This window comes from Pelobates fuscus, chromosome 9 (assembly GCF_036172605.1).
Source record: "Pelobates fuscus isolate aPelFus1 chromosome 9, aPelFus1.pri, whole genome shotgun sequence".
In the NCBI taxonomy this organism is placed as follows: Eukaryota; Metazoa; Chordata; class Amphibia; order Anura; family Pelobatidae; genus Pelobates; species Pelobates fuscus.
Window position 1 is genome coordinate 104,971,600 of NC_086325.1, and position 144,179 is coordinate 105,115,778.

The 144,179-nt window shown below is 44.1% G+C and overlaps 2 protein-coding genes across 2 annotated transcripts; one reads left to right on the plus strand and one right to left on the minus strand.

Moving 5' to 3' along the window:
* The first annotated feature begins 29,567 nt into the window (after nt 1-29,567).
* On the plus strand, nt 29,568-93,246 carry WDR38 (WD repeat domain 38). Its single transcript, XM_063431045.1, has 9 exons — nt 29,568-29,684; nt 34,874-34,994; nt 35,980-36,096; nt 58,309-58,406; nt 75,345-75,425; nt 83,209-83,331; nt 89,834-89,983; nt 91,913-91,960; nt 93,137-93,246. The coding sequence occupies exons 1-9, from the start codon at nt 29,616-29,618 to the stop codon at nt 93,221-93,223; spliced, it is 894 nt and encodes a 297-aa protein (XP_063287115.1). The 5' UTR covers nt 29,568-29,615; the 3' UTR covers nt 93,224-93,246.
* Nucleotides 93,247-93,848: 602 nt separating this feature from the next.
* On the minus strand, nt 93,849-99,024 carry RPL35 (ribosomal protein L35). Its single transcript, XM_063431046.1, has 4 exons — nt 98,954-99,024; nt 97,536-97,672; nt 96,332-96,413; nt 93,849-94,702 (listed from the first exon to the last, which is right to left on the minus strand). Exons 1-4 carry the CDS (start codon nt 98,954-98,956, stop codon nt 94,553-94,555), a joined length of 372 nt encoding a protein of 123 aa, XP_063287116.1. The 5' UTR covers nt 98,957-99,024; the 3' UTR covers nt 93,849-94,552.
* Between the last annotated feature and the right edge of the window lie 45,155 nt (nt 99,025-144,179).

A 144,179-nucleotide genomic window follows, 5' to 3' on the forward strand; every position in this document is an offset into this window, starting at 1 on the left:
AGAATGCAGTGTGTGTGTATGAGAATGCAGTGTGTGTGTATGAGAATGCAGTGTGTGTGTATGAGTGCAGTGTGTATATGAGTGCAGTGTGTCTATATGAGTGCAGTGTGTCTATATGAATGCAGTGTGTCTATATGAATGCAGTGTGTGTATATGAATGCAGTGTGTGTGTATGAGAATGCTGTGTGTATGAGTGCAGTGTGTGTATGAGAATGCTGTGTGTGTGTATGAGAATGCTGTGTGTATGAGAATGCTGTGTGTATGAGAATGCTGTATGTATGAGTGCAGTGTGTGTATGAGAATGCTGTGTGTATGAGTGCAGTGTGTGTGTATGAGAATGCTGTGTGTATGAGTGCAGTGTGTGTATGAGTGCAGTGTGTGTGTATGAGTGCAGTGTGTGTGTCAGGAGCTGCAGGAAAGGTAAGTAACATCTCTCTGCAGCCCCCACAGCCCCCATTGTCTGTATTATGGCAATGCAAATTGCCATAATACAGACTCTGACTCGAGTATAAGCCGAGTTGGGGGTTTTCAGCACAAAAAATGTGCTGAAAAACTCGGCTTATACTCGAGTATATACGGTAATTCTCCCTAACAATGAAATTTCAAGGCCACACCATCTCTCATTGTCTTCCCTAAATTCGGACCAGACCTTATCTAAATTACATCTATGCATCTTGGAGAGATTCTTGCACAAGATTATGCCCAGATAGGATATATATGAATCCTTCCAATTGAAATCATACAATTTCTTCATGGTGTCTAAATCAAACCATGGTATAAAGAATTGAAGAGCTTTAGTTTTTGCTGTATTCAATTTATAATATGAGATATTGCCAAATTCTTGCAGAATAGACATCAGAGGAGGTAGTGAGGCCAGAGGATTTTTAAAAGAAAGTATTATGTCATCTGCAAATACATCAATTTTATGTTCTTTATCTCCTACAGAGATACCCTCAATGTCAACTGATTGACGTATCAATTCGGGCAGAGGCTCCATCACCAGCATGAATTAAAATGGTGACAATGGACAGCCCTGTCAAGTGCCATTGGATAATTCAAAAGTTTCAGACAATAATCCAGCAGCCCAAACTTTGGCCTTAGGTCTGCAATAAAGTGCAAACACAGCCCTGATGAAAGGAACGCGACACTTCCCTAAGGTAATCCCAATGAATCCTATTGAATGCCTTCTCCGCATCCAAAGATAGACTTAAAGAGGGCGTGCAATCTAGTCTAATTTAGTGTATGAAATTTTTAAATCGGCGTGTGCTATCCGGTGCCTGACGGTCCATAAAAAGCCGCACTTGATCATTATCAATTAATGACGGTAAAATTGGAGATAATCTGTTTGCTAATATTTTAAAGTATATCTTTGTGTCATTATTAATCAATGATATGGGACGAAAATTTGAGCACACAATGGCACTTTACCAGTCTTAGGTAATGTAATTATTTGAGCATTTAAATTCTCCTCCAGCATTTCACCCGATTTCCAATAGTGATTAAATAGTTGAGTTAACTATGGGATCAAAATGCCAGAGAAGGATCTATAATAACACATGGTAAATCCGTCAAGACCTGGGGCTTTGCCAATTGGTATCATATTGATGACTTTGACAATTTCATCTGAGGATATAGGAGAATTTAGTAAGTCTAATTTTCTCTAGAGATTTGCTTCCGAGAGACCCTATCCAGAAAAGAACATATTTTATCAAATGTTGGTTGCCTAATAGTAGGATCAGATGCCAATCAGATTTTCCAAACATGTTGCTAATCTTCTTAGGATGAGTAATTTAATTTTTTTTTTGTAATTCTTTATTTTGGCTGTGCGGGTAGGTACATCGTTTCCAAAGACGCCACAACAGCGTGTATCAACATATGTCAATATATAATAGGTGTGTTACAGTGGCTTGCGTGTTTGCGCATTTTGTTTCTATACAGAAGCCTGGTTACAATCATTGCCTGTAGTACGAATATAATTTGGCATTAGTAGCTTAGCTTAGCAAGTTATTATCCCGTTATATGCATTAAGTTGTTGTAGTTGTATGCAAATATATCTTCGTATGTCGAGAGTTCATTTTAGCAGGCTAGTCAGCAGTTCTGTGTGACATTCTATCTTGTGCTCTGTAGCGTGAACTCATCGACTGTCCATGGTGTGACGTTAGGGTACATGTATGCTTAGGGCCGTACAGATAAAATTGTTAGCTCTAGGTAAGGTTTAACTGCTGCTGCTATTGTTAACTACGCTGAGTGTTAAGTGAAGCTAGTGGCGTAGTAGGCGCTGGTACGGGGTAGTGTCCGCTGGAATTAAACTTGTTAAAACAATAACACATAACACATAAAAATAAAGTGGAACATTGTGTGTACGTTGCCGCTACAGCAAGGTTCAGGTGTGAGATTTTGCAAATTTCAGCAGTGACATTAAGAATTAAAACACAGTTTTAAATTATTAATGAGGAGCTTAGGCGCCGCCTCGAGGAGCAACAGTACAGGTTTCAGCATTAACGTTTCGTGCCGGGTGGGTAGCTGTGTGTGTGGTCGTCAAGGGGGTCACCATGTTTGTGTGTGTGTGGGGGTCAGTGGCGCTTTAGTCCCATGAGGGAATGTGCCCAGGGGGGTCACTCACCATTGTGTTCTATGGGATCAGGTCAATGGGCGCTGGGTGGTGACTAATTTAGGCGGGGAAGGGGTACCCTGTTGTATGAGCAGTCCATCGGAGGTGTAGCGGTCGCGTCCGTCTATCTGGTTGCCGGTCGGGGTGCCCTTGGCCTGGTGTTGCCTCTTAGTTTAGTGAGGGGGGGCCCTTGTCAGGGCGGGGGAGGGTCGCGTCTGTCTGTGATGGGGTAATAAGTCATCGACTCTCCCAAGGTGAGTCAGTCGGTTGGGTCCTCTCCTGCCCCGTGATTGTGTGTCTGCTGGGACAGGTCTGCATCTGGGGGAGGTGTCGTGTGTCGGTGAGTGTGAGTGGAGGAGGCGATAGCCCTGGTTACATCAACAAAGCACCCTGCATGGGTGTATGTTTGCGTGGTATGGTGCGGTGTTGGTGTGGGTCACAAGTTCAGTTCAGGTGGTGGCTTTGGCATATGAGTCCGTGGGCAGCCTCCTGGGTACAAACTCTGGGGCATTCGCGGAGTGTCTTCCGAGTGGGCGCGTATGGCCTGCTGGGTGCATCGCTTGATGCAGTGGTTCTGTGGGGAGGTTAAGTAACCCCCAGTGTCCCAGTGGCCTCTTGCATGTTGTGGACAACATGCTTGGTGCCTCCCTGGTCGATGTGGAGGTTGCGGCCCAGGCCCCAGCGGTATCGGATCTGGTGGAGGCGCAGGAGGGCCGTGAATGTACTCATGGATCTCCTCCACGCCAGTGTCCCTCCCAAAGGTCCGTGTAGAAGGAGAGGGTCATCCCTTCGAAGGGGTTAGCTAACTGACCTCTTGTGGCCTCCAGGACTGCCTTTTTGTCCCTGGCTCATTGAAACTGGAGTATTAAATCCCCTGGGGCGGCAGGTGGGGCCTTCGCTGGTCGTGGTATGCGAAATAGACCTTTCAGGGTAATTACTTTCACTGCCTTTGGGGTTAACATCTCAGTAAGTGTGGGAGTTCAGCCTCTGGTATGGAGTTGGCGACTCCCCGGATTTTTAGGTTGTTTCAGCGGTGCTTGTCTTCTTGGGCGGCTATTTGTTGTTCGTGCTGTCAGGCTGCTTCATTGCCTTTAGTGTAAAAAGTTTGTTTTAATCTCTTTAGCATCAGGGCTGTGTGATCCAGCTGAATTGCATTTATTTGGGATTTGAAATCAAGTATTTCCTCAGCAAGAAGAAGGGTCAAATTTATTCGCCAGATTTAAATTACATAATTCTTCTCAACAACATTGTCCCTTACTTGTTTGGAGAGTTCCTTGGTCTTCATGGCAGTGTTTGGTTAGTGGTGCCTCTTGCTTAGGTGTTGCAGCCTCTGGGGCCTTTCAAAAAAGGTGTGTAAATGTAATGACAGATCATGTGACACTTAGATTGCACACAGGGGGACATCATTTCACTAATTATGTGACTTCTGATGGTAATTGGTTGCACCAGAGATTTTTATGGGCTTCATAACAAAGGGAGTAAATACATACGCACATGCCAATTTTCTGTTTTCTTTTTCTAAAAAATAGTTTTATGTATATATTTTTCTAATTTTCACTTCACCAACTTAGACTATTCTGTTCTGATCCCTCACATAAAATTCAGATTAATAAAACATTGAACTTACGGCTGTAACAAAATAGGTAAAAAGTCAAGAGGGGTGTATACTTTTGCAAGGCACTGTATCTAAGTTTGGGTCAGAATTTTCCCTAAAATAATTAATAAGCTATGTTTCGGCAAGGGATTTACTTTCAAGTTCAGTGACTAAACAAATAAAAATCATATATGGTGAAGTATGTAGAGCTATGAAGCAAGGGTAGGTAAAAACTATAAAATGTACACTCATAGAGTAAAATAGTGATAAAATAGTGATAAAAAAGTTATAAACAATACACTCAGTGACGTATCTTACATGAGGCAAACAAGGCATTTGCAGGGAGCGGCAAAAAAAGCAGCCAAAAACGCCCAGGCGGATGCCTTGTTTGCCTCGTGTCACTTTGGAGCCCCCCCCCCCGAGGTGGACGGCAGCTTCTATTGTGGTCAGGCAGCAAGGGAGCATGCTCACCTGAGCTCTTCCTGCTCAGCTCCATCGCGCGCCGCTTAAGGAAACTGGGAGCCGGAATATGACGTCATTCCAGCTCCCGGCATCACAAAGCGGGGTGCAAGGGAGCTGAGCAGGAAGATTAAAGCTCCCTCGCCGCTTACTAAACCTGTCCGCCCCCTGCCTGCCCGCGCAGCAGCCCCACTGGACCACAGGTAAATAATCCCCTCCAGCTCTCCCAGGGAGGCTGGGTGGATTTAAAGTAAAAAAATAAAAAACTAATAATATGTGAGTGTTGGGGAAATCTGTGTCTGTGAGTCAATGTGTGTGTGTCTGTGAGTGTCTGTCAGTGAGTGTGTCTGTCAGTGAGTGTGTGTCTGTCAGTAAGTGTGTGTCTGTCAGTAAGTGTGTTTGTCTGTCAGTGAGTGTGTGTCTGTCAGTGAGTGTGTGTCTGTCAGTGAGTGTGTGTCTGTCAGTGAGTGTGTTTGTCTGTCAATGAGCGGGTGTGCGTCCATCAGTGTGTGCGTGTCTGTCAGTATGTGCGCGTCTGTCAGTGTGTGTCTGAGTAATAGTGTGCGTCTGTCAGTGTGTCAAATCAGTGAGTGTGTATGTCATTGTTTGTCAGTGTATATGAGAGTTTGTCAGTGAGTGTGTGTGTCTGTCTGTCAGTGAAAGTGTGTGTTGATTAAACAGTATGTGTGCCAATGACTATATTTTAGTGAGTGTATGTCAGTGAATGCATCAGTAAGAAGGTGTCTGTCAGTCCAAGTGCGACCTTGACAGGAAGGGGTGGGGAAAATTTAAATATGAGGGGGGGGGTGGGTTGCACGAGCACCGTCCTGCCTAGGGCAGTACAAATCCAAAATACACCACTGAATACACTTAACGCGTTTCTCCTTGGATAGGCTCTATCAAAAAGCCTATCCAAGGAGAACCCCTTAAAGGGACGCTCCAGGCACCCAGACCACTTCTGCTCATTGGAGTGGTCTGGGTGCCAACTCCCACTACTCCTAACCCTGCAAGTGTAATTATTGCAGTTTTTTATAAACTGCAATAATTACCTTGCAGGGTTAACTCCACCTCTAGTGGCTGTCTACTAGACAGCCACTAGAGGGCACTTCCTGCTTCATAGCACAGGAAACCTGTACTCAGTGGCGGCTCTAGACTTTGTGAGGCCTTAGGCGAAACTCAAACATGAGGCCCCCACTAACACCTAAAGTTAAAAATAGGGGTTGCATTGTGTGTATAAGGTGCTGTTGTATTTAAGGACGAGCTTGCAGCGCTGGATACGGAGAGCTAGTCTCTGTATTCATCGTTCAGAGGCTTGCAGTGTAGCGGCTCCCTGTGCCGCCGCATTATGATCTTTCTGACTGTAGTTATGGCATAATATGCAAACTAACTTAATTTGCAATAAATAAAATTAATTAGCAATTATGCCAATCGTTTATACATGACTGAGGGGTATGGTTACATAGCCTTGCAGTCGTGTATACATAAGTGCCGGTGTATGTATATATGACTGTATCTGACATTGTCTACCTATGTGTGACAGGGTTTGGGGTGAGTGTTGCACAGTTGGAGTACAGGATTGTAAGGGTTTATGTAATAGGGTGAGTGTGGCAGGGTGAAGGGGGTGAGTGGGACAGACTGATAGAGGATGAGTGACAGGGTCGGGGGGTGAGTGTGACAGTGCAAGAGAAGGTGAGTCTGACAGGGTTGATGGGGGGGTTAATGCAATAGGGTAGGTGTGGCAAAGCAAGGAGTATTGCATGGTTGCAGTGGGTGAGAGTGACAGGATTAGGAGGGGTTATGTAAATTTGGCTGGGTGTAGGGGGCGACAGTGTGTGGGGTCTGAAAGTGTTTGGGAATGGTGATAGTGTATGTGAAGGGGGTGTCAGTGTGTGTGGTAATGATAGGGTACGGGTGGGTAATGACAAGGTGTGCTGTGGAAGGCTGTGACAGTGCGTGTGTGTGGGAAGGCTGTGATTGGGTGGGTGTGGGGTGACAGGGTAGGGGAGCTGTGAGAGAGCGGGGGGCTGTGAGAGAGCAGGGGTGGTAGAGGGCTTCGACAGGGTAGGGGTGGTAGGGGGGCTTTGACAGGGTTGGGGGTTGTAGGGGGGCTTTTACAGGGTAGGAGGTGGTGGGGGACTGTGACAGGGTAGGAGACTTTGACAGGACAAGGGGTAGTAAGGGGGCTGGAGCAGGGGGTGGTGGGGTGGCTGGGGCAGAGGGTGGTGGGGTTGCTGGGGCAGTGATGGTGGGGTGGCTGGGGCAGTGGTGGTGGGGTGGCTGGGTCAGAGGGTGGCTGAGGCAGTGGTGGTGGGGTGGCTGGGGAAGTGGGTGGCTGGGGAAGTGGTGGTGGGGTGGCTGGGGCAGTGGTGGTGGGGTGGCTGGGGCAGTGGGTGACTGGGGCAGTGGTGGTGGGGTGGCTGGGGCGCTGGGTGGCTGGGGCAGTGGTGGTGGGGTGGCTGGGGCAGTGGGTGACTGGGGCAGTGGTGGTGGGGTGGCTGGGGCAGAGGGTGGTAGGAGGGCAGGGTGGGGAGCAAAGGCATAAATACCTTAGGATCAACTGTTTCCCTGGTGGTCCAGTGGGCGGCCAGGCTGTTTCCCTGGTGGTCCGGTGGGCTCCCTTTACGGTCTGCAGCTCCGCCGGGTGCAGAGCTGCAGACCACGTGGTAAGTTTAGTCTCGCGATCTCAGCCAGTCAGAGCGTTGCCGTGGTAACCCGCAGCAACGCTCTGATTGGGTGAGATCGAGAGACCCCCTCAGTCTGCAGCTCTGTGCTCAGCGGAGCTGCAGACAGACTGGCTCTCTCCCGGGCAGGTATAGGAGGGGCCTCGCACCCGGCAGCATTAAGGGCAAGCCGCCGGGCCCCCACCTGTGTCGGGTCTTCGGTCTCTGACCGAGGACCCGACCTGTCACACTGCCTGAAGGCGACTTAGGCGGCCGCAAGGCCCCCATCAGCGCAAGGCCTTAGGCGGCCGCCTAAATCGCCTAATTAGAGAGCCGCCTCTGCCTGTGCTAGAGCGTCGCTGGACATCCTCACGCTGTGTGAGGACCTCCAGCGTTGCTCAAATCCCCATAGGAAAACATTGAAATTTGTTTTCAATGCTTTCCTATAGGGAGCGCTAATGCGCATGCGTGGCATTGCCACGCATGCGCATTAGGTCTCCTCGGCCGGTGGGTGGGATCAGTCTCGCCCACCGGCCAACGGAAGCACAGGGTGGAGCGTCACGGAGGAGGAGACAGGGGCGAGGGACATCGCCGATGCTTCAGGTAAGTCACTGAAGGGGACTGGTGGGTGGGAGGGAGCGGGACCCTCCAGTGCCAGGAAAACGGATTGTTTTCCTGGCACTGGAGTTTCCCTTTAAGTGTATTGTTTATAACTTTTTTTTTCTTCTAGATATAACACTATAGGTGCCTAACTGCTCCAACTCCAAATGCCTACTGCCTGCACAAGAGCAGCCACACTGCCCATGTGGAGCCAAGATGGTGGAGGCACAACTCTCACACAATACGACGCCTCAGTATGCAAGGAAGATTCCGCACAACTTCGTGGAGCAGTCGCTTCAACAGCTGGATGAGCTGTTTGCCCGATTCTGGGCAACTCTGGACAGCCATGCTGCAGCCACACAGCAGCAGTCTAAGAAGGTAGTTCGGAGTGGCATAAGACCAAGAGTGGATGGTTCCCTAGCGGGCTTGGACTCTACCCAACAAGCAACCCAGCCTAAGATCAGCCTGCCTAGGCTGACGGCCTCCAGGGTATTAACCTCGAAGCATCAACCACATTGATGGAAGGTTACCGCTGCAGGCGGCGATTCAAAACCAGGGCCTTCCGTCGCCCACGCTGTGGGATGGACTTGGCCTCCTTGAGCCTCCAGGTCTATATCTCGAAGATGCTGGCACTCATGCTGGCCTGGGGCCGGAGGGGTAGCCCATTCTGTTCTTATCATGCAGCAACCTTTGCCGATCTCCCTACCCCCATTATGAACTTCCCACACATGGGCATCGGCTAAGACTAGACTAGCTGTCTAGTGCATGCAACTGACAGCCATTACTATGGTACAAAGCCTTCACAAGTCTACAGGATCCAGTGGTCTTCCCCTCATACGACCCCAACTTATTATGCATTACTTAGTTGTCTCCTCAAGGCATGCTCAGCTAGGCACTAGTATAGCATGTTTAATTTGTTAATTCTTTGCTATGCTCTAGCTCCCAACTGGAAAGCCAGTATAGTAATAACCATATCTATATCTCTAATCTCAGTAGATATCTTACTTTGCATCATAGGCATGCACAGCCTATTGTATAAGGGTGTGCACCCTAAAGCACAAACACACACGCCGCGTATATATATATATATATATATATATACATACATATACATACACACACACAAATATACTGCTGTGTGTGTGATGGCTCTGTGTGTAGGTGCTGTGTGTGTGTGTAGGTGCTGTGTGTGAAGGCGCTGTGTGTGTGTAAGGGCGCTGTGTGTGTGTGTGTGTGTAGGCGCTGTGTGTGTGTGTAGGCGCTGTGTGTGTGTGTAGGCGCTGTGTGTGTGTGTGTGTAGGCGCTGTGTGTGTGTGCAGGTGCTGTGTGTGTGTGTAGGCGCTGTGTGTGTGTGTGAAGGCACTGTGTGTGTGTGCAGGCCCTGTGTGTGAAGGCATTGTGTGTGGGTGTTGTGTGTGTAAGGGTGCTGTTAGTGTGTGCTGTGTGTGTGTATGTGTAAGGGTGCTGTGTGTAAGGGTGCTGTTAGTGTGTGTGTGAGGGTGCTGTGTGTGTAAGGGTGCTGTTAGTGTGTGCTGTGTGTGTGTATGTGTAGGGGTGCTGTTTTTAAGGGTGCTGTGTGTGAGGGTACTGTGTGCGTAAGGGTGCTGTTAGTGTAAGGGTGCTGTTAGTGTGTGTGTGGGTGTTGTGTGTGTAAGGGTGCTGTTAGTGTGTGCTGTGTGTGTGTATGTGTAAGGGTGCTGTGTGTAAGGGTGCTGTTAGTGTGTGTGTGAGGGTGCTGTGTGTGTAAGGGTGCTGTTAGTGTGTGCTGTGTGTGTGTATGTGTAGGGGTGCTGTTTTTAAGGGTGCTGTGTGTGAGGGTACTGTGTGCGTAAGGGTGCTGTTAGTGTGTGCTGTGTTTGTGTATTGTAAGGGTGCTGTGTGTGTAAGGGTGCTGTTAGTGTGTGCTGTGTTTGTGTATGCGTAAGGGTGATGTGTGTGTGCTGTTTGTGTGTAATGTAAGGGGTGGCCATTTAGTTAATATCCCCCCTCCCTTCTTACCTTATGTAGGGAGGGGGGACCGTGCTGCTGCCATCCCTGGTGGTCCAGTGGAGAGTGAACTCTAGCCCCGTGGCAACGCTCCGACCTCGGGAGAGGAACCCGGCAGAGCTGCTGGCAAGAGCTCCCCGGTTCCTCTCCTGCCTCTCCTGCCTCCCTCCCTGTCTGTGGTTAGGTGAGGGAGATCTTTGATCTTTGATCTCCCTCACCGGCCCACGGAGGGAGGCACATAGCGCGTGCCGCAGGGATTAGGGTGTGCCCAGGCACACCTATGCTTTGCATATATTTAGTATAATTAAGACATGTCTGAGCCTGCAGATTATCATATATATGTTTAACCCTTCTCATACAGGTCAGGATTAACTCTGATGTCATGCTCCTTGATAGTAACTTGACATGTATGCCTTGCTAGCTTGCTTAGAACTCTAACAGTTAAAACTTTACTCCTACCAAAACAATAAATGTGCCTGAATAGCAAATGTCACAGCTTGTATTGCATATTAAATTTCTATATACCTTGATAACTCTGTTGTGGCGTACTTAGGCTGTTTGTTACTTTTGGGCACAACAAAAATACATTTAAAAAAATAAATGAATAAAAGACCCTGAATAATAACGTCTACTGTATTTAAAAAATCAAAAACTGTAAGTAACCAAAAACTATTTATAACAAAATCTTAGACAAATATAATCAATTGCTATCTCTCTTTCTAATTTTTCTTGGAGGCTGTTGAGAACATTGGTCAGGCGTGTCCAGAACTTGTAGGCTTGAAAGTATATTTAGACCTTTTTCTGGAGACATTATAGTATATTAACGTTCATCAAGGTGACATATGATCTTGACAGGCAACCCCCATCTCTAATTGATATTTATTTTCCTAAACTCAGACGTAAATTGACCAAATTCTTTCCTTCTTTGGATTGTTGTTGGAGAAAAATCCTGAAAAATTCTAATGTCTTTAAATTTATTAGGAAGGTTGGTGGTTCTAAGTGCCCAAAGGAATTCTTCTTTGATTTTGTAAAAATTAACTCTCGCAATCACATCTTTGGGCGCTCGCCGCTTCCTTAGGGGCCTAAATTGGTTTTGGAAGCCTATGTATCCTGTCAAATTGCTATTCCGAATCCTTAAACGATGGTTTGACTGAACGCATCAGTGCCTTCATGTAATCATCTAGTTCATTCAGGAAAATAGCATTGGGAATACCTCTAATCCGTAAATTGTTTCTCCTACTGCGATCTTCCAAGTCCGCCAACTTTAGAGCCAATTTGTGGTTTTCTGCTTTGAAATATATTTCCATCTCTTTCATTTTCTCATGTTTTAAGAGAGTGGATTCTATCTGTTCCTATTTTGTTTCCAAAACAGTCAATTTATTATTAATGAATGCCTAGTCCTTCCTCAGATCTTCCCTTAAGTCTTGCCTTATCGTCTGGAGCATTTCCCAAATGAGGGCGTTTGACACCGGAGAACCATGAATTTGTTCTGTTGTCAAAAAAGATTTAAAGCCTGGTACCTCTAACGTGGCCTTGCGTTCGTTGCCTACTTTTTGTTTATTATTAAGGATATTATCCATTTGTTCCTGATCCGAATCCTCAGAAAGACTTGTTTCCCATTCATCTACATATACTGTCTTTTTCATATGTATCCATTACTTTAGAATTATTGTTAATACACTTTTTTCCTTGTATAGTGAAAGTAGATGATTCAGTGCTATATGTGACTGACTTGGATTTGTGAGATTTGGAGTTGCATTCGCCAACGAACGAACGAACCGCAATCGTGGTATGTAGAAGTATAGATCAGAGTGTTGCAGTGGATGTGATCTATTTGGATTTTGCCAAGGCATTTGATACAGTTCCACACAATAGATTAGTGTTCGAACTCAAGGAAATCGGTCTAGATGAAAATGCTTGTTCTTGGATAGAACATTGGCTTAAAAATAGAGTACAGAGAGTTGTCATTAATGGTAAATTTTCAAGCTGGACAGAGGTGGCAAGTGGTGTCCCTCAGGGTTCTGTTCTGGGACCCCTTCTATTTAACATGTTTATAAATTATCTTGAAAAAAGCATTAAAAGTCATATTTCAGTGTTTGCTGATGACACAACACTCTGTAAAGTAATACAATGTGAGCAAGATATTACTTTGCTGCAGAGGGATTTAGATAGACTGGGGGACTGGGCACTAAAATGGCAGATTAAATTTAATGTTGAAAGTTATGCACTTCGGCGTAAAGAATGCACAAGCAACGTATACCCTTAATGGAAGCGAATTAGGGATAACAAGACACGAAAAGGACTTGTGCAATGTCACAAGTATTTTCATGCATAAAAAAGGGCATTCATTCTTGGGATGAAAATATAAAGTTGCCTCTTTATAAATCGCTGGTAAGACCACACATTGAATATGCTGTGCAATTTTGGGCACCTGTTCTAAATAAGGATATTATGGCACTAGACAAAAGTGCAGAGGCGGGCTACAAAATTAATAAAAGGAATGGAACATATCAGCTATGAAGAAAGGTTAACATTTTAACCCCTTAAGGACACATGACATGTGTGACATGTCATGATTCCCTTTTATTCCAGAAGTTTGGTCCTTAAGGGGTTAAACCTAGTTAGTTTAGAAAAACGTCGCCTGAGAGGGGATATGATAACATTATACAAATATATTCGGGGCCAATACAAACCATTGTGTGGAAATCTATTCACAAACCGGACTTTACATAGGACACAAGGTCATACTTTTAGACTGGAAAAAAGAAGATTTCGTCTAAGGCAAAGGAAAGGTTTTTTTTACTGTAAGAACAAAAAGGATGGGGAATTCTCTGCCTGAAGAAGTGGTTTTATCAGAGTCCATACAGATGTTCAAACAGCTACTAGATGCATACTTGCAAAAACAGAATATTCAAGGATATAATTTTTCAATGTAGGGTAATAACTGCTTGATCCAAGGATAAATCTGACTGCCATTCTGGGGTTAAGAGGGAATTTTTTCCTAGTTTGGAAAAAAAGTTTGGAAGTGCTTCAGACTGGGTTTTTTACCTTCTTTTGGATCAACAGCAAAAAACAAATGTGAGGAAGGCTGAACTTGATGGACACAAGTCTCTTTTCAGCTATGTAACTATGTAACAATTAGCGTTCAGATGTATTTCGTGTAAATTCATGCATTCGTGAGCTACGGTGAATGCTTTATCTATATACGAGGCTCTGTCTGCTCCTGAATGACAGGAGTCTTTCAAACTGTCACCAACTGTCACTTTTGCCTTTAATGGTGATTTTGTAACAGATATTGTCAAACAGTCAAATTCTCGAGTCGTGTGAGATGATTTCTCATCTAAATTTAGGAATTTGTCTCTTCCAATAAAGTAGAAGTATTTACCAAAGTCTTGAATTTTTCCCTGTTAATTGTTGTCTTTTTTTTTAAGTGACATAGCACTTTGCTGCATCCTGATTAATCTGCCACGCTTTCTGCATCGTAGTATAATGATACTTTATATAGTGGGTGTTTCATATATTTTATCTTGAATAAAACTGAATATGAAAGGTTATTGTCACATGAAATTGCTTGGTGTCCCATGACCTCTCTTTACCTGTTTTGTTATGGACTTGTGATGTCGCATTTGTCAAGAGGAAATTCTTTGGATATGCTTTCCCTCATATACACTCTGACTGTGTTCTGATGGGTTCTTTATTTCTCCTGTTTTTTCTTTGCTGCTATGGAGTTAGTAAACAAAGTTAATGCAAAACATGAAGCCTCCTGTCATGTTGTAAAATTCCTTTTCACTGTGTTGCGCTTTAGAAAAATGTAAATTCTTTGTAATTGATACCAAGCCTGTGTGTAGTGTCCAGTCTTTAGAAACGCTCCTGGTAGATTTGCATTGGAGCTCTATTCAACTCCCTGTACAAGAAAGGGGAAATTATGACATCACCACTTTGGCAGAATGACATCACAAGATCTAACTGTGACATGCCCTAATGACAATAATATCAAAAACATTTCCCAGCTCAGGTGTCTTTATTGTCACTTAGTAGCTGTACTCATACATTGAAGAAAAAGTGTTTAATAAAGTACTCACATAAAATATATAAATCACCGCAATACAAATATTATTTGAATCAGATTCCAAATAAAAACATGTTATACAGAATTTTCACATTTCAGGTAAATATGGTTGGCTAGTAAAGTGTAATGCTTCACAGTGTTATGAAGGATTTCCAGTTGACTGAGTGTATCTAATCCATCCCCCCCACTTTAATCACTTAATATGTGATTGCTCTAGCCAACCGGTTTGAGGTATCAATTTTTTTAGAAATGGATTTTTACTTTTCAAATCTTTTTGTGATTGTTTCTTACATTTTGTATGCCAATTTCAGAGGGGTATGATGGCTTTTAGTTTGGCCATGTTTTTATGGCGAAAGAAGATTTGCAAAGCGCTGCGGAATTTGTTGGCGCTATATAAATAATAGTAATAATAAAAGAAGATGGAAGATTGACCAACATTTTTTTTCATATTATATTATTATACCATTAGTAATTTCTGTCCCCGGTATAGAGAGGGGTCACTAGCAGGTCTAACCCTCACTCTGAAAAGTATATCTAACTCTTCTAAGTAACCTATTATTATTTTTTAGATAACTCGCTTGCACTTAACGCGTATGTCTGGAGCCATGAGCAGTCACAGGATTCATCAACTTAGAAATGTATGTAGGCCAAAATGGTCCAAGTGCGTTTCAGGACTCAGACCTGTAACATGGTTAATACTAACCAATACAGAACAATTCCCTGAGCCTTTCATGATCCTCCTCTTTGTAAAGACAAAATGAAGAAAAGAAGGAAATTTACTTTTTAATTCTAAATATGATTTTATTAAATCCCAAACATGGACCAGAACCAAACCGACTATTAGTAAACTCTCTTTATGGTTAGTTAAACGATTCATGAACCAAGACCTACTTTTGAAATACTACTTTTTATTTTAAGTATTAACTTAAATGCTGCCATCCAAACAGAGCTACTTGGATGGAACTGATATGGATAATGCAAAAGAGTACAATGACGATTGAAAATTTTAAAGTTTAACAAAAGGGTATAGGTTGAGTAAACCAATAGAAAGCAGATAATTGGATTGAATATATGTCATTCAACAAGATTATATAGAATAAGCATTATGTATTAATGTATCTGAAGATGGGCTGGCTGTTGGTGCAGAGGACAACACAATGTTTTGTCAAACACTTTCCAAACGGTTTGACAAAAGTGAGGCCACTTTAATTATGTCTTGTATCTCACCTAATTCACCTACATTTACCAAAAATATGTACTGAATACTTAAAGCGGCTCTGTCATGGCTGACCCATTTTTTAATGCCACACCCATGACACATTAGTCCATAGTATCCCCCCAATGTGTTTGTTATTATAATTTTTTTCACACAATGTCACCTCTATATCTGTGAAAGTTCCCGACCCAAGATCTTTTTTTTGTGAGTCATCATTTTCTAGATACTGGCAGTGACGAACAGCCTTTGCCCTCATCGGCCCACACTGTTGGCACTTGCCTAGCAGCAGGAAGGAAGAGGGGTTTGTACTAAGCATTCGTGACTTTCTTGAAATACAGAGAGGAACACAATGGTCAGGTTGACAAAAGAAGTGGAGCTTACCTTAAGGTCCACCCTTTGTCAAGCGTAGGGAAATTATAAAAGACAAAAGTAGTCCTTATTTACATTAAGGATTTTAAAGGACCCCTATAGTGCCAGGAAAACATACTCGTTTTCCTGGCACTATAGTGCCCTGAGGGTGCCCCCACCCTCAGGGTCCCCCTCCCGCCCGGCTCTGGAAAGGGGAAAAGGGGTAAAACTTACCTTTTTCCAGCGCTGGGCGGGGAGCTCTCTGCCTCCGATCCTCCTCCGTTCCGCCCCGTTGGCTGAATGCGCACGCGCGGCAAGGGCTGCGCGCGCATTCAGCCGGTGGCATAGGAAAGCATTATCAATGCTTTCCTATGGACGCTTGCGTGCTCTCACTGTGATTTTCACAGTGAGAATCATGCAAGCGCCTCTAGCGGCTGTCAATGAGACAGCCACTAGAGGATTTGGGGGAAGGCTTAACCCATTAATAAACATAGCAGTTTCTCTGAAACTACTATGTTTATAAAAAAAAATGGGTTAACCCTAGCTGGACCTGGCACCCAGACCACTTCATTAAGCTGAAGTGGTCTGAGTGCCTAGAGTGGTCCTTTAATTTAAGAAAAGGAGATGAGATTTAAAGAGAAGGGTGAGAACAGGAGTCTATTTAAAGAAAGTAAGTATGGCGTGACAGAGCCACTTTAATTGCCCTATTACAAACAACCTCTTACTGCCTACCTTTCTCTCTGTTTTCATGAACAATGATACTAAATACAATCTCAGCTAAGCATTGGCTTAGCAGGATAGGCAACCTTCTGCGCTCCAGATGTTTGTACTACATATCCCAGGATGCTCTTACAGTCATAGTGCTGGCAAAGCATCAGGGAAGATGTAATCCACAATAACTGGAGTGCCGAATGTCCCCTACTTCTGGGCCTTAGCCACTAGATTAACTTGGAATTAGAATCCCTATTTGGAAATGGAACCAGACAGGATACATATTACTTAAGTCATGCCATAGGAACCAGATCTGTAAATTGATTAATTACAAAATGTTAATATTTGAAAGCAATTGTGCTAGCATAATGTATAGATGAAATTGTATCTTTAATTTAAGATAAATATGTAGGTACCATAACATAAGCCAAATCTTTATGCTGAAGACTTACGTCTATCTTCTGTTAGTACTCCCACCTCTGATGCTCTCATTCAAGACTTCTCTAGGGCTGCACCGTTCCTGTGGAACTCACTTCCCTCCTCCGTTAGATGCTCACCCAACTACATGTTTGTTTGTCCACCCACTGTAAAGCAATTTTTTGGCGTTATATAAATAATAACATAATATTAATAAAATGTACCATAACATAAGCATGACAGACAGTTGATATTCAGTAAATTCAGACGATTCCACTGAGGTACTAAACTGTTACTCCAACCCTCTGAGGGGGATGCTTCTATTTAAAATGCCCTAGTGGGCACAATGAATTAGGTCACCCCCTAACATATGCAGTAAACCTGCAAAAATAGTTGTTGTTTTTTACTTACCTGAATGCCAGCACCGGGAAAAGATTCACAGAAAGTGCTTTGCGTAGTCCAATCAAATGTTCCTCATAGAGAAACCTTTGGTCGGAGCATTTTGCTGGCTAAGAACGCATATGCCAGCAAGGGGAGGAACGTAGTGGAGAGGGAGATTGGGAGGGACGGAGGGAGGATGGGAAACATAATAAAACATTTTTTAAAAAAGACATGCATTATGAAGGGTGTACGGAGGGCTAAACTCAGGAAGAGAGGTAAAGGAATAAAAACGGATAAGCTCAATATGTCCGTTGCCAACATGCAGTGTGCGTTAACAACGAGAGTTTTTTTGGCATAAAATTGACATTTGGAAGACCAGATCCCCAATGTCATATGTGCCAGGGGTGCAACTAACCAGGCACAAAAGTGCAGATTACTTTGTATGTGCGGGGTTTCAAACAGAAACTCTGCACATATAGATTCCTATCATCATAACAACTTAAAATCACTGAAGTGGTCAATGTGGTTGGAAAACCCTTTATTTGTTCTAATTTTGTATTTTTTTGCAGTGCATAGGTTTAGTACAGGCAAGCTAGAGGTACCCCAACGGCATTCCTCAAGCACAGCATCACATGTGACAATTGGGGTATTTAGAAGGACTTGCACTATTTTATGCTATAGTAGAAACAAAATAAACAGCAAGCTAATCAATCCTGTCTAACTACAAGAGAAAACAAAGGAGAATTATAACAGTAGCTATGACAGTGAAATGAACCAGATATGTTCATTATAAATTGATAATCTGTGCATCTAGGTAGACATTGTAATATAACAAATGGTACGTTAAACAATCTAATAATATCGTTGTTAGTGCGCCCCTGGATGCAGTGTCAGTAGAAAGATGTGCTGCTGTGATATTGGTTAGTGTATGGACAGGTAACAGAAAAGAAAGTAAAACATTAGAAAAAACATTCTACTCAAGGCTTGGTGCGTGGCATGTAAAACACAAATATTTGCTGCTCCGGTTGTTAAGGAGGGAATACGTCCATGTATCAGTCCCATAGGCTAAATTAGCCGATCCTTCTAGGTGGCAGGGTGGCAGTGCTGCTTGGTCTGTTGGTACACCTAAGCATGGTGTCTCCTTGGCCCAAGGCCTGCAGGAGGGCCGGCATCTGGAAGCCACAGACTTGGATTCATTGAGGGACCAAATCTATCTCCATCCCAGGGGGGCGCAGGTGGTGAGGGTTCTTCTCTGCTTGTGTGCTGTTCTCCGCTCGCGTGGACGGTGCAAGGAGTTCTTGCCTCATGTGGCTCTCTGCCTGGGTGAGCGTAAGTGACACTGTCCATGATATTGCGGCGCAACAGCTCTCCATGCCGAGCCTTAATGGAAGCTGTTCCCTTCAGTCTAAGGCTCCTTGTGCGCTTGATGGTTGGATTGTGGTCCCCCATGTGCTTCCGTTCATGAGCGACCCTTAGGGTTGGTGGACGGAGGGTCCAAGATAGCTTAGAGTGGGCCCTCGATTTAGAAGATTAACCATGCAGTAAAGCAGCAGGCCGTGTCGGCATGTCAACAGGGACATTGGAGGTTTGATGTCTGCTCTCAATTCTCAGCCAGAACACCTCACATATCCGATCAAATTTGGCCCCAAAAAGAACCTGCCACGTCTGGATCCCCTGTGGCGCCTGCATGTGGGTAAATTCCAGTGCGGCAGCCATCTTGTGTCAGCACCGCGGATCACCGATTTAGTTGGATTGAGTCAGGCAGCGCAGGGTGAGTAGCTGGTGTGTGCGATATTGGTTGAGTGAGGCTGCTATATGTTGACCGGGATGACCCCTGCTGGTCCGGGGTTGGGGGAGTGGGAGGGTTTCACCGGGATCCCAGTCACTGCCTATGTGCCCGGAGAGCGGGCGTCTTTCAGTGGCTCAGTCTCATGTAGGCCACAAGCTTCGTTGTGTCGGATCGGCTGTGCAGAAGCTCGGATGAGGCACCATTCGACGCAGCAGCCTCTCTTGGTTACGGGTACCGTGATCTGCAGTCTGTGAGTGTCATAATCCGAATACAGTACCCCGTTTTTTGTCCCCAGATGTAGAAGCTCTTGCTGAGCACGTCTGGGCTGCGTGACTGCTTGGCTCCGCCCCCCATTGGAAAACACTTTAAATCTAATGAGTTGACATATTGATAGAAAATATAAAACAAATATATGCAGCAAGACCATGTAGCTAATCATTGACTATAATGTATTTAACAGAATAATAGTGTGCTCATCAGTGTTAATTTTGTCGACTAACAATTTTAGTAGACTAAAAATGTTTTGATTTAGTCGACTAAAACTAGACTAAAACTTAAACAATTCAAATGACTAAAATATGACTAAAACTAAAATGATATTTTAGTCAAAAGACTATAACTAAAACTAAATTGAAATTTAGTTTTAGTCATAGTCCGCCAAAATTAATACTGCACAGAGGGGCTGTGAAACGGGCAAAAGAGACAGACAAATGCTTGGGAGAGAGACACCTAGAGAGGCTGTGAGGACACAAAGAGACACAGGGGGGCTGGGGAAGTGGCAAAAGAGAAAAATAGAGGCTTTATTTAACTCCTTAAGGACACATGACATGTGTGACATGTTATGATTCCCTTTTATTCCAGAAGTTTGGTCCTTAAGGGGGTAAACCCATTAAAGTTTAGTCGTGTTGACTAAAATCTTCAGTAGATTTAGTTGACTAAACCTAGACTAAAACAAAAACAATTCAGATGACTAAAATATGACTAAAACTAAAATGGCTTTTAGCTTGGTGTGATGATACTGACCCCTACTGGTAAAAATGCAGGCACATCACCATATCTCAGATTTATTCACAAAAGACAATGGAAATTACAGAATTCCGACTGCAATGGCGATTCTCGTATTTAAGAAAGCCAAATACAATAGGAATTCGGTTGGGCCAAGAAAATCTGCAGCAATCAAATGCATTTGGTATCCGGATTAAATTGGATTTGGAATATTTGCAAAAGACTGATTTTAGTAAAATTCAGAATCAAATGCATCAGGCCAGATACAGATTCACAAATGACCCTTCTCTTGTTTTCTGACAAGTGAATCATAATTTAAAGTACTAATTGTGTCAGGAATTCGGGATTTTAATTTAGCCTTTATTGGGGCTGAAGAAAAGAGTTAAAAGAAAGAACTCAGTTATCTATGCCAAGCAGCTCAAGGAATGCCGTTGGGGTACCTAGAGCCAGTTGTAATCACTATATGCACTGCAAAAAATAAATAAATAAATAAATAAATAAATAAAAAAAATGTTATATAGGGGAAATGGAAGTTTATATGGGGAGGTGGAGATGTACTATCTTTCAAAAAAGATATCTTATCAAAAATGGCATAACTCAAAATCTAAATTAAATCCAAACGGAACTAGAGTATTAAAATTATAAATGGGGGGGCGGGGCCGGGCCGCCGGGCCGACTGGCAGCCACGAGCATTAGCTCCTGACCCGAGCACATGAAAAAGGCACTAAAAGCGGGTGCCGAACACCCCAAAGTCGACAACTCCGCAATAACGGCGAGGTGCATAACCCTAGCACCAGAAAGACACCAGAAAACCACCAACAGCAAACTGGAAGGTGGGTGCTGTTATTCCCGGCCTACTCACGACTGGGAGCCTCAGGAAGCAATTGAGCAGGGCCGGCAGCGTGAGAAAACCCCATACGCCAGCGATGAGAGACTGACACCACGAGGCCGGTGCCTGCCGGCGGCGCGGCCCCGATCCCCCCCCATGGTCGGCGGGGGTAATCCAGACCTCATGGCGGCGGCCCTCACGGCGACGGGAATCCCCGGGCTGGTGTGGTGCCGATCGCCTGTGCTGGCGAAGGCTGCCTGCAGAACAGCCTGTCGGAAGAATGGACTATACTGTTATGGGGACAGTCATAACGGAAGATACCTCACCATCGGGTGCTTAGAACCCATTTAATTGTACTCACCTATCGTGGGGATCCGGCCTGGACAGAGCATGTGGCCATCGGTGCTGCCAGCCTCCGCAAGAGGAGTAGGTGCCCTGCCCACCGGGTCTGAGGGGTCCCCGGAGGAACTTGTCCCTGATGCCGTGAGCCCTGTGGTCCAGGTGGTGACGGGCTGTCCGGCGGACCGGTGGCCGTGAATGGCGTGCACCATCCCCAAGAGTGTGGCCAGCGCCAGGAGAGACATGGGGGCACACGCTCCACAGAGGCTTGAGAGGTTCTGGGGAGGTGCAGGGGGCAGGAGGTTCATAGACTCTAGGTGTGGGGGTCTTGTGGATGGTTCCTGCCTCTGAGTGCCCACAGAGACAAGGAGAGTCCTGCAGGCGGGCTGTGGCATGCATGGGGGAGACGGATGGAGCCTTGGCGGGCTGGGGGACATATTGCTGCTGTACCATAGACGGCCCTCGCCCGACTATTATGAAGCCCTGTACTGCTATAATCCCTATTTGATTATTCTCTCATAAATGCATTATTCAGTAGATCTGAAATCTAGCCTGAACGTCTACTATAATTAAACTGTGCCAACATGTTTAAGCAGCTATCATAAATATACATGCATAACCTGTAACACCTATAGACTAGCATAAACATTGATCAAGCCTTATTACAGTATATGCCTATTTTTATCAGCCCAACTTAAGTGGCAGAAAACGTCAAATATAAAAAAAATGTGCCTGTCATATACATTTCTCACTTTCTCGATGATACCAAATGTAAAGTTTTAACTGTTAAAGACCCAGCATGTTTCTATCATTAATGACACGTAATTACATTATTTAGAATGTTCATAGCCTAGTTCTCATACCAACTTCAATGCATTATACTTTAAAACTGTGTTTAAATCCAAACGTCTAAGCCTGAGTAAAATAAAAATTGTGCATGTTATTCCTATGCCCCGCATGTTACGCGAGGGAAAGACCAGAGGATTGCCTTTGGGGTACCTCTCGTCAGTTTGTACTTTATATCTGCACTACAAAAATAAAGAATTATAAAAAAAAAAAGAACTCAGCTGGCAAGATTTTTATTTTTTATTTTTTTTTATTATGTATTAGTTTTATTGCCCATTCTCACTTTTATTAAGGTGAGGGCGGTTAGGTAGTTTTATTATTTCAAAGTGGTGTAATGAATTAGGGGATTAAGTAATTAGCTAGATTTATATTGTAGATATGCACCCACTTGCCACATGGTTGAAATCCAGACCAGTTCAGGCCTAGACATTGTTAAATAGCGTGAACAATGTCCACATTTTGCAACAAGATGGTTTTGCCCTATTTGTTATGGGGCCATTCAGACTTTAGTGAATTGTTACAATACAAATGCATGGTTAGTACAAACTGGTATGTACTAACGTGTTTATTAGCAGACAAGAGGTCAACCACTGAGACTGGAAGAAAGGCGTTTTTGCTTACAGGAGAGGAAAGGGTTTTATACAGTAATAACAATAGAGATGTGGAATTCGCTACCTAAAGAGTTTGTCTTATCAGACTCTATAGATACAGTTGCAAGAAAAAGTATGTGAACCCTTTGGAATGATATGGATTTCTGCACAAATTGGTCATAAGATGTGATCTGATCATCATCTAAGTCACAACAATAGACAATCACAGTCTGCTTAAACTAATAACACACAAAGAATGAAATGTTGCCATGTTTTTATTGAACACACCATGTAAACATTCACAGTGCAGGTGGGAAAAGTATGTGAACCCCTAGACTAATGACATCTCCAAGAGCTAATTGGAGTGAGATGTCAGCCAACTGGAGTCCAATCAATGAGATGAGATTGGAGGTGTTGGTTACAGCTGCCCTGCCCTATAAAAAACACACACCAGTTCTGGGTTTGCTTTTCACAAGAAGCATTGCCTGATGTGAATGATGCCTCACACAAAAGAGCTCTCAAAAGACCTACAATTAAGAATTGTTGACTTGCATAAAGCTTAAAGGGTTATAAAAGTATCTCCAAAAGCCTTGCTGTTCATCAGTCCACGGTAAGACAAGATGACTGCAAGAGCACAGCGCAGACTGCTCAATGAGGTGAAGAAGAATCCTAGAGTGTCAGCTAAAGACTTACAAAAAGTCACTGGCACATGCTAACATCCCTGTTAGCGAATCTACAATATGTAAAACACTAAACAAGAATGGATATCATGGGAGGATACCACAGAGGAAGCCACTGCTGTCCAAACAAAACATTGCTGCACGTTTACAGTTTGCACAAGAGCACCTGGATGTTCCACAGCAGTACTGGCAAAATATTTTGTGGACATATGAAACCAAAGTTGAGTTGTTTGGAAGAAACACACAACACTATGTGTGGCGAAAAAGAGGCACAGCACACCAACATCAAAACCTCATCCCAACTGTGAAGTATGGTGGTGGGGGCATCATGGTTTGGGGCTGCTTTTCTGCGTCAGGGCCTGAATAGATTGCTATCATCGAAGGAAAAATGAATTTCCAAGTTTATCAAGACATTTTGCAGGAGAACTTAAGGCCATCTGTCTACCAGCTGAAGCTCAACAGAAGATGGGTGTTGCAACAGGACAATGAAGAAAATACGCCTTCTGAAGTGGCCCAGTCAGAGTCCTGACCTCAACCCGATTGAGATGCTGTGGCATGACCTCAAGAAAGCGATTCACACCAGACATCCCAAGAATATTGCTGAACTGAAACAGTTCTGTAAAGAGGAATGGTCAAGAATTACTCATGACCGTTGTGCACGTCTGATCTGCAACTACAGGAAACGTTTGGTTGAAGTTATTGCTGCCAAAGGAAGTTCAACCAGTTATTAAATCCAAGGGTTCACATACTTTTTCCACCTGCACTGTGAATGTTTACATGGTGTGTTCAATAAAAACATGGCAACATTTCATTCTTTGTGTGTTATTAGTTTAAGCAGACTTAGATAATGATCAGATCACATTATATGATCAATTTGTGCAGAAATCCGTATCATTCCAAAGGGTTCACATACTTTTTCTTGCAACTGTAAATTTTAAAAAGGCTTGGATGTTTTGTTGCACAAACAAAATATGTATGTAAACAGGTTGTTGATCCAAAGAGAAATCTGATTGCCATTAAAGGGTTGTACGGCTTAATATGAGATTAACTTAACATTAATCATTAACATTCCATCACTGAAAATGTTAATGTAAGACTGACTAAAATTCCATCACTGACAGGGTTAATTTCTGCTCTGATGAATCTTAAAACTAACAGCCTTGTACATTGCAGAGACGTCACATTCGAGTTTTGCACCTGACCATGCCAGAACGTCGCATACATAGGCTTAGTACATGACCATCTTTGTGCTTTTTAATTCTAAGAAGACACTACCCTATTCTAAGACGACCCCACCTAGAAATGCCCCCTAGATACGTTTTATATCAATGATTCGTTATATATTTCATTATCTGAAATTAATTTTAATGCAACAATCAAAATAAAAACGTTATATTTCATGTGAAATTCTGATTCCTGCCTCACAATGAGAGAATTAGTTGATTTTATATTTATAGTCAGCCTTCTATTACCAGTTCTCACACTGCCTGAATTCCAACTGGGGGTATAAAGGGTATAATTACAAGGAAGTGTGTAATTTCTGCCTTAGTTACACCTCCAAAAGGTGCTGGAGTGTGGGTGGACAGAGACCCTTATTTAGTGTTAAACTGCTCTAAAATGGTTTAACACCGAATGAAGGGCCAATGCCAGGGGACTCCAGACACTATAACCAATGCAAAGAGATGGAGTTGTTATAGTCACTTCAGTGTCCCTTTAAGTCAGCTAAATCTCCTGGCTCATATGGCTACAATGTTGATTACTATAAAATGTTATGTGGAAGGGAACTAAAGCCTGTTTAAGCTGAACAAAACTAGATACATATTTAAATGATTTTGAAAAATGTTCAAATTTTCTTCTTTAAATATTTATATATTTTTCATATTTCAAAAAAACAATAATGTTAATGCTTACAAAAATATTAAATCGTTTGAAAAGCGTATCCAAAAATATTATGTCAAGGCCTTGAGTTTTTTTTGTTTAAAACAGATTGGCTATATATATTAAAGAATTCATGGGCAAAACAATTCTCCAGACATGGACATTTTTTTTTTTAATTCTTTATTTTTGCGGTCAGCGTTGACCTCTGAGCACATCACAACTGTGGGGCAAAAACAACAATGCTTACATAAATGGTGTAACAATCCCATCAGTATAATAACAACCTTTTTTTTATATTTGTAGTTGCTGCAAGATCCTGCATGCCGAGTGTGTATGCTATAACAGTGAGTTAGGGGAGCTTGTACAATGCTTTGTGTGCCTGCGTCTTGGCATAGTGAGGTGCTGACTGCATGTTGTGCATAAGGCACTGGTTTGTTGTCAATTATCTTAACAAAAGCGTCACTAAACTTGTAACTACGGCCGACTCCGGCCAGGAGGGTATATAAAAAGGCTCTGGGTTTAGGCTGAACGTGATAATAAACTTGAACGTCAATAAGGGGGCTACTTGACTAGTTCATTCTAGCTTGTGGGGGGGGGGGGGGGGTTAACTAGTAGGTTAGTATGCAAGGCAAATGCTTACGGAGCCAGGGTGCATGAGAGACTTAAAGGTAACGTATAACTATAAAGAAATAAACAATATTGCGTTTGGCAGTAGTATCTTCCCCCCTTATGCCTCAGGTAGGCGAGTCAGTAGTCCCCGGTGAAGCCCTTCTGGGCACAAAGGGAATAATTCTCTCCACTGTCCAGGATGGCTGTGCGTTCTTCTGGACGGTCTCCGTTGGTAGACCCAGGGCTTGGAGGAACGGTGTTGCCTCTGAAATATGCAGCAGGAGGTGTGTCTTGTCGTTCCTTTCCGCTATCAATCGTTGCAGGCCCTACTTGTATGGAATGGAGTGTTCTCGCAGGAGTTGTGTAACCGGTCTGAACATCCTCCGCCATGTGAGGGTACTTCTGGAAAAGTCTCTATAAAAGACCAGGTGTGCTCCCTACCGTGGGAGAACCTTTAACAGCGCCCATGAGGACCCCTCTGTCTGAGTCTTTTGCAAACTTGAGCAATACATCCGTAGTAGACTCTTGGGGTGCCTTGGCCGCCTTAGGCAGACGGAAGCATGTATCCACCAATAGCTGTTTGGCCTGTTTTGGCGGTAGGAGTGTGGAGATGAGCCTCCTGCAGTAATGGGGCAGTTCAGCATTTGAAATGGTGTCAGGAACACCACGTATTCTTACCTTTCGTGCTTTAACCCTGTCCTCCATGTTTGCCATTTGTGCTGTTAGATCGTCACATTTTCTTTGTAATGAGCTTAAAGTGGCATCTGTGGCAGATTGTGCCAATTTGGTGCTTCCCATGTGTCGCTCCACTGATACCACTCTGTTAGTAATTGAGGTGACTTCTTCCTGGATGAGGGCCATGTCTGCCTGAAACATATCTTTAATATCCTGCCTCAATGCTTGTATATCTGCCTTGGTGGAGGGAGCAGAATCATTCTCCGCCTGGGATGCTCGGGGCACAGAGCGTACCTGGGGTGAGGCAGGAAGCTGATCCTGGTGGCTATCGTGATCCTGGTCGCTATCGCCTGAGCCCGGATCTGCCCGGTACTTCTTATTCGTTTTCCCCATCTGTACAGGAGTCCAGGGATCCCCACTGGACCCTCGCAGGTGAGTTATTAGCCGCAAAAAGCCGCGGTGTTCGGGACCGGCTCTCAGAGCTGCACGGAGACACGTCTGGCTCGATCAGGCGCTGGCTCCGCCCCCAGACATGGACATTTTATATCCCTACTTTTGAGTTGTTCTTTCAACCATGAATTATCTTTGCTGTTTACCATTTACACTGTGTACCATTTTATGAAATGCTCTGCCTCATATTACTCACCCAATAGTGAAGGATACACTGTGGGGTCATAGAGGTGAGCATAGTTTGTGTCCTTGTTATCGAACCTCAATAAACAAAACAAAGTACTGTTACGTGAAATGCATTCTTTGTCATTCTTTACAATTACGAAATGTTATCCTTATGGATTGCTTCATGTCCAATGTATATGAAGTATTTGTAATTCACTCAGTTATTTTCTATCGTAAACAACCTTATAAGTGACCAGGTAAGGAGGGGATTATTCAGAGAAGCAACAACAAGTCCAATGGTAATGGTAAGTGCCCCCCCTCCCGCATTCTGTCACATAGGGAGGGGCACACTTAGGACAAGGGCATGCAGCACTGGAGGGGGCAGGAGAGAAGAGAGGAGGACCTGGTACTGCTGCACAGAGGGCAAAATCGGCAAGCCCAACTATTACCCTGCTTAAGCCTGCCTTAAGACTATAAGCCTGCCCTCTAACCCAGCACAGCCACAAAGTGGTCTTAATGGGTACCTATATGTATCATGCTCACTTTACTTTTTCTTAGAGCGTAATTGTGTCTGTGTGTGCATTTCTGAGGATGTATATGTGTGTATATGTGTGTGTGTGTTTGAGGGTGTATTTAGGGTGGGTGTGTTTTTGAGGGTGTAATTGTGTTTGTGTGTGTATTTCTGAGGATGTATATGTGTGTGCGTGTTTGAGGGTGTATTTAGGGTGGGTGTGTTTTTGAGGGTGTAATTGTGTTTGTGTGTTGTGTTTTCAGAGTGTTATTGTGTGTTTCGGAGTATAATGTTGTGTCGGTTTCTCTTTCTGGTGTCAAACACTTTTTGTATGGCTTGGCACCCATGCATTCACTTATACACACTAACACTAAACAAAAATACAAGTTATGTGTATATATTTTGATCTGCACTGCAAATACATAATCTTACAGTGCCCCTCCCGAGACCGGGCTGTGGATCCACTCCTCCTGGTGCTTCAATTGTAATCTCTGACTTTTTTTAGTCTGATTACATAGATTGGGGAAATTCATCAATATTCACAAGCCTCATGCATTTTCACTCCTAATAACTTGAGTGTGAGAACCTTGCAATACAAGTTTTGGATTCCACAACTTGACTGGAAAAAGAAAAGAATGGAGTTTGACTCCTACTGCCCTCTGCTGTTTATGCTAGGACATAGTTTGTTTACTGGTCTATTCTTAAACAATGATTACTACTGCCCCCTGCTGTTTATTCAAAGAAATTGCATGCTTGTCTATTTCCTAAATAGTTTGCTGTGGTAGGTTACCATTTGACATGTCAAATTTAGAAAATGCATTATTTCAGAATGCACCATTAAGGCAACAAAAGTGACATATGTAAGAACAATTGTTTGCATAAAAACACAAAATAATTACTATTCACACTTTTTTTTTTTTTTTGCTAGATAAAAGAAATGCAAATGCATAAATTGAAAATACCCATTACTTATGTAGTCCAAAGTGCAAAAAATAAAGTAATCTAATATTTTGGACCCAGTCTTCAAATGTATGGCCGCTCCCACTAATATTGACTTATGTTCCTCCTGAAACCAGCGTTATGTCCAATCTAAACCCCAACATCCTGATCAATCACATGGTGACACAAATCTTTGATTGAATTCATTTTTTTTTAATCTACCTATATTTTATAAACTCAGGCTCTACTGTATTAACACCTACACATGCTGTATTAACCCTTTACCACACTGCATTTAAATCCTGTACCCAGTGCAATATCCCTACATTGGTGCATTAATGTGAATTAAAATATATATATATATATATATATATATATATATATATTGTGCAATCTGTATTTGAGGTTTTAATTGGATATTTTCACAAATGATATGATAAGTGGATGTGGTATTAGCTTTCTGCATTACATGGGAGTCTGTTAAAAATTAAATGGTGACAAAATTATACCCAGGCCTTTTCTGGACCACACTCGGGGCTTCAGAAGCTTTTACCCCTTAGCAATGCCCCTTTGAGCATTTAAATTTTTTTGCTATGTCTTTATTCAGAGTTAAATTGCCTCTTTTTTATTTACGCAACCACATATTATACATTGCTTTTTAAATGTATAAAGATAGCCATAAATGTATGGCTTTACAATATACATGTATATTTTTTTTATTAATTACCCAAATTAGGAGAACTTGAGCCCCAGATGCTCATTTAGAAACTATACACAATTTACAAATATTCCGAGACATGTTGTAAATTCTTATTCGTGAATGATCTTGTACATGCACATGAAAAGATGTATGCTGTGTGTGGGAGTGGGCAAGGGGCAAACACTTGTCCGGGTACAATTTTAGAATACATTTTAGAATAAAATTCAGTAAATACAGAGATTAGTTTTTTTTATGATCATTTCATTAGCACCATCTTCTTAGTTTTTTTTTATATACCAGTGTATTTTATACATAAGTATATTGTAAGAACTCAAAAAAGAGTCTGCAAAAACACACAGCTCACGTAAAGTAAAACAGGTTTCTGTTGTCATATCCATGAAGTGTAATTATGCAGGTTGTAACTGTGTGGTGGAATGTAAATAAAGACAGCCCAGCCTACCATTCAGGCCAGTAGTAACCACGGCAACTGGCAAGCCTTATACACACAGTTAGGCCTCGCTAAATGGCACAGCCCAGTAAACTTAATGCACTTTAACAATGTGGAAAAATCCGTCTGAATATTTCACCACAACTACCAAGACGTTTTTTCAGAGGCATAAAGGGGAGGTTAGTGTGTTTCAAATTCATATCTGGATTCTGCAAGTTTGTTGCTAGTAATGTATTAACTTTTGTTTATTATTATTATTATATGAATTATCAGCAGTAATGCTTTCAACCTTTGTATCGGTGTGTATGCATGTGTTTTTATAGCACCAAAAATGTACACATTTTTAATGCTACATTATTCAGATCACTCCTGTCTAGGTTTATTAGATGAGACATTTTTTTTCTTTACCGCGCAGATATTGCGTCTTTGTGCTGTCCAAATGTATAGTGAATAATCAAACCTGCAGCTTCTCAGACTAACTAACTTAAAGGGACACTCTAGGTACCCAGACCACTTCATCTCGTTTGAGTGGTCTGGGTGCCTTGGCCCTCTACCCTTCACCAAGTTTGTCAAAACACTGTGGTTTTTGCTAAACCGCAGTGTTTTGATTAAATTGAAAATCCCACCTCCAGCTGCCTTCTCTTACCTAGCCGCTAGATGGTGCTTCCGCATCCATAGGAGAGGAGAGGTGAGTTACGACGTGCGACGCCCCCACGCACTGTATGAGGACGTCGCACATCACGTGGGTCTAATGCAGCTTCACAAGGGGATTCAATGAATCTCTGCGTGAAGCGTGCGAGGGGCGGGGCGCTGCGTTAGATGCGCATGCGCTCTTGCTTCCCAATGATTCCCAATGAGTATGAGCTCATTGGCAGAGGGAAGGAGAGTGGGTCAGCTGATCGGATGACGCGGAAGGGGGTGTAGACGACGGAGGATGGATGTGTGACGCGGCGCTGGAAATAAGGTAAGAATCATAATAATATTTATTGAAGTTTATATGTCTTGCAAGGGGGGTTACAGAGGTCCAGGGGATGGGTAGAATTTAGTTTGGGAGGAAAATAAGCTGTATTTTCGGTGAGTACAGTTTCCCTTTAAAGGGATACCTTAGGCATCAAAACAACTGTAGCTTAATGAAGTAGTTATATTGTATTGATAATGTCCCTGCAGTCGCACTGCTAAATTCTCTGCCATCTAAGAGATAAATCACCTTTCTCTCTGTTTATGCAGCACTAGCCATACCTTCCCAGGCTGTGACTGAAACAGCTTGCATTAAAAAAAAAATGTTTTATTTTCAATCACACATTAACTCTTTAGAAATTTTTTATCTCTGGCTCTGCAACTTTAACTTTAATCATACACTGGAGGCTGTGGCAGAGGGAGTGGGGAGAAGAGCGGAGGGCTTTTTAAAAAAGATTGTGTCCAATGTAAGGAGGCAGGAGGGAGAGGGGAGCAATCTTCAATGTTTAATAGAGTGTTTGTGCATATTCATTCAGCAAATTAATTGCTGGCTGGTTTTCCTTATCTTGCATTTAGTGCATTGTATCATATATACCACATTGCTAGATGTGAAGGAGTATGATCATTTAACCCCTTAAGGACGCAGGGCGTTCTATGCTATCTTGCAGAATCCAGGTTTTAAAGGGACTCTCCACTGCCAGGGGGGAAAAAACTGTTTTCCCGGCACTGTAGGACCCTGCAGTGCCCCCTCCCTCCCACCCCCATCCCATGTTGCTGAAGAGGTTAAAACCTGAATTCAGCTCCGATGACCCTCGGTGCTGGGTCAGGCTCCACCCACGCTCCTCCCCCGCCGACGTCAGCGTCGCAAACGCGTATTAGTCCTCCACAAAGAAAAGGATTATTCAATGCTGTCCTATGGGGATTCCGGCGATGCTGGAGGTCCTCATGCATAGCGCGAGGACGTCCAGCGTCGTTTAAAACACTTTTCGTGTTTTAAGAACACGGAAGTCCCTCTAGTGGCTGTCTAAAGGAGGACTTAACCCTGCAAGGTAATTATTGCAGTTTATAAAAACTGCAATAATTACACTTGCAGGATTAAGGGTGATGGAAGTTGGCAATAGCAAATAAACCGTGCTATGTAGGCGCTCAAATATAATATAGTGAAGAACCTGATTACATTAAGCAGCTCAATACACGTGAAGGTACCTCTAAACCTTAACACAAAAACATGCAAAAAAGTGGGGTGATGAGAGTGGGGCAGAAAGGTCACAACAAACAAGACCCAGTGGAGCGCTAATTAAAATAACTTGACTCACCCTTATAATAGGGGATATGAAATATGAGAAAATCTAAATGGAGAGAAATAAAATGGAGACAATGGTGTAGTATGTATGGACTTGGTGTTCTTAGAGAGAAGGATAGTAGATATAACAAACTCACATGGTTTAGAGCCTGAGGAGGATAGGCTCAAATCATAAACGCAGAGGTATTATAAAGCAAATTCCAGGCTTCTTCAATGGCTGTATGGCAATATTATAATATACAATATTGCCATACAGTCCTTCTCTCTAAGAACACCAAGTCCATACATACTACACCATTGTCTCCATTTTATTTCTCTCCATTTAGATTTTCTCATATTTCATATCCCCTATTATAAGGGTGAGTCAAGTTATTTCGATTAGCGCTCCACTGGGTCTTGTTTGTTGTGACTTTTCTGCCCCACTCTCATCACCCCACTTTTTTGATGGGAGTTGGCACCCAGAACACTCCAATAGGCAGTGGTCTGGGTGCCTGCCTGGAGTGTCCCTTTAACGCTGCAGGGCAGCGTAGAATGACAGACGTTTAGGTGGCCCCTGCGGCATATATTCTTACCTGCCCCCACAATCCACCTTGCAGCACATCTTCCCCCTCATGCTCCCGCGGGTCATGTGATCTGCAAAATCTGGTGGTGGGTGTATAATGGTTTGCTGCAGACTCTGGATCTAGGTGATTTGCAGTGATTGGTGGATAATGTGTTTAGGATTCAGAAAATTATAACTGAAGAATATCAGAGTGTCTATCCTTCAACAGAAGTTTAACAGGATATGGGTCATGCTGTATGACAATGATCCTAAATGTGCAAGTCTGTCTACATGTTAAGGGCCAAAGCAGCAGACAATTTACATTTTGGAATGACTTAGTCTAAGTTTTAACCTTTAGCGTATTGAATGGTGTGGCCTGACCTATGGGGTTCAACTGGTAAAAACAGCTGAGGGGGGGGGCGTGGCTACCAGCGACACCAAGCGGACGTCTCTGAGCAGAGCTCCGCTCAGGCCAGGGAAATATACCCAACATAAAGCGACAAAAAGGCAGAGAATCAGCCCAAGCAAAGGATATCCCCCCCATAGAGACAATGGGGCGCAAGAATAAGAAAGCTCAAGGACCGGCCGGTCCCCGCCAGCCAGATATTAGAAGCTCCTTCGAGCAGCCGACAAACACACAGGCCACGAAAATGGCGCCTGACTCGCGCTGCACACACACGGCATCTGAGGCCTCGCAAGACGAAGAGGACTCTGTACCGTCCCCCGGTCGGAAACACCATCTTACCTAACTGAATCGGAGAAAGATGAGACACCCTCCACAAAAGGGGACATTAAAAGACTCCTCACAGAAATGAGACAAACATGGGGAGCAGACCTCAAGCAAATCCAGACAGAAGTGGGGGAGGTGAGCCGAAAAGTCGAAGCACTGGAAAACCGTGAGTCAGCCAGGGAAAATGTCCTAGAGGCCAGAGACACACACCTAAAACTACTCACCTCTCAAGTGCAACAACTGAAACGCTCGGTGGCCACAATAGAGGCAAGGCACCGGGAAAAAAACCTCCGCTTCAGGGGGATCGCTGAATCAGTGACTGATGAGCAGCTCCTTCCCTATGCCCACAAGCTGATAGCAAGTATGGGAGTGAGGGGTGATGCAGACAGGCAGCGGTTCTCCTCTGCATTCCGGGTGCGGAAATCAGCGGCAGCCCCAAGCGGAGCACCCAGGGACGTCATCATGGTGACACTGGATATAACCACAAGGTCAGATATAATGGCACGTTCCAGAGAAATGGGGGTAATTACAAATGAAGGACACAGGGTGGCAATATTCCCTGACATACCATTCACCGTTCTTGCAGAGAAGAGAAAGCTAGCACCTATAGCCAGGAAAATGAGAGACTCAGGAATAAGATACCGCTGGGGGGTGGAGGGTTCCCTCCTAACCGAAATAGAGGGAGACAGTATGATCCTGACATCAGAGGATGACCCAGAGCCCTTTCTGCAAAAGTTGAGGATGGCCCCAACACAGGGAGTTCCCTCACCCGCCAAGAGACCCGAAACAACAGAGGGTCTGACTGAGAACGACCGTACACAGAGCAAGCCAACCAGCTTCAAAGTGAAGAGACTAATCTCAACACACAAACCCACAGAACCAGAACCACAACCATCATCAGTGAAGAAAAAACAAACAAAAACGGTCACCAACAGAGACTCCCTATGGTGAACAAACCTGACCTGCTGACCCACCAAAGATCGGCCGCTGATCCCGAGGAAAACCACAGAGATATGATGTCTATCGGGTGCCCTGCTAAGTACCGGACAGACACCCATAAGGGACAATCAAAACAGAGACCTGCATAACCCACAGAGACTTCCTATATACAACCCAAATGAACCTACCTAAATACACTGCATTACTAACAAATTACATCACTAACTATACTGCATAAGTGTATAAATAGCATTACTACACATATAGCATCGCTAGACATGCTGCACTCTCAAACATAGCGCATTACTTGCCACAAATGTATTATAGAGTTGCCAAACATATCTACATGGACAGCAGTACTTCACAAGTCACAGTGTTAGACATACTACAGTGCTAGGTAGATGGTGCTACAAAGATGATGCATAAACACACTACTGCACTACTACTATATTGTACTACTGAATATATTGCATTACTATGTTAACTACATAACCGCATATACTGCATAACTGTACAAGTTGATATCTTCAAAATAAAAAAAATACAAATTTAAATAAAAAAAAATAAAAAACAGCTGAGAAATATTAATGATGACACACAGTTGGAAAATATGGGCCAACGTTTAGGTGTGGACTGTACAACGGGTATAGGAAAATTTAGGTGGAGGTCACTGCTGGTAAAGGAGTAGCCACTAATTAGTAATCTCAATGTTCAACTCCCTTTTCCATAAAAAAACACGAAATGCTGGATTAATGTGTTTGCTTTATTTGTTTTATCAGTTTATATTTACTTTATTTTGAATATTCAGACAGATATTCTGATATTGTTTACTTGACTATTTATAGAAAAAAAGGTTGTGCTTCAGTTTTAGCCATACTTGCTATTGATTATAATTTAGGTGAATTCCTGTGCCATTTCTCCGGACTACAACCTAATCCTGACTTGTTCTGATGACAGTCGCATCTACATATGGGAATCAAAAACCGGCGTGCTTCAACATAAAGTGACAGGACACAAAGGTGAGATCTTCTGTTACCCCATCTTAACTTGTCATTATAGAAGTATAGGTAAAGGAGAGATCTATATGTCAGTCATAGACATGCACATTGTGTGCCATGATGCTTGGCTCAGTTGTCCACACTGCTCCTATTTTAGTCTCTACATGCACGCAATGTTGCGTTTGTTTTGTGGTCATGTATGGTGATTATATTTTATGTTCATAGATTATGTTTATTGATAGATCAAATATGTTTTGGTTTATTTTTGAACTTCATATTATAAGTATATACTAAATGTTCGTTTTGTAATTTATAACAATAGTTTAGCTAAGTTTTGAATAGTTTGATGCATGGAAATGAGCCTTATCATAATTCTTTAATTAAAAAGAGAAATCCCAAATGCGAACCCTGATTAACCCCTTAAGGATATCCACTTTAGGTTAAAGGCACTATTCACGACAGTTTGAGGACACTCTACTGTACCTTTAGAGAACATGAGGTTTCAGCACACAGGACTAATCACTAAACTGTGAGCTGTCAAGAATGCAAAGTGAATTTCATATTTTAGGCCAAAGTAGCTAATTTGGAAAGATTCTTCTAGTCAGCTATGTTTTCACTATTTTTACTATTTTGCATAAAATGTGAAACTCAATTTGTATCTCAACAATTCACAATTCATTAATAACTAACCCTATCAGTTTACAACACTGTAACAATTGTGTTGGGTGTTGCAATGATGCTGCACTCTTTACACTTGTTGCTAGGATGTTACAGTGATATTAAACATATTTAACTTACCTCTGTAGTGAGCTATTTTAACATATTTTAAAATATTATAGACAATAATAAATTACCAACAAAAATATAAATATAAATAAACGTTCTTGCATTCTTTCCTTTTGGCAACAAATATGTTATTGGAGTTTTTTTTTTTATCCAAAAATGTATCACTAATAATTATAGCTGTTTTGGTTTGTCTCGTGTTTCCTTACACTTGTCACTGCAGGGCCAGTCAAATCGTGCTGCTTTTCTCCAAACGGTTCCCTGTTTGCCAGCTCATCGCATGACTGTTCTGTAAGAATATGGCGAGTGGATAATGCAGATTGTCTCCATGTGCTAACCGGTATGTAAGATTAAATAGGAGGGATACTTTCATCTGTGCATCTCTAAGCTTTGCAATTTATATCCTCTTTCCCAAATCCCATTTCTGCACTTTTGAATAATGAATTAACCACCCATCTGTTTGTACTGGAGCTCCCTGTACCCCAGCTGGGTACCTCCGCCAAGGATCACTTCCTAGCTGGAATCGGGGAAAACTTCAGCGCTCCTGCCCCAGTCTCCATGGCTTCACTGCGGTCCTCCCAGAGCCTCTCCATCCTGGAACAGGATAGGAGAATATCTCTGTTTCCTCCCAGGGCCTGGACGACACACAGTCGTGTCCTTACAAGGACTTTACCTGCTGAATTCTCCATGAGGTGGAACAAGGTGCTGAGCAGTGAATAGCCCTTTCCCCTCCTAGTAAGTAAGAAGACATATAGTTATGGGAGTACAACTGATTTTAATGAGCCAAACTCAGACTTTTATGCACAACCCCCAGAAGGGGGTCTCCAAACAATACAATACAAGCCCCTCCCAGGAATCTCTGTGCCTGGGAGATAATTGAGTTAAGGACCGGTAAGTTAATTATCTCCCAGGAACAGAGAGCCAAACACAAAAATATTAAAATATAAAAGTACCACAAAACATCATAAAAATATATAATAACCCCACATGTCATACATCTCCAAATAGCTCTGATCTGAGCGCCTAATTTGTCCAAATAGCGCTCAGATCCATGCAGTATAGAGAAAACGCCATTGTGTCAAAGTTCTGTAGGCCAAAATAGTTCCAGAGCATTTGGTGCTTTTGCTGGTCAACTTTCGGGAGCTCCTGCGTCCAATATACGGGATGCTCTGTCTGGCTCTCAGGTAGAGTTTGTTTCCCTTGGTCTCAGGCACCTTTCCTCCAAAAAGCACTCTCCTGGCGGGTTGCAAAATGGTTCACAACCCCAGACCAAGTTGTCCAGGAACCGCAAGGTCACGTCATGCTGAAAACAGTTCCATAACATTCGCTACTAAGTACTGCTGAGGTGATCGGGACCCACGAAGTCCTCATGCCGAAACTAGCTCCATAGCAGTCGCGGCTGAGTACTGCTGAGGACCATTCATGGGTTTGGTTCATGCGAACGGCCGCGAGCATTCAGTTCCATTCGAATTAAGGGAAAGTGCCGAACTAGGGGCACTGTGGGAAAGCTGCTAATGGCGGCTGAGCAGGGTAACTCCGAATGGGGTCTCTGACCTGGACCATAGTTGGTGGGCAGGAGGTCAGCTTCCACACTCCTCCAGGAGTTTGTGGCAAACGTTCGTGGGAAGGAGCGTTTATCTCGCTGTTTTTCAAGGGAGTGTTCTAACCATGCTTATTCTTGATTGAAGTACCTTGTTCCCTCCAAAGCAATTGTTTAGGGGTATGGTGATTGTATTAATTATTTGCATTCAAAGTTTTAGAATAAAGGTAAAATTATGATTGCATACGTATACTAGTGAGAAGAAGATTGTCAGTATGGTAAATGACCATAGCACACCGAAAACCAGAAAGGACAGCAGCGTATTATCAGTCTATCGTGGTGGCATAATATGGTGCCTTGGGACATCAAAGAGTACAGGTACAATGTCACATAAATGATTAACTAAGCCACACATCTATCAAATCACAAAGGCACTTAGCAACATAAATTTACTTAGAAAGATAGGACCCAGCATCAGAAGTTATGCCAGAAAGACTCAAGGAGTAGCATTATACTGCGTGGTGACGTGAGGAAGGAGAAGCACCCACAGGTATCATGACACAGATAATGTTTTGTTTACTTTGCAGGATATACGTTTAATCTCCATAAACAACACATAACAAAAACATTGTTACATTTTTTTTAGTTAATAAATTCTTTATTTGTTTTTTCAAAATGATACAATCAACATACATTACAAAGAATACAGAATGTTACTAACTATAAAAGCACTATTAGCATTGTTAAGAACGCTAGTATTTCAGATACCCATTTGTTTTTGTTTCCTCCCGAACTGCTAAAAAAATGCAGTATCCAAGTAAATTGTCCAAGCAATTAGACGTATACCCAAACATCAGCCTAGACTTGATGAAGGGTACAATAGGTATGATTTTATTCAGGCCAACTGGCCAGTTTATATGCAAGTCCCCATGCAAGGGGTTTACCGTGACAGTTTATATGCAAGTCCCCATGCAAGGGGTTTACCGTGACAGGGGCATTCCCCACTGGACCTGAGAGGGGACTATGACAAAGTACTCACTGTAATTACATTGGCTCTCAGGTCCAGGTCCCACACAAAACATGATAATCCTTCCCCTGTGCCTGTGAGATAATTGAGTCAGGAACTGTACTTAACTCAACTATCTCCAGGCACAGAAAACATACATTTTAACAACACCCCGAAAGTGCCCCCAAAACACATGGAAACCCCACAAAAGTCCTGATAGCCCCGATCTGGGGGACCAACTTTTCCAAAAAATCACCCAGATCGGTTCAGGGGTTCGGTACTTCCATGGAAGTCATAAATCTAGTTTGGTAGTTTAAAAACCAAACAAACTACTGCACATAGTCAATAGTCTTACCCTGGCACTTGTTCCCCTCATCCAGATGAGCCATTCCACTGAACAGTGCCCTTCTAAGTTGTGTAGAACCAAACGCAGGCGATGATGGAAGTCTAGCGGTGTTGGGAGTTTCCGTGTCCAATTTTAGTTCTAGGAACTCGACGACCAATCATGCGAACAAGATGTCAGCCACCTTGTGATCGTTTATGTGAACAGCGGCCACCCTGACAAAGAATTAGAACACTGCGGTTAGAATCATTATTAAGTGTTAATAGGGTTTAACAAGCTCCCTGGTGGTCTCTGGTTCGTGCGGCTGTTCGGTACCCGAACCACATAATCTCAATTGCATGAACAGAGCCTTTTTAAATATATTAGCCAAGGTCTATTGCAGGGGCCATAGTCCTGAGGCAAGAGGCTGGCCAGCAGGCCCCTCCAAAACACGTGGCGAGGTTCAGTTCGTCACAAGCATATAATACAATATTGTGTTAAGACACCTGTAATGTATTAATAATAAATGATAATATAGTTGACCCATACATATATTATATTCCTAATTCTTTTACAAAGACATAACATAAGACATAGACATCATAATACTCTCTGTAGGCTAATTTTATCCGTTCTATTTTTCTATTAAATCACTCCTTTTTCGATTCCCCTTTTCTTTTCATTTTCTCTGTTCTTCCTTCATTTCCCTTCCCTTATCTTTTCATTTTCATTTTCGTTTTTTCTACTTCTTTATACCTCTCCTCTTTGATTATATTCCTGTTTGATCTTTTTGACCCAATTAATCCAACCTATATCGTTTTTATTTAAGAAATGTTTATTTATACTCTGTTCCATTTGGCATTGATCTATAATTTATTTCTTTATTTCTTCGGTATTAGGTGGATTGATATTTTTCAGTTTTTTTGCTATATTTATCTTAGTTGCAAGTATGAATTATCAAATTTCTTTTAACTTTGTCCATCTTTGCCAGTCAACATGGAGTAGAGCTGTCGCAGGCAGGGGCGTATTAGCCGCGAGGCAAACAAGGCATTTGCCTTGGGCGGAATTTTCCAGGGGGCGGCAAAAAAAGCCGCCCCCAAATGCCCAAGGCAAATGTCTTGTTAGCCTTGCGGCTAACAGACATGCCGGCGGGCTGCTAGGCTGGGCAGGCGGCGCTGGTGGGCGGCTGGCGAGGGAGCACTTCCTCTGAGCTGTCTGCTCAGCTCCCTCGCGCACCGCAGAGTGAGGCTGGGAACCGGAATATGACGTCATATTCCGGCTCCCAGCCACACTCTGCGACGCGCGAGGGAGCTGAGCAGACAGCTCAGGGGAAGTGCTCCCTCGCCAGCCGCCCACCCGCCCAGCAGCCACTGGACCACCAGGGGGGAAGAGAACCCCCCCCCCCCTCCCCAGCATTTCCAAAGGTAAGGAGGCTGGGGGGGTTACATTTAAAAAACAAATATGTGAGTGTGTGTGTATGTCTGTTAGTGTGTGTGTGTCTGTTAGTGTGTGTCTGTGTCTGTTAGTGTGTGTGTGTGTGTTTGTCTGTGCGTGTGTGTGTGCTAGTGTGTATGTATGTCTATTAGTGTGTGTGTGTGTATGTATGTCTGTTTGTGTGTGTGTCCCCGTTAGTGTATGTCTGTTTGTGTGTGTGTGTCTGTTAGTGTATGTCTGTTTGTGTGTGTGTCTGTTAGTGTGTGTCTGTTAGTGTGTGTCTGTTAGTGTGTGTATGTGTGTCTGTTAGTGTGTGTGTGTGTGTGTCTGTTAGTGTGTGTGTGTATGTCTGTTAGTGTGCGTGTGTATGTATGTCTGTTAGTGTGTGTGTGTGTGTGTGTGTGTATGTATGTCTGTTAGTGTGTGTGTGTGTATGTCTGTTAGTGTGTGTGTGTCTGTTAGTGTGTGTGTGTCTGTTAGTGTGTGTGTGTGTCTGTTATTGTGTGTGTATGTCTGTTAGTGTGTGTCTGTTAGTGTGTGTGTGTGTGCGCTAGTGTGTATGTATGTCTATTAGTGTGTGTGTATGTATGTCTGTTTGTGTGTGTGTCTGTTAGTGTGTGTCTGTTAGTGTGTGTATGTGTGTCTGTTAGTGTGTGTGTGTCTGTTAGTGTGTGTGTGTGTGTGTATGTATGTCTGTTAGTGTGTGTGTCTGTTAGTGTGTGTCTGTTAGTGTGTGTGTGTGTGTGTGTGTGTGTGTGTCTGTTAGTGTGTGTGTGTGTCTGTTAGTGTGTGTGTGTCTGTTAGCGAGTGTGTGTTTCTGTTAGCGAGTGTATGCGTATCTGTCAGTGAATGTGTGTGTGTGTGTATTTAGAAGGCGGGGGAAGGGTTGGGTGGGGGTGGCGTGGGCGGGAGGAGGTGCCTGAGTTTTGTCCTGCCTAGGGCAGCACAAAACCAGGATACACCACTGGTCGCAGGAGAGAATGTTAATTTAATTGATGTCCATCTTTCTATACACTTGAAGATTTTCTGCCATGTCTTGCGTATTTTAAGGCATGACCACCATATGTGGATATAATCCACTCTCGTTGCTTTGCATCTCACACACACGACAAAATTAGTTCATCATGGATGTCTTTCCTTTAAGGACCCTTTAATTCCATCATGTGGTATTTTACCAGCAGGGATTGCTTCCCTGCTCGTAAGAGGGGAAGCCCAGATATCATTATATCACCACTGTCTTCTTGCAATTGGACCAGTTGGATGGTGAAAGCAATGCTTGTAGTACCTCAAAAGTAATTGGAATAAAAAAAAATAACTACAGTGACGGAAAAAAGTATTTGACCCCCCGCTGATTTTGAACATTTGTCCACTGACAAAGAAATGATCAGTCTATAATTTTAATGGTGTATTTTAACAGTGAGAGACAGAATAAAAAAAATCCAGAAAAACGCATGTCAAAAAAGTTATAATAATAATAATAGCAAAGTATTTAACCAGGAAAGGTACATTCAGATTGCTCTGGTTTCCAAGTACATCCTGGGGATGTTACTTTTGCCCAACATCCAGGGGATGTTACTATTTCCCAATTTAATAATAATAAATTAATTTGCATGTCAATGAGTGAAATAACTATTTTGATCCCCTATCAATCAGCAAGATTTCTGGCTCCCTGGTGTCTTTTATACAGGTAACACGCTGAGATTAGGAGCACTCTCTCAAAGGGAGTGATCCTAATCTCAGTTTATTACCTGTATAAAAGACACCTGTCCACAGAAGCAATTAATCAGATTCCAAACTCTCAACCATGGCCAAGATCAAAGAGCTGTCCAAGAATGTCAGGAACAAGATTGTAGACCTACACATGCTAGAATGGTCTACAAGACCATCACCAAGCAGCTTAGTGAGAAGGTGACAACAGTTGGTGCTATTATTCGCAAATGAAAGAAACACAAAATAACTGTCAGTCTCCCTCGGTCTGGTGCTCCATGCAAGATTTCATCTCGTGGAGTTTCAATGATCATGAGAACAGTGAGCCCAGAACTACACAGGATGATCTTGTTAATGATCTCAAGGCAGCTGGGACCATAGTCACCAAGAAAACAATTGGTAACACACTATGCCGTAAAGGACTGAAATCCTTCAGCGCCCGCAAGGGCTCCTGCTCAAGAAAGCACATGTACAAGCCCGTCTGAAGTTTGCCAATGAACATCTGAATGATTCAGGGGAGAACTGGGTGATTGTGGTCAGATGAGACCAAAATCAAGCTCTTTGGCATCAACTCAACTTGCCGTGTTTGGAGGAGGAGGAATGCTGCCTATGACCCCAAGAACACCATCCCCTCTGTCAAACATGTAAGTGGAAACATTATGCTTTGGGGGTGTTTTTCTGCTAAGGGGACAGGAAAACTGCACCACATCAAAGGGACGATGGACGGGACCATGTACCGTTAAATCTTGGGTGAGAACCTCCTTCCCTCAGCCAGGGCATTGAAAATGGGTCGTGGATGGGTATTCCAGCATGACAATGATCCAAAGCACACAGCCAAGGCAACAAAGGAGTGGCTCAAGTAGAAGCACATAAAGGTCCTGGAGTGGCCTAGCCAGTTTCCAGACCTCAATCCCAAAGAAAATCTGTGGAGGGAGCTGAAGGTTCGAGTTGCCAAACGTCTGCCCCGAAAGCTTAATGACTTGGAGAGGATCTGCAAAGAGAAGTGGGACAAAATCCCTGCTGAAATGTGTGCAAACCTGGTGGCCAATTACTAGCAAGGCGAATGGTTAGAGTTAGGACCCACCTAAGAGGTCTGCCTTGACGTGGCAGGTGGGCATACCCTCTCATGGCCATTGGAGGTAACTAAAAACCTCAATTTGTTTAAAAATACATAGGGATGTGGAAAGAGCGCAGGTAACTTTTTTCTTTGGTTTTTACTATATGTATTTTGGCTGATGTGTACTACAGTCATTGCTGCCGCCCACGAATAATGGGAGTTTGAGCGCAGGACTAGTTTCTTTGTATTTGTATACACTTTTGTATCACACAGCTAGGTTGCAATGCTGCTGCCCATCCCATGTGTTCCCTATTAAGGGTTAATAGGCATGTAGGGATGTATATAAAAAAATACCCCATTCTGTCTCATTAGAGATATTTTTGCCAGAAGCTCAAGGAAGCAATGCGAATGGTTAGAGTTAGGACCCACCTAAGAGGTCTGCCTTGACGTGGCAGGTGGGCATACCCTCTCATGGCCATTGGAGGTAACTAAAAACCTCCATTTGTTTAAAAATACATAGGGATGTGGAAAGGTTTTTACTATATGTATTTTGGCTGATGTGTACTATAGTCGTTGCTGCCTCCCAGGAATAATGGGAGTTTGAGCGCAGGACTAGTTTCTTTGTATTTGCAATTACAAGAAATGTCTGATTGCCAACAAGGGTTTTGCCACCAAGTACTAAGTCAAAAGGGTCAAATACTTATTTCACTCATTGACATGAAAATCAATTCATAACTTTTTTGACATGCGTTTTTCTGGATTTATTATTATTTTTTGTTATTCTGTCTTTCACTGTTAAAATACACCTACCATTAAAATTATAGACTGATCATTTCTTTGTCAGTGGGCAAACGTTCAAAATCAGCTGGGGATCAAATACTTTTTTCCCTCACAGTATTGAGTGGGAAAGAGAAGGGCTAAATTCTGGCTTTTCTCGCAGATGGATACCGTGAGCGTCAGGTTGCTTCCATCCAGCGTTGTTTCGTAAGAAGAAAGTCAAACAGGAGACATTACGGACAACATAGCTACAGACTGGCAGAGGGCAAAAATAACTCTCCACTAACAGGGAGGAACACCAAATCATTCGAATGTCACGCCACAATCATAGGATGTCATAAAGTAAGCTTTAAAAAGAATGGCAAATGGCAGCTGGGGTGAAGTGTACAGTGAGCATAGTTCTAAACAGGCTCCCTAATGGTTAGGCGGAGACATGGAGAGGCCTAAAAGCCACAGTGTCTCGTGCCAACTGTGAAATTTGGTGAAGGATTGGTGATGATTTGGGAATACATCAGCAAGGCCATAATAGAGCAAATTAATCTTTGTGAAAGACACATGCATCGAGCCACATACAAACTTTTTTTCAGTAGGACAATACTCCATGCCACACAACCAGGTCAATCAAGGTGTGGATGGAGGTCCACCAGATCAAGACCCTGTCATAGCCAGCCCAATCTCCAGACCTGAAAACCATTGAAAATTTCTGGAATGTGATCTATAGGAAGATAGATGGCTTCTTAGTTTGGCTCTTTTCTCCTCTCCTTCACCACTAGTCTCTATTTTCTCACTCTTCTTCCCTTCTTCCTTTCCTCTGTTTCATTAATGTACATAATTCACACCAAACATAGTCCAGTCCAAATCCTTCTTCCTTTCCCTAACCACTCCCTTATATACACCACGTGGATTATTGGTATAAGGATACGATACCAGAGGGAATCAGGACCATCCTGACATCCATAGACGGAGACATCCATACGCTGTGATCTGGAGCTGATCTTTAGCTCCAGAAAAGTGTGAGTGCAATATTTTTCTTTGTTCTTTGCCTCTGCTTTTATAGACATACTACACTATATTAGTATTCCTGTCCCATTTTGTTTTCACTTTTAAATTGGCTCCATTGGATTTCACATAAGGATTTTATTTGCAAAGCACTGCTTCCCTACACTCCCTGTTCTCTTTATGTAACGAACTCCTTGTATTTCATATACTCCGTTCATTCATATACTCCCGAAATGCTAGAGGCTTAAGTGATTATAGCCCATTCGCACAGTACACTGATTCGTACTCTCCCGAAATCCTAAGGTCGTGGGAAAAATCAATAGTTTGCCGTTCACATACTCAAACATCAGTCAAGACTTGATGAAGGGTACAACTGTATTGCTTTATTCCCGACAAATGGTCCACTTATATACACAGTCCCCCCAGCATGGGGACTCAAACAAAAACATAGTAACCCCCCCCCCCCCAAGCACTCCCAGAACACGCCCCGGAGTCTCTGCGTCTGGGAGACAATTTAGTGTATATTGCTTAAACTAATTATCTCCCAGGCACTAGAGTTACAAAGTATAAAACATAAAATATTAAAAATACACATAATATATATATATCTGATCCCCCACAAGCATTATATCCCCGTATAGCCTGGATCTGAGTGCCCAAGTTGTCCATATAGCGCTCAGATCCCACAAACACAGCCGAATTGCCACCGGGGGTGAAGTTTTGACACGTGGCGTCTTCCCAAATTAGTTCCAGAGAAATAGTGGTAGCGATCGGTCACTTTCGGGAGTTTAGAACCAAACAAAATGTTGAACGGTCCCCCTGGCTCATAGGTAGCGATTGTTCGCCTAGTTTGCGCGAACAATCCTACCGAACAGCGCTCTCCTGTCTTGTCGGGAAAAGAAGCAGGTGTTCATGTAAAATCACCGGTGTTCGTGAGGTCGAGTGTCCGACTTATACTTCCAGACATTCGATGACCAAGTCCTGCTGCCTGCGTTCGTGTGACAAGATGGCCGCCATTTTCTCCAGCACGTGTTGTTTGGTTATATGAACAGCGGCCACACAGGGAGCGCACTTTGGTTTCTTTGAAGTTCAATGAGCCTGGGGGTTGTCGGTGTTAGGTAGATTCGTCTACCGAACACAGGGGAATTAACTAGGATAATAAAACACAGTATTTTGTCACACTTTATGACAAGTTTGGCTTTAACTAGGTTTAGAACTTTGTCCTCACTCACGTGCATATACAATATTGCCTCCCACCCCATCAATAATACTTGGCTGATTATGGCAGTCAGAAGATTCCCCAAGCACTCCATACTCAAAACATACAGTCATGGGAAAAATAAAGTACACCCTCTTTGAATTCTATGGCTTTACATATCAGGACATAATAACAATCATCTGTTTCTTAGCAGGTCTTAAAATCACAGAAATATACAGTTGCAAGAAAAAGTATGTGAGCCCTTTGGAATGATATGGATTTCTACACAAATTGGTCATAAAATGTGATCTGATAATCATCTAAATCACAACAATAGACAATCAGTCTGCTTAAACGAATAACACACAAAGAATGAAATGTTGCCATGTTTTTATTGAACACACCATGTAAACATTCACAGTGCAGGTGGAAAAAGTATGTGAACCCTTGGATTTAATAACTGGTTGAACCTCCTTTGGCAGCAATAACTTCAACCAAACGTAGTTGCAGATCAGACGTGCACAACGGTCAGGAGTAATTCTTGACCATTCCTTTTTACAGAACTGTTTCAGTTCAGCAATATTCTTGGGATGTCTGGTGTGAATCGCTTTCTTGAGGTCATGCCACAGCATCTCAATCGGGTTGAGGTCAGGACTCTGACTGGGCCACTTCAGAAGGTGTATTTTCTTCTGTTTAACCCCTTAACACCGCAGCCAAATGTACAAGTTGTGAACGAAACAAAACGTAAACAAAACCTGGCATTTGCGCTATATGTCTGTCCAACCGTAATTCACCTCTTTCATATTAAATGCACCCCCCCTTATTATATATCATTTTATTCAGGGGAAACAGGGCTTTCATTTAATATCAAATATTTAGCTATGAAACATAATTTAATATGAAAAAAATGGGAGAAAATAAGATTTTTTTTGATTTTTTTCGTTCTTCATGACATTTTAACTGTCAATGTCATAATACTGTTTGCTTTTACTGCAATAAAATACACATATTTGTATTCAGCAAAGTCTCACGTGTAAAACAGTACCCCCTATGTTCAGGTTTTATGGTGTTTTGGGAAGTTACAGGGTCAAATATAGCGTGTTACATTTGAAATTGAAATTCGCCAGATTGGTTGCGTTGCCTTTGAGACTGTATAGTAGCCCAGGAAATAAATTTACACCCATAATGGCATACCATTTGCAATAGTAGACGACCCAAGGTATTGCAAATGGGGTATGTCCAGTCTTTTTTAGTAGCCATTTGGTCACAAACACTGGCCAAAGTTAGCGTTTGTATTTGTTTGTGTGTGAAAAATGCAAAAAACGCCAATTTTGGCCAGTGTTTGTGACTAAGTGGCTACTAAAAAAGACTGGACATACCCCATTTGCAATACCTTTGGTTGTCTACTATTGCAAATGGTATGCCATCATAGGGGTAATTTTCATTCTTGGGCTACCATAGGGTCATAAAGGCAACGTAAGCAATCTGGCGAATTTTAATGTGAAAAAAATTAAACACAAGCCTTATATTTGACTCTGTAATTTTTGAAAACACCATAAAACCTGTACATGAGGGGTACTGTTGTACTCAGGAGACTTCGCTGAACACAAATATTTGTGTTTCAAAACAGTAAAAAGTATTGCAGCAATAATATCGTCCCTGTAAGTGCTGTTTGTGCGTGAAAAATGCAAAAAACGTCACTTTTACTGGCGATATCATGGTTGTAATACATTTTACTGTTTTGAAACACTAATATTTGTGTTCAGCGAAGTCTCCCGAGTAAAACAGTACCCCCCATGTACAGGTTTTATGGTGTCTTGGAAAGTTATAGGGTTAAATATAGTGCTAGCAAATTAAATTCCCTATACTTTCGGCATGGGTGGTCAGGCAGGTCCCGCTAATTGTAATTAATTAGGATACCTAATTATGTAAAATTATTACATAAATATATGTGTAGAATTAATATATGTATATATATACATATGTGTATATATACGTATATATATATATATATTTTTTTAATATTTGTATTTATATATAGGTATATATATAGTGATATATACGTATATATTTATGTATATAGATATATATATTATTTCGTTATAAGTGTATTTTGATATAAATATATATATATTAATATCAGAATACAGTTAGAACGAAATAAAACACATCTATATATTTTTTAATATTTTATTTTTAATTATTTTTTTTATTTAATTTTTTTACGTATTTACATATTATTTTTTTTTATATTATTTATAAATATATATATAACAATAATTATATATATATTTAATCAGTATCAGTCTACGTGTAATTTGATATTAATATATATATATAATTATATATATATATTAATATTAAAATACACCTAGACGGTGTATGTGTATGTGTGTATATGTGTATATATATACTTAGATCATATATATATAATATATATATATGATCTAAGTATATAATTTTTTTTTTTTTACACTGTTTTAAAACATTTTTATTTGATTTTCAGCCAGCAGGGGGACCAACTGTCATTACAGTTGGTCCCCCTGCTGGCAATGCAGCAGGCAGCTATACCGGCCATGTGATTGTGAGGTCCTCGCAAGGACCTCACTCTCACATGGCCGGGAGGACTCCTGGAGGGCGGACGTGCCGCGGGGGGCTCCCTGGGAGTCCCCCGAACCGCGATCGCCGGCGTGGGACCGCCGGTGACCGGGTAAGTTACTAAAAACCGGAGGGCGTACTATTACGTCCGGCGGCGTTTAGAGCCGCTTTTAAAAGGACGTAATAGTACGCCCTCCGGTCTTAAGGGGTTAAACCATTCTGTTGTTTATTTACTTCTATGCTTTGGGTCATTGTCCTGTTGCAACACCCATCTTCTGTTAAACTTCAGCTGGTAGACAGATGGCCTTAAGTTCTCCTGCAAAATGTCTTGATAAACTTGGGAATTCATTTTTCCTTCGATGATAGCAATCCGTCCAGGCCCTGACGCAGCAAAGCAGCCCAAATCCATGATGCCCCCACCACCATACTTCACAGTTGGGATGAGGTTTTGATGTTGGTGTGCTGTGCCTCTTTTTCGCCACACATAGTGTTGTGTGTTTCTTCCAAACAACTCAACTTTGGTTTCATCTGTCCACAGACTATTTTGCTAGTACTGCTGTGGAACATCCAGGTGCTCTTGTGCAAACTGTAAACGTGCAGCAATGTTTTGTTTGGACAGCAGTGGCTTCCTCTGTGGTATCCTCCCATGATATCCATTCTTGTTTAGTGTTTTACGTATTGTAGATTCGCTAACACGGATGTTAGTATTTGCCAGTGACTTTTGTAAGTCTTTAGCTCACACTCTAGGATTCTTCTTCACCTCATTGAGCAGTCTGTGCTGTGCTCTTGCAGTCATCTTTACAGGACGGCAACTCCTAGGGAGAGTAGCAGCAGTGCTGAACTTTCTCCATTTATAGACAATTTGTCTTACCGTGGACTGATGAACAGCAAGGCTTTTGGAGATACTTTTATAACCCTTTCCAGCTTTATGCAAGTCAACAATTCTTAATTGTAGGTCTTCTGAGAGCTCTTTTGTGCGAGGCATCATTCACATCAGTCAATGCTTCTTCTGAAAAGCAAACCCAGAACTGGTGTGTGTTTTTATAGGGCAGGGCAGCTGTAACCAACACCTCCAATCTTATCTCATTGATTGGACTCCAGTTGGCTGACATCTCACTCCAATTAGCTCTTGGAGATCATTAGTCTAGGGGTTCACATACTTTTTCCACCTGCACTGTGAATGTTTACATGGTATGTTCAATAAAAACATGGCAACATTTAATTCTTTGTGTGTTATTAGTTTATACAGACTGTAATTGTCTATTGTTGTGACTTAGATGATGATCAGATCACATTTTATGACCAATTTGTGCAGAAATCCATACCATTCCAAAGGGTTCACATACTTTTTCTTGCAACTGTAGGCTCAGATGAACAACAACACATGACATATTACACCATGTCATGATTTATTTAACAAAGATAAAGCCAAATTGAGATTTAAATAAATAAGCAGCAAAAATACAATGTGTATGTAAAAATGCAAAAATGAAAATGAAAACGAATGCCACAAACTTTTTCCAAATATAAAATTAAGCTCAAAATATATCCTATGTGTGTCCCCATGGTGTCCACATATGCACATTGTATTCATTTATAGAGTGATTTAAATATGTGAGCTGCTAAAATACCCAAAATGCACCATGGACCCATGTTCAGTTTGCCTTTTTTTTATTTTATTTTTTTAAACTGGTAAGGTTATTATTTCAGCCCTGTGTGTTCGCTAAAAGTTGACAAGGCTATGTGAAGGGACAATGTATAGAGTGTGTGTAGTGAATGCATTGTGTGTGTATAATGTATAGAGTGTGTGTAGTGAATGCATTGTGTGTATGTGTGTGCAGTGGTTCCCAAACTGTGTGCACAGGGGCGCTGAAAAATATTTCCCTGGTGCTCCCTCTCCCCTGCCTCAGCCTGCTAGCAGTGTAATGCTGCAACTGGCAGGGGAGGGATAAAGGACCCATGGGAGCTCTAACCTTCAGCTCCACCAGGTTCTCCTCTTGTGAGCTGGGAGCATTGCCACGGTTAACACCTGAGGCTGCTATTGTTCACTCCCACCACTGGGACTACCAAGGCTTCTCCATCGGACCACTAGGGATTGCCTTGTACTGTCCTCCCTCCCCGGCAAAGGTAAGCAGGGAGGGGGGATATCAAAATATATATTTTTTTAATTTAAAAAAAATTATATTTATTAATCTACCCTCCAAACCCACAGACCCACAATAATAATCCCCTATACACACACTGCCCCCCATACACACACACAAACACAATGCCCCCATACACACACTGCCCCCACACACACACACTATCCCATCATACACACACTGTACCCCTCATGCACACACTGTATCCCTCACACAAGCAGCCATCAAACACACAGACACAATTCATCCCTCACATACACACTACATCCTTTACAAACATAATTCACTCCCGTACACACACTGCACCCTTCACACAAACACACACAACCTGCAACCTCCCCCCCCACACACACACACATATTGCACCCCTCACAAACACACAAACCACTGCCCCTATCCCTTACTACAGCCCCTATCCTGGAAGACCCCAGGTAAGTTGTCAAACTGTTCGTGAACGCTGGTAAAAATAGACCTGCTGCCCGTTCAAGTTCCTGACCACCTATACGAACAGCGTTCGGGAGATAAACTACCGAATGAGGGGAGCATTCTACACTTAACAGATTTCGTATAAACTATGTGGTTTTCATACAAAATTCTGCGAACGGAGACCGACCCTGGAACTATTTTGGACTTCGTGGCAGGCCGGTCAAAACTTCCCTGCGATGGCAATTCAAAACTACTGAACCGATCTGAATGATTTTGGATATGTTGGTCACTCGGATCGGGGCTACCCGGGAATGTGACTTTTGAGGGATTTTCATGGATTTTGGGGGTACTTTTGGGGTGTTTGAAAATTGTTATGTTTTTCTGTACATGGAAATAATTGAGTTTGTTCAGTATCTCAATTATCTCAATTGACTCAATTATCTCTCAAGCACAGAGGAGGAGTTTGTGACATGTATAAATTCGGTGACTGTGCCTGCATTAAACAGCTCTACTTCCAGCATTAATCCTCGACTCATGTGTGGGGGGATATGCGATACTGGCGATATTTACTTTCAGAATTATTGGAGCTGTGATATTTGGAGAAAAGGGAATCCATGGGGCGATATACTGGTGGTCCGCCACAGTATCAGCAATACAAACATGTATTCCTGCATGACACTATAGCTCTACTAGCACCATTTAGGTGGCCATCCTCCCTCTCCCTCAAGTAAAAAGGTGATTTATTTACCTTTTTCCAGCACCACAAAGGTCTCCTCGCGGCTTGCTCTGCCCCCTTTGATTGAGATCATCAAACTTCATGATATCAGCCAATCCAGTTGCTTTCCTATGGCTATCACGCATTCGCGGCGAAACACCATTCTGTACCAATCTACATCTTCTCATAGAGATGCATTGAATCAATGGATCTCTATGATGAATGTTCAGCACCTCCTATGCAGGGCATAGAGACACTGAATTTCAGCACTGACCCAGGAAGCACCTCAAGTGGCAGTCTGAAAAAGCAGTGTTTACATTAAAAAGGATGCATGGGCAGACTGTAGACACAAGAACAACTATATAAAGCTGTCGTTTTTTCTTCTGACTATAGTGTCCCTTTAAGCAAAATTACATTTCAGTTGTTAAAATAATTTCCTCAAAATCCATCAAAAGAATCCCAAAAGCAAACATTATCGACAAAGGAGAAAAAACACGGGCTTAAAGGGATGAAAACTGAAAGAAAACAAAAACATGGAGAGCACCATGAAATGATGGTACATTGAGCTACACTTAAAGGGACACTGTAGGCACCCAGACCACTTCAGCTCATTGAAGTGGTCTGGGTACCAACTCCCATTACCCTTAACCCTGAGCAAGTAATTATTGCAGTTTTCATAAACTTCCCCCTTGACAAAGGGGGAAGCTACAGTGCCATTTATATACTTGTTATAATATCCATTGTAACCTTTCCGGATACCTGCTATGTTTTCCTGGCACTATAGTTTCCCTTTAAACCTCCAATACGCTGAACTAGCATAGTGAAAAAGCATGCATAAACGTCGATGAGTTCCTATAATATTTTCTAATACCATTCAGCATGTTTTAGGCTATACTTTAAACAACAAGTTTGAATTATTATATATTGCTGAGGTTCACATTGTCCAAATAGTGCTTGCACGATAGATACCGCTTCCAAAGGTTATTGTACAGTCAACAACCCACCTGGATGTTTTACATTAAATTTAGAAAACATAAGTATCTAAACAAGATCCTTGAAGTTGCCACTTCAGAAAAAAGAAAAACAAACCACTAAAGAATGGTATTCAATTCATTTAATAATTCAAAAATATAAACAGGAAATAAACAGAAACAAGAAAAACTAATATAAGAGGAGCTCGTGAAAGAAGGAAAAATCCTGATCTCTCCCCATAGTGCCCTCTAGGTGGCACACTCATTTATATTATAATAATAATTAATAATAATATATAATATACCTTAAATGTGTGTTTCTCTGTGAAAATAAGAACAAATATATATTTCTGACATATTTTACCAGGAAAGATATGTTGGCATTTCTCTAATTTTCAAGCAATAGTTTTTAGTGTATATGTTAAATACACGATTTTTAGAGCTTGTTTTTACCCTATCAACCAATAATAACTATAATAATGATAATCTAAACATAATATCACAAAGAATACAATCAAACTAGAAGACAGTGAGAGTTATACTTCTTCAGCAGTAAGTAAACTTGTTAATTCCTTGTTCTTTGACCGTTAAAACTGGATATATTTTAAGTACATACCTATATTTTGCATTTTTTTTTGTTTAGGGAGAAATAGTATACAAAATAGAAGAAATACCAGAATAGTTGTTAGGCAGATAGGATATGGCAGTATATTTTGAAATGATTATGAATATAACTCACTATGCCTGTCCTGTCTGGTTCTGTTACTTTACTATGTGACAAAACTAGTAAAGATGACACCCAAAAATCCACGTTGCCTAACATAAGGCAGCTGTCCATATTAACCCATTAAATGTAAGCGTCCAGTTTCCAATTTTCCTGATCAGACAATGACAACATTAACTAATGCAATGCTGCCATGGTTTTAATCAGGAAAAGAAAATCACAGTACGTATTGAAACAATTTTCGATTTTTCTGCTTAAACCATTAAAGCATTACTTTCGTTAATGATGCCATGGTTTTAGTCAGGAACAGAAAATTAAGTATGGGAAGAATTTTCTATTTTTTGAGTCTAAAAAGCAAATTATCTTCTCTGCACATTGTTAGGGTGACTCATGGTGTTTGAAGTTAAAACTGAACCTTTGCGCGTGTGCTAGTGAGATTGGGTCTACCCAATCTTTACATGGCAGCACAGCTAGCCCAGATCACCCTGTGGCACTCGCCCAAAGACAAAAGAAAGTGGGTTGAGTTAGAGTCTGGACAGATGGGAGTGGATCTCCCTCAGTTCTACATATGGACAGACAAACAGCACAGAGCTCTCCAGAGAACTGACTGTCCAGCCCTTATGGCATCCATCGCCCTGTGGGACAGAGTAAAAAAAAAGTTAGCACTGATCTCTGAACTATCGCCCATGACCTCCTTCCTCAGGAATAGGTCCTTCCCACCTGACATGCACGCTAGGGACTTCACAGAACTAGAAAGAGCCAGTTTACAAAGATTTAAACACTTTTACCCTAACCCAGTGGCCAATGGCTAACCTTGACACCATAAATTGTTTCTGGACTACATTTCCCATGATGCTCAGCTAGCTTTTAGACTTTTAAAGCTAGCTGAGCATCATGGGAAATGTATAAATACCAATCCAAAGTTGCCCCCCTTGAACAGAGGGATGTGTGTAACAATAAGTGCTTAAACGCGAATATTTTTTTTTATTTTTTTTTAAATAAAAATAAAAAAAAGAAATTATATAAGCGGCTCTATACACTTGTGTGGAAATATCCTCTTTTCCACAAGACAATCGTATGAAATACAGTGCGGTGTAGGTGAAAAAAACTACACCTATAAGTGGAACGCTAAAACAGATACAAAGCTTACCAAACGTACATTTTAAGGAGCCTGTGTATAGATACTGACTCCGTAATCAGGCCTGTGTGCGTATTATGGTAGCACCACCCTTCCGCTTCAGCTTGGAGTAGTTCTCATAGATAAAACATAAGAAGAGAGTGAACCAATGTCTAGATTGTGACAGTAAAATAAGAGTGTAAAATAATAAATGTGGTGCTCACCTAGTCCTGAGCCTATTGGTCCCGGCTCTGAGGTGTGTAGGTATGGTGCCAATTTAGATAGGGATGGCACTGCCCATATGGAGATTCCTGGAGGCTCCAAAAAAAAGGACTTGAGCAGGATATCTTGAGTAAAATAACAACATTTATTGATGTACAATGACAAGTAAAAAGATAATATTAAAAAGTCCTTTAAAATGGCCAATATGTGTTTCACTCTCAATAGAGCTTCCTCAGTCAGCTGTAGTGATGGTCCTCTGAATCTTCCATTTTAACTGTCCTTTAGTCCTTCCCCTTTAATGATCCTAATACATTTTGTCCAATCATAGGGTTCAACAGTTTATTCCATGTGTGGGGTTGATGGTGTGTTTTTGTGAACTACTATGTTGATTGGCCGAATTTTCAGCGCTTTTATTTGCTTCAAATATCATTGGTGGACAGTGATGGTTGGCGGAAGTGCCGGCAGCTCGTCGGGGTGGTTGGCGGAAGTGACGTCACAGACCTCTGTGAGCGTCATCTAACCGCCGCCCCGAAAAGGCTCCCAGCCTGTCCGCCCAACCTTGCTGCACGTATATTGTGCGTCCGGGTCAGAGGGAGGGGACTCTAGTAAGAGGGAGGAGATTCCTCCTCTGGAGGGATGGTATGTTGACACATCTGCTCGTCCCGCCCCTCGGGCGTGCCAATGTGATCGCGGACTCCTCCTCCCCCCAACACAGCGCACGGCAATGAACCCCATAGTAAAATAGAGATAGATTTGGAATAAAAAGTGTTGGACATAGGGCAATAGATGAGTATTGGGGAGGTAAGAAAAGGAAGAGAAAGGAGACATAAAATCATTGTGATTTTCATGCATGTATTTATACAAAGATTTAATATGATGTCCTTAATATGTATATATAGTGGCTTACTGTGCATAAAGCGCATTTTATATGGGGCGGGAGGTGAGCGTAAGTGCCTTCTATAGCTAGAAGAGTTAGACATTAGTATGTATACCTATCTAGAAGGCCGGTACAGTAGCGGAGCGTGCAGTACTTTGCTTGTGCCTGTGCATCGCCGTTTCCCTGCACATTAGATTAAGGGTGGGGAAAGGACTTAACAACGGGCCAAATCAGTGGCTTACGGAGCCAGGGTGTAAACAGTGTGATCATTAATAAATAAATAACAAAAGTAAACAGAGCAACTTTAATATATGGACACATTGCCTGAAGTAGACACAAATGCCTGCTGCCCTGAACTTCAGGTGGGTAGGGTGTGCGTGTCAAGCGCTCCCCTTCTGTGCACAAACGGGGTGAATCCCGCAACATTCCACGATGGGCGATCAGCTTCCGGAATTTTCCGCTATGCCTAGGCCTGGAAGAAAGTTGATGCTTCGAATAGAGATGCACCATCTGATGTGTCTTGCCAGCCTTGTCAACTATTAGTTGGCTTAGGCCCCACTTGTAAGGTATGGAATGTTCCTGTAGTAGTTGGAATACTTGCTTGAGGGATCTTCGCCATACCAGGGTATGCCTACAAAAGTCCTGAAAGAGTGCTAGCTTTAATCTTATAAACTCTGCTATAAATTATTGTAATTGATTTTATATGTCTATATTTATATTTTTTCATATAATAAATATCTAAAAGACAAAACTTTATTGCTTCCAAGACAATCTTTATTTTATATAGTTTTCTCAATTATTTATATATGTTAAATAGAGGATCTCTTACTAACTATGTAAAATTATGGCTAAAATATCTGTATGGTTAGCCCTGCTAAGTTCTATGCTTTAACCCCTTAAAGGGACACTCCAGGCACCCAGACCACTTCTGCCCATTGGAGTGGTCTGGGTGCCAACTCCCACTACTCTTAACCCTGCAAGTGTAATTATTGCAGTTTTTTATAAACTGCAATAATTACCTTGCAGGTTTAACTTCACCTCTAGTGGCTGTCTACTAGACAGCCACTAGAGGGCACTTCCTGGTTTATAGCACAGGAAACCTGTGCTAGAGCGTCGCTGGACGTCCTCACGCTATGTGAGGACCTCCAGCGTCGCTCATTTCCCCATAGGAAAGCATTGAAATGCATTTTCAATGCTTTCCTATGGGGAGCGCTAATGCGCATGCGCGGCATTGCGTCTCCCCAGCCGGTGGGCGGGATCAGTCTCGCCCACCGGCCGACGCAATGCAGAGGAGGAGCGGCGGGGGAGGAGGAAGCAACGACGTGGGACATCGTCGCTGCCTCAGGTTTTCACCCCTTCAGCAACCGGGGATTAGGGGGTGGGAGGGCGAGGGGACCTGCAGTGCCAGGAAAACGGATTGTTTTCCTGGCACTGGAATTTCCCATTAAGGACGGCGGGCGTTCTATGCCGTCCTTAGGGAACCGGCTCTAAAAGCCGTCCTTTCTACTTACCCGGTCGCCGGCGATCGCGGTATGGGGACTTACCTGGGAGCCCAGGGAGTCCCCCTCTGTCCTCTTTGGCCCTCATGGGCCATGTGATCGCGAGATCCTTGTGAGGACCTCGCGATCACATGGACGGCATAGCCGACCAAGGCATTGCCAGTAGGGGGAGTGCCTGTAATGACAGGTACTCCCCCTGCTGCCTGAAAAAAAATGAACTAAAGTTAAAACAGTGCAAAAATAAATAATATATACTTAGATCTTTTTTTAGTAGCCACTTAGTCTCAAACACTGGCCAAAATTGGCGTTCAAATTATTTTTTTGCATTTTTTACACACAAACAAATATTAACACTAACTTTGGCCAATGTTTGTGAACAAGTGGCTACTAAAAAAGACTGGACATACCCCATTTGCAATACCTTGGGTTGTCTACTTTTGCAAATGGTATGCCATCATGTGGGTAATTCTCATTCCTGAGCTACCATACGGTCTCAAAGGCAACGTAACCAATCTGGCGAATTTTAATGTAAGAAAACTGAAAAATGTAACATGCTTTATTTGACCCTGTAACTTCCCAAAACACCATAAAACCTGTACATGGGGGGGGGGGGGGGGGGGGAGGGTACTGTTTTACACGTGAGACATCGCTTAATACAAATATGTGTATTTTATTGCAGTAAAAGCAAACAGTATTATGACCCTCACAGTTAGAATGTCACTTTTTTTTAATTCTTGTTTTTTCCCATTTTTTTAAATATTTTATTCATATTAAATTGTTTCATACCAAAATATTTGATGTTAAATGAAAGCCCTGTTTCCCCTGAATAAAATGATATATAATCAGTGTGATTGCACATAATATGAAAGAGGCGAATAACGCCTGAACAGACATATAGCGCAAATCCATGTTTTTGTTTACGTTTTGTTTTGATCACAACGTACATTTGGCTCAGTCCTTAAGGGTTAAGACATTATAGTGGTAAATAAGGGAACCAGCCGTGTTTACAGTACCTTAGACCACAACTTGATTTCTTGCAAGAAACCGAGCTACTGTCTATGCTATGTATCATATGGAGCTTCTGCGTAAGCATCCAATCATTTGACCTACTCCTGCAATGCTTGGCAAAGAAAAAATAAAGAATTATAAAAAAAACAACTGATCCTTTGAATATTAAGATTCTGATGGATTTTTAATTTATTTTTTTACCATATTCCAGATCACTGTAAGAGCGTAGAGACAGTTTGCTTCAGCCCAGATTCTACACATCTGCTGTCTGCCGGTTGGGATCGTTCTGCCATTTTGTGGGAAGTTAAGGTATAGTTCGTGATTTCAGAAGCAAATTCCTAAAATAAACTTACTTTAAAAGTAAACAGAAAAAAGAGGGGGTGTATACCGCGCCTAGAGATTAATATATACAAAAATATACATACATATGTTTTGCAAATGTATCTAGAATAGTTGGTAACATATATATTGCAAATGTATCCAGAATAGGTGGTAACCTCAAAATAAAAATAAACAAAAAGGTAATAGTGCAATACAGTAAATCATTTCAAAAAGTAGTGAAATATAACTATACACAGTCCACTCACATTTAGATGAGCTATAACAGAGCTCGGCTGTGATGCGCTTGGACGGTACAATCCCCGTCTCAGGATATGTGGTTATGGTAAATCCAGATGTTTCCAAAGTGCAATATGCGTAGTTTATATGGAGAAAAGAAATATAGCAGCAAATGGTGAAGTAAGTACTGATAATCTTCCTCAAGGATCCGTTTATATATGCTTTTAGATTGGATAATCCATTGATGGTGTGTTACTGTTACGCTACTAGGGGTGATTTGGGTTGGAACTCAACTGCAGCTTGTAAACGTCCTAATTACAATAGTGAAGAAATGGAGAATCCTTAAGTATCAATATTGTAGCTTTAAGAAAAGAGAGAATCACTGGTAACTTGATTCAACCGAAGTTTTAATAAGTGTCAAACTGAAATGAATTGCATTTAGGAAACAATCCAATAATAAGAAGTGCAAGTATTCTACAACACAAAGTTCAGTATTAAGTATTTCTTCAGAGATGCATTAAGTAACATTAGTTCATGAGAATAATCTTCAATAGGAACAATAATCAAGTAGCTGAGAATATTTGCAAAGCAAGAACAGTTCATAGTGAATAAGCATGATGGGAGTTGTCCTTCATGAGATTAGTAACTTGAAGCACTGAATGTAATTGCAAAGCAAGAAACAGTTCATAGTGAATAAGCATGATGGGAGTTGTCCTTCATGAGATTAGTAACTTGAAGCACTGAATGTAATTGCAAAGCAAGAAACAGTTCATAGTGAATAAGCATGATGGGAGTTGTCCTTCATGAGATTAGTAACTTGTAGCACTGAAGATTTGAGTAAGCAAGCATTAGTTCATTAATAAATGATATTGCAGACAAATAGCTGAAAGATATACTTAAGGTTAATATGGATAGTCCTCCAATAGTCCAGACATATGGTCAACTTGTAAAGTAGCAAAGTATCCGTTCTCCAGTAATCCTTTATGGCATGCAGCAATCCTTGCATTTGCTCAAAGGCTGGAAGGGCTTGTCTGAGCTTGTGGGGAGGTAAGTCTGGTGGAAGCAGTTCCCAGTAGCTGAGCCTGTGGAGCCCACAGAGGCAGCTCACACGTTAGCTCAGACAATCAATCACCAAGCACCCTCCCTCTGGCCCAGTCTCCCTAAATACTGTCAGAGCTGTGTCAGAGGGGGGCGGAGTCCGGCTCCTCACAGCTGAGTGCCAAACCCAGAAGTGTTACTCCATGACAGCTACTTCCTATTTCCGGGATTTTCGGCTGAAACGCACATGTCGCATTGGTAGTGACGCGGTACTCGCGTCGCACCGGAAGTGACGTGGTACACGCGTCATGTCAGAAAAATGATTTGGCGTGATTAATCCGAATAGGGTGATGCTATTGCGCTCAGATGGAACGCACGCAACGCTAAGAGAACAGCGTGCGTTGCGTTCCAAGCGTCATGGCAGCTGAATTAAATCGGAACACACAGAGAATAGGCATTTAGCCCTTCTCTGTGATGGCATAACTGTCATGTTTATAATTGACATAAGACAAAAATATATATTAGTGTCACAAAAACTACCAGAATCATAATTATATTTAAACATAATGCTTGTCATATTAGACAGTTTCTTTATAGATCTGAATTGAGATTGGACAACATATAAAGATGCATTAGTATAGATTATACAAATAGAAATATAGAGAATAAAAGAACATATATACATATATAGGTGCATTAAAATGCATTAAAAGACTAAAAGATCATATATATATGTATATATATATAAAAGCGGAGTTAGGATAGATGTAAAAAAGATTGGAAAAAAATAATAAATTAAAATTATATAAACATTAATGGATATGAATGGTTATATGCAAAAACATAAAAATAAAATATATATATATATATATATATGTTATAAAAATTTATGTTATAAAAATGTCATTAAAAAGACCAGTTCATGCTGTTATAGAAAATTGTAAAGATCAAAATCAGCATTCAACCCATTAGGGACCTTGGGTTGGTTGACCGAGACCCCCGCCTAACCACCGACTGGCCAGTTTGATAAGCCCAGTCAGCCAAAAATCAACCCTTGTGGGACGGTTGTGACCCGAAAACCCGCGCAGGCGGGGCCCTATCAACCCCCCCCCCTCCTCCCTCACACCCACCTATCCCAAATCATACCGCCCTCTCCCCAGGCGCTGCTACGCTCAGAAGATACTCTAAACTAAACACCACCCAGCACCTCCACACCAGACAAGGATCCTCTTGCAGCAACAACATGCCGCCACTGAACCTCCAAATCCGCCTCACCTCCCTCAACGTCAAGGGACTCAACTCGCCCGGGAAAAGACACGGGATCCTGAGATGGGCCAACCGCACGGAAGCGGACATCATCCTACTACAGGAAACCCATTTCACTGACCACAAACAATTCCCACTAGTCAACCGACACTTCAGAAGATACTATTTGGCTAACTCACCGGAAGCAAAAACAAAAGGGGTAGCAATACTGCTCCGAAACTCCTGCCCACTGGACGACATACAAACCCGCAAAGACCCAGCAGGGAGATTCCTCTTTTTAACCGAAAGGGTGGGAACGACCACGCTAACCATATGCTCCTTATACGCCCCCACTACTCCAAGCGCTTCATTCTGGAACACGTTCAAAACCCATCTCAGGAGCCTCTCCGCCAAACACTTAATCGTCGGCGGCGACCTAAACGCGACCCTCACGCCCGCCACAGACCGAAAAACACACGAGGGCAACGCACCGGCCCCAACCAGAAATGACAAACTATATGCGGACTTCCTAACCGACACACCCCTATTAGATGCCTGGAGACTCCAGCACCCATCGTCGGTCGATTTCACCTTCTACTCCCACACACACAGGTCCTATTCCCGCATCGACAGCTTCCTCATATCCCAGGCAGTCCAACCATGGACCACCCATATGCAAATAGGAAACATTGCGTGGTCGGACCACGCCGAAGTGGCATTAACGATACAGATCCCCCTACTGGCGCAGCCCTGGAGATGGAAACTCAACCCATGGATACTTAAAGATAAGGCCACAGTCCACACCATGACTGAACACCTTAAAACCTACTTCGATCTCAACACCGCGGACGACGTAGCGCCAACAACGGTCTGGGCAGCCCATAAAGTGACGATCAGAGGCAAAGCGCTACGGAATCTGTTGGCGCTATATAAATTGCAATAATAATAATAATAATAACTTCATAGCGATAGCCATGGCCATCAAAAAGCAAAGACTACAAAAACTAACAGCCGCCCTGAAGGAACTAACAAGACTCGAAACCCTCCATAAACTAAATCCGTCAGCCCCGCTCCTAGAGCAACTCAAGACGACACGGGAACTTCTCAAACAACTGTCAGCAGCGGACGTGGCACGGAACCTCATGTGGTCCAAGCAACGATTCTATGAAAAAGGGAATAAAGCGGACTCATTGCTGGCAAACTGCCTCAAAAAAAGGCAAGACAATAAGAAAATCTCGAAAATCCGCACCAGGTCCGGAGAAACGACAACAAAACCGGAAGCGATAGCCCACGAATTCCTTCAATACTATACCAACCTATACAACCACACCGCCGCGGGAGACAAAGAGCAGAAGGAGACCATCTCCTCATTCCTGAGGCCCCTCAACCTACCCTCCCTTCCCAACATAGCGCAAGCCAAACTGGAAACACCAAGGAAAAGCCCGGGAACAGACGGCTTCACAGCTATCTACTACAAGACGTTCCAGGCCATACTGATACCACACTTATGCAAAGCTTTCAACTCACTGCTACAGGGGCACGAACTACCCCCAGACATGCTGACGGCCAACATATGCCTCCTGCCCAAGCCCGGGAAAGAACACCTCGACCCAGGACATTACCGTCCTATTTCACTCCTCAACACAGATCTGAAGATACTAACAAAGGCCCTGGCCAACCATCTCAACCCACACCTTCCATCACTGATCCACCCAGATCAGGTCGGCTTCATCCCCAAAAGGCAGGCGGCGGACAACACCAGGAGAACATACGACACGATCTGGTACGCCAAATACAGAAATATCCCATCAGTAGTGCTATCCCTAGACGCCGAGAAGGCATTCGACCGCCTTCTCTGGCCATTCATGTACGAAGTACTGGCTCACTTGAAATTCCCACCGGGATTCCTGAACATCATACGGGCAATCTACAACCGACCAACGGGGAAACTCCTACTCCCCCACGTAGAAACCCAAACGTTCAATATCACCAACGGGACCAGACAGGGGTGTCCCCTCTCCCCGTTACTCTTCGCACTCTCCCTGGAGCCACTGCTCCAAGCTATCCGCACTCATCCCGCCATACAGGGGATACACATCAGACGAGAAACGTACACCGTGGCAGCCTACGCAGATGATGTTCTCCTGACGTTGACGAATCCCGTCCCCTCATTGCACGCCACACTCTCCCTCATCACAGAATACTCAACCATATCGGGCTACAAAATTAACCTAACTAAGTCGACACTGATGCCTATAGCAGCAACTCCACAACAACTTCATCTGCTCCGCCAATCATTCCCCTTCAGCATCTCCACGACAGCCCTTACATACCCAGGCACCAAATTAGCCCCAACACTGGAGGACATATACAACCTCAATTACCCGCCACTCCTCAAGACAGCCTATTCAGACCTGCAACGATGGGACAAACTGGGGATAATGTGGTCCAAGCAACGATTCTATGAAAAAGGGAACAAAGCGGACTCATTGCTGGCAAACTGCCTCAAAAAAAGGCAAGACAATAAGAAAATCTCGAAAATCCGCACCAGGTCCGGAGAAACGACAACAAAACCGGAAGCGATAGCCCACGAATTCCTTCAATACTATACCAACCTATACAACCACACCGCCGCGGGAGACAAAGAGCAGAAGGAGACCATCTCCTCATTCCTGAGGCCCCTCAACCTACCCTCCCTTCCCAACATAGCGCAAGCCAAACTGGAAACACCAAGGAAAAGCCCGGGAACAGACGGCTTCACAGCTATCTACTACAAGACGTTCCAGGCCATACTGATACCACACTTATGCAAAGCTTTCAACTCACTGCTACAGGGGCACGAACTACCCCCAGACATGCTGACGGCCAACATATGCCTCCTGCCCAAGCCCGGGAAAGAACACCTCGACCCAGGACATTACCGTCCTATTTCACTCCTCAACACAGATCTGAAGATACTAACAAAGGCCCTGGCCAACCATCTCAACCCACACCTTCCATCACTGATCCACCCAGATCAGGTCGGCTTCATCCCCAAAAGGCAGGCGGCGGACAACACCAGGAGAACATACGACACGATCTGGTACGCCAAATACAGAAATATCCCATCAGTAGTGCTATCCCTAGACGCCGAGAAGGCATTCGACCGCCTTCTCTGGCCATTCATGTACGAAGTACTGGCTCACTTGAAATTCCCACCGGGATTCCTGAACATCATACGGGCAATCTACAACCGACCAACGGGGAAACTCCTACTCCCCCACGTAGAAACCCAAACGTTCAATATCACCAACGGGACCAGACAGGGGTGTCCCCTCTCCCCGTTACTCTTCGCACTCTCCCTGGAGCCACTGCTCCAAGCTATCCGCACTCATCCCGCCATACAGGGGATACACATCAGACGAGAAACGTACACCGTGGCAGCCTACGCAGATGATGTTCTCCTGACGTTGACGGATCCCGTCCCCTCATTGCACGCCACACTCTCCCTCATCACAGAATACTCAACCATATCGGGCTACAAAATTAACCTAACTAAGTCGACACTGATGCCTATAGCAGCAACTCCACAACAACTTCATCTGCTCCGCCAATCATTCCCCTTCAGCATCTCCACGACAGCCCTTACATACCCAGGCACCAAATTAGCCCCAACACTGGAGGACATATACAACCTCAATTACCCGCCACTCCTCAAGACAGCCTATTCAGACCTGCAACGATGGGACAAACTGGGGATATCGTGGATGGGAAGAGTCACTACCATCAAGATGAACCTCCTCCCACGATTCCTCTACCTCTTCCAGACACTACCCATTCCAATATATAAACCAGACTTCAAACGCCTGCAGGCGGCCATAGACAAATTCATATGGAAAGCTAAACGGCCCAGAATACGCAGAGCCACAATGTATATTCCTAGACTCAGGGGTGGACTAGGACTACCCAACTTTCAACAATACTACAACGCAGCCCAACTGGCCCACATCCAGCAGTGGCACGCCCCCCCTGGCACCAAACGCTGGGTAGACCTGGAACATGACATCTTGGGGTGGGACCAACCCTCCTCATATATGTGGGTGCCGTGCACACAGCGACCGCTACCACCACCTACTTCGCCGGCAGTCACCCACACACTCACCCTCTGGGACAAACTCAACCCAAAATACGACCTATCCTCCTTCCTCTCTCCGGTAACACCAATATATCGCAACAAATTTTTCCCCCCAGGCATTGTAGCGAAGCACTTCCTAGCATTTGACCAACGAGACATCTCAAGACTACTCCACCTGTATCGCCAAGGGGCAATCTTCCAATACACTGACCTTCCCGACTCGGAAACCCTAACCACAGCAGACCACTTCCGATATATACAACTCCGTGACCTTGCGCAACAACCAATGATCAAACAAGCAGGCACCTCACCCCCGACGGCATTCGAAAAACAGTGCTTCGACGCACCCTTACAATCGGGGCAAATCTCCGCCCTATACAACACACTAACGACCCACACCTCGCAGCTCAACCTCACGTACACAACCGCCCGGGAGCGTGACCTGGGACCGCCAGAAGAACCGAGCGACTGGGCCGAGATTTGGGAAGCAACAAACTCCTTAACAGTTTGCGTCACGCACAAAGAACAGGCATACAAGACACTACACCGGTGGTACCTGACACCACACAGACTCTACAAAAAACCTGACGACGGGTGCTGGAAGGGATGAGGCGACACCGGCTCCTACCTACACTGTTGGTGGACGTGCCCGAAACTCAAACCACTATGGAGTAAAGTCAGTCACCTCATAGAAACGATAACAGAAAAGCCAATCACCGCACAACCATGGACCATGCTTCTCAACAAACCGCTAGACTCACTCACAAGGAACGAAAACAAGCTAACAGCCCGAATCAACCTGGCGGCGTGATGCACAATAGCAGAACTATGGGTCGACCCCAAAATCCCAACAATCTCAATCATCATAAACAAAATCAAAGAAACCTGGGACCTGGACGAACTAACAGCACAGGTAAACGACACATACAGAGCGTTCCATCGCACATGGGACCCCTGGGACATGAACCAGGCAAACCTACACGCTGACCCAACGAGCTAAAGCACAAGATCGGAAGCTAGTAACCATAGCAGACCCCATCCCAAGACGACCCCAACATATCAAAGCCAAACAGGCTTCAGGCGTATGACTGTCATAACCAAAAACTGTCATGTATTCTCTATGAAATCTGTCACAAGACTCTTCACCCCGTTTTGCCTTCTGTATCCTAACCCCAACGATTATAAAATCTTGAAAATAAAGAATTTACAAAAAAAAAAAGGTCTAATCGTTCTGCCTACATACTGAAGGCCACACGGGCATTCTAATAAATAGATCTCATTTTTGCTATTACTTGTAATAACCTCTTTTATATTATATATTTTCCCAGTGTTATTTGACCTAAATTCAGTAATAGTTCTCTTTGTTGTTTTGTTTTTTTTGCATGCCATACAACAATTGCACTTATAGAAACCTTTTTTATTCATAAAATTATTAACTTTATTTGGACTATTCTTTGTGAAATTTTTTGTTAAATGCATCTTCAAATTTGGTGCTCCTCTGAATATTATTTTTGGTTTATCAGGGATTATTTTTCTCAGGATCTCATCTTCCTTTAATAAGTGCAAATGTTTAGTTAAATTTTTTTTCAAATATTTATTTTTATTATTATAATCTAATACAATTGGTAAAATAAAATCAGAATTGTCTTGATTCACTCCAGGTTTTGTTTTATGTATGAGCTGATTTCTATTTATTATTGCCGTTTGGTTGATTGTTGTCTCAATATTCTTAGTGTTATATCCTTTTTGTATGAAACTCTCTTTTAATGTATTTGCTTGTTTAAGAAAAGTCGACGTATCTGAACAGTTTCTTTTAAGCCGCATTATTTGGCTTTTTTGTATACTGTCTAGCCATATTTTATTGTGGCAACTGTCAGTGCTTATATAATTATTTACATTTACATCCTGGTCCTCCCACTCTGCCATATAGAGGTTGGCATAACTGGGTGCAAACCTGGTACCCATAGCTGTTCCTGTTTTTTGCAGATAAAAAACATCTTTAACCCCGTAAGGACCAAACTTCTGGAATAAAAGGGAATCATGACATGTCACGCATGTCATGTGTCCTTAAGGGGTTAAACCAAAAATAATTATGTTTTAAAATTAGGTCTATGCCTTCGATTAAAAACTCAGTTTGTTCTTGAGGCATAGAATCATCTCTCTCTAAAATGGATCTAATAGCTTGACACCCTTTGTCATGTTGTATGATCGTATACAATGACTGTACGTCACAGGTGATGAGTTTATAGTCTTCTTTCCAGATAATATTTTCCAATTTTTTTTAATAAGTCTATCGTGTCTTTTAGATATGATCTCGTTTGTTTAACGTATGGCTGTAACATTATATCAATGTATTCGGATAGGTTAGAAAGAAGCGATCCTATACCAGACACAATTGGTCGTCCCGGGGGGTTGTTTAGATTTTTATGGATTTTTGGAAGGAAATATATGACTGGGATCTTAGGGAATTGTATATTTATATAGTTATATTCTTTGGTATTTAGTATTCCCATAATTATGTTTTAAAATTAGGTCTATGCCTTCGATTAAAAACTCAGTTTGTTCTTGAGGCATAGAATCATCTCTCTCTAAAATGGATCTAATAGCTTGACACCCTTTGTCATGTTGTATGATCGTATACAATGACTGTACGTCACAGGTGATGAGTTTATAGTCTTCTTTCCAGATAATATTTTCCATTTTTTTTTAATAAGTCTATCGTGTCTTTTAGATATGATCTCGTTTGTTTAACGTATGGCTGTAACATTATATCAATGTATTCGGATAGGTTAGAAAGAAGCGATCCTATACCAGACACAATTGGTCGTCCCGGGGGGTTGTTTACATTTTTATGGATTTTTGGAAGGAAATATATGACTGGGATCTTAGGGGATTGTATATTTATATAGTTATATTCTTTGGTATTTAGTATTCCCATAATTATGTTTTAAAATTAGGTCTATGCCTTCGATTAAAAACTCAGTTTGTTCTTGAGGCATAGAATCATCTCTCTCTAAAATGGATCTAATAGCTTGACACCCTTTGTCATGTTGTATGATCGTATACAATGACTGTACGTCACAGGTGATGAGTTTATAGTCTTCTTTCCAGATAATATTTTCCAATTTTTTTTAATAAGTCTATCGTGTCTTTTAGATATGATCTCGTTTGTTTAACGTATGGCTGTAACATTATATCAATGTATTCGGATAGGTTAGAAAGAAGCGATCCTATACCAGACACAATTGGTCGTCCCGGGGGGTTGTTTACATTTTTATGGATTTTTGGAAGGAAATATATGACTGGGATCTTAGGGGATTGTATATTTATATAGTTATATTCTTTGGTATTTAGTATTCCCATGTCTTTTCCCTTTTTTAAGTACATATTAAATTTATTTTTTATATCTGTTGTTGGATCTTTTTTTAGTTTAACATATGTATTGCAGTCATTTAATTGTCTCAGGGCTTCTACTTCATATTTTTCTTTAGATTGAATTACAAGACCTCTGCCTTTATCGGCGGGTTTAATTACTATTGAAGTGTCATTGTAAAGATCTTTAACAATCTTCATTTCCCTTTTAGTCATATTTGGTCTATTTCTTATTTGTCTAGTGTCTATGGCTTTTAAGTCCTTGCATACCTTTTTTTTTCGAATATATCCAAGGCACTGGATTTAAAATAAGCAGTATATATAATATGGATGAGCCTTTAATTGTCTTTGATAACCTACCAGAATTACTTAAGCAATTAGAATTTTCTCTGACAAAAGAAATAAAATTAAGGTGGGAAATAGCAACATTGACTAAATATATAGAAGAAAAGATAACTCCTAGAGGTCTTAGACTTTTTTAAAATGCCCACATCAGACACTGAAAATAAAAACTTCATGGAAGAATGGTACAATCATTTAGAGTTTTGTACCTTAGGATTGATGAGGAGTCTCATCAAAGTTAAAAGCGAAAAACTCTCTATAATAAACAAAAAAAATAAAAACACTAAGAGAACAATTAATTCCCTTTGGTGACACGGAAGAATATTACAACTCATCACAAAAAAATTAAAAAACTGTGGAAAAAAATGTAAATAGATATAAAAAGGATAAAAATCCCAAAACACAATCGAGACAAATATGAATATGCACAAAAACAAGTTCGAACTTATAATATTAAAAAAACAAATACACAAAATTGATGGAAAAACACTGGAATGCACACTAACACAAATACACAGGGAGGTCATCAATTTAGACCCAATAGATTCCAAAACAAAGAGTTTCATTAAAGAAAATACTCTCACAATAATCACTATAGATCACCAAATAAATCTCCTATAAGACATAACACAAGATACGACAGATTTCACACTAAATACTATCAGAATACTCACTTCCACAACAAACCACTTAAAGTCAAACCCACCCACTATTCAGAAAAATAGAGGAACAAGCCAAGCACAAATATCCTACACACCACGGTGTCTCCGAATCCCCTCTTATTGTAAGACCTAAAACACATAGGTACACACATATACCAGACTCCCCTAAACAAAAAAAGAAATAGTAAATATTCATGGGAAAAACCAAAGAAATCAACAAATACAAACATTTCCTCTTTTACAAGTCCTTAATGAGTCAATTACCGGCATCTGTGGGGGCAGGTATCCACTTGGTGGAACGCACGTATGACACGCACGTTCTTGCCGACCTCGACGTATGCGGAAGTCCGGTCCGTGGTCCACTTGGTGGAACGCACGTATGACACGCACGTTCTTGCCGACCTCGACGTATGCGGAAGTCCGGTCCGTGGTCGAGGTCGGCAAGAACGTGCGTGTCATACGTGCGTTCCACCAAGTGGATACTCGCCCCCACAGATGCCGGTAATTGACTCATTAAGGACTTATAAAAGAGGAAATGTTTGTATTTGTATTTTCACACCAACTGAGGAAGCCAGTTACTGGCGAAACGCATTTTGGACTAATTTGAAAGACTTATTTTATGCTAATTTGATTCAGTAGAATCTTTTAAGTTATTTGATTTGTGAATTTAATTTTATTGAATAAATTACCTTTTGATTATTCTTGGAGACCTCCCTGCTTGCATCTCTACTTTTACATTTGGGAGTGGAAGAAACCAGGAGGAGATAAAGAGAGGGTAGTGGATCCCCTTTTAAAGATCCCAAGGCGTCTACCACTAGAGCCAGGTGACCTTTTGGCTCTTTATTTGTGAGTTGGAAATTTATACAATTTCTGTGCTACTTTTTATTTCTTATTACACATGTCTGCACTATGATTTGGTTGTTTATTACTTACAGGACATTGTAAATACGGTCCCATCAGCATACATCTTATTATCGTTTGTACAGGTATTTTCAGTGCTCCACTTATATTTGTTCTTTGCATGTAACCATTTGTGAAGGTTAAGGGAACCCTCCACTTAAGTGTAGAGCCTGATTATACTTAGCTGTAAGAGTGTGCACGTGTTTTGTTTTCACAATTTTCTACAACAGCATGAACTGGTCTTTTTTTTTTTTTAAAGATTCTTTATTTTTCATTTTTCAGTTTTCATGAACAAAAGTTAATGAACGTTTTTACAGAAAAAAGAGGTTGGTTAGTTAGGGGGTTACAATAGGATACAAAATATTTTTAGTAGAACATGTTACTGGCATTGTGTTTTGGTATCTCTTATAACATTTTCTTTTGAGGACCTTGAGTCAGGAAAGCTACGTGTGTGACCGTTCAGATCGTGTTATCTGTGGTCAGGTGGAGTTACAGGGTTCCAGGGGTGGTTATGACGCGTCCATCGAGGTACCTGTTCCGGGATATTCCGGTTATTAGAGATAGTTGAGGTCGTAGGGTCATTAGCCAGAAGCTTTCAGTGGTGGTCGTCCCATTGTTGGGGGGATGGGGATATCTGTCTGGGGGAGTGTGGCCTTCGAGTCGGTCAGAGATTGTGGTTGTGTCAGTAGGGCCAGGAAGTTAGGATGGGTGTTACAGGGAGGGTAGTGTTAGGTAGGGGGGTAGTTAAGGGGGAAGGGAGAGGAACTGTGGAGAGGTGAATAGGGTGCTGCTGTCCTTCTGGGTATTCCCTCCGAGCCCAGGGCGGTGGGGTTGGGTTAGGGGTGGGTTGAAGCTGTGCGCTTCACCCTAGTCGTGGTTAGGGTCGGTGGTGTAGGTCGTCGGGTCTGGTATGTCACCATGGGAGGGCATTGTTTCCGTCGAGCCATGGGTCCCAGACTTTGTGGAATGATTTAGGGGTGTCATGTATCTGTGCTGTTAGTCTGTCCATGTCTATGCTATCTGTGATTTTCGTGTGTATTTGAGGGTGAGTGGGTATACGTGGTGTGGACCAGTTTTCGGCGATTGCTCGGCGTGTGGCTAGGGCTATTCTTGCTATGAGCTTATTTTCACTACGGGTGAAGCTGTCCAGGGGTTTAGAGAGCAAAAGGGCCCACGGGTCAAGGGGTACTGGTTTGTTGAGTAGTCCGGATAGGAGGGTCGTCATAGTTTTCCATAGGGGTGTAAGTTTAGGGCATGTCCACCAGCAGTGGAGGAATGTGCCTGTTTCTCCGCACATTTTCCAGCAGAGGTTGGTGGGGCTTTGTTTCATGGCCTTCAGGCGGTAGGGGGTGAGGTACCATCTGAAGAGCATTTTGTATGCCTGTTCTTGATGGGTGACGCAGATTGAGATAGATTTAATGGATGCCCATATGTCGGCCCAGTCCGTGGAGTCCACGGGGGGTCCGAGATCTTTTTCCCACGCCGCGATATATGGGAGGGCTATCTGAGTGTGGTGTGTGGTTAGATTTATGTAGATAGATGATATTTGGCTCTTCCTGGATGGTGACTGAAGGGTGTCTCTTTCAAACCCGGTCAGGGACGAGGTGGCTGCTATGCGAACCGTGTCGGTCGCTGCGAAGCTTCGGAGTTGGAGGTAGCGGAAGTAATCAAATGTGGTTAAGGTTTCGGGGTTGGGGAGTTCTGTGTATTGCAGGAGCTTGCCGTTAGGATAGAGGTGTCCCAACCTAACTATATCGCGGTCTTCAAAATGGGCGTAGTGTTGAGGTGTGAGGCCAGGTTGGAACATTTTGTTGCGGAGGATTGGGGTGAGGGGCGAGAGGCCTGTGGACAAGTCAAATTTGTCGCTGAGTCGGTCCCAGAGGTCTAGGGAGTGGGTGATTGCTGGGGAAGTGGGGGGTGGCAGTGGCATGTATTGCCTTTGGAGCCACATGTATTGGGAGGAGTGGTCTCGGCCAAAGATGAGATGTTCCAGGTCTACCCATCGTTTGTGTGCGGGGGGGAGATGCCAATGTTGGATTTGTGTCAGGTGGGCTGCATGTAGGTAGTGTGTAAGGTTGGGGAGGCCTAGACCTCCGGAGAGTTTGGGTACATATAATGTGGCTCTGCGGATGCGGGTTTTTTTCCCGTTCCAAATGAATCGGTCTATGGCAGTTTGTAGTCTTTTGAGGTCAGTTTTATTGCAGGGGATGGGTAGTGCTTGGAAGGCGTAGAGGAATTTGGGTAGGAGGTTCATTTTAACGGAAGCTATTCTTCCTAGCCAAGATATGTTCATCTGTTTCCAGCGTTCCAGGTTTTGGATTGCTTTCTGGAAGAGTGGGGGATAGTTGGTTTTGTATAAGGCGGTGGTGTCACTAGTGATTTGGACTCCCAGGTAAGTGATTGCCGTCGGGCAAATCCGAAAGGGGAGGTCTTGTTTTAGGGAGTGGATAATGGGTTCTGTAAGGTTGAGCGGCATGAGGTCTGATTTAGTGGCATTGAGTTGGTATCCCGATATCTTTGAGTAGTCTTGTAGGGTTGTTATGAGGGTGGTCAGGGTCGGGATGGGGTCAGTCAGGGTGAGGAGGATGTCGTCTGCGTATGCTGCGATGGTGAATGTGTCGTCCCTAATTTTGAGCCCTTTGATGTGTGGGTTGTTACGTATGGTCTCTAGCAGTGGTTCGAGGGATATAGCGAATAGTAGAGGGGACAGGGGGCAGCCTTGTCGGGTTCCGTTCAGTATAGGGAAAGAGGGGGGGGTGATATTGGGGATTAGCAGCTGCGCGGTCGGAGTGTGGTACATGGCTTGGAGAAAGTGGGTGAGTTCTTGTGGGAATTTGAATTTGCGAAGGACTTCGAATAGGTAGGGCCATAGAAGGCGGTCAAAGGCCTTCTCGGCATCTAGGGAGAGTATGGCGGTCGGGAGGCGTTTATGGTTGGCTTACCAAATTAGGTCTATGACCCGTCTGGTGTTGTCTTGTGCTTGTCTGTGGGGGATGAAGCCTACTTGGTCTGGGTTGATGAGTTTCGGCAGGAGGGGATTAATGAACTGGTCTTTTTAATGAAATTTTTATAACATAAATTTTTATAACATATATATTTGCATATAACCATTCATATCCATTAATTTTTATATAATTTTAATATATTATTTTTTTCCAATCTTTTTTACATCTATCCTAACTCTGCTTTTATATATATATACATATATATATATGATCTTTCAGTCTTTTAATGTATTTTATTGCACCAATATATGTATATATGTTCTTTTATTCTCTTTAGTTCTATTTGTATAATCTATACTAATGCATCTTTATATGTTGTCCAATCTCAATTCAGATCTATAAAGAAACTGTCTAATATGACTATATTTGGATGTAAAATATATTTTATATATTTTTTTTCCCTTATCACAAATACATATGATATACATCCATTCAGATTATGTCCAATACGTTATATCCCCTTATGAACTGTATAATTTTTTGGTTATTTAATACACACTTTGTTGTTACTACCACTATTGCCATTTATATAACTAGTATTATGTTTAAATATAATTATGATTCTGGTAGTTTTTGTGACACTAATATATATTTTTGTCTTATGCCAATTATAAACATGACAGTTATGCCATCACAGAGAAGGGCTAAATGCCCATTCTCTGTGTGTTCCAATTTAATTCAGCTGCCATGACGCTTGGAACGCAACGCACGCTGTTCTCTGAGCGTTGCGTGCGTTCCATCTGAGCACAATAGCATCACCCTATTCGGATTAATCACGCCAAATCATTTTTCTGACATGACGCGTGTACCACGTCACTTCTTGTGCAACGCGAGTACCGCGTCACTACCAATGCGACATGTCCGTTCCAGCCGAAAAACCTGGAAATAGGAAGTAGCACACCATCAATGGATTATCCAATCTAAAAGCATATATAAACGGATCCTTGAGGAAGATATACCACACTTCTGAAGAAGCCCTACCAGGCGAAACGCGTTAAGTGGACTTTTATTTCCTACCTGTTATGATTTTCTACATGTTTGTTATATATTAAAGTATACTTTTTATAGATTACTTTTATATTCAACCATTTTATTTACTTCCTGGATCCTGCACATCCTTGGTGGGGATTATACCACCCAAGCTGTTTACACTAGAGCAGGCTTTATGCTCTAGCAATTGTAAGTACATTACTATTTATTTTTTTCAATTATCAGTACTTACTTCACCATTTGCTGCTATATTTCCTTTCACCATATAAACTACGCATATTGCACTTTGGAAACATCTGGATTTACCATAACCACATATCCTGAGACGGGGATTGTACCGTCCAAGCGCATCACAGCCGAGCTCTGTTATAGCTCATCTAAATGTGAGTGGACTGTGTATAGTTATATTTCACTACTTTTTGGATTGATTTACTGTATTGCACTATTACCTTTTTGTTTATTTTTATTTTGAGGTTACCACCTATTCTGGATACATTTGCAATATATATGTTACCAACTATTCTGGATACATTTGCAAAACATATGTATGTATATTTTTGTATATATTAATCTCTAGGCGCGGTATACACCCCCTCTTTTTTCCATTCTTGTTATCCACTTACAAGGTCTTGGGAAGCCTTGTCTTGTATACTGCAGCCTGTTCACCATTCACAATAGTGAGCACCTATTACTCTCTTTTTCTTTTAAAGTAAACACCCTATATAATTATAACAAACAAACCTCTCAAATCACATCAACTTTCATTTGACTTAAGTTACATATTCATAAAGTTCAAAGAGGACTTGGCACCAAAGAATAACATTGGTGTAATCCAGTCAAGATACATAGAACTAGGGCAGAGCTGGCCCCACAATTTTCATTGGTCTTGGTGGTCAATTAGGTCAGATTTTTAGTATTACACTAGACCTGGTCTTCTCAGCCCAACTGTGTATCTAGTGACCCCTTGGAAATCATGGTCCAGGGAACTCTCTTATATGCTAAAGTCATATTTGTTCAACAGAGTGGCCAAAATGTGAAGACATTCCATGGACATACAGATGTCATCCAGTGCAGTGCTTTCTCAACGACTGGATCAAGCATTGTAAGTGTTCAAACTCAAACTTGACTGTCCTAATGTGATGATCTGAATGAGTGGCTAATGGCAGCATGTTTATGTAACAGTGTGCCAACAGTAACAGTTCACATATGTGGCATTAATTAGACCAAGCTTTGTATTTTTGTTAGATATTGCTTTTTTATTCAAAGTAGGTGTCCATGATTTTAGTAAAATTGAGGAAAGTGGATGAAACATATTTGATATATATTTTGTATGTAGTCTTTCCGTTGCTTCTTATCTGTGCCCATATTTATTCACTTGTTTTCACCAAAATATTTCCTACTGCACTTCTTCCATAACTTTATTTTTATGCTACACTTTTTTTGGGGGGGGGGGTCTGTTTTTTTTTTATAAACAGATGTGCAAAACTGGTCCTTTTCATTCTGATATTTTGTTCCACCACTGTGAGTTCTGGGTTTTCTGAAATTTGTAAGAGGCTTTCACATTCTTCATTTTATAGAAAAACTTTTTTCAGTGTAAGATTGCGAAAAAAAAAATATTTTTAAAGTAATCAATGCTAAAACCAACAGGAAAAATATGCAAACAAGAGAAATAGATAATAATTATTTTGACACACTGCATAAAAGCTGAAAAAGGGGCATCACTGAATAAAGGATGGAGCTCCAGGGCTAGAGTTCACTCTTGCGAGATCTGGAGCGGTGCCGTGGTAACCACGGCAATGCTCCATGCTCGCGAGAGTAGGACCTAGAGGAGCTGCAGGCTGAGCTCCCAAGTCCTCTCTCCCTCCCTCTCTCCTTCTCTCCCCTGCCGGCTGCCAACACATTGCCTGAGGACTGGGGAGGGAGATCACTGATTCGTGAAGGCACATTGCAGGGCTGGCGCTTGGACAGTGCCAGCCCTGCATTAGGCGGCAGGGAAAAGCCTTGGGGGGGTGCATCTGCCCCATTGCCCCCCCCTCCGGATCTGCCAATGCGTAGAACATATGTGTAACAAACGCTGGTATAGTAGCTATTCATTCATTTATTTTCTCCCAAACTGCCTGAGCCTGAGTGATTATAGCTGCAGTTCGGGTGTTGAGTTGAACGATTCTCCAAATGAATGACAGTCTCCCAAGTGTATTCTCCCAGTAAAGTAGACAGGTACCCAAACATCAGCCGAAACTAGATGAAGGGTGTAACAGGAATGATTTTAATGGGTGCCACACTGGCTTTTATGCAAGTCCCCATGCAGGGGGCACTCCCACATAGAACTTGTGGAGGACAGGGACACAAAGTTTACAACCAATAATAATACAGTGACAAAGTGTGACACTCCCAATACAAACAGATAATTCCCTCCTCTACCTTTGAGATAATTGAGTCAGATTAAGTTCTAACTCAATTATCCCCAGGCAGAAAAAAAACACAATTTTCATAAAACTTGAAAAGTACCCCAAAACACATAAAATCACCATAGATGTTATATCACCTGATAGCCCTGATTTGGGTGACCAAAAATCACCCAGATCAGTTCAGGGGTTTTCGAATTTTATGGAAGTCCAATTTTGACCGACAGCACACGAGGCTCCTGCCCAGAAACAGTTCCATGAGTTAAGGTTGTGCGGCCGGTCTATTTCGACAAGTCTTAAAAACGAATAAATGTACGAACGGCACTCCCTGGCTCATAGTAGCGATTGTTCCCTTGGGGAAACTACCGAACAGCGCTCTCCTGGCTGTTCAGGAAAAGGAAGCAGGCGTTCGTACAGTTGGACCAGTGTTCGGGAAGTCGAGTGTCCGATTTTAGTTCCAGACACTTGACGACCAAGTCCTGCTACCTCCTTTTGTGCGAACAAGATGGCCACTGTTTTCTCCTGAATGTGGCGTTCGACTATACGAACAGCGACCACACATGGAGAGCGCTTTATTGACTGTTCTCTTTGAAGATAATGAGCCAGGAGGGTGGTCGGTGTTTAGTTGTTACAGCTACATAATGGAAAAAAGTCAAATAACTGAAATAACACTGTAGTTTCTTTACAATGTTTTCTATCTTGGTAATAATGGCTTTTGTTCCCTCTTTAGGTAGGCCTGTTTGACAATTCTAGCTCCACAGCCCTAGTCTTGTGATATCAGCAATTTACTGTATCGCTTTAATCTATGAATGACAAATTGTTCTTGCTAACAAGAATGCATGCCCTATTATTATACTATATGACCTAGGTTTTCTTAACTTTATTTTACATGGGCAGCTATAACATGTATATACTGGTAATAGATATACATTATGGTATCTAGTCCTAGTAGTGCATACCTTAGCACTAATATCTGTAGCTTTCACTTTAAATGAACATGTCAATTGGCAATCTTAACCTTCGCAATTTTATTTGCTTGTTTTTGTTATTGGTGTTAACTGGAATATTAGCCCAGATTGTTTATTGGCGCTCCCCACCTGATCACAGATACTGGGTGGATGTTGAACCGTTCCTCATGGGCTTAGACCTCCCCCAATTTTAAATGTGACTCCCCAAAGAGCACATGGCCTTTAAGGACTACGTGTCCAGCAACTCTAATCCCCATTAACATCTGGGACTAGGCAGCACCAAAACTTTCTCTTAGCAAATTTCCCTCCCCAATGACACCGGTACTCTGTAACAGGGCTTTCTCACTTGGAATGCAGGCCAGGGACTTTAGAGAGATTGAACACTCAGGTCTCCAAAGATATGTTCACTTATATATAGACAATGCCATAGTTACATCCGATAGGCTCAAAGAGCTCTGACAACAAGAGATTATTTCCGCTACCTACAACTGTGCAATTTCGCGACCACGAAGGAGGTGAGGGCAACTGCGTCCTACCCACTAATATTCTTTGAGAGATCATGCTTCCAAGAGAAGCTACCAAAAGGATTGATCACTCTCCTCTGCAACTACCTTAGTGAGAAATCTAATGATTTGGGGTGCCTTGATGATCCCCCAGAATTCTGCCAAATTGCATAATCCACAAGCCGGTCGCCTACGGGACCTCCAAAGGTATTGAATCAAGCAATAATGTGTGAGTGTATGTCAGTCATAGTGTGAGTATGTGTGTCATGGTGTGTATATGTGTATGTGTATGTCTGTCATTGAATATGTGTGTCTGTATGTTATTGTATGCGTGTGTATGTCTGTCTGTCATGGTGTGCATGTGTGCATGAATTTATGTCTATCAGTGTATGTGTTTGTCTGTCAGTGTATGTGTTTGTCTGTCATTGTGTGTGTTTGTCTGTCATGGTGTGTGTCATGGTATCTGTGTGCCTGTGTTATGGTATGTGTGTGTCATGGTGTGTGTTTAGGTGACCAGACCCCTTTCCGTTCGCAAGGGAATGGTGGTTTTACTCACTTTTTATTTTATTTTTTTACGCCGTGCAAGTCTTCCCTCAACTGGCCCTGCCTCTAAATTATCAAGCTTGATGATCTTAGTCAATCCAATGTTTTCCCATAGGATTGGCTGCAAAACGCTGCACCAATCAGCATCTCCTCATCTCTATGGGGAATGTGGAGAAGCTGAATGTAGGTGCTGCACATTGTGCAGAACTGACACAGGAAGCACCTCTAGTCTAAGTGACGGTCACTAGGAAGCAATGTAAACACTGCCTTTTTTTCTGAAAATGCAGTGTTTACATTAAAAAGTCTGCAGGGACAGGCTATAGACACCAGAACTACTACATTAAACTGTAGTGGTCCTGGTGACTATAGTGTCCCTTTAAGAATTTGGCACCTTTATATTCAACAGCAAGAATTGTATTTTTGTTGTTGAATATAAAGCTTTGTAAGTTTAAAAAAAAAAAAATCTGGCTGCTAACTTTTTTTTTTAACTGGCTCCTAGATTCAAAGCAAATTTGTCAAGCCCTGCTTTAGCACATTATTCAGGTGGTATACCACCCCTGTGAAACAATACTATATAAAACAGAGCCCCACTGACCCCTGCTGGCGCTCCTGTGGTGAGAGAGGAAACAATATACATATGTGGTGGTAATGCCCCACCATCCAAAATTAGTGGAGCAGAGTAGTAAATTTAAGCCCCCAGATTCTGCAAAAACAATTAGACCTAGACTCCCGACCTACAGATTAAACAGGAGGCAGTGGCGTACATACCAGGGTCGCAGCTGTGACGGGGCCCAGCCCACTAAGGGGCCCGGCCGCCCTGTGAGCCGGTATGCATGCCAGTGTGGCCAGCCTCTTCTCCTGGGGGGCCCAGGAGCTGGCCCTGGTGTCACCGGGCGGGCGGGCAGGCAAGCTGGCGGGCGCGCGAGGGAGCATTCAAAGTGCTCCCTCACGCGCCCGCTAGCCTGCCCGCTGACCGGCCGCCCAGCAACACCACTGGACCCCAGGGAATCCACTCAGCACTCCCAAAGGTAGGGTGGCTGGGGGATTTTTTTTTTTTTAAACGTATGTGTGTGTGTGTTAGTGCGTGTGTGTGTTAGTGTTAGAGTGTGTCAGTGTGTTAGTGTGTCTGCTACTGAGTGTCAGTGAGTGTGTTTGTTTGTCTGTTATTGAATGTGTCTGCTAGTGAGTGTCATTAAGTGTGTTAGTGTGTGTGTTTGTTACTGAGTGTGTTTGTGTGTGTCTGTTAGTGAGTCTGTTTGATGTCTGTTAGTGAGTGTGTGTCAGTGAGAGTGTATGTTTTGTAAGTGAGTGTGTATGTGTGTGTCTGTCAGTATGTATGTATGTCGCTGAGTGTGTCTCTGTCAGTAAATGTGTGTGTCTGTTAGCTAGTGTGTATGCGTCTGTTCGTGAGAGTGTGTGTATGTGTCTTCAGCACTTACCTTTCTCCAGCGCGGGACTCCCTTGGCGCTGGGGATCCCTCCGCCTCTCAGCTCCGAATGCGAATGCGCGGCAAGAGCCGCACGCTCATTCAAACCGCCCATAGGAAAGCATTACTCAATGCTTTCCTATGGACGTTCAGGGTCTTCTCACTGTGATTTTTACAGTGAGAATCGCGGAAGTTCCTCTAGCGGCTGTCAATGAGACAGCCACTAGAGGCTGGATTAACCCTCAGTGAAACATGTATGTTTTCAGCTGCAGGGTTAAAACTAGAGGGACCTGGCACCCAGACCACTTCATTGAGCTCATGTGATCTGGGTGTCTGTAGTGGTCCTTTAAGTGTGTGTGCATCTGCATGCACTGGTGTACATACCGCGGTCGCAGGGGTCGCAGCCCTGCGACCAGGTGCCTGCCGCCATGTGTTGCGGCCCCGGCCTGCGCAGAGTATGTGCGGGGGGCCCACAGATCAATTTTCGCACCGGGGCCCCAATGGGTCGTGTGTACGCCACTGCGAACGAGGGAGGGGATATTGGAAAATCTGATAACCTGCTGTATAGTATCAGTAGGGGCCTCTCTGCATCTTCAGTGTCCAGACTCCAGGATTAATTCTGCCAGTGCAGTGCCTCTGTCTTTCCAACTCTGATCTCCTACAGAGTCCTGCTCCACGATTCCCAGTTTCAGACAGTTCCCTCACTGACACCACTAGTCCCCAATGCCCTACCACTAGTCCACACAGGGCCGGCCTTAGGGGTGTGCGAGCTGTGCGGCCGCACAGGGCGCCATGGTGCAGGGGGCATGTCTGTTAGCCGCAATGCTAACAAGGCATTTGCCTTGGGCGGCATTTTCCAGGGGGCGGCAAAAAAAGCCGCCCCCAAATGCCCAAGGCAAATGTCTTGTTAGCCTTGCTGCTAACAGACATGCCGGGCTGCTGGGCGGTCGTGCGGCTGGCGAGGGAGCACTTCCTCTGAGCTGTATGCTCAGCTCCCTCGCGCGCCGCAGAGTGAGGCTGGGGGCCGGAATATGACGTCATATTCCGGCTCCCAGCCTCACTCTGCGGCGCGCGAGGGAGCTGAGCAAACAGCTCAGAGGAAGTGCTCCCTCGCCAGCCGCCCGCCCGCCCAGCCCAGCAGCCACTGGACCACTAGGGAGGAAGAGACCCCCCCCCCCAAGCATTCCCAAAGGTAAGGAGGCTGGGGGGGTGTCTAAATAAATTTAAAAAAATGTGTTAATGTGGGTGAGTGTGTGTGTGTCTGTTAGTGTGTGTGTGTGTGTGTGTGTGTGTGTGTGTGTGTTAGTGTGTGTCTGTGTCTGTTAGTGTGTGTGTGTGTGTGTGTGTGTGTGTGTATGTTAGTGTGTGTCTGTGTATGTTAGTGTGTGTCTGTGTCTGTTAGTGTGTGTGTGTATGTTAGTGTGTGTCTGTGTATGTTATTGTGTGTCTGTGTATGTTAGTGTGTGTCTGTGTATGTTAGTGTGTGTCTGTTAGTGTGTGTGTGGCTGTTAGTGTGTGTGTGTCTGTTAGTGTGTGTCTGTGAGTGTGTTTGTCTGTTAGTGAGTGTGTGTGTCTGACTGTGTGTGTGTGGCTGTCTGCCTGTGTGTGTGTGACTGTTTGCCTATGTTAGTGTGTGTGTGTGTGTGTGTGTGTGTGACTGTCTGCGCGTGTGTGTGTGACTGTCTACGCGCGTGTGTGTGTGTGTGTGACTGTCTGCCAGTGTGTGTGTGTGTGTGTGTGTGACTGTCTGCCAGTGTGTGTGTGTGTGTGTGTGTCTGTCTGTGTGTGACTGTGTGTGTGTGGCTGTCTGACAGTGTGTGTTTGACTGTTTGTCTGTGTGTGTGTGTGTGGCTGTTTGCCTCTGTGTGTTTGGCTGTCTGCCTGTGTGTTTGTGTGTGGCTGTGTGTGTGGCTGTCTGCCTGTGTGTGTGTGTGTGTGTGTGTGTGACAGGGTGTGTGGGAAGGGGTAAGGAGTGGGGGAGGGGGGAGGGGGGGCGCTGTGAAGATTTTTTGCACAGGGCGCCCAAATGCCTAAGGCCGGCCCTGAGTCCACACCACTGTTTTGTTCTTCACTGAAATTCAAGCACTCTGAGATCATTTATAAGAGATGTTTCTAACTAAAGTTCCAGTGCTCCACAATCACTTGCTGTGCTGGAATTTCAGCGATTGGCACCACCCCATAGTGAGAAATCAGTGACATTTTGACATGTTAAGTGATTGCCGAGTTCAAGCACTTCAGTGATGAACATCTGAGAGCTGTGCATAGCTTGCCATTTTAGAGATGTTTTGACCCAGTCATCTAGCCATCACTACTTGTAGTTGCTTATTTATTGTGGAAAAAGATAATAGAAATGCACCATGCAATAAACAAAATAATATACAAGGAAAATAAATCCATTTAAAGGCAAAACAAATAACGGGGGGACATCACTAAGAAAGAAACTACGCCTTTCATGTCAAACAGAAGTCACTTCTTTGGCAAATCTAGACATTTCACTATTTGGCCCTTGTCAAAGTCACTAAAATCTTTTTTCGCTTGCCCACTTTTCTTGGTTTCAATGTTGTGGTTGATCGGTGTATGCTTAAGCACCTGGAACTCTATGGACATCAGAATTTATGTTTTTGAGTGAACTTATCCAAAGTTCTATCGATTTATGCAGTACTCAACAGTACTACAAAAGCTTTTAAAGCTATTTTTAGGGACATTGTAAATAAATATTATTTATGTAAGTAAACTGTTTTGCTGTCCTTTTCTTGCACAGTGTCAGATTGATTTTCTCTGTAAATCAATGATGTATACCTGCAGTTTCTAGATCACCTGAGAATCTCCATCTCTTCTTCTTTATATTGCACATGGATTGTGTTTGTTAAAGGAGATTTACATACAATTTTAGGAAGTGTATGAGAGTTATATAGGTAGTTTATATGATGGCTTGCAAAGTTTTCCACTTGTTTCCTTTGTATTTATCGAAGGTCAGGAAAACAAAAAAATAAATAAAAAACCTACAAATCATCAAATATTTTTTGTCGCTTTCTTGCAGGCCACTGGATCTTGGGATTACACAGTTCGGCTGTGGAATTTACAAAGTGATGGACCAGTCAGAATACTGAAAGGACACAGGGGCAATGTTAGCTGTGTGTGTTTCTCTGTGTCTGGGATGCTGGTAAGATAACATACCCCATCTTAGACAATTCATTATTAAAACACAGGCCTGAAAACAGATTATTTCACAATACATTTATTTACAGTCAGGAACAAGGTCCAGTATAGACTGTTATACCATAAATATTGTTTTACATATACACAACAAAAAATAGAGGGTGTCATATTATTTCCCAATTTAAAGAACAACTGTCATTTCTCTGGAATTTAAACCATTAATAAAACATTTACAGGGACACTATAGTCACCAGAGCAACTACAGCCTAATGTAGTTGTTCAGGTGAATATAGTCAGTCTTTTTTACATTGCAGCCTAGGAACACCTCTAGTGGCCATTCTTTAGACGGCTTCTAGAGGTGCTTCCTGAGTCAGTGTTGTGGATTGGGAACCTGCACTGTGCAGGAAATAAGGTATGTTTTCTTACCTTTTAACGCACCTAAATGGTGGTTTTACCACTAAAGGGTCAAGAATACAAGTCTGACAGAAGCAAAGACACCATATTACCATTTATAAACAGCCATCCACACTAAAGGTTTTTGCCCTAATGAGTTTTGGTTAGTGCAATGCTCCATTGAGTTCTTTTACACAGTAGATGTTCTCAGGCTTATGTTTACATAAATTAATTGTAAAACCTATAAACCTAAGGCAGTGGTTCTTAATGTTCTTTTGGTATAGGTCTAAATCAGTGGTGTATTTTGGATTTATGCTGCCCTAGGCACGACTAAATTCGGGAACCCCCAAATCTAAATTTGACCCCCCAATTCGTGTCAAGGCCACTTTTTTGACTGACAGACACATGCCCTCATTGATACATGCACTGATATACACTCACTGACAGATACACAGTCATTGGCACACACTGTTTAACCAACACACACTCACTGACAGACACACACTCTCAGATACACATAAAACGACATACACACACTGACACACACTCACAGGCACACCCATTCTCACTGAAAGACACACACACTTTCACTCACTCACAGACACACACACACTGACAGCTACACTCACTCACTCACTCACTCTTTCACTCACTCACAGTAAGGTGGACAGCCCCAGAACACAAGGCATTTGTCTGGGAACTTGGGGTGGCATTTTTTGGCGCCCCCCTGAAAGTGCCACCCTAGGCAAATGCCTTGTTTGCCTTGTGGTAAATACATCCTTGGCTTCTGTGCTATAGAAACGTGAACATTGATTATTATATAATTTATTTACAGACTGAATAGGTTTATTCATGGATTAAAAAATGAGAATTCAAAGTGATTTGCAAATGTAAGTTCAAAATACCCCAAGTGAAAAAGTTAGCTTCAATTTGGCTACTTTAACCTTACATTTGAAATTCACTTTGCATTCATCTTGAATTCTCTCTTTAGTGAATAAACCCAACATTCTTTTATTGTCCAATGTTGGGAATCTTCTGTGTGTGTGTGTGTATATATATATATATTAAAAGGCCATTAGGCCTGTATTTGTGGGAGGAGTTATGTCCCCTACTTAAACTCTGAGCCCCTACTCACCTCTGCCGTTCACGCTGATTGACTCACCATAGCAACCAGCACTTCCGGTCCAAGATTCCCGCCAAAAAGTTTCAGTCACTGCAGTGTCCACTGCCTCCGACCTCTGGTCCTTCCACGCGGCTTCTCCTCAGACGCGGTACCCGGCTTCCGCTCACGCAACCGGCACCTACACGTAAGCACCACATGGGAAATAACGTTCTATTATTTCCCCCGTTTGGGCCTAAAAACGCGGGGATAGGCTCCCTTTTTATTATCAATTACCCTTTCGTTGATTCTTCTGTTCGTGCAGTAAATCAGTCGACCGCTGCCTGCATAATTCATTTGTTACGTTTCATCCATTCGTGCGGAAAATTAGTCGACCGCTGCCTGTCTTATGCATTCGTTTAGTTCTTACGTTCGTACAGTTAAATAGTCGACCAGTCTGCCTGTATAGTGCATGTCAAATCCTCATACATTCGGTAGTAAATTACTATACCGTTCGTACATACGAACGGTCTAAACACTTGGCTTAGCAGTCACCATTTCGTCTCTCATGTCATTCGTATGGTTTCTAAGAGGTCTTTCACCACTTTGTTCACTTAGTCTTTCAGGTAAAGCAGTTAAATCATTTAAATAATTTGTTAACATATTCACATGGTCTCTATGCTGCTGCCTGTTTTCACTTAAGTCCTCTCTTAATTTTAAAGAACCAATCACTGTGTCACCCCCACTCCAATTATTCAATAGTTACTAACCAACAGGTCACAGCACTGGCATAGCCATAGTGCCACTTCTCTATGCCACCACCATACACGTATTCAAACGTTACTTTCTCGTAGTATTTGTCCACACGGTTCTCTACCTCGTTTTGCCACTGTCACGTACCTTGTACATACTATTGGCATGCGCAAGACCCACCAGCATCTATCTTACCCTTAGGATACCTTGGCCGGATTACCTTGGTAATACTCATTACTCATCCCTACTCATCTACGAAACATTGCATCACACATTAAGCCTGAAGACAAATCCTTAAGGTTAGTATCCACGTGTTTCACGTTCACCTGTTAAGAGACAAGCCCCACCAGGGCTAGAGAACTGGTGCACAGGGATAGGTGCGGACCTTAGCAACCCAAAGTAAAATATATCGGTCCCGTGAGGTGTACACCCCACTTCACCACAGAGATTCGCCCAATGGCCCAAATCATAGTTAGCCGCCTCGCTCGCCCTTCTTTAGGGCTACAGTCAGGGTTTCACAGGTCACGGCCACACGCATTTGAATCTTTTACTGTAAACGAGAGGCCAACATCCCGCCACTACGTATAGTGGCCACGAATCCCCCCGGTCCAAATCATAGGTAGAGACTCTCACCGCCACTTGGCATTAGCAGGGCCTCACCTGTCACTGCTGTAGTTCAGTTTTTCGCCTCTGCACTAGTCAGCAAGCCAGTTCTGCGAAGGTCTTGATCTTCCTCCCCCTCATCTCTAATAATTCTTGTTCCTTTTTTCAGGAATCTATCCCTATCGATAACCTGCCCTTGCAAGACGTACTTAGCAATCCAGCCAGGCCTGGGTCCCCAGAAGTATCCCTCATCCCCTCTACCCACCGGTTCCTGAGATCATGGACTATTCCGAAACTATCGGCAGAACTAAGGCACAGGGGCATCCCTTTCGCAGCCACAGCCATAAAGGCCGAGCTCTATAGACTGCTGACAGCTCAAGCCAGTGATCCTAGGCCCGACACAAGCTCCTCAGACGCAACTCAGGAAACCTTGTCAGCCATCCTGGCTAACCTCCAGACCCTGAATCAAAGGCTGTCTAAGGTGGAATCAGACATCGGGACTCCAGGTGACCTACCAGGCCCTTCAGGTTCTCCCCTGGTAATCCCTAACCTGTCGAGTAGCACTAGGAAGGAACTCCAATCTTTATTGGGGTCCCTTAACTTCGCTATGCAGATCATTCCTCAGGGCAGATCATTCGCCTCTAGGCTGCTGTGTCTCCTACATGGGGTGCCTGACACCGGTACTATTACCTCAAACGCACTGAGTGGAATGGAGTCTCACTGTTCATTCCCCGCTATCCGATCAATCTCCAACAATTTACACCGATGCAGCAGCACACACCAGATTCGCCGCAATTTTTGGCAACCACTGATTTAGGGACAACTGGCCCACAAAGACGGCTGCCTTGCCGGCTTTTAGAGAAATGTCCGCCTTGTTTGAGATTTTCCCCATCGTGGCAGCCGCTTATACCTGGGGTCATCTATGGACCGGCAAGGCAGTCAAATGCTACTCTGACAATTCAGCAGCCTGCGATATCATTAACAAGGGTCGGTCCTCCTCGTTAACCATCACGAGGTTGGTACGCAAGCTGACTTGGCTAGCAGCAACGGCTCAGTTACACCTTGTCTGTGAACACATCCCTGGCATTCGTAACACAGCTGCTGACGCTCTTTCCTGCTCTCATTTTCAGGTGTTCTTCCAGCCACTCCCTACCGCCCACAACCTACCATCCAGGATACCATCATTCCACAAGTTAATTATGGACTCACCGCACTACTACGTCATACACAATCATTCACGCACCACGCACTCTCAACCAACACCACTACCACTTACGCCAGGGCATTGACCATTTTCCACAAGTTCTCTGCTGGATTCCACGTACAAGGCGATTTCTCCATTAAAACCATGGTGGCTTTTGCCTTCTTCTGTCACTTACACCTTAAATTATCGCACAACACCATTAAGCTTTATCTCACCGGGGTGTAGCACCACGTTCTCACCAACTTTCCCAATCACACACCTTTACTTGCCTCGTATCCAATCAAGCATATCCTTAACAGTATTCATAAAGTCACAGGCGCCCTACAACTAGCAGACTGCCTATTGATGGGCCCATATTCAGACAATTCAGCAACCTCTTAGATGATTCCCCTTTTGATTCTCAGACAAATTCAGTTATGAAAGCCACCATATTCAATGCCTTCTATGGCTTTCTTAGACCTAGAGAATTCACTGTCATCCGCCAGTCAGATGCCACCTTAAGTTTTAAGTTTTCTCACCTAACGAAAGTCAATGACCACTACGTCCTTTCATTACTAACGTCCAAAACAAACCACACCAATCATCCCACTACTATTACTCTTTTCCCTACCGGGCATGCCTGGTGCCCAGTTAAAGTACTTGAAACATTCCTAAGTTCTCACCACATGCACTCACCTAACACTCCACGACTACTACTACTCCATGGGCACCCTCTCCCCACAGCCAAGTTCACATCTCACATCAGAAAGGTTAGGCTTCAACCACGCTTCCTTCTCCGGTCATCCTTCCGGATAGGAGCAGTTTCATCAGCATCTAGCTCTAACACACCAGTCCACATCATCAAGAGACTGGGTCGTTACCTATATCCCACGACCGGAGAAAGAACCAAGACAAGCTTTCAAATGTCTAGCATTATAAGACGCAATAAAGTGTTTTTTTTTTTGCCCTCTTTTATTACAGGCCTACTCGTTCATTGGTTTCGGCTCACTTCAACCAACAAGGCATCTTCTAATATATTCCATAACCAATTAAATTCCGAGCACAAGTTAAAAGGCCATTTGGCCTGTATTTGTGGGAGGAGTTATGTCCCCTACTTAAACTCTGAGCCCCTACTCACCTCTGCAGTTCAGGATGATTAACCCCACCCACCTGCAGCCATCACTCATTACATAATCATCAGCTTAGTAGGCCCTCTTTTATTACAGGCCTACTCGTTCGTTGGTTTTGGCACACCTCAGCCAACTATGCATCTTCTAATATATTCCATAACCAATTAAATTCCGAGCACAAATCTATATATATATTTGTATGTTGTCTGTAAACCTTGAACCAAGATTTAATGTATACTTGTAGAGGGATTTTTTTGAGATATGAAAACAATTATTTATTCATACCATGAGCTATTCAAATGAAGGGGTATCCACTAAACTGTGAACTGTAGTGAATAATATTGCCAGTTCTGTTTAAACTAAAAAAAATTGTAACGGAGCTCCCTGTACCCCTGGCTGGGTATCTCCGCCAAGGACCGCTTCCTAGCTGGAACAGGGGACAAACCGCAGCACTTCTGCCCACAGTCGCTGTGGCTTGACTGGGGCCCTGGAACTGCTCCTTCCTGGAGCCGAATGCGGAATTAGCTCAAGTCCTTACAAAGACTTTCCCCGTAGAATCCCCTGCAAGCTGAAACAGCAGACACATGAGTAAATCTTTTTTCCCTCCAATAACAGGACGACACACAGTTTTGGAGTGTAAGCTGGAATGGATTTTAATGGAGGCACAGAGGCCTTGTATGCAAGTTTCACAACAAGGATGACACCCAGGTGGACCTTGTTGGGCACAGGGACACAAAGGGAATAAACCAATAAAAACAGTCATACAGTGAGACACTCCCATACACAAACAATAGAATCCCTCATCTGTGCTTGGCAAATAGAATCAGGGAACTGTACTAATCTAACCCAATTATCCCCAAGCACAGAAAAACATACAATTTTATGAAACCCCACAAAGTACCTTTAAAATACATAAAACCCCATAAAAGTTATATCCCCTGTTAGCCCGATCTGGGTGAATAACATATCCAAAATTCACCAAGATCGGTTCAGAAATGTCCTGAAAGTCATAGTTTTGACCGACCGTGCACATGTTCCTATGCCCAAAATAGTTCCAGGGAAATCAGTGATAAGTCGGTCAAGTTCGGTAGTCTTTTACAGGTTTCCCTGCAGGGCCCATAGTCTGTGGGCAGGAGGCTGGCAAGCAGGCTTCTCCAGGAGCTCGTGGCAAAGTCGGGTAAAAAGGGGAGTTTGCCACAAAAATGTTGTTCAACTACATTATGCATGCATGTGTCAGAATATAGGGTTTATTTTAAAGAACTTATGGTACTCTGTGATGGGACTCTGTCCAAGCAATGCCATTGATATTGGAATGGTAACAGTCATGTTTCTATTGCTTCATTAGGCCTCTGGATCATGGGACAAGACCATTCGTGTTTGGAATACAAACAAGGGATCTCTCATCTTTCTATTAAAGGGACACTGTGGATGGTTGAGGAGTTTGTCCTTCTCTCGAGATGGTATCCTGCTGGCCTCCACAGGCCATGATAAAATGGTAATAACAAAGAGCATGTAAAATGTGTAGACTTGATGAACAATGAATAAACTATAATTTCGGAAATGCTCTGTTTTATAGAGATAAAACAAATAATAGCACTCATGGTGAATGGGTAGGCAACTGTCAGCACTTCAGATGTTGTGGACTACATCTCCAATAATGCTTTTACAGCCATAAAGGTGGCAAAGCATCAAGGGAGTTGTAGTCCACAGTCCGAATGATAGAGGAGAAATGACTGCTTTTAGAACAAAAGGAAACAATTGTGGAATAGCGTTAAATGATACACCTAGTTTTTGTGTGTGTTTTTTTTTTTTTTTTATACGAGTGTATTCTCTTTTAATAAAGCAATTCAGTGAACTAGGTAGTGGGCTTTGTATTGTGTAATTCCCATGTTAGAATAGAGAACATGAACTTTCAGCTCTAATAAATATTGAGTGTCCAAGAAAGTGTCTAAAGCACACACTCAAAATTCAGAGAACTGCTCTAAATTCTGCAAGAAGTTGCCTCAACATTTTATTTCTTACATAAGGAATACTGGAATTTACATATATGCATGCTTTGTATATATTTTAATCAACATTAGATTATGTGTGATATCAAAGAACAATATGACAGGATACTGCAATACGTGGCTATTACCAAATACAAAGAAATGGATGATATAATGTTTATGACTTCACATATGTTCTGTCCATGGATGCTGAAAACGCTTTTGAGAAGATCAATTGGTCAGCCTGTGTCAAATAATCATAATACCCTAGGATTAAGTCTGAGAACATGGGAATGGACGAATGATTGGCAATATAACAACACCTCTGCATTTATCTTCTGTTTCCTCATATGAATCCAATCACCTCATTACCAGCCATAATTGGCAATATCTAATCCTACATAATAGCATCCTAAGAAGCCTTAGCAAATCATATTCTACCAGAGCTAAAAAAAAAAAAACCAAAAAAAAACAGTATGGTCCTAAACAGGTGTGGGGCTAAAAGAATTTAAAAGATCATTTTTAGATTTGTATTTAGTGTCTCTTTAAGGCAATGCATATATGAACATATATAAATACATTTTTCCAAGCAGGAATAGATTGAAATGAAGACGTGTGTAGTGCTGAAGTAACCAATTGTTCAGGCAACATACTTATATCTTCGTGTAATAAATGCGGAATGTTAGGTTTTATTATATAAGAACGGGTTATTCAAATGTTATTCTGAAATTCTTCCCCTTCCCCCCCAGTGATCCAGTGAGTAACCAGTGATCTGAAAACTCACTTAGGTAAAAATTAGGCAAAATCTATTTTGTGAGGGTATTTATGCAATATCAAGACCTGGGGGTCACCATCGTCTGACATCGGGATTTCTCCCTAAAATGTCTCCAATTACCCATTTCTCAGATTACCTCAAACATCTAGAGCAGGCTTCCCCAAACACAGGTCCTTTAAGACATTACTGAACTACAACTCCCATGATTCTATGAATGAAATACATAGGCTGAGAATCATGTGCATTGTAGTTCAGCAACATCCGGAGGGCTGGAGTTTGGGGAAGCCTGATCCAGTGCTTAGTCAAGATTCCTCCAGACATTACAAGACAAAAATTAAATGTACCCTGAGAAGAGATTGATCAATATACATGCTAACAATATGTAGCAACATTATACAAGTTAATTATGGAGGAGAAAGACCAGGTTAGTGTAGACCAGGCTAATCAAACTGACTCCCCAGAGGTTTCTGAACTACAACTTGATGGATTCTCCAGCCATCCATTGCATTTAAACAATTCTGGAAGTTGCATACCATTTATACCCAGAAGCACAGAGTTTGAGATCCCTGGTGTAGACATATCAAATAAATAAAAACTTTACATGAAAATATTACTTAATATTTAAAAAAAAAAAATCAATTATTTATTTTATATCATTTAGGTAAGGCTTTGGGACTGTGAGAAAGGAAAATGCATCAAAATCTTAAAGGTAAGAAAATGTAGAAATTATGTGGTTAACCTAAAAAATAAATAAAAAAAATACACTGAATTATTTGCTATACCAGGAGCTGTATGGAGTTGACAAGTGAATTTCACATTTTAGGCTAAACTGCAAAAGGGTTCCAAATTGGTTATTTTGGCCTGAAATGTACCATTACCTGAACAATTCCGGGCTTCATAATAGCATTTACATAAAATTCTGGCATGTAAATTTATAATTCAATAACACTATAAGTGACACAGCAGTAACATCACTGCTCAAGCCAAATGATGTCAAACAGTTGTCAGCTTATTATAGGTATACAGATTTGATCTATGGTATTATTTTATTACTTATATAGCGCCATCAGATTCTGTAGCACTGTACAATTGTACTGGAAAAAGCCCCAGCAATGTGTAACTAGCAGGAGAAACCAGCTCCCAGCCAATCATCACCACTGAGGCTGGATGAAAGTGACGATAATGTGAAGTGGTCATAGTGCTTGGATTAATCCTTTACCTATTATAGATAACCATGGCTTCTTAAAGGACCACTCTAGGCACCCAGACCACTTCAGCTTAATGAGGTGGTCTGGGTGCCATGTCCTTCTAGGGTTAACCCATTTTTTCATAAACATAGCAGTTTCAGAGAAACTGCTATGCTTGTGAATGAGTTAAGCCTTCCCCCTATGTCCTCTAGTGGCTGTCTCATTGACAGCCGCTAGAGGCGCTTGCGTGCTTCTCACTGTGATTTTCACAGTGAGAGCACGCCAGCGTCCATAGGAAAGCATTGAGAATGCTTTCCTATGTGACCGGCTGAATGCGCGCGCAGCTCTTGCCGCGCGTGCGCATTCAGCCGACGGGGAGAAGAAGCGGATCGGAGGCGGAACGGAGGAGGAGAGCAGGAGATCTCTCCGCCCAGCGCTGGAAAAAGGTAAGTTTTTACCCCTTTCCCGAGCCAGGCGGGAGTGGGTCCCTGAGGGTGGGGGCACCCTCAGGGCACTCTAGTGCCAGGAAAACGAGTATGTTTTCCTGGCACTAGAGTGGTCCTTTAAAGTAGAAACTGAGCCCATGTTTTTCTGGCCACTAAATTCAAATAGAAAGTGATTTACCTGCAAAATTCAGAAGTATATAACCATGAAGCTTAAAAGTCCTGTTAACAGTATTTTTCTTTCCTTTCCTTTAGAGAATGATTGACATGGTACACACATGCTCATTTTCACCAAGTGGGACTCTCATCTTAGCTGGATCTGCAGGACTTTACCAAAGTTAAAATGAATATAAAGTCAGCTGCTTTATTAAGGGAACACGTGAAAACCCATGGAAAATGACCGTCCCAGCCACTTCGTGGATTAGGACACCAAATTACATAGTTACATAGTTATCTTATGTCTTAATACAATAAAGCTAGTTTCTGCTGTCAGGTTACATTGTTGAGTCAGGAGCTATTTTCACTTTTCCTTAAAATATTTATATAGTACTTTTTGAAATTGGGTGTGTGCCCTTGTTATGATTCTGTTTTTGCATGGGTGAGGAGTACCTGAAATCAAACCTTTGAAGAACAGAATTTAAATGTGGGAGGGGGAGACAAACCACAACAACTTGGTGGGATCATCTGCTTGAACAGAGCTCGTAGACTGCTTCACATGCAGAAGTACATAAAAGAAAGACTTAGCGTGGTCAATAGCATAGCTGTGTGCATACCTCTAATAAGGAAGTATTTTAGTGGAGTGAAGGGGTGTGGCTAAAGAGGCAGACTTCTGGTGTAGCATACTGCACAATATGTAAATCTATATATTTATTTACATAATGAGGCCAATACCCATCTAATGCATTACAATTGTATTGGTACCTAGAGTATCCCTTTCAATAGCATTGAAATAAATTACTCTCAAGCATACAGGAATAAGCAAACATTGTAATGTCCATAAAATCGAAATTTTTGTAAGAAGCAAGTCTCTTTGGAAATAGAAGTGTTTAGACTTTAGCTGGGAGCAAGCGATATACCAATTGACAAAATAATGTCTTTATATGCCTGGGAACAATTTAGACTTGTTTATCATATTCCCTGTTCAGACTAGTAATTTTCCCATTGCTTGTTCAAATGTTGCCATGTTTTTCTTCTCATGTCATATGCCACAGGTCATAGGTTTAGATCGCATGGTTGGAAGAACCCTTGAGAGAAGCAAATAAAGGCATTGCATTTATTTTAGTTTTCATACAGGAGAAAAGCCCACAGACCAAAATCTCTTATGTTTTTATTGGTTAAGTACCCTAATAAAGCATTAAATTTTATCAACGCAACACATGGTGTTACCCTTTTTCTGCACTCCTCCTTAGCTCTTTGATTTGGCCTGCTTGTGGACACTTCCCCACACAGGGCAAACCTCCATGACACTAAACAAGTCAGCGTGCCAGTGTCTGAACAGAGTGAAGTCATGTCACTCCATAGCCAGTGCCAGCTAGTGAGTTGCATACGCAATCGCAACTGTGGGCTGGAAGTTGTTTTAGATATAACAGTTACCCTTTAAACCACTCTCAAAGCACACACCAACACAGAGTGAATAGACAAAAAAAATTTTTTAATCAGAGCATGAGTGACTTATGCCTTAACTGCAAATTTGCGCACCGCGTAAAGACGGTCTTTTCTTTGCTGTTTTCTTGTCCGTAGGGATTCTTCGTGCTTGTTCAGCCTACGTCTGAGAGCCCTAGTCTTCTTTGGCCTCAAATCCAAAGGCTTGTACTTCTTTCCCTGTTATAATGTGAAAGGGAAATAAATAAATGTAAAACTATTGCTCAAAACCAGTGTTGGATGCACCAGGTTACCTGCAAGGCCTACAAATATTACCTAAAAACCCGTTCATTCCTGATATAATCATAAAACGAAGTGCACCTGTAAGGTGCGGATAGACTTCTTAATCAACCATCTGTTGTCACCTCATGCTACCCTATTTGTGATGTGCTCTGAGCAAGTGGTAGCCAACTCTGCACAGTGCTCCCATAGTCACTAGTATTCTAACCATTTAACATCAACAGGTTTGTGAATAGAAGGTTTCGTAAATGCACTATGGACAGATATGGCTAGCCATTGCACTTACTGCATATTATGTGTGTGACTAAAGGAAATTGTATGAGTAAGTGGGAAAGAGAAATTAAGTTACACACTTATTAATGCTGTATCAGAATATCAAACAAGTGTATAGAAGGCTACAATAACACAAAGTTACAGTGGAAGCAAAATCTGCCATCTAAAAACAGCAGCTCAACTTTCAGTGACAGCACATTCTACAAAGAACACCATATTTAACTTGAATCTTGGCTAAAAGAGCATTTAAAATATTCTAGACACCAGATTTTATTTCTCGCCACCCTTACGTCAAGGGATTCTCCCCCCTTTTTAATTACTGGTATTTATAAAATCGCCAACAGATTCCGCAGCACTGTACAATTAGTGGTGGACGTACAACATACACAGACAAATACAAAAAGGTAGTGAGGGCCCTGTCTGTATGCCGATATCTAGCAATCAGTTTAAGATTATTAAAACGATATATTTGCATCCATGTTTTCGCAGCATAATACACCCCACACTATATCAACCCCAGATTAAAGTATAGGAATTTGAAATCTCCAACTCCTTGTTTGAGTGAAGTATACAGACCACAGTTACACACCGCTATGCACAGCAAGAGACCTTTTTAAGTGCAAGGTAAAGTAATTGGATCTAAAAATTGGCCATCTGTATATACCAGACTACAACTGCTGAGAAACGGTGTGTGTGCGCGCGAATGTGTGTGTGTGTGTGTGTGTGTAAAGGCATGGATCTGCAAATATATAATACAGACTTAAGATTCAGGTGGAACAAGAATTTTAATATTTGTTCTATTAAGACCACATACAAAACAAGGTCAAGGGGAAAATTGTTAACTCTAATGTGCTTCTCATTACAGCCATCTAAGGTGGAATTAAGTCGACATTTGGCTAAAGCACAAATTTAATCATGAAATAACAGACAACCCATTATGAAAATAAACATTTTATAATCTGGTAGATCAGATTACTATGACCACTGCACTTTGTACAGAAGTGTCAGCATACAGATCAAGATTTCAAAAACAATTCTATATAAAAAGGTTAAATTTATGCAGGTTCTTTGACTTTTACAAGCTAGATTATTATTATTTTAAAGCTGCTGCACATGGCTAATCGTAAAATACAATAGATGTTGTAATTGGGCAAATTTTACACTGCAACCGGAATTTTTTTTATAAAAAGATCCTAAATTTGTAGATGTCAATATAAGACAGAAAAAGTGAGGTGGTGATTAAGCAGAGTTCAGACACAGATGCATATGTACAACAAGCAACTAGCACTGGCTTACCTTGTAAAACTTCCTCAGATTTTCCTTTTGTGTCTGGTTGATCACAGTCAGGACTCTAGCAATGGATTTGCGGACAACACGGCTGAAAGAAAAAACAAAAATAAAGATCAGAAATGTGTCACCATAAAATGTGTTGGAGAACTGTAAAACAGGTAAATCATGTTCCTCCAAGCCTGTTATAGGGCATTAATGCATAAGAGCCAAATCAGAGAAGATTTCTGAACCTATAAACCAGAAATGGGCTGCGAGAATGCATGCACAATTTTATCTAAATAATTGTCAGCATTCCTTTATTTCCAATTACAAGTAACTAATTACAAAACAAGACAGTGACACTATCAAAATTCTGGCAATTTAATTCTCAAGTACAAAGTATAGAATTTGCATTCACACTCAACGTGCGCACAAATGTTTTGTGGATGTCAAAATCCCTTCAAACATTAGTAAAGAACAGACACCTTTCCAAAGTCCAAGGTAATACTTCCAAACTTACACGAATAATGCTGTGGTACATATTTAATAATGTAATATTAAAACTGATTTGATGAGAATAATTTCCATTATCTACTCACATGTACAATGCTCATTAAAATAGAAAATAAAGTGACAAAGTGAATGTTTATGGGAAAGTATAAAATGTAATTTCCAGGCTCTGTCTAACTGAGTGGAAGGCAAGATGATGCAGCAATCGGTTTTGGATTGTTAGCAAAAAACTGAAGGTTTCGCACTAGGATTCATCAGATACAGAATGTCCTTTTATGGGGTTACTCCAAGCGCCATCGCCACTTCAATGATTTGAAGTGGTTATGGTTCTTTGAGCTTGTAAGTGCTGAATTTTGCTAGGAGTTTCGGCTGCTGGAGATGTAACTCCGGAATAAGAGTTCTATGCAGCTAATGTAATTTCTGTGAAAATGTTCATGCAGTGTTCTGATCATTGGGTGAGAGTAGTCAGCTGATGCTCTCAGCAGCATTTCAGAAGCTGGAAGCATGTCACCAGAGACACGAAGCCCAGCAGGGACCCAGGTAAGAGGGCAAACTATTCATCATAAATGGTTTTCCCCATTAAGGTGGAACTGGACAAAGGTACTTTTGGAATCAACCACTATACTAGAAGAGAGACTTCACAAATGTTATTTTGGACACAAGTTTGTTAGGGTTTAAAAGCAACATGAGCACCAGAGCACCCTTTTGACCAAATACTCACATCTTTGACAGCTTGGAAGCAGCACCTCCAGTCACCTTGGCTACTCTGAGCTGGGAAAGTTCAACTTTTAAGTCATCCAGCTGTTTCAGCAGCTCCTCCTTTTTCTTACCGCGCAGGTCTCGGGCCTTGATCTTTGCCTGAAACAATACGTTTCAATCAGTATAAGATCCAGTTATATAAAGTGGAAAAACAAGCAGCACTAATTTTGAAAGCCAAGAAAGCAGCAGCTTAGGTTCTACAGACTACTTATAAATCTAAGATCTTAAAATGCATGCTTGGTTTAATGCACGGTAGGCAACCTTTGGCACTCCAGGTGTTGTGGACCACATCTCCCATAATGCTCTTACAGCCATAATACTAGCAAAGTATCAAGTGATTTGTAGTCCACTACATCTTGAGTGCTGAAGGTTGAAGACCTCTGTTTAGTGAATAACTGATACTTTATATGGGGAATCTGAAACAAACGATTGCGTCACAAATATAAGCCATCATCTCTTATCCCCCCTCACAAGTCAAAACTCAATCTTTATCAGAAAACAGGCCTTGAATCTACACAATAAAGTCACTGCTTTATTCAAGCATACCTCATTTTTTCATAATATGCAAGGAGACATGTATTAATTTAGCTTTTTGTCCTTTACAGACATTTTCCTTCCACTAACTGTACTTTTACTGTTGTTGAGACTGAGGAGGAAATGCTTTTTACACATTAAGCACAAGCAGCCACAATGTAAAAATGACATACAAGACAACAAGGATAATACAATGTGTGAACACACAACAAAAATACTTCTTATAGAGCAGGTACAAAAAGTATTCACTTTAACCCATTAAGGACCAAACTCCTGGAATAAAATGGAATAATGAGATGCCACACATGTTATGTGTCCTTAAGGGGTTAAGCAGTATTTTTTTTTTTACTGTGTTTACACATTAGTGTATTAAATTATCCTTGTTGCTTTGCGTGTCTTTTATCCAAGGTGACGGGGAAACACATACATCATCATACACACTATATACTTGTAGGAAGCGCTTAGACATTTTTATTATTATTTACAATGTAATGCTCTCTCTGACACTGGCTATTCAGCCCAGGTCATTCTTACTGACTGGCTGCACTGCGCCCATGTGAGCGCTGCTATGGGATAAAGAGCTACAATGTAACATGTGGCAGGGTAGCCATCTCAGGCCGCCATCTCAGGCCGCCATGGCCCGGCTTACACAGAGGCCTCGGACGGGTAAGGAGGGGAGCGAAACATTTACTCTATCCACCAATATAACTGCACGCAAATCACAAATAATGGGCACAGCGTGTCCCCCATACTCTCTGGCCCTCAGCAGAGGTGGTAACGTGGCGTGTATTGGCAAGATTAGGTAGGATGGCGATAGATTGCACGGGAGAGGAAAGCTTTACTCACCATTTTCACCGCTGGCTGCTAGAGGAAAGGGAGGGGTCAGCCGTCTACTGAGCTCTTCCGGGTAACGGCCGCTACCAAGGGAAGAAAATAGAGGGGGAATAGTGGCAGTGTTCGTTTAACCTGCTGCTGACGTGGTACAGTCCGAGAGCAGGTTTATAAAGGAACCTGGTTCTCAGAATTGATTTGTGAATAAAATATTGTTTCTTTTGCAAGTATTTATGTTGGGCTGAGCACTGTGTAATCATTTTAAAAGACAAGAAGGCAACAAAAATCATTAACTCAGAGCATCATATGAATAAATAATGGACACATATGTCTGAAATTAAACAGCCGAATTATTAAGGATATATATAAATATTAACCCCTTAAGGACGGAGCCAAATGTACAAGTTGTGATCAAAACAAAACGTAAACAAACCACAGAATTTGGCTCTATGTCTGTTCAACTATAATTTACCTCTTTCATACTGAGTGCACCCACACTTATTATATATCGGTTTGTTCAGGGGAAACAGGGCTTTCATTCCATATCATATATAGAACATTCATATATAGAACTCCATTTTATATGAATAAAATCTAAAAAAGTTTGAAAAATTAAGAAATTTTGATATTTTTCAATTTCTGCATGTCAATTTAACTGTTAATGTCACAATACTGTTTGTGTTTACTGCAATAAAACATACATATTTGTATTCAGAAATGTCTCATGAGTAAAACAGTAACCCCCATGTATAGGTTTTATGGTGTTTTGGAAAGTTACAGGGTCAAATATACGTCTTGTCTATTTATTTATTTTTTACATAGAGATTTCACAGATTGGTTTGCTGTGTCTAGGCTGCCTTTGAGACCGTATGGCAGCCAAGAAATGAAAATGACCCCTTAATGGCATACCATTTGAAAAAGTAGACATCCTAAGGTATTCAAAATTTGGTATGGCCAGTCTTTTGTAGTAGCCACTTGGGCACAAATGCTAGCCAAAGTTAGTGTTCCGTGTTTTTTTTGCGTTTTTCACATAAAAACTGTACTTTTACTGATAATATTAACATCAGTATATAGTTTACTGCCCTGAAACACTCCCAGTTCTGTTCAGTGATGTCTCATGAGCGCCACGGTACCCCCCATGTATAGGTTTTATGAGTTTTTTTTAAGTTACAGGGTCATATATACGGCTTATCCATTTTATTTTTTCACAATGGAATTTGTCAGATTAGTTTACTGTGTCTAGGCTGCCTTTGAGACCGTATGGCAGCCAAGAAATGAAAATTACCCCTTAATGGCATACCATTTGAAAAAGTAGACATCCCAGGGGGCGTGGCCGAACCGTCGATGAACACGGACGTGTTTCATTAGTGCTCCGCACTCATCGCGCCCTAAAGCCCACTAAAGCGACCTAAATATTCGCAAATTACCCCACAACGGGTCCCCAGACATGGAGAGGAGGCGTACAAACAAGCTGGGGAAAAAAACAGCAGAATCCGGAGCCTCCGTCCTCGACCACTTCGCCATGCAACGGCCTGGTCGAACAGGGAGCCAAGATGGCGACGGAGGATCCCCGCGCACCCCGACCCAGGCCGATACTGAGGCACCGACCGCTGATCAGGAAACTGTCCTGGCCAAACTGGCTGAAGTCAGGGCCTTCCTGGCAGGGGAAATAGCCAGGTCCACGGCTGTGCTCCAGGCAGATATCGGAGCCTTGGGGGAACGCACTGCAGCCCTGGAGGACCGCATGGATACCACCGCTCGAGCCCACAACGATGTTGTTGAACGGGTGAATCAGATGGCAGCCCGCATGGTGGATACTGACCTGGCACTGGAGGACATGGCGAATAGGTCCCGGAGGAACAACCTCCGCCTTAGGGGGCTCCCTGAGGTGCGGGACGAAAATCTGCGGGAGACACTGCTTACTCTCCTGCGGCCTCTCCTCCCTGACCTCCCTGAAGAACAGTGGCACATTGAGCGGGTGCACAGAGCCCTGCGAGCCCAGAGGGCGGATAACAACACCCCGCGGGACGTCATTGTCCGCTTCCTTTACTTCGGCACCAAAGAGGCCCTCATGAGAAGGAGCCGAGATGGGCCCATCCGGCACGAGGGGGTAGCTGTCTCCCTATACCATGATCTGGCGCCCACGACACTGCAGCGCAGGAGGGAGTGGCGGCCGATCACTGAGGCCTTGCGAGGAGCAGGCCTGAAGTATGCCTGGGGCTTCCCTTTCAAGCTGCAGGTGTTCAAGGGTGACCGGGCGCACGTTCTATCACCTGGCGGCGATCCCCAGCGTTTCCTGCGGAGCCTTGGAGTTCAGCCGCCCTCAGAGATCCCAGACGTCTCCCTGTACATCGATGACCTCCCTCAGCTGCCGAACGACTGGAGTGCCGCCGGAGCCAGGAGCCATCGCTGAAGGTCACAGGGTAGTGTATGTGCCTTCCCCACACCATACCCGGGGGACCCCTGCCCTTCTGCCCTGTCCCCGGAGGGGTACCTTTTTTTTTTTGCCTTCCCCCTTGGGGAGGGGGGTTGCCGGGGGAGGGTGTCCACACGGGTCGGGGAGGCTGTCGTCTTCCCTTTTGGGTGGGGGTACGGGTCATGGAGCTAGGGCCCATGCTGGGCGTTTTTAAAGCCCTGGCCGGGTCCAGATCAGCGGTGCCTGTCTCGCCCCCCCCCTGATGCCTCAGTTTTATTGCTTTCCCTGCGGGACTCCTCTGCAGAACCTCTTGCTACCCCCGGTTTGCCAGTTTCCCCTTATTTACTGTATGCCACTTCTGCCACGGAAGGAAGCTTTATTTTTGGGGGAGCCCGGATGCCCCCCGCTTGGTTTAGGGGGGCTCGAGGCTGGGTGTCAGTATGTGGGGGCTTTTTCCGTGGGCTTGGGACTCCGACCCGAAGTCATCGGCCTCCTGGGCATCTGGTTCCTGCCTTACCTGTCCCTAAGTGAACTTACACCAGGACGGAACTGTAATTATCACGTTTATTGCAATCAGCCTGTATTTGTAATGCTATGCCTCTTGTGTTGTTTGGATCGATGTACCCCCTCCCTCATCCCCTCATCCCCTCCCTCATCCCCTCCTCCCCCCCCTCCCTCCCTCCCCCCCCTCCCTCATCCCCTCCTCCCCCCCTCCCTCATCCCCTCCTCCCCCCCCTCCCTCCCTCCCTCCCCCCTCCCCCCTCCCTCCCCCCCCTCCCCCCTCCTCCCTCCCTCCCCCCCCTCCCCCCTCCCTCCCCCCCCTCCCCCCTCCCTCCCCCCCTCCCTCCCTCCCCCCCCCTCCCCCCCCTCCCCTCCCCCCCCTCCCTCCCTCCCCCCCCCTCCCTCCCTCCCCCCCCCTCCCCCCTCCCCCCCTCCCCTCCCCCCTCCCCTCCCCCCCTCCCCCCCTCATTTAAAAAAAAAAAAAAAAAAATAGAGTGTACAGGTAGTTGGACTTTAGTTTTTGACAAAGTTGTGACATGATTATTTATATATAAAAAAAAAAAAATGATGAAAATAATTACAATCTGTTGAAAACGCCAAGCACAGTATATATACTTAGATGTTTAACTCAGTAAATAAGCTTAAAGACAAAAAAAAAAAAAAAAAAAAAAAAAACAAACAGGGGGGGGGGGGGAGGGGGGACTATTGGCTCAATTGGGACAAATTGCCGAGACCTTAAGTCCATACGTGTCACACCACCACTGTGTACCCCTCCGCCCCTATGTTACGGGTAAAACAATCTTTTGGTTAACTTTAAAAAAAAAAAAAAAAAAATAATAAAAAAAAAAAAAAAAAAAAGATATATGTAAATACTTGAAGGGAACAGATATGATTAGTATGCGGGTATTTCTATGAGGGCATTAAGATGTCCGTTGTTTATGATTTTTGTACATGGCTTTTCATATAGTTTAGCATTATACCTAGGTTAGGGCTTCGCCTCCTTACAGGGATTGAGGGATGTCACCTGGACCCCCTGACTTACAACTTACGGCCTGACAGTTTCATTGGTACCGGCCTGAATATAGCCACATTGTATCGGTTAAGACACGGCCGGCTTTCCCCCCGGCTGCTGGGCCCAGTCCCTTATTGCATTATTAATCGTACCTACACTATATGCTCTGTACACACGTTTTTGACACATAGGTTTATCGCTGTCTTATACTCATTTTTATTGGGGTTCACATTTGCGACTCTAGATATAACCAGCGGTGGGCCCCCTATACATGTGGCTCCGCCGTGGACGCTGCGAGAAGGTGGACGGATGGGGGAGCGTAGGGGATCTCCCCTCGGGAGATACATTCAGACCCCGGACCCAGGCCCGCTCATACGGTCTGACCCGCCCTGACTTAGCTCAGACCCCAGACGGGGGCTACCGCCCCGTAGGCTCAACAGACGAGACATAGACAGATGACTGATCAGGGTACCACAGTGGCAACTTTTCAGGTCTCAAATGGTTCATTACCCGGAGGAGGCTCTACGTCTGCCCATTTAGGTCCATATAGGTCTTAGCGGGCGCGATTCGAGTGGGAGCACAGGGACCCTTGCTCCCTTATCGCGTTGATCGTGGTGAGGGATGAGGGAACACGCTACCCACAAATCACTGGCTACTGGTGAGATCAGTGCTTCTCTACATCCAATTGGGTTTGGATGCCTTGGTTCTTCTTTCCCTTTTTCTCTTTCCTTTTTCTCTTTCTTTCTTCTCTCTTCAAGAGGTGCGGAGCTGGGGGGTGGGGGGTGTGGGGGGGCCTCGGTGGGGTCGTGGGACCCGGGGGGGGGAGTGGAGACCCGTATGTCCCGGTCTACAGAAGCGGGGGGACCATGAAACAAGATGACACTTAAAATCTCTACTTTGAATGTCAAGGGTCTCAACGCCCCCAGGAAGCGTCGCCTATTGTTTAGGGAACTCAAGAGGCTGCATACTGATATAGCATTTATACAGGAAACACACCTTCCTAAGCAGGCCAAGTTTGGCCTGAGGGACCATGCCTTCAAGGGTTCTTATGAAGCCAGGTCTCTCCGTAAACGCAATGGAGTGGCCATCCTGGTCAAATCCAGTTGCCCCTTCAGGAAAACGGCCCAAGAGTCGGACCCAGAGGGGCGGTACATTATAGTCTCGGGCATACTGCACTCACATACGATCCACCTCATCAACGTGTATGCCCCTAATCAACCAGACCCCGCCTACTGGCGGAACCTCCGGGAGAGAATTGCGACATTGCCCCATGGTATGGTTTATGTCGGCGGGGACTTCAATGCCGCACCGAACCCGGCAGTAGACAGGAGCACTAGGGACGGGACCCCGAGGTCCCAGGGCCGAGGGGGCCAGGATCGGTTGCTTAACCGGTTTCTGACGGACTCTGGCCTGGTGGATGTCTGGCGCGCCCACCACCCGGGGGATAAGGAGTACACGTACTATTCGGCACCGCATGGTACGTATTCACGGATCGATCTCTTTTTCGCCAATGCAACAGGGATGCCCAGGATAGTCGACTCGAGAATCGGTAACATCTCGTGGTCCGACCATGCCGATGTGACCATTACTTTGGGCAGCCTTTGCGTGGCCTCTCCATGGAATTGGAGGTTGAACACTTCCTTGCTACAGGATCCCGTTTTGAGGGAACAGATCCGTCGAGACATCCATGAATACTTTGACATGAACGATACCCCAGACGTCTCCGCGAGCACGATCTGGGCAGCCCACAAAGCTGTCATCAGGGGCTCCCTCATAAAGCTGGCTACTAGACGTAAGAAACTGAAACATCTTCAATTGGAAACTCTACTGGAACGACTGAGGACCCTTGAACTGAAACACCAAACGGCCCCAGATACGGTGACACTCGAACGATTGGAGGGCGTCAGGAGGGACATCCGGACCTTGTTGCTAGACGATGCAGCGCGCTCCATGGTATGGTCGCGGCGGTCCTTTTACGAGAAATCCAACAAAATGGACTCGCTCCTTGCCAGGACTCTGCGACCCAGACAGGAACATTCTCATATAACAGCCATAAGACACCCAGACGGATCGACCAAAACGAGACCCGATGAGATCGCTAAGGTGTTTGAAAACTTCTATAAACAATTATACAACCATACGCCGGACCAGCAGACGAGTGAGGTAGGTGAGGAAGAGATCATACTTGAATACCTTAATAAACTTGGGATGACCAAACTTAAGGGGGAAGCCGCGGTTGCCCTTGCGGCGGATATCTCCGAGGAGGAGGTAAGTAAAGCCATTTCTAACTTAAAAAGCAATAAGGCACCGGGACCTGATGGTTTCGAGGGCTCTTATTATAAAATATTTAGGGAAGAATTAGTGCCTCCACTGACCAGGCTCTTTACCGACCTCCGGCAGGGGGGTCGGCTGGATCCAACAATGGCCCTAGCTACAATGGTACTGATACCCAAACCCGATAAGGACCCGCTCGCACCTGAAAACTACCGGCCTATCTCGCTGATCAACCATGATCTTAAGATCTTGGCGAAAATACAAGCAGATAGACTAAACCCGTTACTGACCTCTCTGGTGCATGCCGATCAGGTTGGCTTTATTCAGGATAGACAGCTGTTTGAGAACACTCGGAGGAATATAGGCTTGATCTGGCAACAAGTGACATCGAAAGTACCGACGCTGGTGGTAGCTATCGACGCAGAAAAGGCTTTCGACAGGGTGCGGTGGCAATTTCTATTTACGGTACTGAAACACCTGGGGTTCCCGGATGAATTCATAACAACCACAAAGGCCATGTACCACAACGTTCAGGCACAAGTGCGGATCACGGGAGCCCCTATGACGCCGTTTCGGCTGTTTAACGGTACTAGACAGGGCTGCCCACTCTCCCCCCTCTTATTTGTACTGGCCCTGGAACCTTTGCTCCAAGCCATAAGGCATCACCCAAACATACGTGGAGCACGGGTGGGGCATAGTGAGTTCACCGTATCGGCATACGCCGATGATATCCTCCTTACCGTTACTAACCCCCTGGACTCCATGGCCGCTCTACAAGGAGTTATAAGAGAGTATGGCGCGATGTCGGGTTATAAGGCCAACATGAGCAAGACCAGCGCAATGCCGATCCATTTGTCCGATGCCACCGTTCACCGCGTTCAAGAGACCTATGGCCTCAAAATAGAAAGAGATGCCCTGAAATACTTGGGTATACAACTTACGGCCGACCCTCTGCGCCTATACTCTGCTAATTATGACCCCGTGATTCGCACTCTGACCGGAGACCTGGAGAAGTGGACGGACAAGCCCATCTCCTGGATCGGACGGATTAACTCGGTTAAAATGAACGTCCTCCCGCGCATCCTGTTCTTATTCCAAGCCTTGCCGATCCGAGTTACGAAAACCCAACTGATACCGTTACAAAGATCAATCAGCGCATTTATATGGCAGAATAGGAGACATAGGATATCGTGCCAAGTCCTCTACAGACGTAGGGATAGAGGGGGCCTGGGCCTACCAAACGTCTACTTCTACTACCTGGCAGCCCAGTTGACTCAGGTTGCGATGTGGCACTCGCCGACAGGGGAGAGGAGATGGGTGGAGATGGAGTCCAGGATGATGGTGAGCGACGTCCCCCACTTTACTATGTGGGTCCCGAAAGAATACAGGCCTCTGACACGGGCATTCTGCCCGTCCATCCAGAACTCGCTCCGCATTTGGGACGAGACTAATTGCAAATACGGTCTGTCCTCTTCCCCCTCCCCCTTGACCCCGATCCTCCGTAACAGGGAATTTCCACCGGGAATGGCTCCTGGAGATTTTAGGAATCTGGAGGGACTAGGGTTAAGGCGGATTCACCAACTTTACCGCCACGGACAGATAATCCTGTTTGACGACCTTAGACGGGACTCCCACTTAACACCATCAGACTTCTTTCGCTACCTTCAGATTCGAGACTTCGCCAAAAAACCCCATATAAAGGGAGCTGCGCAAACAGGGATGACATTCTATGAAAAGCTGTGCCGAGAAGGATCCGTCCCTAAGGGTATGATCACACTCTTGTACGCCCACCTTAGCTCGGAGAACAAAGAATGGGGACGTCTGACCTACGCCGACCAGTGGGAGGCAGATCTGGGAGAGGTTCTGGAGGGGGTGGAATGGCAGGACATATGGGAGGCTAATAAGAACTCCTCCGTCTGCGTCACTCTCCAAGAACAATCATGGAAGACTATGTTCCGTTGGTATACCACCCCTGTCAAACTATATAAGATGCACAAACTGGATACCGATGATTGCTGGAGGGGATGTGGTAACCAAGGTACATACCTCCACATGTGGTGGGATTGTCCAAAACTACATAGCTTCTGGAAGGCAGTAGAGGACTTACTGACTCAGACCTTCCACAAACCCCTACTACTGGATCCATGGGTGTACTTACTGAATAGACCCATTGACGGGTGGACCAAACGGGAGCAGACATTGGTACATAAACTAACCCTCGGGGCTAGACGTACTATCGCGACAGCATGGCTCTCCCCGGAAGGTCCAGAGATCTCAGGCGTGATCTCACGGATCCGAGACTGCCGACTGATGGACGACCTGACGGCACGGGTGAAGGGTACGACAGAGAAGTTCATAAAACTCTGGGAGCCCTGGGATAATAGCGTAGCAGGATCTGCGTAAACGGATTATGATCACCAGGAGGATGGGGCATGGGGGCTCTCGGGCTCTCCCACTGCCGGTCGCGTGGCGCCCCTGGTTGGTTGCCCCGCACTCGCTGCGTCCCGGTTCCAGCACCTCACCTCTTTTTCTCTTCTCTTCTTCTGATCTCTTACTTCTCTCTCTCCTATAACCACCCCGGATTTCTCATCATCGGGTTTCGGGGGTAGGCTTTCTCTTTTTATTGAAGGTCTCATCCTTCTTGGTTCCTCACTTTGCCTGTATACCCAACATCTCCTCAGATACGATCGGTGCGATAGGGGAATGCGGAGATACCATATTCTCTGGATGCCTTTTTCCTGCCAGACACCTGGTGGGATAATGGGTAATTCCCCGAGTCATATACACTTCCTCCAACTAGAGGCAGCTGACTGTGACGACCTGTACGGGGAAGCTCGGGATGGTTTGGCTATGGCTATTAGGTGACCTCTTGTATCACTAATGTGGTTTCACGCTAACCGGACACGTTACATTACATTCCTGGCCCTTTATCCGAATAGATGATGGAAGACAAAAAGTACGGCATAAATCCAAATCCCCGATGGGGATCCGGCGCCACGGAAACTAGGGATAAGCGTGTCTGGGGGACAGCTGTCGTTAAGACTGTTTTCCACAGACCGATCTCTTCCACTGAGGCTTATAAGCAGGACACACAATAGTACCGTTCTTGTTATGACACCCTCGGGCAAAAGTGAGGAATTTTGATACTTATGCTATATACACAATTAAAAACCCCCGATGGGGGGCAGGTTGAATAGAATTATCAAGGTGGCTTGTGCTACATGCTGTTGTTGCATTGTCGCATTTACGAAACTGTTTGTGTATATTTTGGCTTCTGCGCAAGCCTCCAAGCTGTATGAATCTTGCCTTACCCATCGTGTGCAAAAATAAAGAATTTAAAAAAAAAAAGAAAAAGTAGACATCCCAAGGTATTCAAAATGGGGTATGGCCAGTCTTTTGTAGTAGCCACTTGGGCACAAATGCTAGCCAAAGTTAGTGTTCCGTTTTTTTTTTTTTGCGTTTTTCACATAAAAACTGTACTTTTACTGATAATATTAACATCAGTATATGGTTTACTGCCCTGAAACACTCCCAGTTCTATTCAGTGATGGCTCACGAGCGCCACGGTACCCCCCATGTATAGGTTTTATGGGGTTTTCAAAAGTTACAGGGTCATATATACGGCTTATCCATTTATGCTTTTTCACAATGGAATTTGTCAGATTAGTTTGCTGTGTCTAGGCTGCCTTTGAGACCGTATGGCAGCCAAGAAATGAAAATTACCCCTTAATGGCATACCATTTGAAAAAGTAGACATCCCAAGGTATTCAAAATGGGGTATGGTCAATCTTTTGTAGTAGCCACTTGGGCACAAATGCTAGCCAAAGTTAGTGTTCCGTGTTTTTTTTTTTGCGTTTTTCACATATAAACTGTACTTCTACTAAGAATATTATTGTCAGTATATAGTTTACTGCCCTGAAATACTCCTAGTTCTGTTCAGTGATGTCTCACGAGCGCTATGGTACCCCCCATGTATAGGTTTTATGGGGTTTTGGAAAGTTACAGGGTCAAATATACGCTTGTCCATTTTTGGTTTTACACATTGAAAATTAGCGATTTTCTGGGCCTATCTTTCCTTTGAGAGAGCATGGCAGCCTGGGTAATAACATTTCCACTATTATGGCATACCATTTTCAAAAGTAGGCAACCCAGAGTATTTCAAATGGTGCATTTTAAGATGTTTGATCTAACCACTTTATCAGAAATGAAGGCCCCACATAGCGGTAATAGTTTTATTTGTGCTTTTTTCCACTCATGAACTCACTTTTCACAGGACATTTCTTATTCCTGGTATGAGTTATTGCAACAAAGCCTCACAATTTTTTTTACCATTGTCTCCTGAATATAACAGTACCCCCATGTACCGGATTTTCTGTTTTTTGGGGGAAGTCACAGGGACACATATATTAGATGTCCATTTCAAAGTTGGAAATTTGACAAGGTGATTTCCTGGGCCTATTTCGCCTTTGAGAGAGCATGGCAGCCTGGGTAATAACATTTCCACTAATATGGCATACCATTTTCAAAAGTAGGCAACCCAGAGTATTTCAAATGGTGCATTTTAAGATGTTTGATCTAACCACTTTATCAGAAATGAAGGCCCCACATAGCGGTAATAGTTTTATTTGTGCTTTTTTCCACACATGAACTCACTTTTCACAGGACATTTCTTATTCCTGGTATGAGTTATTGCAACAAAGCCTCACAATTTTTTTTTTAACATTGTCTCCTGAATATAACAGTACCCCCATGTACCGGATTTTCTGTTTTTTGGGGGAAGTCACAGGGACAAATATATTAGATGTCCATTCAGGGCCGGACTGGGCATACAAAGCAGCCCTGGAAAAAAAATATATGCCAGCCCCATAAGTCAATGCGCCATATATTGTCGCATGTAATATGTAAGGTTATGTCTTGCCACCCCAGATGATTGAGTAAATATATATATTGCTTTTTCTAATATAAAATATTGGTCCTTTCATAGTAAAACGTTTAATTATACAGTAAGCATACTCACATGCAGACACAGACAATGTCACTGGCACACACACGTTCATTGATACACAGCCTCATAGACAAACAATCTCACTGATATACATAAGCTCATTGACATAAAAACACAAGCTCACTCAGTAGCAGACACACACACACATGCAAGCAAGCAAGCTCACTAGCAGGCGCGCGCACACACACACACACACACACACAGCTTAATGTAGTGGTTCTGGTGTCTATAGCCTGTTCCTGCAGGCTTTTCAATGTAAACACTGACTTTTCAGAGAAAAGGCAGTGTTTACATTGCTTCCAAGTGACACCTCTAGTGACAGCCACTCAGATGGTCACTAGAGGTGCTTCCTGTGTCAGTGCTGCACAGTGTGCAGCACCTACATTCAGGTCCTCCACGCTTTGGAGACGCTGAAGGTTCCCCATAGAGATGCAGTGTGTGTGTGTTTGTGTAAGAAGGACTGTGTGAGCAGGGTGTGTGTGTGAAAGTTGCAGTGTGTACGTGAGGACGGCAGTGTGTGTTAGGGGGGCAGTGTGTGTGTGCGTTGCAGTGTGAGTGGGGGGCAATGTGTGTATGGGGGGGAAGTTTGTGTGTATGGGGGGAAGTTTGTGTGAATGAGACAGTGTATGTGTGGGGGGTCAATGTGTGTGTAGGGTGTGTGTGTGTGTGTATTGGGGGCAGTGTATGTGGGCAATGTGTGTGTATGTGGGCAGTGTATGTGTGTGGGATCAGTAGTGTATGTGTATGGTGGGCAATGTGTGTATGGGGGCAGTGTATGTATGTGGGGCAATATGTGTGTATGGGGGCAGTCTATGTAGTTGGGGGACAATGTGTGTGTGGGGGGGCAGTGTATGTGTGTGTTTGTAGGGTATGTGTGTGATAAGGATGTGGGGCTTTTTTAATGTTTTTTATTTATTTAATAAAATGTTTTTTTTTTCTTAAATATACATAATGTCCCCCCTCCCTTCTTACCTTTGTTTAGGGAGGAGGGGGGACATTTCTCGATCCCTGGTGGTCCGGTGGGGAATCCCTGGTGGTCCATGTGGTGAGAGTGAACTCTAGCCCCGGTCTCCAGGGCTAGAGTTCACTCTCGCGAGATCTGGAGCGTTGCCATGGCAACGCTCCGTGCTCGCGAGAGAAGGACCTGGAGGAGCTGCAGACTGAGCTCCCCCGGGTCCTCTCTCTCTCCCTCCCCTGCCGGCGGCCAGCAAACAGTGCCTGCGGACCGGAGAGGGAGATCTCTGATCTCCCCTCCGGTCCATGAAGGCACATTGCAGGGCTGGCGCTTGGACAGGCCAGCCCTGCATTAGCCGGCAAGGGAGAGGGAGAACCTTGCAATTGCCCCGTTGTTCCCCCCTGGGTCCGCCAGTGCAGGGATGGCGGCCGCTGGAGGAGCAAGGATGCTGTGTCTGCTCACGCGCTACTGAATGAGACCGGGGCCAGAATATGACGTCATATTCCGGCCCCGGTCTCATTCAGTAGCGTGCTGGAGAGCAGACACAGCACAGCTTCCCCTGCGGCCGCCAGAAAAGTTCCGCCAGCGGCCGCCATCCCTGCTCCTCCAGCGGCCGCCAGCATACCCACATGTCTGCGCGGCCCCAGGTGCCGACGGCCCACCGGGAAATTTCCCGGTATCCCGGTGGGCCAGTCCGGCCCTGTGTCCATTTCAAAGTTGGAAATTTGACAAGGTGATTTTCTGGGCCTATTTCGCCTTTGAGAGAGCATGGCAGCCTGGGTAATAACATTTCCACTATTATGGCATACCATTTTCAAAAGTAGGCAACCCAGAGTACAACAAATAGCAGACCTTCAGATGTTTGGTCTAGCAATTTTAACAGAAATGATGGGCCCATGTAGCAATTTCTACTTTTATTTTTGTCTTTTTAATCACATAAATTGCATTTTTACTAGAAATGTCATAATCCTGGTATTAGTTAGTGCACTTAAACCTCAGTATTTTGATTTAACACTGTCTTCTGAATATAACGATACCTACATGTACAATGTTTCCAGGTTTTTAGTATATCACAGGAATAGTACAGTACCCCCACATACACTTTGATCTGAAGGCAGAGAGAGGCAGATAGATCTTTGACTCAGATACTGTAGCATTAAACCTGTGATTAGTTTTTTGCTTTTTTTTTTTTGAGAAGGCACATTTCAAGTACTACAAATGTAGTATTTTGAGTTGTTTGGTGTAGCCACTTTAGAATGGCTAGCATAAACAGGGACAGGCCAAGGTCAGGGGAATCCAGAAATCAGAGTAGTCGGTAAAACAAGCCAATGGGTCGGTACAGGCAGCTAACGAAGCATAGTCAGGACAAGCCGAGTGTCACGACAGTGACCCCTTCACGCAGAGTGCAACCTAACTATAGAACGTATACCGGACCTTAGAATGGCCGGGCTCACGTTAGAGTAGTCAAATGGGATAGCCAGAGGTCAAGGGATAACAGAAGACGGAATAACGATTAACAAGCCAAAGTACAGGGAACCAGAGAATAGAATAGTCAAATAGAGTAGCCAGAAGTCAAATACCAGGAGAGAATACCAATAAACATAAAGAGCACTATGGGAACTAGCAAGAACCACACTAGGGCGTCTTACTGCTGTCAAGACAGCCCTTTTATAGTGTGGTGTGTTTTGCTTTAAAAACACGCCCCCAAAAGGTCCGGGTGCGTGGTTGCGTCATGATTCTGTCGGCTTCCAGCCGACGGCAGTGGCGCGCATGCGCCGAAGTTAGAAATTCCGCTCTGAGTGAGCGGCCGGCGTCAGAGGTGCCGTGCCGCTCAGTGAAGGAGGATGCTGTACTGCGTGGGTCCGAGGATGACAGGTAAGGTATCGTGACAGTACCCCCCCACAAGGACCGCCCCCAGGGCGGTTAGAACGCCTCCTTTCAAATAAACGAATCAGGCGGGGGGCGTGCACATCAGAAGCGTCCACCCACCAACGATCCTCAGGTCCATAACCCTTCCAGTCTAAAAGGTATTGAAGTTTACCCCTAGAAAAACGAGAATCCAAAATAGACCTCACCTCATATTCGTTTTGTCCCTCCACAACTTCAGGAAGAGGAGGAGGGGTATTACGAGTAAACCGATTACAAATTAATGGTTTGAGAAGTGAGACATGGAACGAATTCGGTATTTTCATATTAGAGGGCAAACGAAGACTGTAACAAACAGGGTTGATACGCTTGAGAACCTGAAATGGACCAATGAATCTGGGAGCGAATTTCATAGATGGGACCTTAAGTCTAATGTTACGGGTACTTAACCACACTTTATCCCCGATCATGAACGTGGGAGCAGGTTTCCGATGCCTATCCGCATTGGCTTTGTACACACTAGCCCTTTGAGTCAATATTTGTTTAACCCCTAACCAAGTCTCCCTCATGTTCCTAACGGTGTCATCTACACTTGGCACTCCGGTAGAATGAATGGAACTCGGTAAAGTTGTAGGATTAAACCCATAATTAATAAAAAACGGGCTGTGTAAAGTGGATTCATGGATATGATGATTGTGAGCAAATTCTGCCCATGGTAACAGGTCCGCCCAGTCATCTTGATGAACCGAAGTGAAACAACGGATGTATTGTTCCAGGCATTGGTTCATCCTTTCGGTAACCCCATTAGATTGGGGATGATAAGAAGAGGAAAGGTTAAGGTTGATACCTAACTGTCCACAAAATGATTTCCAGAAACGAGAAATAAATTGAGGCCCTCTATCAGAGACAATATCTTGGGGTACCCCATGTAAACGGACCACTTCTTTTATAAATATATACGCCAGTTCAGATGATGTAGGTAATTTATAAAGAGGAACCAAATGAGACATCTTGGAGAATCTGTCAATTATCGTTAATACGACAGTGTAGTTCTTAGAAGGGGGTAGGTCTACTACGAAATCCATAGCAATACTTGACCATGGAGTCTCTGGAACAGGTAAGGGCATAAGGAGTCCTATAGGACGACCCTTAGGTGATTTTGTAGTGGAACAAATATTACAAGCAAGGACAAACTCACGCACATCCTTTTTGTAGGAAGGCCACCAGAATCGTTCCGCCAGCAATGATGTGGTTTTATGTATCCCTTGATGTCCTGCCATTTTGGAGTCATGCATGAGGGATAATACTTTATTCCGATAGGTTAATGGCACATATAGTTTTCCTTGAGGAACAGTCAAGGTAGTACGATCTTGGAATGTAGAGATCTCCTCTATTAATCCCGATGAGACTTTAGCAAAGACAGTTGCTACAATACGATTATGAGGGATTAAAGAGGACATAACTTCATTGGAGGAAGTAACAGGTTCATATTGGCGGGATAGAGCATCCGCCTTAGTATTTTTTGACCCTGGCCTGTATGTAACAACATAATTGAAACGATTGAGGTATAAAGACCAACGTACTTGTCTGTCAGACATTTTCTTGGCTTCACTGAAGTAAGAGAGGTTTTTATGATCTGTAAAAATGGTAACAGGGATGGGTGACCCTTCAAGCAAGTATCGCCATTCTTTAAGGGCAGAAATAATTGCCAACAACTCTCTCTCCCCTATATCGTATCTCTTCTCAGTTTCCGTTAATTTTTTTGAAAAAAACCCACAAGGATGCAATGGTTGATCATCCGAAGGTCTTTGAGATAGTATTGCTCCTATCCCTGACTCGGATGCATCTACTTCCAGTATGAAAGGACGAGAAGGATCAGGGTGTCTTAATACTGGTGCTGAGGAAAAGGCTTCTTTCAATAAATCAAAAGCTCTTTTAGCTTCAGTACACCATTCCCTGTGATTTCTTCCCTTCTTAGTCATAGCAGTAATAGGGGCTGTTATTGAAGAGAATCCTTTTATGAATTTTCTATAGTAATTGGCAAACCCCAGGAAGCGTTGGATTGCTTTGAGTCCAACTGGTAAGGGCCATTGCTGAATGGCTTCTAACTTTTTCGGCTCCATTTGGAAACCCGTACTAGAAATGATATATCCCAGGAAATGCACTTCTTCCTTGTGGAACAAACATTTCTCCAATTTACAATAGAGACCATTCTCTAATAACCTTGAAAGAACCAATCTGACATGTTCATAGTGTTCGTTTATGTTTTTAGAATAAATCAGGATATCATCCAAATATACGATTACAAACATTTGTAAAAAGTCTCGCAACACATCATTGATGAAGTCCTGAAAGACTGCTGGGGCGTTGCATAAGCCGAAGGGCATAACTCGATACTCATAATGACCATAACGAGTATTAAAAGCAGTCTTCCATTCATGCCCTTCTTTTATTCTGATTAAATTATATGCTCCCCGCAAATCTAGTTTAGAAAAGACAGTAGCTCCTTTTAACCTGTCAAATAGTTCAGTCACTAAGGGAATAGGATAAGCATTACGGATAGTAATCTTATTCAACCCTCTGTAATCAATACAGGGTCTTAAATCCCCTTCTTTCTTAGATACAAAGAAAAACCCCGCACCCGCGGGCGATGAGGATTTAGTGATAAACCCTTTCTTTAAATTCTCGGCAATGTACTCCTCTAATACTTTATTCTCGGCCATCGACAGGGGATAAACCGTGCCTCTTGGAGGCATAGTACCAGGCAACAATTCAATAGGACAATCATAGGGACGATGGGGAGGTAACTTTTCTGCCTCTTTAGGTTCAAAGACATCTTTAAGGTCAATATATTGGTTGGGTATTTGGGTAGTCAATGGTTCCATAGTAGGTATATTGATTAAGCCTACTGGTTTAATCGGAGTAATGCATTTACTGTGACAAGAATCTCCCCACTTAATGATCTCCTTCTTTTCCCAGTCAATCGACGGATTATGCTGGACTAACCAAGGAAACCCAAGTATTACAGGAAAAATAGGAGATGTTATCTGTTGCAGAATGATAACCTCCCTATGAAGAAGACCTGTAGATAATACTAGAGGAATGGTCTCCTGGGTAATAAGAGGTATCGATAATGGTCTACCATCTATGGCCTCAACGGCCAAGGGTGCCGATCTTTTTTGGAATGGAAGGGTATTTTTCTGCCCGAATGAGAGATCTACAAAATTCTCAGCAGCCCCAGAATCAATTAAAGCAAGGGTGGATATTTTCTTTCCCTCCCATTCTAAAGTAATAGGTAGAAGAAGCCGGAGATCTTTTTTATCATTGAAGGAGGACATACACATAACACCCAAGGCCTGTCCCCCTTGTGAACTTAGGTGCGAGAGTTTTCCGGCCGGTTAGGACAATTCACTCGTGTATGTCCCTTCCTGCCACAATACAAACATAAACCTTCCCTCCTACGGTATTGTCTCTCTGTCTCAGACAATCTTGTAGCCCCTAATTGCATGGGTTCTGGAGGGGTTTCGGACGAGGGATAGGTTAGAGCAAGACGTTCCGGTACTCTCCTAGGTCTCTCTCTGGTGTTCTGCCTGTACCTAAGACGTTCATCAATATGAGCTAAATATGTTATTAGCTCCTCTAGAGTATCTGGTAAATCTCTTGTGGCCACTTCATCTAGGATTCTATCAGATACTCCATTCAGGAACACATCTACGAATGCTTGTTCGTTCCATCTGACTTCTGCAGCTAAAGTACGGAATTCCAAGGCATAATCTACTAGAGAACGGGTATTTTGTCTTAAACGCAATAAGGATTTGGCAGCGTTAGTCTTTCTGCCTGGGGTATCAAAAGTTCTCCTGAAAGCTGCAACAAAGTTAGTGTAATTAAAGACTATGGGGTTGTCATTCTCCCACAAGGGATTAGCCCAGGTTAAAGCCTTATCTACTAACAGGGTTATAATATACCCAATCTTAGCTCTATCGGTAGGGTAAGCTCTAGGATGGAGTTCAAAATATATGCTTATCTGATTTAGGAACCCCCTGCATCCGTTAGGATCACCCCCATACCTGAGAGGTGCTGTAGCCTGATTGGAAGTACCTGTAGGTAGCACTTCCATGGGATGTTCTTGGGGTCTCAGACTAGGAGTCTGCTCCTCCGGCTGGAGATAAGCAGTGCGGTTAATTAAGGTCTGTACGGCGAGGGCGATCTGGTCCATACGATGGTCCAGCTCCTCAAACCTATTGTCCGCACCAAGCCCAAGAGGGTTAACACCTGCAGGGTCCATGGCCCTAGTGTAATGTCACGACAGTGACCCCTTCACGCAGAGTGCAACCTAACTATAGAACGTATACCGGACCTTAGAATGGCCGGGCTCACGTTAGAGTAGTCAAATGGGATAGCCAGAGGTCAAGGGATAACAGAAGACGGAATAACGATTAACAAGCCAAAGTACAGGGAACCAGAGAATAGAATAGTCAAATAGAGTAGCCAGAAGTCAAATACCAGGAGAGAATACCAATAAACATAAAGAGCACTATGGGAACTAGCAAGAACCACACTAGGGCGTCTTACTGCTGTCAAGACAGCCCTTTTATAGTGTGGTGTGTTTTGCTTTAAAACCACGCCCCCAAAAGGTCCGGGTGCGTGGTTGCGTCATGATTCTGTCGGCTTCCAGCCGACGGCAGTGGCGCGCATGCGCCGAAGTTAGAAATTCCGCTCTGAGTGAGCGGCCGGCGTCAGAGGTGCCGTGCCGCTCAGTGAAGGAGGATGCTGTACTGCGTGGGTCCGAGGATGACAGGTAAGGTATCGTGACACCGAGGGAATCCAGGGAAATCAAGCAAACAAACTGCCAAAGTACCATACAGAGTGATTTAGTAGTTCAGCTCTGTATGGTAGACTTTGAAACAGTCTGTTATGCAGAGGGCGGGTAGGGATGGACAGGAGGGGCAATAATAACTGGAGTCCTTTTGGACTCCTCTTTTCCAGCAAACACGGCATCTTCGTTGGGGTGACTTTTTACAGGATGTCGGGGGGATTCGGGAAGGGAAATGTTTGCTGGAAAGTCATTGGACATTTTCTGATTCCAAAGGAGGGTTAGGATTTGGGGTCCTGGCAAATATAATTTGGGACAAAATTTGGACCATAAACTCTAGAAAGGGGCATGGTCTATGTGACGAGAGCAATCTCGCCACATTGCATTGGAGAAGCCTGGCTGCCCGCCTGCTGCCTTTGGACTATGGCCCTGGGAGATTGGGCCCTTTAAAAACAGTATTCGGCCATACCAGAGTGTATGTCACTCATTCTGGCCCTTTAAATACAGTGTGGTCATTTGGTACTTGCCCTGTGTGAGCTGTGGTAACCCAGATAGCTATGCCATGGAGCCTATTCGTGTGATTAAAGACTTTGGCTGGGTGTGCCAGCACCTCAGACCACTGCTTGACCCTCAACACGGAGCCTTGTCTCGTTCTTGGGGGGATTCACTGTATGCTGTTGGAGATCGATTGCTAGGAGTGTAAGCTGATGTCTGCTTTTCCTGTTCGTCTGCTAGCAGCTATTTGTGAGGTTCCAGTTTGAAGTGCTATTTTGTATCCAGTTCTGGAGTTTGGTGTTCTGCAGTAGCTGTGCCTGTCTCTCAGAAAGTGGCACATCGCCTAAACGGATTTTATTCCCTTTTATGCTGAAACGGTCCGTTACAATTGGTGGCAAGCGGCGGGATCGTTCCTACAGCCAGAAGGACAGCTACAGGAAACACCATTTCTTTGGATTTACAAGTGGGGGCAACGCATGTCCCAGTACAGCGACTCTAAAAGCAACAGAATGGAACCAGCAGTGTTATACGAGGTGGAGGACCTGGATCGCCGGGATGCATTAAGGAAAAGCATCTGGTACCAGGCCCTGGATGTACAATACCAGAGTCTCCCCAGTGAAGAGCAGCGGTTGCAGAAGCAAGTGGCCCTGCGGATGCCCTTCCTGGGAGAGCAGCCCCTGGAGGAATGGGTGAAGGAATTGGAGCTCCTAGTATGGCAGGAGATTTGGCTGGAAGATGCCTACCAGGCACTCTGGTGGTATATGGCACAGTATATACCCTGGACAGCCGAGCATGACAAGCCAGAGGGAGAGGAGTTTGATGGTCCTGGCTTGTTATGGGAGTCCTTTGCAGAGACGGACTTCGGGAGCCCTGCGCAGACCAGATTTCAGAATATTTTCTACACAAGGGAGGCTAGGCATGATTGGGATGACCCCCATGAGGTAGGGCAAGACCTGCTTCACCTAGCAACCATGGAGTGGGAACTGGAGCAGGACTACCAAGATCTCTTCCACTCCATTGGGAAGGCTCAGCAGGACAGTAAAGTGACAGACCCAGATCCAGACCCATTCCGCTGGGAAGATATTGTGGAGATTTACTGGGAAGAACCCCAGGTGGTCGGTAGAGATGGGACCGAGGTCTCTCCACCGGTCCTGCAGGGAATTGGGAGCCCAGTCTCCATTCCCCAGCGGCAGGATGAGTTACAGGGGGCAGAGTTAGTTGGTCCTACCCCCCAACAGCAGAGTGATATGCCGGGAAGGCAGTGTGAAGTGCAGGGAGAGGAGAGCAGCGTCCTCCCTCCCCAGCGGCAGGCTGAGTTACAGGGGGCAGAGGTAGTTGGTCCTACCCCCCAGCAGCAGCGTGATTTTTTTGGGAATAGAGAGCCCAGTCTCCTTTCCCCAGTGGCAGCGTATCCAGCAGGGAATAGAGAGCCCAGTCTCCTTTTCCCAGCAGCAGGACACTGTATTGGGAGAAGAGACAGTCAGTCTCCCTCCACAGAGGATGGAAGTATGTATGGGAGAGGAGCTTGCTACCACCTCTCCCCAGCGGCAGATCATTGATGAGCAGGGAATAGAGAGCCCAGTCTCCTTTCCCCAGCAGCAGGACACTGTATTGGGAGGAGAGACAGTCGGTCTCCCTCCACAAAGGCGGAAAGTATGTATGGGAGAGGAGCTTGCTACCACCTCTCCCCAGCGGCGGATCATTGATGTGCAGGGAATAGAGAGCCCAGTCTCCTTTCCCCAGCGGCAGAGTGTCCAGCAGGGAATAGAGAGCCCAGTCTCCTTTCCCCAGCAGCAGGACACTGTATTGGGAGGAGAGACAGTCGGTCTCCCTCCACAAAGGCGGAAAGTATGTATGGGAGAGGAGCTTGCTACCACCTCTCCCCAGCGGCGGATCCGTAATGTGCAGGGAATAGAGAGCCCAGTCTCCTTTCCCCAGCGGCAGAGTGTTCTATTGGGAGAGGAGCCTGTTACCCCCTCTCCCCAGCGGCAGCTTAAGGTACCAGGGGGAGACTGTAAGCCCCCCACCGGTGCAGATGGGACCGTGGTCTCTGCACTTACCACACAGTGGGTAGGGATGGTCGGTCCTGCCCCCCCCCACGACAGGGCTGTTTAGCCAAAGGGGAGACAGTCGGTCTCCAGCAGCAGAGCTGTGTAACTAAAGGGGAGACAGTCGGTCTCCAGCAGCAGAGCAGTGCAGCTAAAGGGGAGACAGTCGGTCTCCAGCAACCAGGCTTCAACCAGACTACTCCCGTGGTAGTGCTGGCATCAGGGCAGAGTACCGCTGGTCTCTGCCCACTCAGCAACCCACCAAGGCAGCCTACCAGTCCCCCACACAGCCATGGTGAGGTACCTGGACATGGACAAATTTCTCCTCTACCCAGGTGTAGTAACCAGTTATTGTGGGTGGGCTGTACTGCTGTTTCTGTTTTGTGGGTGGGCTGCTGGACTAACAAGGGCACTGACCGGCAGGAGGTCAGATACCCTGTTAGTCTGTTTGGAAAAGGGGAGAGATGTGACAAGAGCAATCTCGCCACATTGCATTGGAGACAGAGGCGGCTCTAGACTTTATGAGGCCTTAGGCGAAACTCAAACATGAGGCTCCACTAACAAAAAAGTGTCAGTGTATGTGCCTGAGAGTGTCTGACAGAGTATCCTTGTGTGTGAATGTATGTTTTTGTCTGAGACCCTATGTGTATGGGGTAGCTGCTTGAAGTGTGTTGTGTGTATGGGGGGGTGATGGTGAGAAGGAGAGGCGGGTGAGGGTGACAGGGAGGTGATGGTGTGGGGGGTGATGTGAGAGGGGTGATGGTAATGTTAGAAGGGGGGTAATGTGAGAAGGAGGGGGAGTTGATGGTGAGGGGGGTAGATGGTGAGGGGGGGTAGATGGTGAGGGGGGGTAGATGGTGAGGGGGGGTAGATGGTGAGGGGGGGTAGATGGTGAGGGGGGGTAGATGGTGAGGGGGGGTAGATGGTGAGGGGGGGTAGATGGTGAGGGGGGGTAGATGGTGAGGGGGGGTAGATGGTGAGGGGGGGTAGATGGTGAGGGGGGTAGATGCTGAGGGGGGTAGATGCTGAGGGGGGTAGATGCTGAGGGTGGTGGGGGTGGTGAGGCTGAGGGTGGTGGGGGATGGTGAGGCTGAGGGTGGTGGGGGATGGTGAGGCAGAGGGTGGTGGGGTTGTGAGGATGAGGGTGGTGAGGCTGAGGGTGGTGGGGTGGTGAGGCTGAGGGTGGTGGGGGTGATGCTGGGGGTGGTGGTGAGGCTGAGGGTGGTGGGGTGATGCTGGGGGTGGTGCTGAGGGTGGTGGGGGTGATGCTGGGGGTGGTGCTGAGAGTGGTGGGGGTGATGCTGAGGGTGGTGGGGTGGTGAGGCTGAGGGGGGTGGTGAGGCTGAGGGGGGTGGTGAGGCTGAGGGGGGTGGTGAGGCTGAGGGGGTGGGGGTGATGTTGAGGGTGGGGGGGCGGTGAGGCAGAGGGTGGTGGTGAGGCAGAGGGTGGTGGTGAGGCAGAGGGTGGTGGTGAGGCAGAGGGTGGTGGTGAGGCAGAGGGTGGTGGGGTGATGTTGAGGGTGGTGGGGGTGATGTTGAGGGTGGTGGGGATGATGTTGAGGGTGGTGGTGGGGTGAGGCTAAGGGTGGGGGGTGGTGATGCTGAGGGTGGTGTGGGGGTGGTGAGGCTGAGGGTGGTGTGGGGGGTGGTGATGCTGAGGGTGGTGTGGGGGGTAGTGAGGCTGAGGGTGGTGGGGGGGTAGTGAGGGTGGTGGGGGGGTAGTGAGGCTGAGGGTGGTGGGGGGTATTGAGGCTGAGGGTGGTGAGGCTGAGGGTGGTGGGGTATGGTGAGGCTGAGGGTGGTGAGGCTGAGGGTGGTGGGGTGGTGGTGAGGGTGAGGGTGGTGAGGCTGAGGGTGGTGGGGGTGATGTTGAGGGTGGTGGGGGGGTGATGTTGAGGGTGATGCTGGGGGTGGTGGTGAGGCTGAGGGTGGTGGGGTGGTGTGGTGGGGGTGGTGGTGAGGATGAGGGTGGTGGGGGTGAGGCTGAGGAGGGTGGTGAGGCTGAGGGTGGTGGGGGTGATGTTGAGGGTGATGCTGAGGGTGGTGGGGGTGATGCTGGGGGTGGTGCTGAGAGTGGTGGGGGTGATGCTGAGGGGGGTGGGGTGGTGAGGCTGAGGGGGGTGGTGAGGCTGAGGGTGGTTGGGGTAGTGAGGCTGAGGGTGGTGTGGGGGTAGTGAGGCTGAGGGTGGTGTGAGGGGTATTGAGGCTGAGGGTAGTGGGGGGCGTAGTGAGGCTGTGGGGGGTAGTGAGGCTGAGGAAGGTGGGGGTGAGGCTGAGGGTGGTGTGGGGGTAGTGGGGCTGAGGGTGGTGGGGGGTGAGGCTGAGGGAGGTGGGGGGTGAGGCTGAGGGTTGTGTGGGGGGTAGTGGGGCTGAGGGTGGTGGGGGGTGAGGCTGAGGGTGGTGTGGGGGGTAGTGAGGCTGGGGGCAGGGTGAGGCTGAACCTACCTTAATTTCCCTGGTGGTCCAGTGGGCTCCCTGGTGGTCCGGTGGCCACTGCTTCCGGTCTGCAGCTCCGCTGAGCTGCAGACCATGTAATCTCGCGAGTGAATCAGAGCGTTGCCGTGGTAACCCGCGGCAACGCTCTGATTGGCCGGTTCTCGCGAGACACATGGTCTGCAGCTCTGCTCACTGCGGAGCTGCAGACCAGTGTCTGCGGTGGCTGGCCGGGCAGCCAGGAGGGGCCTCGCACCCGGCGGCATACCGGGCAAGCCGCCGGGCCCCCTCCTGGTGTCAGGTCCTCGGTCACTGACCGAGGACCTGACACACTCTGCCCACAGGCGGTTTAGGCGGCCGCGAGGCCCCAGCCAGCGCGAGGCCTTAGGCGGCCGCCTAAACCGCCTAATTAGAGAGCCGCCTCTGATTGGAGAAGCCTGGCTGCCCGCCTGCTGCCTTTGGACTATGGCCCTGGGAGATTGGGCCCTTTAAAAACAGTATTCGGCCATACCAGAGTGTATGTCACTCATTCTGGCCCTTTAAATACAGTGGGGTCATTTGGTACTTGCCCTGTGTGAGCTGTGGTAACCCAGATAGCTATGCCATGGAGCCTATTCGTGTGATTAAAGACTTTGGCTCTATGGCGATTAAACTGTATTCGGTTGGTCTGAGTGCCATTCACCTAATAATGTGCACTCAGACCTGAGCTATCTGGGGATATGTGAAATGTCTGTGTGTTATGTGTAAAATGTGACTTTATGTATTTTAAAGAGTTTTATGTTGTTTTGCAACCATGTGGTTAATGGAGTCTGCCTCTAGTCCTGGATAATTGGATTACTTCTCCAATTATCTCCAGGGCAGAAGGGATGAAACCAGGATGCATTGTGGGGATGTTTTTTTGCCATGCTGCCAGGGGTTTTAAAAGATACTTTACTAACTTTTGAACCCCTGGTCTGATTCATGCCAATTTTTAATATGTTGTTCCCCTGAATGGATTGATTGTGGATATGGATTTTTATGTGAATGTGATGTATGGTTTTAGAGTTATGAAAGTTGGGTAAAAAGTATGTTTTAACTGTATGTATAATGGGATTATGTGTCACACTAAGGGGAGGGGATGTGTGGGTTGCACCCGTGATACTATTGGTCATTTTATGCCTCCCCCTGGGTGTGGCCTGTATGTGTTCACTTGTAATAAAAACCAGGCTGGGTGTGCCAGCACCTCAGACCACTGCTTGACCCTCAACACGGAGCCTTGTCTCGTTCTTGGGGGGATTCACTGTATGCTGTTGGAGATCGATTGCTAGGAGTGTAAGCTGATGTCTGCTTTTCCTGTTCGTCTGCTAGCAGCTATTCGTGAGGTTCCAGTTTGAAGTGCTATTTTGTATCCAGTTCTGGAGTTTGGTGTTCTGCAGTAGCTGTGCCTGTCTCTCAGAAAGGGGCATATCGCCTAAACGGATTTTAACCCCTTGTCTGCTGAAACGGTCCGTTACAGTCTACCTATGGCTTCCTTTTTATAAAGCACATAGGCATTGAAAATTGCAATCTGGGTTATGTAGACTGCAATTTTCTTGTACCAGGTCCTACTCTTCAGGTTCACCAGATAGGGCTGTATGCACTCATCAGCCAAGTCTACTCCCCCCATAAACTTGCTGTAATCCACAATGCACTTTGGCTTCTCCAGCTGCTCAGTTCCACCTCTCACAGACACTGGCACTGAAGTTTCGTCGTGCATTGTAGACAACATATACACATCTTTCCTATCGGTGAAGCGAAGGGCAAGCAACTCATCCTGGCGGAGCGCTGAAAGGGAGCCTCTACTGCGTCTACCTCTTGCCAGGGTTTGGGGGAAACCTCTACGATTCTTACGCACTGTGCCACAGGCTACGGTCTCAAAGCAAAATAGAGTTTTAAATAACTCTATGCTTGTGTAATAGTTGTCGACCCATAGGCTGTATCCCTTATTTAACAAGGGAAGGATTAGGTCCCATACTATCTTGCCACATGTACCCACAGAATCAGGGCATCCTGGTGGGTCAAGATGGCTATCCTTCCCCTGATAAATACGAAACGCCCATGTATATCCAGATTTTGATTCACACAATTTATAAAATTTTACACCGTATCGGGACCGTTTAGAAGGGATATACTGTTTAAAAAGTAATCTACCCTTAAATTTCATTAAGGACTCATCAATACAAATATTTTCTTCAGGGCCATAATTTTGGGAGAATTTGTCTGACAGGAGTTCAATTAGGGGCCGAATTTTGTACAGCCTGTCAAACAATGGGTCGTTTCTTGGGGGGCACAGTGTGTTGTCGTTAAAGTGGAGGAAACGCAGCAGCTGCTCATAGCGATCCCTCTTCATAACCCCAGGGAAAAGAGGGGTCGTCAGGATGGGGTGCTTGTACCAGTAGGACCTGATACTCGGCTTTTTGACAATGCCCATAACTAGAGTTAGGGCCCAAAATTTGCGCATTTCTGCGAGATCCGTGGGGTGCCACATATTATGCCGATTGTAATGTGACCCCGGATTCGCAGTCAGATATTGGTTGGCAAATAAATTGGTTTGCTCAACCAATAACTGAAATACGTCCTCTGACATAAACAAATCGAAATATTTGAGGGGCTCCCAAGCATCCACTATAACCGTGATGCCCAGGGCCGCCATCAGGGGGTGACAACCGTGACAGTTGTCACGGGCCCGGCGGCCCTGGGGGGCCCGGACTGCTCTGGCAGTCCCGGGCCCCACTTTCCCTCTCTGCACACATAGATAGCGAATATCGCTATCTATGTGTGCAGCCGCGGGCCCCCGGCTCCCTGTTACCGCAGAGGGGGCCCAGGCCTCCAGCCTCTTCTCTTCTCCTCCCTGCTAATAACTCTCGCGAGACCCGGTTGCCATGGCAACGCTCCGCGGGTCTCGCGAGAGTTATTGGAGGAGAGAAGAGGAGAAGCTGGAGGCCTGGGCCCCCTCTGCGGTAACAGGGAGCCGGGGGGCCCCACCATGCCACCGGACCACCGTGGATGGAATCTCCCCCCTCCCTAGACACAGGTAAGCAGGGAGGGGGGAGAAACAATTTAATTAATTAATTTTTTTTTAATTTTTTTTAAATAATGTTAAAATGACCCCCCCTCCCCCTCCTCATTGCAAATTTACACACACACACTACATACACTGACACACACACACACACTACATACACTGACAAAACACACACACTGCATACACTGACACAACACACACACACTACATACACTGACAAAACACACACACTGCATACACTGACACAACACACACACTACATACACTGACAAAACACACACACTACATACACTGACAAAACACATACACTGACACAACACACACACACTACATACACTGTCAAAACACACACACTGCATACACTGACACAACACACACACACTACATACACTGACACAACACACACACTATATACACTAACACAACACACACACACTGACAAAACACACACACTGCATACACTGACACAACACACACACACACTACATACACTAACACAACACACACACACTACATACACTGACAAAACACACACACTGCATACACTGACACAACACACACACACACACTACATACACTGACACAACACACACACACACACTGCATACACTGACACAACACACACACACTACATACACTGACACAACACACACACACACTACATACACTAACACAACACACACTACATACACTGACACAACACACACACTGCATATACCAACACAACACACACTGCATACACTAACACAACACACACTCTGCATACACTGACACAACACACTCTGCATACACTGACACAACACACTCTGCATACACTGACACAACACACACTGCATACACTGACACAACACACACTGCATACACTTACACAACCCACACTTTGCATACATTGACACAACACACTCACTGCATACACTAACACAACACACACTCTGCATACACTGACACAACACACACACCGCATACACTGACACAACACACACACCGCATACACTGACACAACACACACACCGCATACACTAACACAACACACACACACTGCATACACTGACACAACACACTGCATACACTAACACAACACACTGCATACACTAACACAACAAAGTGCATACACTAACACAACACACACTGCATACACTAACACAACACACTCTGCATACACTGACACAACACACACTGCATACACAAACACACACACTGCATACACTAATACAACACACACTGCATACACTAACACACACAGTGCATACACTAATACAATACACACTGCATTCACTAATACAACATGCACAAGGGTGACTTGGGTTGCTGCGGCTGACAAAGGGTAAAAAAAAAATGTAAAAAATTGTTTTCACCCTAAAAAAAATGAATAATAGTACAAATGTACTAAAATCCCTAAACAGGCTGATCACAGTGTAAAATGCTGTGAGCAGCACTGGAAGGGTTAATTTTTTATTTTTTTTTAACTTTTACTTTCTTTTTTAAAATTTTCTCTCCACAGCACTCTCCAGCTACGATCTCTCTGCCTCTCTCTCTCAGATCGAAATGAGGTGAGGAGAGGGGCAGAGACAATGTGTCAGCCAGTGATTGAAAATCATTGGCTGACACATTGTAACAGTGATCGCAATGACTGTCTGTCACTGCGATCACAAACTGCAGATCACTGCGGATTGGCCACAGGGGACCTGCCTTGGTTACCAGGCAGGTCCCCCAACCGTGATCTGCAGTTTGGGAGGGATCGGGAACATGTGGGTGGGCTTAAACGCCGCGGCGTGCTATGCCGTCGTGAAGGCATTTAAGCCCATAAACGCCGTGACGGCATAGCACGTCGTAACGGCGCGAACGGGTTAAATGAGGCCGCACATGGATGAGTAGTATACCTGCATGCACACCTCACGCTCAGCTCACTAATTCACAGCCCGACGTGCAGTTTATATGCCTTAATCACATGTTCCTGGTACCCACAGTTCCTACTCCACGGGCCTTACTCCCTCCTGTATCACTAACCCTTAACTTTTATTTTACAGTAAATATGCTTCTTTTCCGAATTTATTTTGAAATCTCCAATCACTCAGTCGCCCACACTTGGCTATATGTGTGTCTTCTAGGTGGATATACGCTTGCAACCCTCACGGGTCTGCCTTTAATCTCCTTACACTCCTCACACGGCATATGGCGGCTGTAACAACTGGGCAGACACCTTAAGTTTAGAGCTAACAACCATATACTTACATATGAAACGTGTCTACCAGTCTTGTATACCTTGCATGCTATCGGTGATTGTCATGTTATAGACACGTTTAACTAAGCATACTATAAAACTAAAAAAAATGTGCGGCTTATCTGAATGCCATAATATTATACAGCATGTTTTCTCTATGTTTGTAGTAGCTGTTGTGGCTTACCAAGCATTGTATTATTTTTTTTGCACGATATAAATAAAGATTGACAAAAAAATATATATATATATATTTACATATATCCCCCACCACTGACTTCAGCAGAAAAATTTGTCTGAAAAAAGGCACACGCTTTTAACATTTGTTAACAGAAAAAAATTATCAATATGGAACAGGAAAATAATTTGGCCCAGTATCAGCCTAAAAAATGAATGTGACTCTACAAACTCCTATGTATTTTATTTTGTCATATACCTTAAAGGACCACTAAAGTCACCCATACCACTTTATCTCAGTGAAGTAGTTTGAGTGCAATGGTCCTGTCAATTTAAGCACTCAAAGTACAATATTGCCTCTTTGCAGAGACGGCTGTGTTTACCTCGAAACAGGGGGAAGGGAGAAGCTCCCTTCCCCCGCTCCCCTACCCTCACCCCCTTCTTCCCCTGATGGTGCAAGGCTTCTGGGGTGTTGTCCGTGGAGGTCCTCAGCTACTTCATTCCGCATCGGTATTACTCTTAGGGGTTCTCACTTAGACATCAAGTGGCCCTTTTTTCAGGGTACTTCCTCCCTCTGAGCATGCAGCACAGAGGAGGAGGATTGCGCTCCCACTTTACCCTGGCAACGGGTCAGACCAGGGACCGTTTTATGTATGTACTTTTGTTATGGTTTCTGTTCTAAGTTTTGGTTTTTCTGTTCCCCTTATTCCCCTTCCCTTCCTTTCCCCCCTACAGTGAGCATAGACGCCAGGGGATTGAATAAATCCATCTCCCCAGGTGACATTGTAATGTATGGCCTAGGTATAACTGAGTACTTGTCCCACTCGAATGGTTCTTAGGGTGGTATCACTGAATGTAAATGGCCTAAACTCTCCCAAGAAGTGGCACTTATTGTCTAAAGAATTAAAACGTATGAAGGCAGACATAGCTTTTCTCCAGGAGACTCACCTCACCAAGACGTCTCAGATTATTTTAAGGGATAGGAATTATGACAGGTCCTACGCCTCTAGATCTTTTCGCAATCACAATGAGGTATGAATTCTGGTACACAAGAACTGTAATCTACAGGTGACGGGGTCCATCTTAGATGGGGAGTGTAGATACTTGTGCCTTCCTGACACTCTAGGGACCCGAACGATTCATTTTGTAAATATATAAGCCCCCAATGTAGCATATCAACGATTTTGGGGGGAGCCGAGTGACCTTGTGCGCCCTTTGAGTCCAGGCTTTGTGGTGCTGGGAGGGACTGTAATGCGACCCCTTGTTCGGCGGCTGACAGGAGCGCGGCTCCTGGGGCCAGGCGCTCCCACAGAATGGGGGCTAATGATAAACGTCTTAGGAATTTCATGGAGGAATGTGAGCTAATCGATATTTGGAGGGTACATCACCCAGGAGAACGCAACTATAAGTTCTATTTGGCCCTGCATGGGACATACTCCCCCATCAACTTATTTTTGGCCTCATGTAACATGGTCCCGGTGGTCCAGGGGACGGACATTCGATCCGTCTCCTGGTTAGACCATGCAGATATTTACCTCTCTTTGAGGGAATATTTGAATCCGACGCGATGGACCTGGTGATTAAATAATTTACTTCTAAAGGATAGGGAGGTGGTAGCAGAATTAACGGCCGCTTTAGAAGAGTACTTTCTCTTGAATGACACCCCAGGGATGCCCCCATTCATCCGGGGCCTTTTAATTACGATAGCTACTCACAAAAGAAGACTTAAAACTAAAAAGATTGGCAACCTGCAGGAAGTGCTAAGACCCACTGAGGAACAGCATCAGTCCTCGCTGGACCCGCAGTCATTGGAGATCCTGCTGGGCATTCAGACTGATCTGAAACAGGCTCTCTATGACATGGTCCAGCAGGTTCTACTTTGAGAATACCAACCGCATGGATACCTTTTTGGCGAGGACATTGCGGCCGCGGACTTGCTCGAAACCAATTGCCTTTAGGCACCCAGGGAAAAGGATAGGGAAGAGGATAGTTACTGCACCAGAGAATCTTTTTACGGGCTATTATAGCTCCTTGTACAATCATTCCCTGTCCCACACAACAGAAGATAAGTCCCACAGCGAGAAAATATTGCAATTTTTACGGTCGGTGGAGCAGTTTGCTCTTTCTGACCAGGGAGATTACCCCTGAGGAGATTTCGGAGGCAATAGCAACCATTTCTGGCCAAAAAGCTCCAGGCCCAGACAGTCTCTCTGGAGCGTATTACAAAACATTTAGGGAAGTATTGGTGCTGCGGTTGGTCCCCATGTTTAATGCAGAGAGAGAGGGGGAGCAGTTGTCCCAGGAAATGACGCTGGTGAATATAGTGTTGCTGCCGAAGGAAGGGAGGAACCCTCTGGAAGTGGGAAACTACAGACCAATTTAGCTGATAAAGGCTGATGCTAAGATCTTAGCGAAAGTGCTAGCCACCAGGCTGAAGCCCATGATGCAGTTGTAGATCCACCCGGACCTGGTTGGCTTCATACCTGAATGCCAACTCTACGAAAACATAAGACGGGTGGTGGACCTGGTGTGGCACATGGACCAAACTCGAACGCCTTCTCTGCTCTTGTCCCTGGACATGGAGAAGGCATTTGACAGGGTGGAGTGGCCGTATTTATTTTCTCTTTTAAGGCACTGGGGAGTCCCTGTCCCTTTCATGAATGCAGTGGGGGTCCTATATAACGACCTGATAGTGAGAGTGGTGGTGCTGGGGGATAGTGGCAGCACCTTTTCCATTGGCAACAGCACTAGACGCTAGACAGATGCTTCCTGTCTCCCCTGTTATTTGCCATTGCATTGGAGCCTTTTCTGCAGTGCCTAGAGGAAGCCCCACAAGTGAGGGGGGTGTGGGTCGGGGGGACCAATGCAAAGTGGCGGCCTATGCCGACTAAGTTATACTAACGATATCGGACCCTCTTGTGGCTTTGCCCTCTCTGCTCAAACTGATCGAGGAATACAGCCAAATATCTGGCTATAAAGTCAATTTAACAAAATCTAGCGCTATGCCAATGCACCTGTCGGCCGCTGAAGACGAGACAGCCAGAACCACAATGCAACTCTGACTAATTGACTCAATAAAGTATTTGGGCATCGTGGTTGACAAGAGTAGCCGGGCCCTTTACAAGGTAAACTATCAGCCCCTGTTTCACAACATAAGAGGGACCTAGAGGCTTGGGGGTCCAAACCAATCTCATGGATGGGATGCATTCATAGCATAAAGATGAATATTCTCCCATGGCTTCTTTTTCTATTTCAGGCACTACCAATACCGTTACTTAAGACAGATTTAGACTCAGTTCAGAAACACATTGATTCCTTTATATGGGACAATAAACAACACAGACTGGCTAGGAATATGCTTTACAGGCCTAAAACGGGAGGAGGACTGGGATTGCTAAATCTCCTTCTGTATTATTATGCAGCCCAACTGGCACAGATGGTGATGTGGCATGTGGCCCCAGGGGAGAGACGCTGGGTAAACCTTGAATCACATATCATGGGTTCGGATCTAACAATGTTTTACATGTGGCACTGCTGCAAACTGAGTGCCCTGGAATTGTCACTTCCCTGTCAATATGGGACAAGATCCAACCAACCCCTCCCCCTGACCCCAGTTTTACAGAATAGATACTTTCCCCTGGGCATATAACATACCCTCATATGTGGTGGTTTTGCCCTTCTCTGACACAGTTCCTGGGGGGGATATCAGAGCATTGCTTAGGCAGTTCTTTCAAAAACCGTTCGAGCTAGACCCCCTGGCTTTTCTTACTTTTCAAACCCTAGGAGGGTATGACCCAAAGGGAACATAAATTATGTAACAGGATAACTCTGGCAGCGAGAGGAATCATTGCAGCACACTGGTTACAGCCCTACCTGCCACCAATAAGGGAGGTCAGGGCAAAAGGTAGAAGAAAATCATCTCATGGACCAATTAACAGCAACCATACACAACACCCTCCCTTCGTTCTATAAAATATGGGAACCCTGGTACGAGTATATAGATAAACTTTAAATAGCCACTTCTATAAAAGGTAGAATCATCTGGGATTCCTAGGGGAGCTCTACAACCCACTGAGAACCAATATACTTAAGGACGTAGACACAGGAGATGCCCTGGGTTCTGAGAGATCTAGAGAGAAGTACAGACAGGGGATTGGGGGAGGTGGGAGCTGGGAAGGAATTTGCCCCCTAACCCAGTAAACAGAATCCTGAACCCTACCCCGGCAAGCCGAAAACGATGGGAAAGGAAAGCACTCTAGAAGTGATATTTACTCCCAGACACTCAGGACGGAGACCTTCACTTTGGTGGATAACTTTCACATAGGATACATCACTAGTATCCCTCGACTTACCACTCCCTCCCTACCCTATCCCCCCTCCCTTTTTGTTATATCTACATGTGTACTTTTTCTTGTACATTGGTTGGGCCAGTACCTGTAGTTCCATCAGTTGCATAAATAAAAATAAGTCTCTTATTATATGTGCATACTTGTTATCAGCAAGTGGGTAGGGCAGGGCTGGTTATATGGTTACAACCAATGTTACATTATTTTCGTATATATTTATAAAAACCTTGTCGTCAGATATACCACTGTTACTATCTCCGGTCAGAGACTATGATGTGATATCGCAATTACACATGGGCTACCATACCTTACCCTGTTATGGCCTTGTATGAAATACAGGGAGTGCAGAATTATTAGGCAAGTTGTATTTTTGAGGATTAATTTTATTATTGAACAACAACCATGTTCTCAATGAACCCAAAAAACTCATTAATATCAAAGCTGAATATTTTTGGAAGTAGTTTTTAGTTTGTTTTTAGTTTTAGCTATTTTAGGGGGATATCTGTGTGTGCAGGTGACTATTACTGTGCATAATTATTAGGCAACTTAACAAAAAACAAATATATACCCATTTCAATTATTTATTTTTACCAGTGAAACCAATATAACATCTCAACATTCACAAATATACATTTCTGACATTCAAAAACAAAACAAAAACAAATCAGTGACCAATATAGCCACCTTTCTTTGCAAGGACACTCAAAAGCCTGCCATCCATGGATTCTGTCAGTGTTTTGATCTGTTCACCATCAACATTGCGTGCAGAAGCAACAACAGCCTCCCAGACACTGTTCAGAGAGGTGTACTGTTTTCCCTCCTTGTAAATCTCACATTTGATGATGGATGTTCTCAATGGGGTTCAGATCAGGTGAACAAGGAGGCCATGTCATTAGATTTTCTTCTTTTATACCCTTTCTTGCCAGCCACGCTGTGGAGTACTTGGACGCGTGTGATGGAGCATTGTCTTGCATGAAAATCATGTTTTTCTTGAAGGATGCAGACTTATTCCTGTACCAGAGGTCTTGAGCTTGACTCCATCCTCAACCCGAAAAGGCCCCACAAGCTCATCTTTGATGATACCAGCCCAAACCAGTAATCCACCTCCACCTTGCTGGCGTCTGAGTCGGACTGGAGCTCTCTGCCCTTTACCAATCCAGCCATGGGCCCATCCATCTGGCCCATCAAGACTCACTCTCATTTCATCAGTCCATAAAACCTTAGAAAAATCAGTCTTGAGATATTTCTTGGCCCAGTCTTGACGTTTCAGCTTGTGTGTCTTGTTCAGTGGTGGTCGTCTTTCAGCCTTTCTTATCTTGGCCATGTCTCTGAGTATTGCACACCTTGTGCTTTTGGGCACTCCAGTGATGTTGCAGCTCTGAAATATGGCCAAACTGGTGGCAAGTGGCATCTTGGCAGCTGCACACTTGACTTTTCTCAGTTCATGGGCAGTTATTTTGCACCTGGGTTTCTCCACACGCTTCTTGCGACCCTGTTGACTATTTTGAATGAAACGCTTGATTGTTCGATGATCACGCTTCAGAAGCTTTGCAATTTTAAGAGTGCTGCATCCCTCTGCAAGATATCTCACTATTTTTGACTTTTCTGAGCCTGTCAAGTCCTTCTTTTGACCCATTTTGCCAAAGGAAAGGAAGTTGCCTAATAATTATGCACACCTGATATAGGGTGTTGATGTCATTAGACCACACCCCTTCTCATTACAGAGATGCACATCACCTAATATGCTTAATTGGTAGTAGGCTTTCGAGCCTATACAGCTTGGAGTAAGACAACATGTATAAAGAGGATGATGTGGTCAAAATACTCATTTGCCTAATAATTCTGCACTCCCTGTATGTATCTTGTGTACTGAATAGTATATGACAGCTATTTAAAATAAAGAATAAAAAAAAAAAAGACAGAAAACAATGTATTGTGGTAATTTACTAATTCCTGTATACCAAAATAACCATCCTTCTTTTCATACTACCTAGACAGTTATATTGTAGTGCAAAATTACCCTGCACATTTACTATGTCTGTTTGTCTTTTTGAAACACCAATAAACACCAATAAGCATAACAAGTGATGTAACTTCTAGATGGCAGAAAATTGAGCAGTTAGATACCAGGGGCATACTTTTCACATCAAAATTACTCCATTAAGCTAAAGTTCTTTGGGTGCATATAGTGTCCCTTTAACTAAAATATATATTTGTGAGAACTGAGTTAAAGTGTTACTTGGGTTGCATGCAATATGGAATGCCCTGTTTGGCATTGCGCATTAGGTTCCCCAATAAAATGATCCTCTTCTAGCCCCATTTCGTTGTCACAGGCTCCTTCGCGCGGTCCTATCACATGCTTCTCAAAGAAAAGCATTTGATTGGACAATTCTCAGTGCTTAGAGTGCATACACACTCTTGGACCCAGTGAGGGTAAGCAGAGGGAATTTCAAAATCTTAAAACCCCAAGGGAAGTATTTAGAACAAGGTAGTGCCTACAAAAGTAACAAAAAAAAGGAAACAAAATTACTTTATTGATAATAATGAAATATACTGGGACTTTTTTAGTCATTCTAATAAAACAAAATATTTAAAACACCCTTTAAATAGCAGAGAGGACAGAAAAAGGGTGTTTATCTACAAAGTGTAGCTCACTCAGGTCAGTACGACAGTATCATATTGTAGATATTTTAAATAAATAAAAACCCCATTTAATTTAGCTATCCAGCCTGTTATGTATAGGTAAGTTACTAAATAGGTAACTCTATTTCCAGAGATACTTAATTGTAACTAATCTCCAGTAGAGATAAATATCTATGGAACTCAGTAGGTATAATTTCATAAATTCAGAGCACTAGATATTCTGTATACGTTTTCTATTTCAGCAAAGTAACCAAAACTACACACGCTGGACATAATGTTGCAAAGTAACAGGGTAGCAAATGAATCAAAGGGGACAAGGTTAATATGCTTTGACTGATAATATGGCAGATTTGACTGCCTGCAGATCGATCTGCTATTTAAAGGGACACTCCAGGCAGCTAAACAAGTTAAAGGGACACTATAGTCACCAGAACAATTACAGCTTGATGGAGCGGTGGGAGAATATTCACCTTGATGATCATTCCCTGCAGGCATTTTCATGCAAACACTGCCTTTTCCGAGAAAAGGCTGCATACAGAAACTTGAGGGTGGGTTTACAAATGTAAATATTGCATATGTCAGTATGTATTTAAGTGTCTGTGTGTGTGTGTCAGCATGTCTATCAATGTATGTGTCTGTGTGTGTGTCAGCATGTCTGTCAGTGTATGTGTGTCAGGGTCCCGCGGGCGGCTGTGAGGGGAGGCTGCAAGCCGCTCGCAGCACTCACCCTTGGTTCTTCGCCGCCCGCGGTCTCCCCTTCCTATGCCTGTTGGCGAGCGGCGTCCTCACAGCCTCGGACGCCGCTCGCATCCTCCTTCTCGTCTCCTGGCGGCAGCGTGTATAACGCTGCACGCTGGGAGACCGCGCATTTATGCAAACGCCGGGGTCAGCCACGTGACCCGGCGTTAAAGTCACAGTGTGACAATCACAGTGGGAGGTATAGATATCTCCCACGTGTGATTGTTAATTCTGATTGGAAGTTATCCAATCAGAATTAACCACAGGGTTTAAATACTTACCTTTCCTGTCCCTCAGTGCCCTGTTGTGGTCTTTGGTTACCTGTATTGCTGTTTGCTTGTGTTTCTCTCTGGTTACCGATTATTTGGCTTGTTCCTCCGACTCTCCTGTATTCTCCATCCCTTTGACCTCGGCTTGTTTCACGTTCTCCTGTTTTCTGGCTCCCCTTACTCGGCTTGTCTCCTGACTATTCTTGGTGTGCTTAACCCGGCCATTCTAAGGACCGGTACTGCACCTTTTCCTCTCTGTGACCTGTTAGCGTGTTAGGTTCCCCGAATCGTGACTCTGTGTGTGTCAGTATATCTGTCAGTGTGTGTGCTGTGTGTGTCAGTATAGCTGTCAGTATGTCATTGTATGTGTCTCTGTGTCTGTCAGTATGTATGTATATCAGTGTATGTGTCTGTGTGTCTCAGTATTTCTGTCACTATGTTAGTGTATGTGTCTCTGTGTGTCTGTCAGGGTGTGTGTCTGCCAGTGTATATGTCAGCATGTCTGTAAGTGTATATATCTGTGTGTGCCAGTATGTTTGTCAGTGTGTATGCTGTGTGTGTATGTGTGTATGTCAGTATATCTGTCAGTGCATGTGTCAGTATGTCTGTGTGTGTCAATCAGTATGTATGTCAGTGTATGTGTCTGTCTGTATAGCTGTCACTGTGCCTTTGTGTGTCAGTATGTCTGTCAGTGTATGTGTCTGTGTGTGTCAGTATGTCTGTCAATATATGTGTCTGTATGTGTGTGTGTCAGTTTGTCTGTCAATGTATGCGTCTGTGTGAATCAGTATCTCTGTCAGTGTATGTGTGTGTCAGTATGTCTGTCAGTGTATGCACTGGCATACATACCGCGGTCGCAGGGGTCGTGACTGAGCCCGGCCCTCCACGGGCCCCGGCCTCCCTGCGACCCAGGTATGTACGCCAGCCTCTTCTCCTGGGGGGCCCAGGAGCTGGCCACCTCAGGGCCCCCCCGAGACTTTGCAGACGGGCGCGTGCGGGAGCATTCTCCCCTGAGCTCTCTCTGCCCAGCTCCCTCGTGCGCACCGCAGTGATGCCGGAGCCGGAATATGACGTCACACCTACTCCGGCATTAGTAAGCGGCGCGCGAGGGAGCTGAACAGGAGGATCAGTGCTCCCTCACCGCATGCAGTGACCAGCCACCCAGCAGCCCCACTGGACCCCAGGGAAAGAGCCACACACGCATTCTAACCGCCCGTAGAAAAGCATTACTCAGTGCTTTCCTATGGACGTCCAGCGTCTTCATACTTTGATTTTCACAATCGCGAAAGCGTCTCTAGGGGCTGTCAGTGAGACAGCTACTACAGGCTGGATTAACCCTCAGTGAAACATAGCAGTTTCTCTGCCTATAGTGGTCCTTTAAGTGTATGTGTATTTGCATGCACTGGCGTACATACCATGGTCACAGGGGTCGCAGCCCTGCGACCAGGTGCCCACCGCCATGTTTTGCAGCCCCAGCCCGCGCAGTGTAAACTGGGGCCCACGGATCAGTTTTCGCACCGGGGCCCCATGGATCGTGTGTACCCCACTGAGTGTATGTATGTGTCAGTGTGTCTGTCAATGTATGTATGTGTGTTAGTATATCTGACAGTATATTTATATTATGTATGTGTCTGTGTGTATCTGGATGTTGTCATTGTGTGTATCTGTGTATCTGTATGTTGTCAGTATGTGTATCTGTGTGTGTGTCTGCTTGTGTGTCAGTGTATCAGCACGTGGTTAGGTTGTGTATCTGTTTGTCTGTATGTGTATTGGTGTCTCTGCATCTGCATGGCTTAGAGTGCCAGCTGACTGCTATAGCCAATCAGCGACACCCCTACCCAATGGCGCTCTGTGCTTCCTCCTGACACTAAATAAAAGTGAACACATTAACACTGATATTGTTTTTTACCTGGAGAGATGAGAAGGTCCAAAGCTTCCCTGCCAGGCCCATGTACCAAAGCCTTATGATGTGGTGTCCAGACTGAAGTGGTGGGATCACTTCACTTGTCCTTCCTGCTCCAGTCTCATTTTCTTCTCCTTCATTTGACACAGTCTTCTTTTTCTTCTCTCCTCCTTGGCTCCTTATGCTCCTTTACCTTTCTGCTACTTTCTGCTTTTTTTTGCACCCTTCTGCTCCTTTCTCTTTCTGATCCCTTTCGGGTACTTTCGCTCCCTTCTGCTCCTTGCAGACCCTTCCTGCTAATTTCTGTTACTTTGTGCTCCTTCTCCTACTTTACCTTTGTGCTCCTTCTGCCCATTGAAGCTCATTGCTGACCCTTTTTGCTCCTTGATGTACCTTCCTGCCCATTTCTGTTTCTTCTCCTTTCTGCTCCTTCTCCCACTTTACCTTTGTCCTGCTCCTTGCTGACCCTTTATGCTCCTTGCTGCCCCTTCCTGCTCCTTGCTGCAACTTCCTGCCCCTTGCTGCAACTTCCTGCTCCTTCTCCTACTTTACCATTGTGCTGTTTCTGTCCCTTTCTTGTAGACCATTTCTGCTTGTTGTTGACCCTTCCTGCTCATTTCTGTTACTTTCTGCTCATACTCCTACTTTACCTTTCTGCTCCTTCTGATTCTTTCGGCTCCTTTACCTTTGTGCTCCTTGCTGACACATACTGCTCCTTGCTGCCCCTTTCTGTTCCTTGCTGCACCTTTCCACCTCCTTGCTGACCCTTTTTGCTCCTTGCTGACCCTTTCTGCTTCTTCTCCTATTTTATCTTTGTGCTCCTTCTGATTCTTTCTGCTCCTTTAACTTTGTGATCCTGCTGTCCCTTCCTGCTCCATCCCTTACTTACCTGCTCTGTAGTCTGCATCCAATCCCTCACTTACCTGATCTGTAGGCTGTCTCTGCAGTCTGGGTGTTGCTGGCTGCACTTTGTGTTGGTCCCCCGCGTATTCAGTCAGGAGAGAGAAGCAGAGATAAGCTGTAGCTTCCTATCCCTGCCTATCTTCACAACCGCGCCACCTACTGGGTGGCGCCAGTAGTGCAGTTTATTCTCAATCACATGGGCACAAGTTGAAAAATCCAGGGGGACTGTAAGTGCCCCCCCTTGCCCTTCCTGCGGATGCCCATGCACAGTCCGCTGAATACATACACACAGTCCGCTGAATACATACACACAGTCCGCTGAATACATGCACACAATCCACTGAATAGATGCACACAGTTTGCTGAATACACACACACGCAAACATACACAGACTGCTGAATACGTACACACAGTCCGCTGAACACACACACTGCTGAACACACATACAGACAGACTGCTGAATACACACACACATACTGCTGAATACACACACAAACACAGACTGCTGGATACACACACACACACACACAGTCCACTGAATACACACTGGTTAAGCGCCAAAATTAAATATAAACACACCCCTGTAGTCGAAAACCAACTCTATACATACATATATGCTTGCATTCAAACACCAACACCACATACAAACATACTCCATGCAAAACCCAGGACATACTTAAAAAACCCAGGACATACTTGAAAAACCCAGGACATACTTGAAAACAAGAGAAATCTCAATGTATCTTTCCTGGTAAAATATTTTATAAATAAATAAAAACATGCTTACATTCAAACACACAAACAATGCTGTCAGGATCCTATCCTGACAACTATGTTTTATCTTCATTTATTTATGTTCCTTTAAAAGAAGTTTCAGCTCTCCACCACTAGTGGCCTCCCTAGTCACTAGTCACCTCAGTCCTCACCTGCCTAGGACTAATTATAGAACCTACAAAAGGCCACACCCGAGAATACCAGTGGTCTTTACATTGAAGTTGGTGATTTACCTGAATCATTTCATATCCTGGCTCCTGTGAACCTGCTCCAGATTTACCTTCAAACCCGCTCCTAACACTAACCTGCTCCACTCTTACCTATACTTCAAACTAGCCTTCCACTGTAACCAGCCTGCCACTGTAACCAGCCTGCCACTGTAACCAGCCTGCCACTGTTACCAGCCTGCCACTGTAACCAGCCTGCCACTATAACCAGCCTGCCATTGTTACCAGCCTGCCACTGTTACCAGCCTGCCACTGTTACCAGCCTGCCTTTGTTACAACCCTACCTGGAAATTACAGACATTCTTTATTATTTGCAAGTAACCTGTTCTGTGTCAAGTAACCTGTTCTGTGGCATATTACCTAAATTCTGTTTTACCTCAAGTTTCATAATATGTCTAAAATCACTAATAAAGTGCCTGAAGTCAACCCTGGCATAAGTTTCCTATCTAACCTGCACAAGATCATGACAACTGCTCAGTACTAAATACAACACTGCAAAGATGGGAAAATGGTAGAGCCCCAGCTTTGTTGGAATTGCATGTCGGTCTCGGAGCTTCAAAGATGTCCGCCACGTTGCCTCCTGTGATATATTTCTGCTGGGCTGACATCTTCCGGTAGTATAGTGTATCCGAGATAGTTCTGAGGGTAAGTATACTCCTCCCTCATTTTAACGTAAGAAAGCAGTTACAGTCGTCCATAGATCCTCGGGCGCCATTTGTAAAGAGGGCAAAAGTTCATAGTCCATAATATAAAAGAAAGGGCAAGTATAAAAAACAAGTGTTAGAATAAAAACTAAGCGAAAAAGGAGTTTGTGTATTTACTCTTCATTATTTCTTCTCTAAAAGAAACTTTGCACAGAATTCATAACCTTAAACCTATTTTATGGGTTATGAATATGAAAAAAACAAGACATTTGGATCACAATATGGCACACGCATCCGTCTACAGAGAAAATTGCGGTACATCACTGTAATATATCGTATAGCAGAGAGGAATGTACCCAGTAGTTGTAATAAACGACTCTCTGCACTTTGTGATAAACTGGTTTATATAAAGACTAAAATGCCAGGTATTAGTTGGGTATAATACTCTGCCTCAGGTCCTGAGGATTTTATACTTTTTAGAAAGGACACAAAAAAGGGGTTTAGGGAAAGAAGAGAGAGTTAGAGAAAGAGGAAAAAGGAGAAAAGTAGTGAGAGGTTGGGGGTCTCTGGTCAGCAATGCCAGAAGGAGCATTTTCTAGCTTTAGGAGAGGAGAGGCGGTTAGGGGGGCAAGATTAGCCTCTGTTGTAGTGTTGGGGGCAGTGTTTATTAGTTATCCTTATAGTCTTCCCATGGCTCCCAGACTCTAGAGAAAGCCTTCATGGACCCTCAAACGTATTCAGTCAGTTTGTCCATGAGATAATTTTCCTTATGTTTTTGAAGGACCATGTTTATGGGAGGTCTGGTGGGTTTTAGCCAGGTTTGGGCCAAAGCCCGTCGAGCGTCCAATGTAATTTTGTTAAACAATTGCTGTTCAGCCAGAGTCCAATCATTGATTGGTTTGGCCAGTAAGAACGTCCAGGGGTTTGGGTCAACACCTTTAGGGAGTATTTGGGCTATTAGTGTCCAGACCTAAGTCCAAAATAATGTTACCTTTGGGCAGCTCCACCACGAGTTCATAAGTTCCCCTAGCACAGCAGTCTCTCCAGCAGAGATCTGTGTGCGTTTTCTTCATGTGATACAATTTAACTGGTGTGGTATACCACCGGATCATTGTTTTGTAAGATTGTTCTTGCATTGTGACACAGATGGATGTTTTAGAGTTAGCCTCCAAAATGTCCTGCCAGTCAATACCCGTTAGAGTGTCCCCAAGCCCTGATTCCCATTTATCCATGTAATGCAACTCTCCCCAATCTTTCGTGGTGGAGCAGAGGTGGGAGTAGAGCTGAGAGATCATGCCTTTTTGATAAATTTCTGCATTGCACATTCGTTCAAAAAGTGTTGGCTGGGGTTTAGCTGTTTTATTCGTGGGTTGGCTAGCAAAGTCTCGGATTTGGAGATTTCTGAAAAATCTGACTGGGTAATGTTGATCTGTTTTGTAGTTCTGTAAAGGAGATAATAGTATCGCCACTACATAGCTGATAAATCCTCTGGAACCCAGCATGTTCTATGCCCCTAAAATCTCTGGCTCTCATGTCCAGGTCAAAGGCTCTGTTGCGATATATAGGGGTAAGAGGGGAATAAATCAACTAATATTTGTGAGCAGCCTTATCCCAGATCTGGATCGAGTTAGTCACAGGTGGGCAAGTTGTACGGAGAAGAGCCCTCTGCTTCCTTGGGGCCAGATGTAGGGATTCTAAATCTACCCAGCGTCTACTGTCTGGGGGGAGTGCCAGAGAGCTATTTGTGCTAGTTGAGCGGCTAAATAATAAAAGTGTAAATGAGGCAGTCCCAGTCCTCCTCTTGCTTTTGGACGATATAGTATGTTACGAGATACTCTATCGTTTGCCTTGCCATATAAATCTATCAAAAGCTTTCTGGAAGATGAAATCACCATGTTATCAGACAATACTGGCAGATAATGTGCATTCTTCTTTTTAAAGAATGTTTATTGAAGTTTAGAAAATTTTCAACTAATTATAATGAATAGACAAACATTCTATTCGGGTGGGAAAGGTAAGGGGAACTTGGAAGTGGGAAAAGGTATCCATCCATATTAATAGCAAACAAAATGATGTTTATGAACAGTAATTGTACAATAATAAAGTTTAACAATAAATTAATTTTATAAACAATATACTTTTTTAATTTCTTCTTCCCATTTATTCCAATCATATTTTAGTTTTGTAAATGAATGCATAATTTTCCTATATGACAGTTTGTGTGCTCTATTATCTAAGATTAAATTCAAAACTTCTTAAAGTGATGGTACATTTTTGAATTTCCAATACCGTGGTAAGCATGAAGTAGCAGCAATCAGGATGTGGCCTATTATTATTTTATCTGTTCAATTTTTTGAATAGTTCTGAGGTTATGATACCAATAGACCAATCCACTTTAACAATTAAGCCATGACTCATTTTCCAGTATAGTTATTTAGAGACTATACCAACATATATGGGCCATATTTCCTATACGCCCACAATCCCTCCAACACCGGTCAGAGTATGTATTGTTCATATTGTGCAGCCTAAATTAAGCCAGGTACCAGCGATATAAAATATTGTAATGATTTTCGAAATGGTCAGTACAAAAATTAATTTATTTTAGTGCTTTAAAGAAACTGAACCCGCTGCCCTGCCAGCCCCCACCCCACGCTGCCACGAGCTTGATGACAGCTTGCCGGTCCCGTTCTCCCCCCCCTCTGGGCCGGGGGGGTCATCCCGGTCCACACTGGGAAAGATCCAGGCAGACTGAGGGGCGCCGAACACCCAAGGCTCACAGGGTAAGATGGCGGCTCCTCAGCACATCCTTGTCACCGCTCTGGCGATCTGGAACCACACCGACTGCGCAGAGAACACAGCAACAAGACCACCACTGAACCCAACTGAGGAGGGAGTGGGGCCTCCAGATGGTCTGCCTGCGACGCATGCCCCCCCCCCCCCGGACGGTGAGAGGAACTGGAGGGGCATCATGAGCCCACTGATGCATGTCATAACCAGTTGAGCGCCTATATCGGCTGGCTTCCTAACAAGGAGGGGGAAAACAGACCAGACCTGCCACGACCAAAAGGCAACTAGAGGAGCTCCCCATCATCTGGCACCATGTCGAAAGGCTCTGTAAACCTGCCAGGGACAGTAACCTCCAAACGACATTGTCTGAACAATCTACACAAGACCAGAGGAATCCACATCTAGACACAGATCTGGCTCTATCACAGCTCGACACATGCCAGCTAAGAACGAACACTTTTAGAAGAAACATGCAACCATACCTTTACCTCCCCTCTAGGTCTAACAAGGACACCTGTATCAATACAGACTGCTCACCCAGTGGTTCTCAATTTAAGCCTGTTCATCTTAAACAGCAAGTTAACATATTTGCTCTCTCAACGTGTGCTGTTGTACAAGGTTCATGACTTATGATGTTTAGTCTATACTGTTACATAGCCAAATCTAGCAATGCAGGTCTACGTTAAAAGGTAAATGATACCAGTACTCATCACAGAATAGAACCTAAAGGTTTAACTGCAGGGATGAT

Excerpts from the sequence above, each read along its gene's own strand:
- WDR38 (XM_063431045.1), top strand. The coding sequence starts at position 29,616 with ATGTGGAAAAATCCGTCTGAATATTTCACCACAACTACCAAGACGTTT. Across the intron at positions 34,995-35,979 it reads TAAAGTGACAGGACACAAAG|GGCCAGTCAAATCGTGCTGC; the intron begins GTGAGATCTTCT and ends TTGTCACTGCAG. Across the intron at positions 89,984-91,912 it reads CCACAGGCCATGATAAAATG|GTAAGGCTTTGGGACTGTGA; the intron begins GTAATAACAAAG and ends TATATCATTTAG.
- RPL35 (XM_063431046.1), bottom strand. Across the intron at positions 96,414-97,535 it reads GCTTCCAAGCTGTCAAAGAT|CCGTGTTGTCCGCAAATCCA; the intron begins GTGAGTATTTGG and ends TTTTTCTTTCAG. Across the intron at positions 94,703-96,331 it reads ATCTGAGGAAGTTTTACAAG|GGAAAGAAGTACAAGCCTTT; the intron begins GTAAGCCAGTGC and ends ACATTATAACAG.